The sequence below is a fragment of the Poecilia reticulata genome, chromosome 21 (assembly GCF_904066995.2).
Source record: "Poecilia reticulata chromosome 21, P_reticulata-male-v2, whole genome shotgun sequence".
NCBI lineage: Eukaryota > Metazoa > Chordata > Actinopteri > Cyprinodontiformes > Poeciliidae > Poecilia > Poecilia reticulata.
In genome coordinates this window covers 20564599-20685258 of record NC_088850.1, presented here as the reverse complement: position 1 = coordinate 20685258, position 120660 = coordinate 20564599, and the positions used below count along the sequence as shown (strand labels likewise).

Sequence of the window (120660 nt, the reverse complement as noted above, 5' to 3'; positions counted from 1 at the left end):
ATGTAATTTTCATTCTTCTATACTTGTAATTTCAAAACTCAGTCCTCCCTTTTAATCCAGCTAACATATTTAGTATTACACAACACCTATGTTTGAACAGTACTTAATATGATTTCAATTACTTTATTTTAGAGAATAAGTTGGTCGATGGAGACCAAAATTACCTCTGCAAGGGTTGGTTGAACAGAATCCGCATGCATCCACGTCACCAGCCTGACACAGTTCATCTTTGGAAATCTGAAATGTAAAAACACTCACTAATGTGAGTTTGTTCCCAATGTAGAAAACAGTCCTCCCTATTCCTGCACCTTACATTTTGAGTATTACACAGGACCTGTGTGTATGTGTGCTCCTCAATGTAACTTTCATTCTTTGTACTTGTAATTTCAAAACGTAGTCCTCCTTATTCCGGCACCTTACATTTTGAGTATTACACAGGACCTGTGTGTATGTGTGCTTCTAAATGTAATTTTCATTCTTCTATACTTGTAATTTCAAAACTGAGTCCTCCCTTTTAATCCAGCTAACATATTTAGTATTACACAACACCTATGTGTGTGAACAGTACTTAATATGATTTCAATTACTTTATTTAGAGAATAAGTGGTCGATGGAGACCAAATTACCTCTGCAAGGTTGGTTAACAGAATCCGCATGCATCCACGTCACCAGCCTGACACAGTTCATCTTTAGAAATCTGAAATGTAAAGAACACTCACTATATGTGAGTTTGTTCCCAATGTAGAAGAAAATCCTCCCTATTCCTGCACCTTACATTTTGAGTATTACACAGGACCTGTGTGTATGTGTGCTCCTCAATGTAACTTTCATTCTTCTATACTTGTAATTTCAAAACTCAGTCCTCCCTATTCCTGCACCTTACATTTTGAGTAATTACACAGGACCTGTGTGTATGTGCGCTTCTAAATGTAATTTTCATTCTTCTATACTTGTCATTCCAAAACTCAGTCCTCCTTTTTATGCAGCTAACATATCTAGTATTACACAAACACATGTGTGTTTTGAACAAATATTTAATATCATTTCAATTACTTTATTTTAGAGAATACGTTGGTTGTTGGAGACCAAAATTACCTCTGGAGGGTTGGTTGAACAGGATCCGCATGTCCACATCACCAGCCTGACGGTTCAACTTTGGAAATCTGAAATGAAGGGATGTACACTGAATTATTCCATAAATAAAGTCCACCAACTGTATAAGCAAAGCACCTTTAGCTGAACACACCTCCACCTGTAGGTACACATAATAAGTAGGATAAACTTTAAACAATGCAGATATATCAAATAGTAGCAAATGAAATTAACATTTTTCAAAATCAGTCAATTGATCTAATTGTATGTCTTTCTGTGGTTACTTAAACATTTTTTGTCAACTGAATGCAACTAATTATTTTGTACTTGTAATTTCAAAACTCAGTCCTCAGACTGTTTTCATATATATATATATATATATATATATATATATATATATATATATATATATAATCTTTTGTATTTTGAGCAGTTGCTTGTCTCCTTTGGAAAAAGAAAGGTATTCTGATTATAATGATCATCGAACATGATCTATGCTAATAATGTGTAGTATAAAATAGTTTAAAAGTGAAAAAGCAAAACAAAGGAAAAAACAATCCTTTAATAAACACTGGAATCCTAGAATCCTATGCATAATAAAGTCACAACTCACCTTTAAATGAATTGGGGTATTTTACATCAAATCCTTCTTTATCTTCACCTAAGGAGCAATAACAATTGGAATCATGTTTGCTCTCTGAGACCTCTTTGCTGACATCTTCTGCAAAGATCAGAGAATGTGTTGCTTAGTAACAACATGATACTGTACACCAGGGGTGTCAAACTCCAGGCCTCCTGGGCCAGTGTACTGCAACTTTTACATGTCTGTCTGGTCTAAAACACCTTAAGTATATTACTGAAATAGCTTCTCAGTGCAGTCAAGTTGATGACCATCCCATCTGATCCAGCCATGTGACATCAGAAACACATCTAAATGTTGCTGGACACCAGCCCTCAAGACCTTGAGTTTGACACCCCTGCTGTACATAATATGATTTGGTGTTATTTTATGCGAAAATGATGTACTGAAGTACACAGTTCTACATAATTGACTTTCTATTGACAGGTTCTCAAAATCTTTAAAAAATTAAAACATCATCTTAATACTAATGATTACTATCTAGGATAATTTGTGCCTGTGAAACAATATCACTCACTGATGTACAGAAAATGACCAAATACAGTTTTATCTAATTCTGGAGTGAGCCACCTTCCCTTTAAACTCTGGTACACTGGCTAACATGGTTGGTAATTACTAGCTAAACTGCTGCAAATCAGATGCTTTGGTGTATCCAAGCATCAAGTAACCTACAACATTCTGCAAAATTACTAAACTATATGTACTTAAATGTCTTAAGAGATTCTGTATGAGTCTTACCTCTTTCTCCACGCAAAACAAATGAAACAAGTTAAATGAATACTAATGGCTTGCACCTGGACTTGTCGGATTGTACCAAGTTGATAGAGGAGGAGGGATACAACAAAAGGAGAATTCCATTTTGTTTCTGAAGCACACAAGGTCTGATTTTTTTCCAGGAACAAGAAAAAACTATTTGAGTAATATTTTGTAACTTTCATTCAATATTTCAAAGTTAAATAGTTTATCCTACATTTTTCTTTATTTAAGAGGCAACAGTTAGATGGTATCTCCCACCAGCAATGTTGTCACTTCTTTTAATCATTTCTGTTCAATCAATTAATCATGTTTATTTGTATAGCACATTTCAGCAGCAGGGCAGTTCCAAACACTATCATAAAAACAAACTGTTTTTAAAGATCCAACATAAACTGTTGTCTAATGGCAGACACAACACCTGCAGAAAAAGGTTGGCTGATGTACCTGCCAATAGACAATTTAGACTACCTATACAATCTACATGTATGCAGAGTAGCGACATTGAGATTACGACAAAATATACATTTTAAAAGTTTTGTGCTAACAGTAACATAAGTAATCATGATATTTTTGGCACTTTAAATATTTTTTAAATAAATGCTTTTTATTTTTATATTTGTAATTCTGTATTACTCCATGACTGGTTATCCCTTCTTTCAAATTCAAAAATACTTTATTGATCCTAAAAGGAAAATTAAATTTAAAAAAAAGCTTGGGTCCTCTACCACAAGCCTTGGAGCGTGAGTGGTCTTCACAGTATATTAGCAGTTCCCAAAGGTGTCCTTCTCTGTATCAAGAGGTCTGATGTATCTCCAGGTATTTGTTTGAGTCACTCTTCCAGTTTAGGGGTCATTACCCTGAGGGTTTCAGTGACCACAGGCACTACTGTTGACTTCAACTTCCACATTCTTTGTAACCACCTAAGACCCAAACTCTTGCATGGCATGCATTATTAATTCGTCTTATATTTGGGTTGATTGGGACCTAATGATTGCAAAAACAAAGAATTATCTTTTTACATGATATCTGGACATCATTTTTCTCAGAAAAATACTTATTCATTTTAAATCACCATGTTTAGCACCATGGTAAAGCTATACAGTTGCTAACTTTTGTAAACTTACACAACAAAAGAAACACTGAACATCTTGAGTCTAACCTGTAATGTGTTATAATCTTCCACCACCACTAAGTCATAAAATAATGGCCTAACATGTGGACACCAGACCCCATCTAGAGCAAAATTTAGTATTGTGGACTAGACAGTCCAAAATAAGTCATCCACTTATGTGGACAAATTTTTTCTTAGGTTCTAGGAGGATGATGGTTCTTTTTAGTCTTTGGTATTTCTCTAGTTTTTTTCTGTACCTTCTTTTCATTCAGGATAGCTACATCATAACAACTGCTTTGCTCTGCTGCTCAATGATCACCATGTTCAGTTGGTTTGCTTTTCCTGTTTTGTCTTCCTGTATATGGATGGCCCACAGAATCTTAGCTTGTTCGTTTTCTACCACCTTGTGTGGCATTTCCCATTTTAAAGAGGTGTGTTCAAGGTTATATTCCCTTCAGATGTTTCTTCACACTATTCTGGGTACTTGGTTGTGGCGTTCCATGTATTCTTATCATGCTACCATCTTGCATCCTGGTGTTAGCTACTAGATTGTCTCAGGGGATTCATTGCATAGCATTCACTGAATATCTTGCTTGGTATTACAAATCTGGGTCGTTATTGCTCTGGTTCTAGGGACCTGCTTATGTGCCATCATGAATACTGCCTCTGTGCTGTGGTTCAGTCTAAGACTTTGTCAAATGGAGCTGTCAGTGCATACCTGTTGATTGTCTGGACCTTGTTTCTGTCATTGGACTTGCCTTACTATTTGTAAGTACAGTGGCTTGCAAAAGTATCCATAGCCCTTGAACTTTTCCATATTTTGTCACAACTGCAAATATATTTTCACAGAATTTTATGGAAAATAAAAGCTAAAAGTCCAGTATTCAGCCCCCATCCCCTGAATGCAACCAATTGTCTTCAGAAGTTGACTGCTAATGGTAAAAAATTCAACTCCTCTATGACTGCCACAAAAGTTGGCTAAGAGAATATTGGGGAACAAACAGCATGAAGTCCAAGGAACACACCAGACAGGACAGGGATAAAGTTGTGGAGAAGCTTAAAGCAGGCTTAGGCCATCTCACAGACTACTGTTCCATTAATCATCTGGAAATGGAAAGAGCAAATCACACAGCTGTGAACCTACCAAGAAAAGGTCATCCACCTAAACTTACAGGCTGAGCAAGAAGAGCACTGATCAGAGATACAGCCAAGAGGCTCATGGTGGATCTGGATGAAATGCAGAGATATCCACACCTCAGGTGGGGGAATCTGTCCACAGTATAACTATTAGTCATGCACTGCAAAAATGTGGTTTTATGGAAGAGTGGCAATAGAAAAGCCATGATATAAAGAAAACTATAAGAAGTCCCTATAACTATGAGAAGTTGCAGTTTGCCAAAAGCCATATTGGGATACAGCAAAAATGATAAGACAAGACCAAAATGAACTTTTTGGCAAAAATGCAAAGCACTATTTGTGGTGGAGAACAAACACTGCAGATCAATCTGAACACACCTTCCCCACTGACAAACATGGTGGTGGCAGCATCTTGCTCTGAGGGTGCTTCTTTTCTTCAGGGACAGGGAAAATTGTTAGAGTTGATTGTAAGATGGACTAAGCCAAATACAGGGTAATCTTGGAAGAAAACCTGAACACACCTGAACCTGGAGTCTGCAAAAGACTTGAGGCTGGGGCAGAGGTTCACCTTCCAGAAGGACAACTACCCTAAACATAAAGCCAGATCTACAATGGAATGGTTTAAATAAAAACATATTTATGTGTTAGAATGGCAAAGTCAAAGTCTAGACATAAACTCAGCAGAGATTCTTTGGCAAGATCTGAAAACTGCTGACAAGTCAATTTTATTTGTATAGCATATTTCAGCCACAAGGCCAAAGTGCTTTACATCAAAGAACTAAAAAGTCATAAAATAACATACATTTACCATAAAAAGAAAAACAAAGAAATTAAATTCAAAGTAAAATCAAAATTAAAATCATATACATAAAATATATTGATACATCTACCAATGATTAAGATTCAGAAACAACTGTAAATTGGTGTGGTTTTAGCCTTGATTTAAAGGAATTCAACTGTGTTGCAGTTTTCTGGAAGTTTATTCAAGATTTGTGGTACATTGAAGCTAAATTCTGCTTCAAAATGCTTGGTTCTGGGGATGCAGAGCAGACCAGAATCAACAAACTGTTAGCAGTGGAATAGTTTGGTGAAAAAATTGCTTTATTATGGTTTATATTTATTGTAATCCATGCACTTATTCCACACATTTATTATTCATAATATTTTAATTAAACAAAATTTGATCAAAATATATATTAATTTCTGTATATTTTTAGGTGCCACATACATTCCAAGGTTGGGTTTAGGCATCCAACTAACCTTTAAAAAATATTCAGTCTTATAGCTCAGAGTAATCATATTGCCATCTCATCCCCAGTGTAAGAGTTGGCAATTTACACACAATTCATGTGTGTAAACAGCGACACGTGAATTAGAAAGACACTGTAGTAATTAGCAGGACCTTCCGGCAGACAACCAATCAGAATGAGAGGTTGTGTGAATATTCATGAGGTCCTGCTATTACACAAACCTGCCATAGGGGGCGCTGTGGTGATACACAGATTATACACAAAATCAGGTTTATGTGTATTAACCGGACATCTCGTTTTTTTTGCATTTTTGGGGTTATTAGACCAATAGAAACCTTTCTACACTTTTAGATTTTTGTCAAAATTAGCAGGACACCACTCCTGTCCCGTTAATTCAAAATGTCCTGCTAGTGTTGTGTGTATTCTGACGAAATGTCCTGCTAAACCACATGTACCAACGCACACACACACACACACACACACACACACACACACACACACACACACACACACACACACACACACGTGCGCACACAGAGAGAGAGGGAAAGGCAGTAGCTCCAAAAGAAATCTAGAACGGTGTTTGAGATAAAAGGAGACAGATGATGCATGGATTCTATTTTTATCGTGGGGAAAGCCTAAAATTTCAGCTGGGAAAATTATACCAGTCACAAAAAACCAACCAAAAAAACAACTGACTAATTTACCACCCAGCGGATGTAATTCCTATTAGCTCACTGGGTTTGCTAAAAGAAAACTCCTTTTTTTTCCCAATGTGTATAAAAAACACAAACAAGAAAGATGATTTTCTATAACGACACACATTTTCCATTGTGTGTCTGGCAGCATAATGAGAGGTGGATTCATGTTGCAGCCTTAGCTCCCTCATTCACTTCAAACAGATGGAACGACAAATGTTGCCCAGGTAACGTTTGTCACTTCTCGTGTGAGGAATTTCAGGATCAGTAATGACCTGCCTGGTAGGCTTTGGAGCTCGTTATGAACAGGGTTGTCTTAAGCTTTAAAAACCCCAATGTTTTCTTCAGCACTGCAACAAGGAAAGCGTAAATAATCAGCTGTTGTATTCATTAGCAGAAAATGAGAAATGGTCAAAATAGCGGAAAAAGATGCGGCGCTTTCAGACCTCAAGTAATGCAAAGAAAACAAGTTCATGTTCATTTAGAAACAACAATACTAATGTTTGAACTCAGGAAGAGTTCAGAAATCAATATCTGGTGGAACAACCAGGAGGTTTTCAATGGGGTTCAGTTGTTATAAAAATGTTGTATATAATTAATATGACTTCAAAGAAATTTGAGTTTGTAATTTAACTACAGATAAACTGCTGAACTTTACTAATTAGTTTCAATAAACCCACAATAATGGATCTTTCTCGCAACGTTTTCTTGCTATTTCTTGCGTGTGCAAACTTAGTGAATATAAGACAAATTAATATATTAATTTTTTTTGACTACTTGATTTGGCTTTGTTTTAACCTTTGAGATGATGGTCTAAAAACCCCCAGCTTTTTGCATAGATTAATGTTTTTTTTCAGGCTGCAGCAGTTGTTGTTCGAACAATCTATTTATGAATTTCCCTGACACGGAGCTCAAATAAGTTCCTCGGCAACAAACTGGAAACAATGTCCCACTAACGTTGCATATGTATATGTCAATGGCTCATTATTCTGTCATTCTGAAATGTGGCTGTTATGTAATAACGCATATGTGCCCTCCCCTCCCCCAGCGTGCTTCAAGTGAACTGTTACTAAAACCAGAGCATTACCGGCTCACGTAATCAATAAGGACAGATGAAATACCAGGAAGAGGGGAATGTTTTCCAATTAAAGGGGGAAAAAATTAAACCTGAACTTTTGATTACAGATAGGAAATGATCTATTTTGAAGGTATAAAAGAGAAAGGGGATAATAATGATAAACCAACCAACCAGCCCGTGCTGACATGTTCAACACTGGAAAAGTCTTTGTAAATAATTTCTCCCAGAATTGACCGACGATGCCTGATTAAGAGGCAGATGGAATGCGCAGCGGCAGAATTGAATTATTTTTGGAGAGCCGTCCCCCTTTTTCCTCGTTTCATTCTGATTTGTGTCTCCGCCGTCTGCCAGCTGAGGCACCCATCCTGCAGAAACAAAATGCCACCCCAAGCTCCATTTGCTGACAGGAAAGCCTGACTGTTTCCATTTAAAGCCATAATTAGGACCTGGAAGTTTGGCATGTGGGTGGAGAGCGATTCTCCAACATCCCGCTGCTCAAAATGGCTCCAAAAACAAACAAACAAAAAAAAAAACAACGCACTCAACAACATGTACCGTTTCAACCTGCCTTTGTTTTATTCTTTTTCAATAAATTTCTGAATTCATTATTAAATAAGATTTTTTTTTCTAGCAAACTAGTTGGAGATGATCAACCAGTACAATTCTGGCAACTCATGAAGTATCTTGCAAAAGTATTGAAGCCCTTTGATTTTTTATCAATCAATCAATCAAATTTTATTTGTATAGCACATTTCAGCAGCAAGGCATTTCAAAGTGCTTTACATGATTAAAATAAAAACAGAAATAATCAGTGAGAAAGAGAGATTAAAAAAAATAAAAAAACAAAATAAAAATAAAAACAAAAAACATTACATCATTAAAACGTCGAAAAGAAAGAAGAAGAAATTAAAAACATTAAAGACATAAAAAGATGGAAGACATCAAAACCCGCACTCTAACCCTAATTTAGCCATAAGCAACTCTAAACAGGTGAGTTTTAAGTTGAGATTTAAAGGCACTCAGTGTTTCAGCTGTTTTACAGTTTTCTGGAAGTTTGTTCCAAATCTGTGGTGCATAGAAACTGAATGCTGCTTCTCCTCATCTGGTTCTGGTTCTGGGGATGCAGAGCAGAACCAGAACCAGAAGATCTGAGGGGTCTAGACGGTTGGTACAGTAATAACAGATCTTTAAGGTATTGTGGTGCCAAACCGTTCAGTGATTTATAAACTAACATCAGTATTTTAAAGTCTATTCTCTGAGCTACAGGGAGCCAGTGTAGGGACTTTAAAACTGGTGTTATGTGCTCTATCTTCCTGGTTTTAGTGAGAACCCGAGCAGCAGCAGCATTCTGGATCAGCTGCAGCTGTTTGATTGATTTGTTAGTCAGACCTGTGAAGACGCTGTTGCAGTAATCAATGCGGCTAAAGATAAACGCATGGATGAGTTTCTCTAGATCGTGCTGAGACATCAGTCCTCTAATCCTGGTAACTATGTATCACGGCATACACACTTTGTCACACGGGAGCCGCAAACGTTGATGTTATATTTAGATTTAGAAAGAAAAGTAGGTTACCATTTTGAAGGGGTAGGAAAATAATACAAGATGTTTAACCAATGACAATATAAAAAAAGAATGATTTTTGGGGGCAAATTAAGTGAATATTAAAATCTAATTCCACCATTTTACATGGCTTAAAGACCACAGAGGAACCCTGGAGATCTTCTCAACTAGCTTATTCACACACTATACTCTTTCTCAGGGATGAAAGTAGTTTTAAATTCTTGGGGGTACTATGACAAAAACAAACAAACAAAAAACTATATATATATATATATAAAGCTGGGTAGCTTGCAACATTGCAGCCCACTGGCTGCAATGTTGACACCTTGAGATGCCATGAGACCTAAATCCTGAACATCATGGCATGGAGTGCATCCCAGTTTTCCATGTCTGGCAAATAACCATTCATTTTAGCTTTTAAACTGGTTCTATTGATCCTGTGTCCAGACAGAGGGATAATCAGTAGCCCAGCATCATGACCTGTTTGTTCTGAAGATCCTGCAGCTTCCACTTCTCTTCCTAACATGATGCCTCCTCACCCTGAATCTCATACTGACAGGAGGAACCACAGAGCTCTGTTAGGTTATTTTTCCTCCAACAGGATCCAGAGGAATCACCTCAAACCAGATGTTGGACTGGATTTTATTTCAATGTCATTTGTGAATGTTAGAGCCTCATTTTCAAAAATGGAGCTATAAAGGTTGAAAAAGGTTATTATTTTGGAGAAAATCTCATTAACATCAATATTTCCACTAAATAAGAGGCAAAAAACAAAATTGTTTGATAAAGAAAAAGTCTCTCAGACTCTGATCCCGACAGCACCAAACTATTTTTTATATTAGACAATTAATTTAATTTCACATAATTATCGCGGTAGAAGCCATTTGTTTAATACTTAATTAAACGTATTTACCGTGTTTGATGTTTGTTGTAAATGACGTATAGTCACAAAGAACGACGTAATTAGTCCAAGTTTGTCGTTTATTGAAAGTTCAGAAACTACAGCGGCTGTGATGAGCCACATCAAAGGTAAACAACCTGAACAGGTGATCAACTCTAAACCACTCGCACATTTTTACTCTCTGTCTCTCTGACATTTAAGCAGACCCGTTGCCATGGCAACGTCCTGCGCTCCACAAGCCGACCAGAGATTACGTTAAAAACATAACATTCAGTCCGTAACGATATCAGGTTTGCAGGCTTGATATTTATTTTGCGATCATTAATAGCCTCCCTGAACACAGCGGTGGTTCATTAGTTCATTTTAAACTCCTGCTCTGCTAGTTATTTTGATAATGGAACCGAAACGCACAGAATTGCGCAATCACTGAGATTATTATTGTTGGATTATTAATTTGAACATGTTTTGTTGATTTTTTTGTTGTTCTTTAATAAAGTTACGAACGTTTAAGGGAGCCAGAGGAGGACGTGCTGCTCTCAGCCTCCTGGCGGCGTTCAGTTTGTCACCTAATGCTGAGATCGACTCAAAACCTTCCGCGATCGTCGTGTTGCACCGCTGCTCTAGCAAAGCACGAACAGTTCAGAAAAAATATGAAATGGGAAAAAAGTTATTTATTAACTGATTAAGTCGTGTTTTAGATTGTTCTTGACAAACTAATCAGTCACGGCTAATTAGTAGGCGCATTCGCGGCTGCACAGTGAACCCATTTACAGCAGACAGCCGCTCCCCTCTCTTGCAGGTACTGAGTACCCCCGCTAAATCTTTTAGGGGTACGCAGTACTCTGAAGTACCCCCTTACTTTCACCCCTGCTCTTTCTACAGACAAACACAAGAAAGAATTTGATTAAGGTTTGTGTTATGTTAGACACATCGAAGCTCATTTAATGGTAAAAATAACAGAACACACAAAGAACATCATCACTCTAATGAAAACTGTCTGAATACACCCACACATCACAGGAACAATATGGACCTACAGCAAATATGCCTACTGTTATGAAAACTGTCTTAATACAATAAAATATGTTAAAAATACAATGTAAACATTACAACAGGGGGATTTAAATAGTTAAATATTACATATAAATAAATAAATAAATAAGTAGATTTTACTTCAAGTAGCACCAAGCTGCTGCTGTTTTACTCAGCTGGTAACACACGCCCAACCACCACAGCTGCTAAATGTGACAAACGCCACATTGTGACAGAAGGAAACCAGAACCAACAGCAGAACCGTGTTAAATAACCAGAGACAACAACATCACACTTCTTGAACGTCGAAACCAAAACAGAACCCTGACAACATCATTTGGTCAAACAACACCCTCCGAGTTGCCGTATTTATTTGTATGGATGTGCGTGGTGGAGCTGTTTGGTCTTGGCTCGTTTTGAAAGTCCAACCCTTATTGGCCGCGTGCACGTCCTCAAAGGCTCCAGCCTCCTGGGTAGGTCTGGTGGTCCTGCACACAGAGGGAGTGCTGGGGTTGAACTCTGTGTACAAAGTGTTCCTGCTGCTTTTAAAGGTGTTTTCACAACTATTATGGAAGGCATTGTTCAATAGGGGATCAAAATTGCAACATTTGTTTCAGTTTCTGCTGGTACAGTTTGCTTTCACGCTGCACTGCGTCAAACAAACCAAACTCTTTGAAAATCTGTTCCCCTCCTCGCCTGTGGTGGCGCTGCACCAAGAACTACTGAAGGAAACGACATGAAAACCTCAGAAGACACTGAGTGCAACGTTTTTCTTCATGAAATGTAAACAAAAATAGAGTGGCGTCAGATTTTAGCGGTTGTAGGATTACACTTTTGTGTTTGGTGAAAGACCACGAGCCATTTCTCACAGTAGCGCCAGACTCCCATGGTTGTTTTGGTTGGATTTACCCAGAATGCCCTGCCTTGTTGTCTGCTTCCTTCCTTCACATACGCATTAAAACCGCATCACAATTGACTTCAACTGAACTGACCTAAGCTTTTAGGCGCACCAGTTATGGTGCGTTCACACCAAAAGCGTTATGTGTTTCAAAAACGCGTCCGATGCTTTGAGTTCGATGCGTGTGAACTTTTTGAATGCAGACGCTTGAGATTTTGCTCTACACCTGGCATTTCCCGCGTCTAGTTTATGTTCAAAGTCTATGTGGAGGCGCGTGGAGGGCGTGTCAGACGCATCAGCTCTAGCCGTTGTTTTCCGTTGGACGCTCTTGACGCTTCAAACTCCTCCACATAGACTTTTAATGCAAACCAGATACGCCTGACGCTGTTGGTGTAGGCAAACGGACTGGAGTTGGATTAAAGCGGAATAAAAAGGGTTGCTGTGAATCCACCTAAAGAGCGTGTGTTTGTTGGAACATTTTCTTACACAGTGTAAAATCTGCATTCGATTTGAAAAGATTTTCAAACTTCACTTCGAAGATTTTAAATATTTAAAGGCAGCTTTACTTTGAGCAGATGCCATCACACTGGTAATGAAGAAAATAATTTGTTTCTACTGCTGTTAAAGGGGATTTTCATGTATAAAACCTTAATCTGTTGTTTCAACAGTGTTTGATATAGCTCATTTGCACCAGGCTATTTGTAATGAAGATGTGATATTTTTCTGCACCTGCCAATTTCATTTTGACAACTTTTCTCTCGGATGTGAAAATCTCTCACACCTCCTGTGATAAGCCATCCTGTATTTGGCAAATATATAAATGGCATGAGTCACAGCTTAAAAATGAAACTCACCGTGGCTCAGCTGCTCCAAGTCAGGCAGACGCATAAAGGATGGAGACCAAACTTTAACTTTCTGCTCCACCTCTTGGGACTCTGAAAACAACATGATCACAAGTCAGGACTGGTCAAAGCTTACATTCTGACAATTTTTTTTTTTTTATTTCAAAACTTTTCAGAACTTTACAGAGTTTTCAGTGATTCTGAGCCTTTTAGAAGAGTAAAAGGCTTCTATGAAACAATGATGGATATTTCTACAGCTGTCAGGGTCTACAAATAGAATTGTTAAAATCAGGTGATGGATGGATGGATTACAAGCAGTATCTGCAGGGGAAATTTTCAGTTTTTATAAATTTTGTATAAATGAGTCAGAAAACTCACGTGTACATGTTTAGATCTAACCTTTGCTCTTCTCTGTGGTGTCCATCAATGGTTCCTGCTCCAGGTTTCTGTTGAGAGGTACTTCCTGTTCGCCATCACTCCTGATAACCGGACAGGAGACAGCTGGATCAAGTCCACACATCACCAGGCCGTGGTCTTCAACAGCTTTATCTAAAAATGGACACAAGACAACTGACCTCTCTGGAGTCCAATAAATAATCACTGTGTGGCTGAATCTAAATGTTATTCTATGGCTCAGATGGTTTACATATTTATCCTTTCTACACGAATCCTGAACCTTTGCACTCTCCTTCCTCGCCTGTTTCTGGTATATGATATATTACACACACCAGTCTCTGGTTTGTTTTACCACTGAGATCAAGAACGGCAGATATTATCGTTTCTCTTTATACCTTTAGAGTTTGAATATTACCACATTATATTTGATGGGGGAATAGCTATAGATGCATGAGTGTTCTTCATATTGATATTAAAATATCATCTAACCTGGTGAAAGTATTCACATCACATTGAACCTAATCACATTAAGCCATGTCATAACGACAAACTTTAAATGTTTTATTGGGATTTTATGAGACCAACGTGGTGAGTAAATGTGAAGTGCAAAGAAAACAAACAAGAATCCAACAAGTGTGTGTTTGTGTTCAACCCTATGAGTCAATGCTTTATAGAAACGCCATCTGGAGCTCAGTGTTTTGGAGCAAATCTCTACCAGCTTTGAATACCTGAAGACTGAGGGTGTTTTCATACCTGACACTTTGCTGTTCGCTCTCACTGCTCTGAGTCAAACGGACCAAACACTTTGAAAAACCTGTCACCTCCCTCACCTATGGTGGCGCTGCACCAAGAACCACCGAAGGAAACTACACAAAAACTTCAGAAGAGACACTGAGGGCAACTTTCTTTTTCATTAAGTGTAAATAAACAGAGTGCTGTCAGATTTTAGCAGTCAGTACGTTTTTGCTTTTATCTTTGGTAAAAATACCATGTGCCATTTATCCCGCTAGCACTAGACTAGGTTTTTAGGCAGACCAGAGTTCGCTTTTTTGGTTTGCATTAAAGTTCAACTGAGCGTTCACACCTCCCCAAATGAACTGGACTTTTTTGGTAGCTAGAGTTTGATTAAAGTTGCGAAACAGGGCCAGTGTGAGTACACCCTAAAACTTTGCTCCTTTTTCTTTGCAAAATACCTCAAACTCATTCAGACTGGATGGAGAGAGTCCGTGAACATCCAATTTAAAGTCTCGCCACAGATTCCAGTCCACTCTACATGATGTGATCTATGAAACATTGAAATGTGGCTGTTCTGTTGGAAGAGCAACTTCTGCTCCAGGCTTACGACTTTTGCAACCTGAAACAGGCTTTGGCTTTTATGCAACTTTGCATTTAAAGCGTCATTATTTAGTCATAATCATTCGTGTTCATAACAGGTGTAATTTCATGTTTAGATACATGTCATAAACATGCATATGTCAACCTTATGCATATGTCAGTTTCATGCACACCCCTTCAAATAAAGTGTTACCCAGGCTTTATTCCAGGATTGTCCAAGATTTAGCTCTACCCAACTTCCCAAAATCTATGACCAGCTTCCCTGTTGCCTGTGCTGGCCTACTGCAGGGGTCCCCAAACTGTTTCCTGTGAGGGCCACATAACTTTTCCCTTCTCTGGTGGGGGCCGGAGTCAGTTTGTAACAGAAAAGGTGTGACGATTGCATGAGTGCCTAAATGTAAAAAATTATTGTTTTCCAGAAAGCACAATCAAATAACCCTCTGTGGGTTCTTCACAGAATAAATCCAGGAAATAACACTATTTATGAAGTAAACACCATATTTTCAGGACTATAAGCCGCACCAGGCTATAAGCCGCAGATATCTCTGCCGCTCCAGGTTTTCCACAACACAGCAGCAGCAGCAGAGGGGGGCGGACACCCAAATTTTGAGTCATAACAGGTCAATTGAATATCACATTTATTTCGGTTGAAAAAGAAAAAGTTGCCAAGTTTAGATTTAACCGAACTGATTACGGTAGTTTCTGAACGGTAACTGTAACAGTAAAAGTGCTGATCCTTTGTGTCTGCTACTAGCATGTGCTAAATGAAAATGGGCGTCGTCTTCTTCTTTAGATTTCAATGGCAGCTTGCATCCATTATTGTTGCACTACTGCCATCTATTGGATCCTAATATCTATACCTCAAATTCTCATAATGATCCCAGTAATATTTAAGAAAACAAAAAAATCTTCTTTTTTCCCTCATTGCTATTTAACTGATCAACAACATTCTCAAATTTCAATTCCCTATTAAAACATAATTCCGCTTTAATGGGCGCTTTCTTCTTTGATTTCCAATTTTGACTTCCAATGATACACTTCCTGCTAAAGAGCCCCCTGATGGTTGAAAGAAAATCCACATATAAGCCGCACCGGGCTATAAGCCGCAAGGTTCAAAGCTTAGGAAAAAAGTAGAGGCTTATAGTCCGGAAAATACGGTATATGAAAAAAAATGTAAATGCTCTCTGGTATTGTTCAGGGGGTCGAACCAAATGTGACGGCGGGCCGGATCCGGCCCGCGGGCCGTAGTTTGGGGACCACTGGCCTACTGTCTAAAATCCCAGTAAAATATCTTGAAAAGATCTAAGGAAATGCAAGGAATGGTACAATGTACAAACATATTCAATAAAATAGTAACAAGAAAACCACAAAAACACTGATCTTTCAACAGTTACCTGTTGACGTGTGAGCGTAGCATTCCAGTCCAGGGCTACTCAGCACTTTGGTAGAGTGGCCCACCGAGGGCTCGGGTAAATCAGGCGAGGGTGGCTTTGTGAATTCGTTTCTACTGATATCAAAGAACAAGTTGAGCTCCTGTAAGATCCTTCCAAACTGTTCCTTCATTTCAAAGTCAAAGTTGGTGCTTAGATCACAAGAGGGCCCATCAGAGTCAGTAGGAAGAGCAGAAGACGCTGACTGTGGGTTCAACTCATCATGTGAGCAATGGGGGGAATCATCGGTTGAACGGCTGTTCGGCTCTTTCTCCAGGAATGGGGTGAAGTTTGGGACTTCATTAGAACTGGAATCACTGGAGACAAATCCGTTCTCTGTGTTCTCCTTATCTTCAAGAGTCTTCTCATTGATTTCGCTCTCTGCCACTTCCACGTGGTGTTCTTGTTCTTCCTGGTGTGTGTTCAGGAGCTCTGTGGCACCATCATCGTCATCTGGAAAGAGTTTGATCTTTTCAAACGTGTCAAACCTGCCGAGCGCATCCTTGCCGGGAGTGAAGGCCGATGGGAAATATCTGACGCCATGAATAGCATTTTGAGATGGGCACGGAACCACTGCGTCAGTCATAGGAGGAATGCTGTGGAACGTGGACACATCAGGCATGTGTTGATCGTGAGTGAAGTTACCTAGACTTTGTTCTGGATCTTCTCCGTTATAAAAACTCAACCTGTTCTCTGCCCATTCACTAACATCTTGAATGGGAGACTCTTCCCTAATGTCATCTTCGAACTCACTCTGCTTCTGCATGCTCTCCCCAGTTTCCTGCTCGTCTATGTTTATTTCTCCGCCAACTTTTACCTTCTGGTTTTGTTCCTTGCCTTTAGTCGTCACATAGGTTACGCAAATATTGGCCCCAAAAGCTTCATCGAGCTCATTTTCTTGTTTGTTGTCAATACTTTTGAGATTGCTGCCATGTTTTTGTGTTTCTCCTTCTTTCTGGTAACTGTTGCAGTCTCCTTGTTTATTTTGCCACTCCGATTCTAAATTCCTCAATTTGTAGGTTTCTGTTTCTTTTGGAGAATGACTTTGTATGAACCCAGCAACCTCTTCCACTTCGTCAGTTTTGCCGTGCAAGTATTCAAGCTCAGGCATCTCCATGTGGTCAGGGCTGACAGCAACTTTCAGCTGACTTCTCGCCGTATCGCAGATCTCTCCAGTTAAATCATCTTCAGCAAATGCAGGACTGGATTTGCCCTCATTGTCGGTCTGGTCTTGCATCAAGTTGCTTGTTGTGCCAATCTTATTTCCATCTCTCTGAACCTGCTCCATCTGGTCTGGAATTGAATCTAGTGACGTTCTGGCTTCAGAACAAAGTGGAGAAGTTGCTTCAATGTTGCAGACCTCAACTAACGGAGATAATTCTCCACCTGCAGCGCCGTCTGAGTTACAGATCAGTCGTTCAACCTCCTCGTCAATTTCACTCCAGATTACAGGGTCAATTACACAGAATGCGTCTGCCTCATTATCTCCTTTGGCAGCCTCTTGACTGATTATAACAGCTGCTGGAATCTCTGCCTCTACCACATAGTTGTGCTCCTGAAAACTCACATTTTCAGCTGATGTGGTTGTGCCTAACACAAACTCACAGCAAGGAATCAATCCCTCAGAAGAATTGACAAAGGTTTTGCTCCCTTGACCTTTTGTTTCTACGTCGGAGATATTTTCAGGAATCCGATGGTCAGATTTCTGAGAATGATCCGCTTCAACGTTGGAGCAGAGCGGGAGAACACCTTGGGAAGAGGATGTGGGACTCCTCAGAGGGGCCTCCTCTGTCTTCAGATCACCCTCTACAGCATCCGCCAATTGGCTGAAAGAATGACAGAAATCTGTGTCAGCCGCCTGATGTGAACAGAAGGTAACTGCCTGGATGAGACTGGGTTGAGTTTGAGTCCAAGTCCCAAGATTCCCATCATTCCCATCATTCTGAAGACAGACGGCAGGATTTTCACCCTCGAGTGACTTCTCCAGCTGTTTACAGTCAGAAAGACTGGGTGTGCTGTTGCTGGCGGGACTTAGCTCGTCTGTTTCGGTAACAAAAGACTTCCCCTCTCTCTCGACACTCGCACACACATCATTTGACTCGGAAGTCACATGAGTAGCAGGAGTAAGATCTGATGGAAGGCCTGTGGGGTTTTCATCATGATACTGCCCACTCTCTGCTGTTATCAGGCCGTTGGTCTCCTGGAGGTTATTCGTCGATAGGCTGCTAATCGCATCCTGAGACGTCTGAAGCTGTGAAGAGTTGAACCCGCTGTTCCAGTGGAGGTTTTCTGTCGCAGCGCAGTCTGTCCTCGCTCGTTTTGGGGAGGGCGGGGAAGTTGGCTCTGTTTGAGGACTGATTTCCTCAATGGGGATTGTTTCCATTTTCTTCCTGTAAGAATACCTAAAAAAAACAAACAAACAGAAAAGCAGCATTAACACTACCTTTGAGAGCAGCAATGCATGATTATTTTCTGTTAATGAAAGTACAGGAAAACATTCTTTTTTTAGGAAGAGCTTAAGCTTAAATTTATTAAAGATTCTTCTTTTACTTTGAACTTGTATATCTAGCACATTTGTTAACTTATCAGATGCCAAAGTTATTCTAAGAATCTCCTTGTGTTATTGTGTGCATTTTATCAGTTAACCATCAGTAAGCACACCACTTGACAGCCTTGCCTGAACCAGGGACAGGATAATATTACAAGTTAGTCTATAACCAGCAGTAAAATAACTGATGGCCATCATTTAAAGACATAAATGATATAACCTTCCATCTCCTTTTTTCTCCCTCCCATTTTTGGGTAGTTTTCCTCCTACAGAAGCCTTACAGTTACACAAATCAGTCATATTAATACTTTTAAAAAAATTCAATGCTATGTTTAATTATCTGAATAAATTGAAAATACCTATATCAAATGAAATCAATATTTTTAAATACACGATAAAACTCTCAATATATTGCATTATAAATTAATGCAATATATATTGGGGAATCCAATTAAAATTTTAATTGGGCATACAAAATATTCTAAGTAATTTTCAATTATTTATAATAATAAAAATGTATTTTTCTGTCATTTTTAACTTTTCCTTACACAAGTCAAAAAAGAAAAAAACATGATACTGAAAAAAATACTTTTTGCTTCCTATGAAATGTATATAATTTCCTATCTATATAGGAAATGTATACATATCATTTCGGTCTGAAATGATAAAATCCTGTTAAAAAACTGAGGTGAACTGACGAGATCTCAGTCCCTGTTTACTCCAACCTTAATGTTATATGATAAATGTATTGACCAAAGGTGGTTGTAGAAAGTGTTGATAGCAACAATTGCACCACCTGTGATTTTGAATAGAATTACGGTAACTTGACTTCAGACATCTGCTTTCAATGGTTATTTCTCATTTTTAAATAATTTCACTTATCTTTGATCACATAGTATACAGAGTCATGGTAAAAAATAAAAATAAAAAAAGACAACATTCTGTTAAGATTTTTGGGTTTGACATGTTTCATATGTATCGGGAAGTTTCGGGCTGAACTTTATTGTTATACAGTTTTTATTTAGACATTTTTTTATATAGACACATTAATATACCTTTGTTAAAATCCTGGAATAGACAGAATAATGTTTTTCGCACTATGATAGGTATATTTTTCTACACTTTTTTGTTTTGTTTGATTTATTTTCCCCTTGGGATCAATAAAGTATATAGAAAAGCGCTGCATAAATCTAATCCATTCATGATTTTTAAGAGCAAAAGAGAACATTTTTAAAATTAGCTATCAATTTTAGCTAACTTTATAAGGAAACTCTGACTTCATGCTAACCTAAATTATTTTTTAAATAAATGGCTGTGATATTAGTTTACATTTAAAGTAGTAATGATTCTATGCCCTTTATTCGGAAGTTAGACAGCTCAAATGACTCACCTACTAAATGAGCAGTTTAATCTTGTCGCTAACCCCCTGTTAGCTTCCTGGCTAACGCTCCTTCTGTGCTTTGCTGTCAGTGGCGGGAAACTGTTGCGGCTGCTAAAGAAACAACTACTGAATAATAAGCGGTCTAATTAGGCGCTGCTCGTCCGCCATTACTTTGACCCCGTTTCTAATACAAGCAGCGCGTGACGGTTAAGAAAATATGCTTATTGGAGTAGAGAAAGAGCGAGTTTATTGCTAGTTCCAGTGTGTTGACAGCCTGTTTCCCCGCTGTGTGCGGAGCCTATCAGGCTGATAACACACACGCATACACACACGCACCCACACACACACACACACACACACACACACACACACACACACACACACACACACACACACACGCTGATCGTCTGTCTCCTCCTCTCTGTGCATCAGCAGCACTTCGTGTTCAGCAGCATCTTTCTGCGGATCTGCACCCCGTACTTTCTGACTCTCCTCCTCCAAACGGTGGAACAAATAGCAAAATTGGAAAAAAGAAGCAGACATTAAAGCCGTGAGCTTCTTGTTTCGCGGTAGGAGCATTTCATACGACTGAGGTGCTTGTTTTGTTTCTTTCCCCCCACCCCCTCGTCCTCGGAGGGTTTTTGAGACCACTCCAAACACCAGACCGCAGGACTTCTCTCGTTGACTTCACACTCTCACAAGGTAAGAAAATGAGCGCTTTGCGTTTCTGCATTTTTCTCCTCAGATTATTCTCTTGAGTGCTTGATGTATGCTGACATGATGCAACGCGGTGCGTCATCCTTTCTAATTTCCTGAGTGATTCATTGATTTTTTGAGCACATAATTGTAAATAAGAACGCATCCACGTTTTATCAATAAAACCGCCATATTATACCTGCGGGATTAAATCTGGACGATATTTTTCGTGCAGACATCAAATAAGCATGACACGTCTTGTTTGCTTTACTCTTGCAGCCCACACACGCGCGCACACACAAGCACGCACGCACGCGCACACACATACACACACACTCACATGCGCACTGGAGTATTTTTGAATCAGCATCCAAAGTGAAGAGGTAATAAGCATAGAGGTGCTTAAAGATGTGTGGATTCTATCGGTTTATAATTGGTACTTGCGTGGGGTGGCTTGGCGTGACATGACACTGGATGGGGTGTGATGTGTGCTTGTGGAGCTGGTTTGTCACTGATGTTGCAATAGTGTGTGTGTGTGAAAGAGCGAGACAGAGAGATAGAGAGGCATGGGAGTGGAGGGTAGGGGGTGTCTCCTTAACCCACCCTCAGTAGGAAGCTACATTTCCAGACAAAAAGGCCTTCAGGATATTATAGCCTATCAAATTTGCTTGGAGTAAAACCTCAGACTGGTTCGTTGACATCTGATGTTGGATCACTCTCTCTCTCTCTCTCTCTCTCTCTGTTTCTCACTCTCTATACCAGCACTCTGCCCTCCTCTCAAGGTCAGCTCCTGTTGGAAAATTATGGGAAATGGGGTGGTGTTATGTAATGGCCCACTGCCCCAGCTCAGGGGCCGCTCTGCTGGCTGTAAAGCCTCCCCTCTTTTACGCTGCAGATATGTCATCGTCAGGCTTGCACCTGTCGCCTTATTCTTCCCATCTGCTTTCCCTCCAAAAAGGGTTCAAAAGGACCTGAACCCTCCAGTGACTCAGGTTTAGAGTCAGTGCGGAATGTGATCGACAACTGCAAAGTGCTGCAAAGTGATCCAGTGTGCCTCGTCACCACAGCCCCCCCGCCGCCATCCCCACCCCTCCGGGCCCGGCCCCATACTCAAGTCTCATCCTGAAGCGGGTGCACTGGCATTTGCTGATGATGCACCAGCTGGTTCTGCGTTTGTTTCCTTCGTCTCTTTCCTGTGGCAATTGTAAGTGGCGCAGAACATCACAAACGCATAGATGGAGATAACAGACGCCCAGGCCGGGGTGTGTTCTCTGTTATTCAACAGGAGCGTCATGCCTCTGCATTTCTCTCGGATCACACCCATCCCCACCTTCACTGCCTCTCTCCCCCCCACCTCCCGATCACTTTTGCATCACTCTTTATTCCACTGCGTGTACCGAGTAGTGAGAATGCATCAGAAAACGCTCGGTGGAATGTGAAGAGTGAGTTTAGTCATCGTCGCATTTGCATGCAGAGCGTAGGGAGTTCAGTCATATAACATTTACAGGCTGTTTTCATCCTAGTGCTGGTTGATTGCATCACAAGGGTGGCGGTGGACGGTAACAAGCCAGATGGGCGACTGACAGGGGTCGTAGGAAACTTGGAAGAATAGCAATCAGCCGAGGTGCCAAATGGGAATGATAAGCAGCCCTATATGGAAGATGAACGTCATCTGTTTGATGGATGTGGACAAAGATGATGTTTTAAAGTTGCCCTAATTGCCCTGAATAAAATGTTTCACAGTGTTCCCGAAAAATTATAAAAATTCCTTGAACCTATTTTCACATTTTGTCATATTACAGCCACTAACCTCAATGAAGACAAAGTAACACATTATTATCACCACTGGTTCTTAATTGGATTTAGATCTGGACTTAGACTGGGCCATTCTGACACATGAATATACTTTAATCTAAATCATTGCATTCTTGCTCTTGCTCTATGTCTTTCTTTAGGTCATTTTCCTTGCATGTTTTTTACTGCCTCTAACAGGCCTTCTTCCAGGATTGCTCTAAATTTAGCTCCATTCAGCTTCCCTTTAACTCTGCGTGTTTCGTTGTAACCTGAAAAAAAGGTGAAAAACTCGGTGTGAATGCCCTTGCACAGAACTGAAAAAATACATACGTAAGACTAATTCAAATCAAACTTCCCGAGACAAATCCCCATCTAAACAGTGAAAAATAAGTACCTCAGCAGCATGTAAAATGTGATGCTGGGTCCATCGGCTGCACACTGATGCAGCACAGATGCGAAACCGTCTCTGCCGCTTGTTTGTTGAGCGAGTGACAAGAGACGGCGTGTTGAGTATCGCTCATATTACGATGCAGCGTGAGCGATTTGTGAGGACATTGTGAACGTGATGCCACATGGCACCACATCAAGACATCACAAGTCTGAATCTTCGACTAAAAATGCAACAGTTCTGCAAGAGGTTCACCTTATTTCATGGCCGTTCTTGTTAGCCCTTAAAAGAAGATGTAAATCTTCCTACTGACAGGTGTTTCGGGGAAGAGCCTCCATGTATGAATACAAAGAAAGACAGGCACAGTGTCATGATGGCAATGTACTACGTCATTTGTTCACATCTCTCTTAGGACGTGTGCACACGTCCCGCTGCTGTTGCTTTCTTCATCATGGACCTATTTTGAAACAAAGTGGTGTCTTGCACCTTCCTGTCAGAGGACATTGCATTTGCACATTCCCTGATGGTCTTACATTTGTTTATGAGATCATAGACCGACAAAACAAAGGCAAAGGGTAGAGTTCAACCCACACTCATATTTGTGCAGTTCCAATGGTCTGGAGATACGGATGTAGACAAATCTATTGTCACCAAACCTAAATTTGAGTTAATCCAAAGTATTCTGATTATCCATGGTTAGGTCCAGGAGGAAAACCCACATTTCCCTCCGTCTAGTGACATCCACCAGCTCATTCTAGGAAATCCCAAAGTGTTCCCAAACCAGATGGGGATACATCTGGGTTTTCATCAGTGTCTCTTCCTAGCGGGACATATCCTTAATCTCCAAAGGTAGATTCCCAGAATCTTGTTGAATGCCTGAACTACCTTAACTGATTTCTTTCAATAGCCATCATCATTTTTGATGTGTTGCATTAGAAAAGGTTGATGGAAATGACAAAATTCAACATAACTTCCTCAGTGTTGCAAAAAGGTTTTTTTTTACTTGTTTGAGGTGGTTTTCGGCTTTTCTTAATGTGCTAGAGGGACATGGAATCACATTTGCCAAATAAGTTCCATTGTGGTGAGCATTTAAGTCACATGACTCATCAGCTGTTTCCATTGTTGGTGTGGATTAGATTTGAATTTCTTTCCGTACATCTTCTACAGCATGTAACATCGCCAGTACTGGTTGGCATGACAGAACAATTACAATTTAAATTACAACAGATTCTTGAAAACCTCTCTCTATTTTTCTCAGTCGTGAGGTCCATCGTAGGTTACAACCTCTATTTCCTGTTTATTACAGCCATGTGTAACTTCAACAGCTAATGAAAGTATGCTGTGCGTAGCCTGGTTGATTCGCTTCAAACCAGTAAATGGAAACATGGCTAATTTGCCTTTTCTTGCAACATTTTAAAAGTTCAATCAAAATATCCATGGCAATTGGACGGTAACAACTAATATAGAGACTCCACCCTATCGCTAAGGTGGAGTAAGGCCAACTTATTCAGAAGCTCATTTTTGACTGGTTGTACCCAGGATCTCATTCTTTCTGCCATTATCCGTATCTCAAAACCACAGATGAGGGTCAGAAAGTAGACAGACCAGTAGATTCCAAGCTAACAAACAAAATACTTTGTGCAACCCCCTTTTGCTAACAGCGTAGCATCCTCTAGCCAGAATCTCTCTAGCTTAGTGGTTACCAATGTTGTGGTTGGATTCGCACTGGGGTAGTATTGATGTCTTAAGACCCTGTTTGCTATTTAAAGAATCATGTTGTGCCATGTATTCTTCACAAGAACCTTCAGAAGAGAAACAGGGACACGTCATGACAGGTCCTCCACCCTATTTAACCTTTGTGTTTACAAATGGGGTCCAACCGACCCCACACCCGTATCACTTGTATCATTTGCCTCAGTCCTCGCACGCACAAAGGTTAACAATAGGCATGAATAACTTTTCCACATATTCTACATGTATTTCACGTTAAACCTACCAGGAGGGTTGTTGCGGAATAAAACACTTACTAGTGTCATCTGATACATGGTTCCGATTAAAAACCAAATAGAGTTTGAGAAATGTTTACATTTGTGAATGTACAGATAGAGGTTATTGGTATCATGGAGACTTGGCCATGCTCTTTTCCTCCTTCAATAGAGGCAAGTTGCAAAAGGAAATGGGTTGCTGTGGGTCGGAGGTAAAACACTATGGATTTCTAGCTGAATATTCCAAGACATGGGGCAGTGTGTGGAGTAGAGGTTATTGCTCTCTTTGGTATGATTCCAGACCCTAGGACAATTTCTTCACGCAGTTCCTTTGTAAAAAAAAAAAAAAGAGAACCAGCAGCAGTTCCATTAAAAACAAGTATTACAAGTATTTCCTCATCCCATTAGGGTTTCATACCTTTTTGTTTTCACCTGGTAAACCTCGGTAGAATGGTGTGCCTTTTATGCCATCATGCAGACGTTTAAGATACTATTAAAAATTGGTAAAAGTGGTCACTGAAAGAATGAGTTTGCCGCTTAAACAATCCCCAAGCTCCAATTTAGGGGTTTTTCACAGAGAAACCGCAGCTAATGGATTACAGGGTCAGTTATGAATGAGAAAATTGTACAACTTCCTCTGCTTTTTTATTAGCAACTGAATGCACTTAGGATGCTCAGGGGGGTTGCATTAACACAAAGCTTCTTTGGCACCACTAAAAAGCTTCCTTTTTAGAGGTGCAGTTTTTTTCTGTCTTTGAATCCGGGCACTTTTGTGTGTTTTTCTTGCGTAATCTGTGCTTTAACTGCCAGACGGAGTCTTGCATTCTCACGTAAAGGTCTTCTTCAAAAGGGTCATGTCTTGCCGAAGGACATAGCAGCATGCAGAGGGGGCTCAGATACCTCCATGCGGACCAAATGATCCAAAGTTGAAAAAATGGTTCAACCGAGCCAGTTTGGTATTCCAAAGAAATCACATTAGTGAAGCTTGTTTCACAGTATACAATCAAAAATATAAAAAATATATTTACCCCTAATTAATTAACTGAAAAATTGCTAGGAGAGACAGTTTTTAGAAAACATCCAGTCACCAAACTCTCGTTTCAGACATATTCACCTTTTTCTTTTTTGTTGCTTTTTTTTAGAAATAGAAAAGGCCTTTGTTGTCCCAGAGTGGGGAAATTCTGGTGCAACAGCGGCAAAGTTAGAGGCAATTGAAAGAGTGGTGATTCACTCAAAGATAAAAATATAAAATTATAATCCATTTGTGAACTTGGATCACTTTTAGCTTCACTGACTTGATTTGGTCCAATAGCAGGAGGTGGACTACAGTGCAGAGCATTCTGGGTAAATACAACCAAAAACAGACGTGAGAGTCTAGCGCTAGCAGGAGAAATGGCTCGTGGATTTTATCTAAGACAAATAAGAAAATTAAAAGAGTTTGGTTCGTCTGACAATGCAGTGTGAAAGAGAACCGCACCAGCTGAAAATGGGAAAAATGTCGCAACTTTGGTCCCCAGTTGAACTGAGTGTACCAGACTATCAGATGTGAAAAAATCTAGCTTCTCTCCTTAACTCAACATTGATAATGGTGACCTTTAATACATTAAAAATATATTCTGACTTCATTAGCATACAGTTTCCCCAACTGTATTATAACATATACTAGGCCTATGTATTTTTATCGATTCTGCGATATTTATTGATATTTTTTCCTCGTAAAGTATTGATTTTTCATCTGTGAGTATCGATACCTTAAATCTTACTCAAATCCCTCATGTTTCAACTTGCATATGTACATTAAAAATGACATATAAATGAATCAACCAGTTACAATTAAAGAAATGAAATAGATAAATTCTGTTATCTAATATAAGTGAAAAAGACAAAAGAGGTTCCTTTTCTACATAATCACATGCACAAAGCCACACAATTAATATTTAAACAAAGCAAATGTATAACAAAAACAACATTTATTACACCAGTATTATACCATCAGGTCAATTAATTTAATCCAAGTTTATGGAACAGTCACAAAGTGTCACCAAAATCACTCTGTCCCTCTAAAATCTTTCAAAAAATTGAATCTTACAGTTTGCTGAGTATCATGATATATACCGTATTGTGAGCAGAATATCGGGTATTGTGAGATTAGTGTATTGCTACAGCACTAATATATGTATAATTTTCAACTCTAAACACAGTACCCAACTGGTACTCTTGTCTATAATACGAGTGGATTGTTCTCCCTTAAAGCCCCAGATTTATTTGAATTTTATGGCCGTACAAAACACAAACCTGTAAAGGCTCTTGAGATAACTTGTCACCGAAAAGCTACTGACTTTATTTCTCCAGCGGAGTTAAATTTCACGCCTCTATTTGCTGTGCTTGTGAACAGGGGGACTGTTTGGAATGGTGCCTGGACGTTGTCATCCAGGCACCATGAGAAACTGACAGGCAGGATGTAAAAGTCAGCCGAACAGCATTTCCAAAGCGATGTCGTAGGAGAAGCGGAGTCAACGCTTGATCAATAAAGGATCCCGGACACCTTGAAAGCGCCTGAGCGAAATGATTAATATCTCACAGTAACAGGTCTGCTGTTTGGCAGCCAACTTCTGAGTGGGCTGTTGTAGCATCTCTGTAAGGTAGAGTCTTATTTAGGAAAAAAAACCGCAAAGTCCACAATGTATGAAACGATTTGTTATTCAATGTACAGTACAATATAATGCCGCTATTGATTTAACCATTGTTTTACTCGGATGTGAAGGTGGTTCGCAACGATAAGTGTTAAGTTGAGCTTGCTAATTCAGTTTCCTTCTTTTGATTAACATTTTTTGAAGGGCAGTTTTGTTTACAGACATTTCATATGTGGCTCATTTATGGTTTTGGTCATTTCCAATTTACGTATTGTTTTTCTGGTTATTTAAAATATCTTCCACTTCCAGTGTGAAGTATTCTTCTCAAAGTTTAAGTGTATTGATTTTTGAGAAAGCAAACGTGCATTATTACGCCATTATCGGTGTACTCCTAGAAAATGGTCTCAAAATAACAATATTATTATTAATCGCAATTTTTTATGGGACAATTTATCGTCCAACAAAATGTATTATCATGGCAGGCTGATCCTTGCGGTTCATTGCTGCGGCACGTCTTTTTCACCATGCAGACAGATAACACACCATCCATTAAGTGTTGGTCTTATCACCCAGAAGGAGGTCTGAAGGAGCGTCTCAGCAGAGACGGAGAGGAGCGGGGATGTTCCAAAACTCTAACCGTATTTTGCAAATTTATGATAATTAGGGGTTGGGTAATGAACTAATGAAGGCCATAAAGTGGCAGCATGAGCACCAGGCAGATTGGAGCTGAGGCAGCTGCATGCAGCCGGCAGCAGGAGGAATTAAGGAAGATAAACTGAAACATACTAGAGTTTTTCTGCAACTTCACAGTGGGCACGCGCTACTTCAAAAGGTTGCTATTAAATCCGTTTGAATGGGTTCCATGCACGGAGGGAGATATGTTTGACAAATAATTAGCTTTAAACAAAACTGGGAAACGAGAACGTGTCGTATTCTAAAAGTATTCACACCCCTGAAGTTTTGTTTTTGTCACTTTGCGACCATAAAGTATTAATTGTGAAGTTGAAGGAAAATGCTTTTGGACCGTTTTTTATACATACAGAAACCAGAAACATTTGGAGCTAAAGGTTGAAGGATGGAGCCAAATACAAGGAGTCAATGGCAGAGCTAGTATGAAATATGGCTGCAGCTCAGCGATTATTTTTGTCAGATAAAACAAATTTGGCACGTTCGATGGACTTTTCAGTTAATCGCATAAGCTTATTTTATGCAATATGCCACTATCATTATATTACTAGAAAATAGTCTCAAAACAGCAAAATTATTGTTTGTTGCAATAATTACTGGGACAATTTATCGTCCAGTAAAACTTGTTAAAGTTACAGACTTCCATATGGCAAGACTTGAAAGGAGACTTTTTGTGCAGTCTGAACATCAAATGCAAATCATATTTTAAGTTGTACTGCATTGTGTTGCTCTAGCATATATATAATCTCTAAACAAAAGGATTTGATAAAATGTGCTCAGGTGGTGTGAATACTTTGGCAAAGTACTGTGAACATAACCCAGAAACTCTGCTTCAAACCAGTTCAAAAAAAGTACAAAAACAAACAAATGAGGACCAGCAGCTACCCAAAGGCAGAAGCAGAAACTGAACGATGTGATGCAATAATGCCTAATTTACACCGCGTGACATTCAGCCATTCTGCCTCGTAACGCACTTCATTTGTTTAAAGCGTATTTTTAGCGCTCTCGAGAAATCTCTGCTTGCAGCTTTGATAAATCGCTCTCCCAAAGTAGCGCAGACTGTTAGCTCTTGGTCTTGCACAACATTTGAATAATGCCTAACCTCAACTCTCTCTGTGTGTGTGTGTCTCTGTGTGTTTTTCCTGGGGCCTTCCCTTCTTCTGTTTTTTTTTGCTTTCCAGGGAAAAAAAATGGGGAAACAGAACAGCAAGCTGACCCCTGAAGTGATGGAGGACCTGGTGAAGAACACTGAGTTCAACGAGCACGAGCTGAAGCAGTGGTACAAGGGATTCCTGAAGGACTGCCCCACCGGCCGGCTAAACCTGGACGAGTTCCAGCAGCTATACGTCAAGGTGCGGCTCCGATCGATCCATCACGTCTCGCTTTGCCTGCGTTTGTTATGCGCTCGCCGCAGAAGTGCCAAATTTGTGTTGCGTTTTAAACCCAGAGGCAGGAAAGCAAAAACGATTTATTGAAGAGATTTGACAGGAATCTTGGTCTAGACAAGCAGCTCTTCAAGGAATCTCAAACTGGTTTAAGTGTCAGAGATGAGAGAGTTGTGGCGAGGATAAGAAGCAGTAGATGAATTGCGTGTTGAATCGAAAGGCTTGTAGTTGCAGGATGGCGTTTATAGCATAGAAGACAGCCAGCAGCTGAAGTGGGACGGCTGAGATGGTTTGTATGAAGATGAGGAGCGAAAAGGGCGAAAGAGACTGAGTGGTGGAGCTGGAAACTCTGACCACAACTTGTCTAAACTCGCTGTGTTTATAGATGTGAGCAAAACTTTGTCAATATTCTGCTAATATTATAAAAACATAATTTTGAAGTCATGGTATTTCCACTAAGTAAGAAACGGAATTAAAATCACACATGAATAAGTTTGTTCACGCTGTCAGTCATTGAAAAACATGCTGTGCCATCATCCTCCTACCACTTCCAAGCGTCTTCTTCGTCTTTTCTGCCAGTAGTAACCTCCAGCTGTTGATCACGACTCGTGCGATACGAAGAAGGTGTTGCTGTTGCAATTTTTGTGAAAACTACAAACTTCGATATGGTTGAAAAACCATCTCGTCCAAGCGCGAAACTTTTTTATTGAAAAACCTTTTTTTATTGCTGTGTTTCGAATTCTGAAATTGTGCAATTTTGTGGTTGATAGAAACGCAGCCACTGACACCCGTGTAATTGTGCAAATTTGAATTACAAAAATAATTTTGCTTAATGGAAACATGCTAGTTTCGAAAAAACTAATTTTTTGAGTAAAGGTTTTTGAGCTAGGATGACGTGGTTTTTCAGTCATGTCAATTTTACTGTATTTTGCAAAATATATGCTAGAACAGAAATGTTTTTTTCCCATCTTACGAGTCATGTGATCAACAATCAGGTGATGCTGCTGGTCGAAATGATGAAGAAGACGATGACAGGAAGTAGTTGTAGGGTGATGGCGCGGCATGTTTTTGACATATCGTGTGAACAAACTTATTCATGTGTGATTTTAATTGTGTTTCATATTTAATGGAAACAGCGATTGCGAAGTCGGGTTTGTTCGACATTAGCTGAAAATTGACAACGGAATATGTAACGGAAACACAGCCTGTGTCGAAGAATGGCTTTGATATATTAAATGTAAACATTGGTTTGCAAATATGGCGAATATTATTGTTTGTTGCAATAATTACTGGGACAATTTATAAGAATTGGTATCGTGACAGGCCTTGTGACCAGCAGGAAGACTGCAATCGGTGCTCCTCTCCTTGTACGGAATAAATTATAAAATGGCCGCTGACTGTATACTGTGATTTAGATGGCTACTGAAGTAAAAAATTTTAACAGATTACTAGAAGTTGCAGGAGTTATTTTCTAGAACTACTTGCTCTCACATTAAAGCTTTAAACACTTTCATAATGTGTTTTTGCACAGCTGGTTTTTGGAAGTGTTAGTTAGGGTCACATGAATCACCACAGCAACCAGTGTTATCACTCTTCATGCATGCATGCTTTTAACCTGCAAAACCCCCCCCTCCCCCCCCTCTCTCTCTCTCTCTCCCTTTCCATGCATGCTTCCACTCGCCCCCTCCTGTATCTGGGCAGAAATCCAACAGAGTCTGAAATCAGAGGCACTTGAACGATTATGCTCCCATGCTAATATGCATCCCACCGTATCTTATTACCTCTGTTGAAGTGGTGGGAAATTATTCTGTGGTTTATTCATTTACATACACAGAAGGAGGAGAATCCTGTTCACTAAGATGACATAGGAATTAGACTAATATTAGGATAAGCAGCCATGTGTGCAGCTATAGATTTATGCTGTAGGTGTTTACACATCTGGGACTAAGGCTGCTGCCAAATATAAATAATGTGGTCATTATTCTTTCCTCCTGGCTAAAAGGATTATCACACCTGGGATCTTGTGTACCTGAATTTACTCTTTCACAGTCTAAAAGTACATTTGCATGCCAGGCATGTCTTTGAAAACCTGTATGCTATTGAAGGTAGCCTAGAGTTGACTTTGATCCACCCTTTGATTCTAAAAAAAAACACTTAGAAAAGTGTAATAGGTTGGACAAAAAAGATCGATATTCTTATTTTTGTGATACAAGAATCAATACTCCTGCACTAGAAATTGATTTGATTGATAATATGAGGCTCTTAGATTTCCCGGTCCTGGCTTTGGAACCTCGTGGCTTCCTAAAGGGTTGCTAAACCCATCAATGAGAAGGCATCTTAAATGTGTAGTCTGAAAAGAACTCTAAAACTGCAACTTTTATAAAAAGTATGTTTTTTACATATTTTTCTAAAACTGTCACCATGTTGTGACAGAATGTTGAGACAGATGATCTTTGAAAAGATTGAGCTCCTCCACCTCCTCATTGAGCTACTATTGCCATCTGAAGAAATTGCTCCTGACCAAAAACAACCAATCAAAAGCAGGAGGAGGGTCTTAGCGCTGTCAATAATGCTTGTGTACTCACTGATGGCGGAGAAGCAACTCAGGAAAACCGTTCAAGGACAATTTTGTTTACAATGACTTCAAAATTCATTTTATTTGTTGTTGGGGTTTTTTTTAACACATCTTCCAGTTCCAGTGTTAAATGTTTGAGTACGTGTTCTTGCTTTATTATGCCAATATCATGATATTACTTCGAAATGGTAACAAAACCACAATATTATCATTTATAGCAATAACTTCTGGGACAATTTATTGTCCGGAAAAAATTTGTTATTGTGGCAGCCCTAGATATTATGTATATCAGTAAATATTTGTGCCCTGTAAGTCCAGTAAGGAAACCTTCCAGAATCAGCCGTTATTTAACAAAATATTTTTTATTTTTAGCATCTTGTGCTTTATGTTTGAACTTCCTGAGAGTCCTCAAGGAAGAAAGCACTCACAGTAGTGTAAGAATGAGCATTAATCTTTTATCAGTGGGGCTGGGAAATGCATCTTTGCCGGAGGGGGGGGGGTCTACCATTGCATAACAAACACTTATGCATCCAGGTCACTTCTGCTAAATGGCAACTTTTTTAACCCTAACCCTAACTTTCTACATCATCTCACTACAAGTCATGAAGAAAACTGTCAATAAGTCAAAGTCATTATTAGAAGATGTATCAGTCAACCAGCAGCAGAAAGTTTCAATCTGAGCCACTATTTACTTTATAAGCATGATGAATAGCACTTTTAGCAAACTGCAAATCCTTTTAAATTCTATACAAATAGGAAAAGTGGAATTAAAATCACAAAAGAAGCAACACAGTTCAAATTTGGAGGGCTGGGGGTACCACCTATTTTTTGATTGCTGCTCATTTTGATGTTTCTAGGCAACAATATATCAGTGATGGGGCTTTTTAAAATCTAAATAGCCAATAAATGGAAGAAGAAGAAAAAAAAAAGTTTGCCTGCGACCTCACATCAGTGAGACAGATTGTTCCTGTGAAGAGTGACTATGTGTGTGTGGAGTTGGCAATGGGAGGGGTGGGAGTGGGGGGTCATATGTTTAGTGGGAGGGTGATGGAGGCGGAATCGCATTGGCAGAAAGTGAGAAGCAGAAAAAAGGGCAGAGGTGAGAAAAACTAAGCAAGTGAAGGAAAGTGTGGTTAAATTATTTATTAGTCATTAGAGCCACTGGAGTCAGAGAGCAGAGTGATGGCAAATGTAGAAATGAGTGCAAAGACACTTCCTGGATGAATATTTACAGACCATCCACCGGTGACCAGAAGCTTACCACACCGTGTTAGGTTGTAGATAGAAAAATAAAATAAAGGAGCCCATTTCTGCCAAAAGAATTCAGACATTTTGTGATTAAATTTTTGACTTTTGGGGATTTTCTGAGTTTGAAAAGATGATAAATGTCCATGTTTTTTCTGGAAAACATCTGAGATAAATCTTAAATTTTTTTGATTTTTTTTTCTTGCACACTTTTTACTTTTAAATCTCGAAATTTCCAAGTTTTTTTCTGGAAAACTTCTGAGATTAATCTTAATTTTTTTTATTTTCAGATTTGTTTCTCCTTTTTTTTTTTTTTCAACTTTTCAAACTCAATTTCTGGGATCTCTGTCAACATTTCAGATAGTTTTCTAGCAAATTTTCTACTTCTCAAACTCAGAAATTTCCCATTTGTCTTTAAAATTCTTCTGAGATTAATCTCAAAATTTCTGTTTTTTTCATGCAGATTTTCAACTTCTCAAAGTCTAAAATTTCCCAGCTCTTTCTAGACCATTTGTGGGATTCATATAAAAATTTCAGATTTTCTTTTCTAGCTAATTTTTGACTTTTCAAATTAAGAAATTTCCCAATGTTTTTCCAGAAAATTTTGGAGTTTTTTTTTTCTAACAAATTTTCACATTTTCAATCTCAGAAATGTCCAATGTTTTCCCCAGGCAGGGTGATAAACACAGTGCTCCCTAAAGCCGACGGCCTACCTTCAGTAAATGTAACTTTTCTGGGGATAAAAATAAAGCGGTAAAAGCAGGTGCAGCATGTCAGCTGGAAGTAATGGCCCTCTGTCTGAAGGCTTCCTTTGATGCGGTGCAACAAAACGTCATGTTTAGGCTTCAGTAGCTCCATGTGTTCCATCGTATTCAGCACTTTAAAACAGAAATCCCATTTATTTTATGTATGCTGAGAATCTGTACCGATAATGTTCACAAATTACAGAAAGAACTCAAGCAGAGGACCAAAACAAAAAGAAAAACATGAGCACTTCAGAAAACCAGCAGTTAAAACACCCATTAGTTTGGTCAATTAAATGGAAATAGCACATTTAAATGCAAATTTCGTGGTTCAGAAGTCAGTACTCAGCTTTAATTTTCCACATAGAACATTTCAATATTTCAGTATGCCCGGCATAATCACCTAAAAGGTTGGCCATTAAAAAAATGATAGGAGAAGTGCATTCCTGGTGGAAACTAGAATGGAGGCAGAGGTGATGGATGAAGGGAAGCTTTAGCTCTAAACCGCCATTCATCAAAGCGTCTTGGATCAATGGCCTGTGGAGGGCAAGCCTGCTATGAAGGAGTTTGTCCTCGTTAGGCTTTATGGGATTTTTATTATTCTGTTTTACCACACTCCCAAAATGTGACATGAGTTTTCCATACTTTTCCTTGAAGAATTTCAAAATATCCTCCTGTTTTAGTTCATCTTAACTTAGAAGTATTGTGCAGTGGTGGGACTCAATGAAAAATTTTCATGGAGTTAATTTCTGAGTCTGTAACTGATGAATTGAAGTTAGTCGCATTTTAGCCAAAAACTGTGTGTCAAGAAAACAAACATTTTCAATTCCAAAACCCTTTTTGCTGCTATGTTACTGAATGTGATAGCACACATTGCTGCTGACATAAACACAAACAGTTGACCAATATCAGGGATCAGAAATATTCAGAAATATTCATGAAAACAAATGCATACCTAGTCACAGTGCTATTTGACAAGCTAATGGCTGGCTTTTCCAAAGCATCCAAAGCAGGAGCACTATTTATTTTCCTTTGCACTGATTGGTTGTACCTCCCAAGAGTAGAAATAAGGAAGACTGTAAACATTAGCTTGTATTGTTAGTGGTAAGACAGGTTCGGGTGTGCGTATTGATGCATACTAGGGTATATTTTCTGTATGAACTATTATAAAAGGCAATTCTGAGAATTTTTGGAATGGGTCTCAAAAGTTACGCAACACAGTTGTTTGTGAATAGCTAAAAAAAACTCTGGGGTCATGCTAAACTCCAATACCAATCAATTAAACAAACTTAATATGGGTCCTAGTCAAAGCAGCAAACCTAACTCTAACAGAAATTGGATGATAATAATAGTGACTCTGGCCAACAGAAAGATGTTTTTCATGTTGTTACCTCAGCAGTCAGTTTTGGGGCTGTTCGACACTCATAGTTTAGCACTGGTTAGAAAAATGTCTAAGTTGTTTTTACTTCTGGTAGAGAATCCAGTTGCCAGTTTCACTGACATTATTAGCTGAAGCTAACCTCCAAAATCTAAAGGTTAAAGTTTGCTCAAAACGTTAGGTACGACGATGGTTGTTGGTAGTTTTTCTAAGAGCGAGTTCTCTGCTCACAATTCCTGACCACACAGTCTCCAAATCGTTAAAATGACCTGTTGCTCTTTCTGTTTCTCCTGTGGATTCCCACATTTAGCGGTGTGGCTGAGCTCAGACGGTGGCACAAAAATGGAAGTGAACCTTCCGAGTTAATTCACACACAACGTGTGAAACTTCACCCTGAAACACAAGTCTCCCTTTGAGCATTGACGCCTGAGAAGCTGTAGGTGATTGGATTGAGGTATATCTTTAGTAGAAATGTTATACACCTTGTGATTTTTGGGTTTTAAGGGTTTTACTAGAGAACGGAATGACTTTTGTTTCTCTGCACTGCTAAAAAGGCGATAGCTGTAGCCCTAAGTCCAAAGTAAATACATGCGCTGGCCTGAATAAAGATGTATGGATGGATTCCGCTCCGATGCAAATCTAGCCGTGCCTACAGGCTTTTCGTTGTTTACGGGTGCAGTGTGATCACCCATCTCTCTGCACGCCTGCCTCCCGAGTGTGAGACTCCCCGCGGCCCACAGACAGACTGACAGACAGATCACAGGAAGGTAAATGGAGCGACAGAGGGACACTGACATCATCTGGCCAACAGCCACGTTTCTGCGAGGAAACATATGGGGCCTAATCACAGGAGACAAAGGGACAGACAGAAAAGACAGAGATGCTCCGTCACACTGACATGGAACATTAATTATGAAAGAGAACTCGTTTGGAAACTCTTTGTGCATCATTAGGACAGATGTGGCAGAAGGTGTTAGGGCCCCTGGGGGATCCGTTCAGTTTTACAGGAAATAGAACTTTCTAAGCATCCTCTTATTTGCTAACTGTGTCGCTAGACTCACAGATTAGAGCTAAATAACATCCATGCTGCAGGATTGATGTGAATATTGAAAGGCACTGATGCACTGGGTGTCACTAATGGAATATGCAATGAAAAGAGACGAGGCTTGCATTGTGGGAAATTGGATTTGTCAGCTCAGACGGCATCAGGTGATCCAGAGTTTGTATCATTTTTAAGGTATTTTTCTCAAACTTCAGACTTGGTTAATTAAAGCAGACATACACAAAGGGTTGATGAGTTCAACTGAAACAATACTTGGAAATTACTTAGGTTATTGCTATTTATTTTCGAAGATTGCAGTTAGCACACAAAACACAAATCTATAGATTCCTTAATATTGTGGTGTTTTTTGTCTTTAATTTTTTTTTTTATTATAACTGTTTATTACACCATTACCATTATCATATTACCATTACAAAGCTACAAGAAAAAGTCCAAGAGAAGGTAGTTTTTCTCAGTTTTCTTAATCTAATTTCTTCCTTTTTTGACTTTGAGCTAATCAAGAAAGAGTTAATTTAAAAAAAAAAAAGCAGGAGGAAACCTGTAATGTCTAGATAGCTAGTTCACAAGATAGACAGACGGATAGATACTGTAGCTAGTGCTACCTGGCGAGATTGGTAGACAGCTAACGACATAGTCACTAGCTTAGGTAGTTAAGCTAGTGACATTGCTAGCTAGCTAGCAAGATAGATAGATATATAGTTATCTAGCTATCTATCAGGATAGGTAGATAGATAGAAAGATTGAGCTTGTTAGATGTGAGCCAAATAATATTTTCACTGGATTTTATTTTGGAATATCAGAGTAAAGTAATATCAGAGCTTTAGGGGTTTGTGCATACCTGAGATTTTAGATTTTATTTACAAAATTTAAAAACCATGTATATTTACTTCTAAGCCATTTGTGTTGGCCTATGGGATACAATTCCATTAAAATACTGCAGTTTGTAGTTGTGGGGTGGTAAAGTGTGAAAAGGTTGAATGGATATTGTAAGTCTAGAAAAGATGTTGAGCTATTATAAATGCAACAACGTTTAAAAAGGAGCCTCTGAAAGCCTCGATTATAAACATTCATCCTCTGATTTACCCCTCTGACTATTATCAGCCTCTCGGTGTCACTTCCTTACATTTCCCATCTTTCATTTCCACACTCTGCCTCGTCTCCTTTTCCTCTTCTGCCCAAGTAAGCTCATGGCTGGCATGCTCTAAAAATAGCTTTTGTCATCTCTGAAGCTGATGCCATTCTCCATCGTTGTCACAACTCAGGCACCAACACACACACAAATACACACGCACGCAAACACAGCGCTGAAGAATTGCTCCTGAAAGGCAAGAAACTGAATATTTTCTATTGACTTTAGAGGAAAGAAAATATTTGTGAGGTGCACAAGCAGACTAATATAGCATCAAGCCTGGCTCTGTTGCTGTTTGAACACGTAGAAAACTACGTGTTCAAACCATGATGGAGGAGACAAATTTAATAAATTCTGGGTTTAATAGGAATTTGCAATGTTTACAGAGTACACAGGGAGGAGAATATGACTCTGAATCAGTAGTCTGTCATTTTCCCATCATGAATATTCTCTGGTCTCTCAGACTGGATAATGGGTGTTAATTACTGAGCACCGCTGAGTTAGAGGTTGTAGATGAGATGGCCTCAAAATGAGCTGTAACAGTGAACAGGGACACTCAACTCAAATGCAATCAGAGACAGACAGAAAGAGAGAGTTACAACAAGAAGAAAGGATTGAAACTTTGAGACAAAGAAGAAGCCAAAAGGCCAGATACTTGGATTTATCAAAATGAATAGCTTTGAACGCTGTCTTTCGCACTTTCCAGAGGCGGCACTCTGCAGCCTCTGGAAAGTGCCTCCCTGTGGGCTGCAACGGCGTGATTCAATTATTCAGCAAGTTTCAGGGAGGCTCACGTCTGTTGTGTTCAGATGGACAAACTTTTCTAGGTTTTGCTCTCAGGGGAAATAGCACTGTTAGCACATTTGATTGTCCATCATGACTAAGCAGAGAGTAGAGCTATCAGTTGCGCAAATCGGGCTTGGGATCTCGCTGGTGGTGGCAAGAATAATTTTCAAGTGGTTAGCATACATTCTGTTCAGCCGTCCTCCACCCCATGAGAGCGGGACCTCTCAGCTTGTGTTAATGGAGACAGTAAGAATAAATCTTGTTATAATCTCTGACCATTTAGAAATTAATCAAAATATGCCACGTTGTGCTGAAAAAGTATTTCCTGTTGCTACAGATTTTTGCTCTTTTGTCACAAAATGTCTCAGATGTTCTTAACACTTTTAGCTTCTCCCACCAGGTGTACACATAAACAAGGCTTTTAAACTTTGAAGTTAACATTCTACTTCTCCGCTTGAGTTCAACACCTCATAATCCTGCGCTGCATCACAATCTAATGCTTTCGTCTTCATCTTTAATCATTTGTTTCTCAGCTCAGTTTAAAGCCGAGCTTTCCATGGGCTGCTCCGTTGGAATGATCCATGATAATTGCATGTAATACCTCCCACATTTTGCTAAGCCTTAAGCACCATTTAAGTTTGACGGTGTGGGTGAATAATCTGTTCAGATCTCACTTTTTCCTCCGCCTCCATTGCAGTCCTTTTGTCCGTTCGCGTCACAACAGAGTGAGCTGCGACCGATTCCCTTTCTCTAATGGGGGATTTCCGGCAGGTCGACATCCTTATGCATGCTTTCCAAATGCAATTCCCTGCTTTAATTTAAAGAAATGTTGTTGTGTACTGTTCTTAGCATGCTATTATCTGTATCAGCTTCCGCTGATCAACATACTGATTGATTTTGCAGATTAGACGAACGCTGTAGGATTACACGATGTCTCCGTTATATGGCCTCCCACAGACTGGACATCTGCTGCCACTGACTTTGCTATGAATGAACCAACAATCTCTTTTTGCGTTTTACAGCTGAGGTAGATCAGGGGCAAAAGTTTCAGTTTCCGATTCTGTTGAGCGACATTTCACACAATCACGATGCGTAATGTAACAATTACAGAGCGAAAAGGATGAGAGCATTGCTATAGTAGCTCCTAATAGCATATAGTGATACAAAATCCACAATAACCCCAGAAAGTTAACGAAAATGTTGTTTTTTTGAGACTTTTTAAGTAATGAAATGATAGTGGCATAATAATGCACATACACACTCTAAAAGATCAATAAAATTACATTTCTAACAAACATTTAACACTGGAACTTGAAGACCTTTTAAATATCCAAAATAAATAAACAAAACAACCAAATCCAACAAATAAAATGGATACTAAAGTGTCTGTAAGCAAAACTGTCATTCAAAAAATGGGGCTAGTTGAGACCAATGAACCAGACTGAAGACTTTTGTCATCCAGTCATTGGTAGAAAGAGAAATCAAAATTATTTCAAGCAATGACTGCTTTTCAAACTTCATGTATTACCTAGCTGTGCTGCTGACCTAGTGGAAGTTTGAACACTACAGCTAGCATAATTTTTGCTAGCATCATCGCTTATAGAAAAAAACACATTTTTAGCTGCTTCTTTAGATTTTTAAATACAAGTTTCTGTTTTGTGAAGTTGATGTTTCCATCTAGCTCCACAAGGTACTTTACAATACAAGTGGAGTCTAGATGTAGTGAAACCCTCTATCTACATTTTTCATCCCAATATACACAGACTAAATAAACGTGCATCGTTCACAACAAATATTTGGCATGAATTCCTTCCCATACATTAATTGCTTTATTTCTTGACATTTGTGGAAAGAAAGGAAACAATTCCCCTTGCTCTGTGTTTGACCCTCATGGGTGCGAATAAATGTTTTTGTTAGGTTATTTTAGAATGGCTTTTAAATATAAAGGATAGTAGCCTGGCCATTGCTTTCCTACACAGTTCTGCTCAATTCTCATCTCCTTTCACTTCTTTTCTACCATTGAAGTCGATTTTTTTGTTAGAATCTCTACCAGGCCTGTCGGTGTAAAGAAGGGGGAGTTGTGAAGGATGACAACAATTTTCTGTGGTGTTTCAGAATCGTAGTCCACCTGTGGCTTCACCTGTACCAGCAGAGGAAGTGAACAAAGTCGTTCTGACTGCATTGGCTAAGCTTCTGAAAATCAAATTAGCATTAAAAGCAGTCTGGTTGAGCTCAGCACGTCTATCTTCGCAGTGGAGGATGGCTTTTGACAGACAACCATCCTCTGTCAACAACTATCCTTGTCAATAAACTTATAAAGTTTACCGGCAATTTCCAGTAAACTTCATAACGTCCAACTGGCGCATTGTGTACGTCACAGCCAAACATTATCGATTGGGTAAAATTTAAAACTTCAACAGCATCCAAGTCTCCAGCAAGCAATCATTTCTCAGTACCCTGAAGTCCAGATCCTCTGGACGAAGCAAAGCGTAACAGGGGCTGGTTTTTACTAGGCTAGAGGGACAGGATATGAGACATCTTGATATCTTGATGGCGTGTGCTCCTAGTAAGACGTAATAAAGTGACATGGGAACACGCAAACATTTGCATGCAGTCTTATAGATGAAACCTCTTCGATGCATGCAGAGATGCAGAAAGGATTGAGCAGTCATGATTAATAAATACATGCCAAAGAGATCCGATGAGTCATGTGAAATGAAGGTACAACATGAGTAACGAACCATCGTGTGGACACCCCAAGAAAGGGAGGCTGCGTGTTGTGTTTTGTCTTGTGGTATTTCCTCACCGTCTCCCTTCCTCACACTCTTACATCTCGCTCTCACCTCCCTACCCTCACCTCTTTCTTTCCTTCCTTCTCTCTTTATTTCTTTGATTCTTCCTGTCTTCCGCCTCTCTTTTGGCCCAGGCTATGCCGGAGGGGCTCACAGGCCTGATATCAGCTTTTTAAATAGGCCATTTCAAACCGTGCGAGCTGCTGCCGTCTTTATCTGCCAAGCGCTCAAGAGACGAGCCGTTCCGGACACACCGCTGGTGAGGGGAGATAAGCAAGCTGCTCATCCTCTGTTGTTCTGCCTTGCTTTGATTTGCGTCACTAAGACAGAGGAGTAGTCCTCAGGTCTACCTGCCAAACCCAACAGTCCAGCCGTGATTCATTTTCTGCTTGCTGTCATCTTTGGCATCTTTTTTTTTTTACTAATTTAGATCTCATTCTGAAGCGAGAACTAGAAATAAGATCTGATGGAGAGTTGATTATTTTACATCAGCTTTTAGCACTAAATACAAAATTCTGTATCAGAATAAACAGTTCTCCACATTGCCCCATGTACAAATTAGTTGTATTTATTTCTCCGTTGCTTATTCTCTCCCGCATGCCTGCAACTACTCTCTTCCCCATCCCCACACATGAAGGAAGATTTCATACTCAACGCTGCCATCTGCTGGTGATTTGACATTTACACTTTTCACACATGGTTATTTCCAGCAGATGGGCGTTTTGTAACCACAGATAACCGGGGTCAAAGAGGGGGCCAGGCCAAATTCCTCTTAAATCTCAAGCTGAGTGACCAGCAGCTTTTCAGGAATCAGTGGTTCAGGCTCAATCCCATGTTCCGCAGTACAACACTGATGTCCAGGCGCATATCTCCAGGGACTGAAAGCATATAATCAGTTATTATTTTGGGGGGGGCTCCTTATGCAGAATGTCGTGTCAGAAGTGGGGCTTTATGTTTGCTATGTTTGACATATGGAATAAATGTAGAAATTATTATTATCAAATAATATCTAAGAGGAAGTACTCTCTAAATCCAACCATCCCCTCATCTCAGATTACAGTGTCTTAGAAAAGGGAGGGATGAGCCTGGTTGCTTATGAAATTTTAATCTGCAGAGCTACATAAGAGTATTAGGTACAGTTTGAGTCTGAGTCAGCGTGAAAGGCAGTGTACGTACTTTACATTTTAATTTGCACTTCAACATTTTGCACATGTTCACACTAATATAGGAGAACAACAAAATGCAGAGACACAATACAGCTGCCACTGCCAAGGCTTGATGCAGCAGGTCACCTCTCTGACCAGAAACAAACCCCACAATGTTTAGTGATTTATAGTAAACTAATGCTTAAAGGCGCTTTTCCACCAAGCCTGTTCTTTGTGCTTCAAACCTCTGGCCTGAAAAAAGAAGCGCTACTCCAGCACCAGTTTCCTGTTGGACCTTTTTTTCAGCTGCTAGGTGCAGGCTACTCAAACTGTGAAGTTTTGTTTCTTTCAAGAGAAACAAAAATGAAAATGGTAATAATTAATTTACCAGATTTACTGGTGGTACCGGAAACGCACGAATACAAAGGTTCCGCCAGGAAACTTTCCTTTGTATCTTAAAAAAAAAAAAGAGAGAGAGAAGAAATGAATGCATCAAAAAAATTAACACATTGAAATCTATGTAACAAAGTGGGTTTCTCAAGTGGGTTTGTCTGAAACCTTCTTCTGTTTGGATATATCCAAAACATCGGTGTTGTCTCAAGTGTATCTTGTTGAAATTAGCAAAAACAGTTATACGAGCTCCTTCCTCCAGGGTGTAGCAAGAATGTGTGGATAAGTTGCCTTCCTCACTCAATCCTACGTGTGTAGTGTTACTGTTTTCAAGTGTTCAAGAATTATTCCCTGCTGTAAACATAATGGATTGAGTAGTAAAGGGCAAAGACCTGAATGGTACAATTATCTCATCTCAGAACTGTGTGTCGTTTCTCTTGTTTCATTTCCTTTATGTGATCTGAATGATGTGCGCCGGACTTTTATCTTATTGTGCATGTTTACTGTACACTGTTTAAAAAGAATACAACATTTCTATCAATGAGAAATTTCCTCACGGACAAAGAGCGGCTAAGTTGTGCTGCTTTGGTGATAATCACATCATGACAGACACCCAGGCGAAAGTAACAAGAGGATGATTAAAAACGTATTTTCCAGGGCAAAAGGGGATTTGCGAGTGTGTGTGTCTCTGTGTGTGTGTACCAGTGCAGACCCTACAGGCTTGGAAGCAGCCGCGGCTACAGATTTGCGCTGGCTCAGTTTCTGACGCTTTTTGGCTCGTCATTGCGGGTTTATGTAAGAGCTGACGCAGACAGACACTGTAAATGTGTCCCTGCCATGGATTATACGCATTTTCCCTCTTTCCCTCTCCCTCTCTCCCTCCCCCCATGTCCCTGCATTCTGCTCAATAAAGCAGCATCTACGGAGTGCTCTTGACGAAGCAGTGTAAACACCCATATGCACAGACAGCTCGCCCTGTCAGGAACAGCGGTGTATTTCTGCTAACAGGGTGCATTTCATCTGACAATATTGGAAAAAGGGTGCATGAAACATAAGGCGTTATTTACACCGCTCTCCGCTCCTTCACGGTGGGAATACGTCAGTTCAACCTGCGGATGTTTGCTGTGAGGAAAAATGGTGCTGCTGCTTTGTATTGTAGGAGTTAAATATTAAACTTTGCCTCGATGTATTTTATTTGGATTTTATGTGAGAGGCAAACATAAAGTGGTACATTTTTGTGAAATGGAAAGAAACACTTTTTTGCCAATACAACTCTAAAAAAAAGTGCCTTCTATTCCATCAATTTGTCTTCCCCTTTTATTCTAAAATTTCTGAATAAAGCCCAGGTAAAAACAATTACCATATTTTCTGGATCATAAGTCATGTTGGAGTATAAAATGTCTAAAGCTGGCATGCTCTAAGATCCCAGCTTTCAGTTCAGATTGTTGAACATCAATCTGAAATTGGAAAAATATGACTCAACAAACCTACCAAGACACGGCCATACACCTCAACTGCAAATGGAGCACTGAGCAGAAAACCCCTTTTATCATAAATTAGTGCAAATTGGATTTACAAAAATAAATTTGTTTAATGGAAACAAGGTGATTTTGAAAAAAACATGTTATTTGTTCAAATGTTTTCACGTTAGGATGGGGTGGTTTTTCAGCCGTATCAAAATTGGTCTATGGCAAAACTGCAATGAAAACACATTTCACATCATGTCGGTTTATGTACAGCAATAGCAACAATGCTTGTGTCACTCCAATGCCTCAATAAGACGTCAAAGTCTCCTCTGAAAGCTAATGGTATCGCTAGGTATCCCATCATCATCATGATTTTGAATGACTCATTATGTAAACAAACTTATTCACCTGTGATTTTAATTTAATTTCGTATTTAAAGGAAACACCACAGTTGTGGAATTGTATTTTTCGACATTAGCAGAATATCAAAAAAGTTTTGCGCACATTAGTAATGGACACTCTGCAAGAGAGGCAGCCAAACTCTGGCTTTTCCCCAAAAATCTGTCTTTAACTGAAAAGCGGCAAGTAGATAGCTTGCCACTGTGATTTGGAATCACATTCAATCTGAATGACCTTGATATATTCTACAAAGAATGTGTAGAAACTTGTGTCTTTAGATGAGCAAAGCCTTTAAAAACATAGGCTCATAAGACTGGGAACGGTACCTTCAGAGGAAGATGATTCTACAAAGTATTCACTCAGTTGGGTGCCTACAAACGCATGCAAGAGTTTTTAGTTGCAAAAGAAGAAAATTGGAAGAGTTTCATTTTCACTACCTCAAGCAATCCCAGTAAAACACAATGATGTCTGTGGTTGCACTGTGACAAAAAATGTTATGAATATACCTATTTAGTAATAGCATATTGCTTTTCTATTGTGCAACATTTATGTTTTTGTGGCCAGTAAACAGTTAATAGCAGACAGCCCGTTTCCTATTTGGCACCACTCCTGCAACCATTTATCCGCTGGCCGAATGATATTGAACCATCCATTTAGTTTGGAAAGATAGCGGAGAGAGGCCATGCAATGTGTGGTGCTTGTCTGACCGTGTGTCTGCACACACTCGTGGTTTCTGCACGCACATGGAGGCAGCAGGTGGAACGACAAGGACAGGGACAGAATAGGGGCTCAATCTGTGAGCCTAAATCAGGAGCGTGGAATTGACATGGCGGCAGTCCAGAAAAGACATTATAGGTCACTGACTGCATGGGTGATCATGTATAAGGTCGCCCTGTTTGGCTGTCTGGCAGCTTGTTGAGCTTCTGGCCTGGTGACTTTGTCATGTAAAGCAACAAAAGCATTTAGTTTTATGTATTAATACTTTGCTTTTTTTATGTATTTCCCTGTCTTTACATGTTAAGATTACATTTATATTGTTATCAGATCATCTTTTCATAAGAATGGTTAAAATCATTTGTATTTTTTTAGAAAAGTAATTTAATGTAAGACTTTCACATGCTTTTGGTTAAAAGTACAATAAATGCTGTAGCTAATTACATGATCAAGACATCTTTTGTCTTAAAGTTTTTAACATTATATTGGAATTGTGGTGCTAATAGTGGCAGCATCCTGGAGTAGCTAGGCTACATTAGCTCTGATTTGATCTTTCATGTTTTGTAGTTAACTCGTTGCATGTTTGGATAATTGTTCCCTCTGGTTTGGAATCCTGATCAGCTGAAAGTTTTTTTTTCTTCTCTTACTTTTTTCGTTTCTGACAGTTGTTATAATTCATAACCATGGCAACAAAGTAATCTTTTAGTCTAGATAGATCAAGAGAGGGGAAAAAGCTGATGAGCAAGAGACGCCCCAAGTTGGCCAGTTGAACATCGACGACCGCTGTTGTCAAAATTCTGACTCGGAAAGTTGGAGGCTTGTCCTCAGCTCTGATCTGAAAATCAAATATGGCTGCCACTGTAATTAAAGTAAGTGTAGCAAAAAACCATTTCCTTCTGATGGTTTAAATCTCATTGGATCAGGTACAGAGTGCTGTGGAGCTCATGTCAGAACATTTGCCAAGGTGATTGAACGTTCTAGATGTGGAGAAACTCTTTCGGTTTCTTTGGCTGACTACAGTCAATTAGCAAATCATAGCTGTTCTGCGAATTAAAACTGGAACACAGTTAAACTTTGAGATTCAACTTTTAAGATAAATGGAACACCCCATTTCTCAAAACAAGACATCAAGACATTTGAATTCCTCAAAATTCAAATGTCTTAATGTTGGAGATACTTCTAAAGACGTCAGTGCATTTAGACCTAAAAAGCTGGTACTTCAGTGAATGCCGGCATTATACCAGGTCTTCACGTACCTATAGAAGTGTAGAAGTGTTACAGTTGCACTATTTAATGTTGAAGTACCTGCAACAAGTAAGGATTTTACTTGCTGCCCCAAAAAAGTGGGGGCACAAGAGTGGTGGCTGTGTCCCAGAAGTCTTTTCCCAGGGGGATGTTCCCAAATCAGCTCAGTGACTCTCAGCTCTTTTTTTACCTCAACGTACCAGTTCAAGGAACATTGATCCCATTCCACCTTAGTTGGTATTTCAACTAGTTACCAAGAGACCTAAAACCTCTGATGAAGGGCAAAGACTGAACCCCAACCTGAGTTTTGTTCAGGTTGAGAATCTTTGGCTCATCTTTCACCCTTTGTAAACCAGCTGTTCTGAGACACCATCAAGAGGAATACATCGTCCTGAGAAAGTGCAGGAAATGCTAAGTGTACCATTACATAACCGATTGATCTGATACTCAACATAATACAATCAGAAAAGTGCCTCATATTTGTCAGTGGGTGGGATGTTGACTATAAATAAGCATAAATGAGAGAGTGAGAACCAAAGAGAGTCATAACAAGGACTTGAAATAACTCATCGCTTTCAGAGTCACAAATAACTCTTTTGGTTCTTAGATAACAGTAATCCATTTAAACACAGTTCCCAAACTGAAACAGCATATCTTGAGTGGGAAATATGCCCTCCTCACTTAGATCACAACCCACACACTCATCTCTTGAAGCCTTTAAGCCGTCACTAAGTCAGCTCAAGTGTTTAGCTCGACTTTCAAATGCAGATTTGGGAGTGTAGACTATGGAGATGAGCGTGAAAGAATTGGCTTTTAGTCAGATACGTTTTAATCAACCCCCGAGTTATTTGTCGCCATGATGGAGTTGAGGGTTTAGGCTGTAACAATAATCCAATCTATGGGAAAACTTGTGTCCTCTGTCTGTACCCTCCTTCCTGCACCCACGATGGCTTTTGAATCAGTGCCGACTTGCATGCTGACTATAAAGGCTTTAATGTTCCAGTTAACTGCTGTTTGTTTTGGGGTGTGTGTATGAGAGTGTGAGGAGATTGGATGTTAAAGCAAATATTAGTATGACAGAATATGTTTTGCCTGCCCTCTCAATGACACACACAAACATGCTAAATGACATTAGCCAGTGCTACACCCCGCCCTCTTGCATCTGGCGGTCTTGTTCCCTCCTAGAGTGGACAGAAGCGGTCTGGCATTTAGCCTGTCCTTTGATGGCCCGATCCAAACCACCACATTAAACAGCCATGAAAGCAAACAGGGGCCAGATGAGCAGAGGACAGAGATTTTCTGGAAGCATTAACAACCCAATATCCCTGGCTGTTCATTTAGACGGTAAAGGGAAGTTGCGTGCCATGTAGTGTTTTTGTCTTTTTACTGTCCCCTTCCGATCCTTTCTGCTTCTTTCCGTAATTGTCCATCCATTTGCTCCTCCTTGGCGGGCTAATGAACCAATGTGGGGTCCATACCGAAGATTGCGCCTGTAGGAAGGAAGCCACATTGCATTTCTTCAGAGTGTCTCTTGTATTCTGGTGGCTTCCTGCTCAGTCCCAAAGGGGTTTTCTTGCTAAGATTAGTTTGGTCTTATTAGAGTGAACTTGGATCAGCGAGCCGCGAAGCTTCTTCTAATACTTGCTCCGTCACACTCACTTTAGTTGGCTCCTCCATCATTTCTTCAGTGCTCTCGCTCCTCTTGTCTCTCCTCATCACTTTGCTATCCAGCACTGCCTCCCCCACATTTTCCCTCCCCTACTGATGGTTTGGTTTGCTGCAGTAGCAGCAAGTTGCATGGATAATTCGCTCATCTGCAACGGGCGGTGTCTCATTGAAGATGAGCGGTTTTGCATCTGTTTGAAACTGCCTAAGCCCCTTCAGCCTTGTCTTCCTCCTTCTCTGGGATTCTTTTCAGTTATCTCCAGCCCTCCATACTTCTCTGCTGGGGTGCCATTTCTGCCTTCACTTCTCAACCCGCCTGTTGTGACACCACACAATCTGTCAATGCTGTCGTTGTTACTTTGGGGAGAAGAGATGGAAGTGTCGTCTTTGCCTTTTTTCTCTGTGATTGGACTACTACAAACATAGGGAAGGACATAGTGTGGCATAGTGATTTGGAACCTATTGTTGGGTTTTTTCCAACGATAAAGGCAGAAAAGGCTGGTAAATCTATTTTGCCAGTCATTGGCACACAAGAAACCTATTATTGAACCCAATATTTACTATTCTTGGTGAGAAAACATTTGTACAATAGTTTTACAACAACTCACCTACTAAGTAGCTAGTGTGTTTAGTCACATATTACCAAGATCATTTTGAAAAGTAATTCAAAATTAGGCCTGTCACAATAACAAATTTTCTTGAGCGATAAATAATCCTAGAAGTTATTGCGATAAACGATAATATTGTTGTTTTGATACCATTTTCAAGTAATATAATGGGAATGACATAATAATTCAAAAACACATTCTGAAAGATCAATAAACTTTAAATTCTAATGAACATTTAACACTGGAGCTGGAAGACATTTTAAATATGCAAAATAAATAAACAACAACAACAAAAAACAAAACAGAAACAACAAATAAAGTTAATTACAAAGTCTCTGTAAACAAAATTGTCCTTCAAAAAAATTGGCTAGTTGAGACCAAAGCATCAGACTGAAGACTTTTGTCATCCAGTTTTTGGTAGAAATAGACAAAAGAGAAAAGGAGAAAAATAATAAATAATGCAAATGAGAATTAGCAATCAGGAAGTAGCAGCACAACATAAAAAAAAAAAAAATTCGCCTCTTGAAGCATATCTCTCTTCATATTTTCTGTCTTCTCCTGATGAAGGCCGAAGTAGCCGACCCTGATTTGTTTGCGTGAGACCTGTGAGAGCAGCCTCAGTCAGCTCAGATTGCCCATTGACTTTTTTTACTGGAGCGGTCAAGTGTTAGGTTATATCTAATGAATCGCTCAGTTTCACAGCGTTTATAGTTAACAGCAGCTGAACAGGGGCTCAGGGCTCTTTCACAGAGTCACTATATTAACCTCTGACCCCATGTTCACAGTGCCGACATGCACTGATTGCATGGATAGCAGCACAAAGAGGAAGTCTATTTTTTTTTACCAGCACTGAAACATGACGAGCAGATCTACATTAAATATCTTTAAAAATTCTACATGACTTTACACTTATCGCAACAAACAACCTGGAAGTCGTTAGAAACCTTTTAAAGAGACACCAGTGTGGTAGTGGTGCTACCCGACACACGACTACAAAGATTTCTGCAGAATATGTGCTCAGTAATATATATAGAAATCCAGAACTGTTTGAAAAAATATAAGATGCTTGTACCAAATATGTGGAAAAATGTATATATTTTTCTGTTTCGTTACCAGTTCTTCCCTTACGGCGACGCGTCCAAGTTCGCCCAGCACGCTTTCAGGACCTTCGACAAGAATGGCGACGGCACCATCGACTTCAGAGAGTTCATCTGCGCGCTGTCCATCACATCGCGAGGCAGCTTCGAGCAGAAACTCAACTGGGCCTTCAACATGTACGACCTGGACGGAGACGGCAAAATCACACGGGTGGAGATGCTGGAGATCATCGAGGTATCCCTGCACAAAAGAACCCAAAAACTGTCGCATCTTAAACTGAGTTCACGCACCGCCTGTTCTGAACAGGATATTGGTGTGCTACAGGATCTGGGGATGTTTTACTTGCACAGATAAACTAACTTACTGGTTCTGCTAAAAAAGTGGAACCATAAATGGTTGAATCTGAAAGAAAAGAAAGTGACAAATTATAACTACAAATCCAATCAACACGAAACAAGTCAATCTGGAAAACATGGTAATGTTTTCAGGCATTACCATGCCTGAAAACAGATATTAGATATTAGGATTGGAATTAGGGTTGAAACGATAATTTGGATTAATTGTGATGAATTGTTTATTGAATTAATTGGATGTTGATTAATTGTTAACTATTTGCTGCAAGAACAAGACAATTAGAGCAGTAATTAAGCCAAAACTGTGAAATAAATAAACATATTTTCTTTATTTTTCTGCTTTTGAAATATGTCTTTAATAGTTACAACGGGCTAGTAGGGTCATGGTAGATCGAAAAAAAAGAGGAGTAGATTTCCTCCAAGAAATTTTTAGATTAATTTTAGAAATTATTGAGAATAAACAAGAAAATTTCTGAGCTCCAAGGATCAAAAATTAGTTCTAAAAAACCCTCTGAAATTGTGAGACAAATCTAAGAAATTTTCTGTAAACAATTTTAAAATTTCTCAGTTTCAACAGTTGAAAGTTTTTCTATAACGTTTCTGAGATTAGTCTTAGAGTTTCTGAGGTTTTGGGTGGAAATTTACTCCTCTTTTGTTTTCTACCTACAGTGGCCCTAATAGGCTGTCATACATTAACGATTGAGTGAATTTAATTTAAAAAAATGATAGGAATTCAAATCTGCCAGATGTGTAAAATAATTTTGAACTTTCCTGTTTCTAGGGGGGACTTGTTTGTTTTATTCACCAACCCTCTTTCTTTTTGCTCTTTTGCCTTTTCTTTTCCTCTCCTCCCGGCAGGCGATCTACAAGATGGTCGGCACGGTGATCATGATGAAAATGAACGAAGACGGCCTGACGCCCGAGCAGAGGGTGGACAAGATCTTCTCCAAGATGGATAAGAACAACGACGACCAGATCACGCTGGAGGAGTTTAAAGAGGCGGCCAAGAGCGACCCGTCCATCGTACTACTGCTGCAGTGCGACCTCCAGAAATAGGCCGGGACGCGGCGGAGAGAGCGCCCCCACCAGCCACCACGGACTGCACAGAAAGAATTTCATGTTCCATTCAGTTTGCAGCTATTTCCACTGAAAAAAAAAAGAGAAAAAATTATATGCTTGGACTACCTTTCAATGGATCTGCTTCTTGTGTTTGAAACACTCGTGTGCATGAGAATGTTATTTGCTATGAAACAAAAACATCGACACACAGCATACAGCGGTGTGCGGGTGCACACCAACGCCACAAAACCAACACCTGCAAACACACACTCTCCCACACACATCTCTACATATAAACAACTTGCACAAATAATAACTATATATATATATATGAAGAAATATAAATATGAATATATATTAAAATTATTTATAGATCAAATGCCAAAATGTGAAGTGTGCAAAAGTATTTTCCATTCAGTTTCATTCTTCCAGAGCTTGCGCATCATGTGATGTGCTGACGTTGAATTTGCCGTTACTCTATTTATTGTTCCGAGTTTACCAATGCTAGCTGTGCGTGTTTCACCAAACCTGTCGACCGAACCGAACTCCTACAACAGCGTACCTTCTTCCAGTACCCCCCATCCGTCTTTTCAAATGTTAGCTCTAGACGAGGCGGATTAGCCCGAGTTTTCCCACCGAAACGAGCCTGTACCGTCCACCAATACAGTCAATGTTGTTCATTTGCATGCCTTTAGGTTCTGCCTTAAAAGTCGAATTTCCACCCGGCGATTGAAGACAGAAAGCCTTATCAACGCGACGCAGTGACTCTTGAGGGGAGACAGTTTTTTTTTTGTTGTTGTTGTTTTCGTTTTTTCTTTTTCAAAATAAATCAGCCTGCGCTAAGTCCTCCTACGAGTATCCTTGTACGGGTTGTAAGCTCTGTGATCCGTTGAGACCTTTTCTTTGGATTGCTTTTAACTGTGGGAGCATGTTTCCTTGTAGATTAGCTGTGCTACATGTTGCTGAGACCTAAATATCCCGTGCCCGATGTGCATTTGAGCACATTAATCTCGTTACAAGTTGGCCGACGCTGAGCGATGAGGACTGTGTCGTTTTGGACGAGAGCTAAACTAGCAGAACTCCGAGGTAAACCCAATGAAGGCGACTGATTTAGGATTGAACAGGCTGGAGTTACATTAGGAAAATTACTCTGATTCAACTCTCTTTACTTATTTGTCACATTTAGTTCATTTTGGCTCAGAGGTTGCATATCGTTACAAGGAATTAAGAGTGTTTGAGTATTAAAGTAGCCCAGAGGCGAGGTGTTTGTGGTGTTCCCAGAGGACCGCTCTTAAGGTCAAGATTTTCTGTTCAGTAGGTTTTTACAACTTGCCCTCTTCGGCCCCTCAAAGTATTTCTCTTTTACCAATCAGTCCGATTTTTGTATGTTTTTTACTCCCTTTGTTTCATACGTTCTACACATCGAAGTCCAGTGAAGTAGTACCTCTCAACGGTGACATGACTAACTTTGCTTGCCCCAGTATATTCCAGACTTTATGTATTTGTTTAGTGGGATAACAGAAGAAAGAAGCAGATTTGGCAATAAAGATTTATCATGTTAGTCTATCTTTGTCCGTTCAGCAGTGTGGATTGTAACCCTGGTAAAGTGTCTAATCTGAGGCCTGATGATGTTTCTAACTATGACTCTGTTACTGCTGAGAGGATACCAAGTCAAAGGAATGGCAACAGTGTAAAAAAAAAAAAAAACAAAAAAAAAACTATTCTTTTGTAGCATGTATTGTGTCCCTGACGACATGGCTGCACTACTCCCTGTGTTGTGATTTAATCTAATAAAATAAACTCTATGGGCAGTTGTCTGGTCTGATAACTCAACCAACCATCTTTTCAACCAACATCCACGGCTGAAATATTTGGAATTTCCGGGAATTTTCCAGTGTTTCCATTTCTTGCATGAGAAAAGCCTAGTAATGCTTAATAAATTCAACAGTTTCCACTTTGATTTATTGATTTTGTATGTATTTTCTTTGATGTTAACATCTTATCGATAAGTATTTAATTTTTGATTACATAATCCTCAAGAACAGAGAATTGTGTTCTTGTCACCGCGCATAAATACATTTTTTCCGTTCTTAAGTATGTATTGACCTTTATTGAATGAACACTTATTCAGAAATTTTAAAAAAAGTTCATTTTACAACTTAGTTTGTCTGTAGACAGCCTTAAATTTTGATTGAACTGCAACCGTTTCTTAAACTGGATCTAAAACGCCAAACTAGCAATAAAGCTGCTATTTTTTTTAAGTCCAAACGTCTCTAGAATTTGAACAGAAATGATTTATATACTACAAAAATATGTTTTTTGTGGTTGGTGGACCTGTTGCTAATAAAATGTAACTATTCAAGAAGTACAGCAATATTTTACAGTCAAATTGCCAGAAATTAACAAATGCTAAATAAATTCCGAGCGAGCATTAGCTCAACGCTTCTGTAAGCTAACTCTGAACGTGAATGTTAATTTACGTATTTCAGCTTTTATTGTTACCCGTCCCTAATTCTTCCAGGAGGCAGTTTTTACTTCTATTTCACTTTTTAGACCTTTTTTTTAAATTGAAATTCTTAAATCTGTAAATGTATTTGGTAATTTAGACTTTTGGATTTCAGCTCTAATTTTGTTATAGATATTACTAAAAAGTGACACCTCCTGAGAAAACTACTTTTTTCAAAAGGACATATAAACATTTATGGATTCCCGTGTAAAGTTTAAATTGAACTTATTTATGGGTGAAAATTTTAAAAATCCTTCCCAAAATATATTCTCATGTTGAGGATTTACATTTAGACGTGTCAAACACATAAGCAGAGTCCTTTTAGTGGCATAAAGCTCCCATTGAAGTGTATTGATCTCACAGGCTTACTGGGAGGGCAACACTTTTACATAATTATATGAAGAATGTGAGGAAAAGAAGGGAAACAGGCTTTTAGAAAAAGAAGCATTTATTTTACAGAAAGGTTTTAACTCTACATGAGCGGTTCATGTTGACTCCAGCTTACTGTTCAGAGAGATGACTAAAAAGATCAGAACCATTTCTGCTGAACTGGATGGATCAAAATAAAACAGTGAAATAGAAACTATCTGGCTTCGATTTAAAGCAAGAGAAATAAAAGAAAAAGTGTAAAACGGTATTATCCACAATTGTAATCACAAGCATAAACCAATCAAGAGGGGAAATAATTGTTTTTTTGTTTTTACAAAGAATGAAAACTGAAAGATGGGAGGGCCTTGGAGACGCTACTTCGGAGGGTCTGTGTTGATGCCATATTTCTCTTTTAAGAGCTTCAGTTGTTCCTCTTTCTTCTTCGTGTCCATTTTCTGGAACGCCTGCAAAAACAATAACATGGAAATCCAAATTTAACTGGAAGCAATGCGACGGATTAACCCTTTCCCGCACAAAGTGAACATTATTTGGCGTTGCTTGGGGACCAGACTGGAAGCTTGTGCCGTCGAGACGTACTCTGTTTGCATTGTAGTAGAGAACCACGAGGTAACGGTTGCAGACGTTGAAGCCCGACAGGTGGTCGCAGGCATTCTTGGCATCGAAGATGTCTTCGTACACGACATAAGCTGTTCCTCTGGTTTCAGGTGTGTTCCCTCTGAGAGGAGAAACAAACACAGTGAGCACCAGACCAACCTGTGCAGTTTAATTATATAAAGCAAGACGTAACATATGCCGAGGACGTCCTGGATTAAATAAATGATGTTCTTTGTATAACAATAAAACAGCAAAAGCAAAAGTCTCGCAAGTAAAGCACGTGGGTGATTTTTACCGTCAACGTAGGAAAACATTCCATCTCTAGAAAAAACATTAACAAAGTTCAACATATTCCCCAAAAAAGTGTCTGAAACTGAGCTCACGTTCGGATTTGTCGTATTGGTCCGTATTTCCCAAAGATATCATACATCTCCTCAGCTGTAATCTTGTAAGGAAGATTCCTGACATACAGGATTCTGTTCACCTCAGGAGGTAATCGGATCTGCAATGAGAAAAAAAAAATCACCAATCACAGAGAAAGAAACAACGTTTAGACATCTCAGAGATTGTTTACAGCTTCTCAGGCCTGTACAAAGTAAACACAAATGCATCCCAAACAATTTATTTGTACACTTTAAAATACTAGCAAAGAAACCAGTTTAAGTAAAATTGTAGCTCAAAAAGATTATTATAAGATTTTTTACTTGTAGCTACCTGATTATTTCGTATTTTTCAGGAACATTTAACGTTTTAAGGACTTGGTACCAACTTTGAGCAGCTCTGTTTCAAACTCTTAACATATTTAAAATTGATAGACTTTTGCCAAAATATTTCAAGCTTCTGAAATGTTTATTAGTAAAAACACACAATATTAAACATCTTTATACGTAAACACCCATATGCTAATAATTAGCATCCATGTCCGACAGCATTTTTCGCCTCATATACAATTAGGAAAATACCTCATTGTAGTGTGTAGGTCTCACACACTAATAAAGTATTACAGAATTCAACGTCAGTGCAACAAATATAGAAATCAACACTGTAATAGCTTTAAATACAATAACAGAAGCTCTTCTCCGGTGCTCTGGTTAGCGTGCTAACGGCTAACCGTGTGCTAACAACGAACCGGATATTAACTATGCAAGTACTCAGCTAATATTTACATCAGTCGATTGGTTTTAACTTACGTTAGCGCGTTTCGCTGCTTGCATAGCCATGGTGGCAGGTTAATTTGAACAAAATACGTAGATAAATAACAAGCACGCAGTGTTCTGTGTGCTTCCTGTCGTAGTTAAAATGGCAACAGTCGCTGGTTTGTGACAAACTTCCGGATACAAACTTAGAGGCAAACAACGTAGTGCTGCCCCCTGTGGAGCTGAAATGAATATACAGAATTCATAACACAAAGACTGTTGCTCGAGACCACCTTTTAGGACATGCTATGTTGTCGAAACAGTTAAGTTTACACTCATTCTGACTGTGTATCGTAAAATATATGCAGATATGTAAGTTAGTGACCATTATAGTATATTATTGTCCTAATGTAGTAATCCTAAATATGTTTTTCTCATCTTACTCTGTCCCTATAGATGGGAGAGTCGAGAGATGTTAAATTCCTAAAAAAACAACAATAAAAACGAGCCACTGATTGAAACAAGTCATTAAATAAATCGTTAAACATGACGTTTATTTATTTGTTTTGTTGTGTAAATAATACATTGCTTAAATATTTCAATATTTATGTAAAAGTATATTTATATTTTATTTATTTACTTGCAGGTGTATATAATGAATTTATGTATATGTTAATTAAGATACGACACATAAAATACTTACTTCCCTACTTGTTACTTTTAGCCTTCAACATACACAATTCTAAATATAAAAATGACATATTTGTATCCAATTTTAAATTCTATAATAATAATAATAATAATAATAATAATAATAATAATAATAATAATAATAATAATAATAATAATAATAATAATAATAACAACATGTCCTGGTCATTTTCTACTTTTGCATTACCGTATCTTTTGCAGTTTCGGGCTTTTCGAACAACCAAACAAAAAGAAAACAACGCAGCAGTATAGCTGTGTTATGTCCAAAAATGTCCACTAGGTGTCTCTATATGTCATCAGCTTCACAAGCCATTACCTGGCCTTGAAAGGCTGCTTAGTACTCTGACCTCTGAATTAAAGTAATAAAACTGACACAAATGGCGAAGTAGCCGAGGAATAAATAATCATAATTTTGTTTGTATTAATAACAGAGAAGGAGCACGATAAAATAGGGCACAAAATGCAGAAGTAGTACTTGATATGATATTTGTTTCCAACACTTTGACAAATATTAGCTTATAGAAATTATCGAAGCACTCTATAGACTATAATAGACAGTGACAGCTAACCTAGCTAAAGATAAGCTATGACAAAAAAATGAATAAAACTCCTAATATTACTGTTAGAAAACTAACAGGAATACTTATAAAAATACTGTATGATTGTGATAAGATGTGGAAATATCAAAGACCTTTGCATAATAGGTGTAGAAAAACAAAACGAAACGTCAGTCAATGGAATAGTACATGCACATAATACTTTAACCCAATATAAAAGGGCACAATCAATAGTAAGGAAAACAATAAGAAATCAAAGATGCAAATTTTGGAGGTAGTACTGCAATAGAAGGAATTATGCATTGCCAGTGTTAAATATTGGTGACAGTAACCATTCACGAAGAAGCTAAACTTTTGGTTTTAGCATTTAATAAAATACACAGCTGATGAGGGAATATATTATAGAAACACAATACTGTCACTGCATCTCAGTATTTGAAAAAAACAAAACAAAACAGGAGATCCTTTAGCTCTGCCTCTAAACACATTTAAAGTGAAAAGAAATATTAATAATGCTTGTCAGACGGCACCTGGGAAAGATGATTTAGGCTATAAAATGTCACCAGATATGCTAGATAAAACAAATCATATTAAAATGGTGTAGCATGATTTGGGGAAAAGGGTAAACTTCCATCAGTATGAAAACAAGCTATAATTGTTCCAACCAGTGAAAGACAGCATTTTGTTACCTTAAGGAAGGAAAACAAGATGAAATAGAAAAGAAGAAAATGTAATCACTCGACTCCAAATAGGAGATTTAGGTGTCACCGACACTACTACAACAGCCAAGCATCCAACAGGATACACACATTGTAACCAGACTTCCACAAAGATCCTTTTTCAGTCGCTATGAAAGAAAAAACAAAACTTGCGGGTTCTTGGAGGTTCAGTCAGTTAACATGTACAATAAGGTTATTTCCTTTCCAAAGACAATTAAATTGTTTTGATTAATCTAGTTTGTTGTTTTTTTTACCCCTGGCCTATATTCCAGAACCACACTCCAGTCTAGTTGGCTGCAAGACACTTAAATTAATTTTCCAGCCACCAATAAAATCAAAAGACGAAGACCTCTGAATTAATTCATGATGAAAACGGTAGAGATTCATATTTGTTCTCATATCTATCAGAAACAGAATTTTTTTTAAATGAGCGTTTGACATCTAAACATAAACTAATAAATGAAGGTAGATAAAGCTTAACAGGTTATATTTTTATTTAGTCAGTTTGTATAAAATTATTAATACTCACATTTGAACATTTGAGTATTAATGGTTTTTAAACTCACCGTTTATATATTTATTTTTTATTATTTTTGCCTAAAAATTAGACAACGTATTGTTTTATATTTTTGAACGCTATTTTATTGAACTTAATGGTATTTCCGGGTCACGCGAGGAGGAAAAAAAAAAAAAAAAAGAAAAAAAAAGAGAAACGTTAGGCACGCGCTTGTGCGGGGTTTTAGGCTAGCGACCGTTAGCTAACGGCTGTGTGCAGTAAGGTTTGCTCATTAAACTAAATTCCTCTGGGAACAGCTAAACTTCTCACGGAGAACACAAAACATAGCAAGAGAAAAGCATCGTGATTGGACCGACTTTTAAAGCAGTAGAAAGTCCGGAAAGTTTCGACGCTGTTAACGTCTGCGCGGCTGCTCGTGGATCTGCTGGGCGGAGGTGAAAACGCTTAGGCGGCTTGTTGGTGAGCTACCGTCACTTCAGGTGTTAAGAGGATTGGACAGGTTCGCCAAAAATAAAATAAAAAAACGGTGAGAGTTTACATATTGGAGCAGATAATTTTCGATTAATTATGGCTAAGGCTTTGTGTGACAACTGGAAGACCGTTAATAATTAAGCGAACAACATGACCTGTTATGTTAACGGCCGTTTTATTTAGTAACTTAGCCAAGTTGCTACTGAAAGTAAAATTAGCTAACTGCATCGCATATGGCGTTTTTCTGGCAAAAGGATAACGTATTTGGTTGATCTCGCATTGATTGTTAGGAAAAACACAACGTTTTTATTTTTATTTTTTCACAGTTATCTGTTCGAAGCTCCAATCATATATTTGCATGGTAAACTAATCTTGCTGTGGTCGGTAGTAATGAACATGTGTCGGTGTTCTGTTGGTTTGGTATATCCTGTCAGAATAGCATACCGGAAGTCCTCAATGCTACGCTCAAAGTAGCGTAACAGGGGTTATTAAGTTTTGATAGGTATTACACTGAGTTATCTTATTCCTTCAAATACAATTATTTCAGTGTATCTCACTGAAACAAAAATAATGATGAACAACAAATAAATGTTAGTGTTTATAATTTGAGTTATGAATCGTGTTTTATTTTTTGTGCTGCGCATGCTCATTAAAAGAGTGTCATATTTCTTGAGTATAGTGAATCGTCGTAACACTGATCCAGTGAACGAAGGGAAACGAAGGTCGACCAAGATGGCGATGAAACCAGACATATTAACATGAGAGCCATAACTGTCTGAACAGCTAATTCAAGAAATGATCATTATCAACAACTATCACAAAATATTACACTCATTTGCATTCTATTGGGAGGAGACTTAAATGACAATTAGAACTTGAAAAAAACTTGCCCAAAAGAAAAAAATGATGGAGAGAATCCCAAATGACACCTTAAATGAAATTATGAGATTATTGATGAAAACCGTTGTATCTGAAGAAATCTCAAAGGAGCTTTCAACACCACAACTAATTTTATGAGCATTATGAGGACAAAGCTTGGGGAGCATTTGTGAGGTGCTCCAAATACTTCTTTAAATTGGAGAAGAGAAATTTTGTGCAATCATTTATTGGTTATCTTAAGATTAACAATGTGATTTTTGAATATCTGTATATCATTTCGAAGTATATCTCAAATTTTTATGAAACTTAATATTTGGCAGATTTAGAAAATGAAGACGGAACGTACATACACATTTCTACGATGACACAAACAAAACTGATCTTGACTTCAAGAGAACTTATGATTGATAAATTAATTTAAAAGAAGTTTAACATTCTATTTGCTCTTTTAAGGATAATAAATTCTCTATTAACGATGGCGTGAATTGTGAATTCTATTTTTTTAAATGGTAAAGAACTGACCCCATGTTTAAATAGCATGTTAAAAGAGTAGATACTGAGAGGTGAATTACTCCCAATGATTGATTAAATTGATCCCAAAACCTCTCTAACATTGAGTATTGAAAATGTGTAGAAAAAATGTTCTAAACCCTCACACTAAAATATTTGCAAATATCTTTCTAAACAACTAAAATTAGAATTAAAGGATATTGGTGAAGAGCAATTATGATTTTTGCCTGGAAGAAGCATAAGCAACCATAGTTGACTAATTTTGATTGATAACAGTTTGTACTTGATGGCTGCTACATTTTGTTTACTGATTTCAATAAAGCGTTTGATTCATAAGTCTCAAATTTATGTTAAGGAATATTATGTCTTTTGGATTTGGAGATTATTTCTTATAGACTTCTAATACCTTTATCAGAGCTGCAATAACTCAGTCAATTATCACACATGACAACTAAACTATTTAGTCAGGAAATTAGATAAGGTTGTCCTTGTAATATTTCTTCAGGTCACACAAGTTATTCTTGTACTTACTTAAAAAAGGGTTGGAAATACTATAATGTACGGTGAAGTAGATGTCACTAAAAAGATATGTTACAATATATTTAAGAGAACTTATCTACAAAAGATTACCTTTATTTATATAATGTTTCTGGTCTTCTATTTTTGGAGAAGTTAGCTAAGGGCAGATTTGCTTAAATGGAAGAAAAAAGTTAGAGGTTACCTATCAAATTGTGTATAATATATACTCCACAAAAAATGCCACTGGAAAAATGTAGACTTTATCGACTATTATACATTCTGTGAACTAGACATGGAAAGAGTTTCTCATTATATTGTCAATGTAAATATACAATTACATTTTGAAGAGATGTACAAATTATAAGACAGAAAACTACAGAGAGAAAGATGTTATACTATGCTTTGATAAGGGCATGGATAAAGACTTCATCTTCACCCAACTTCTTCTATGTGTGGTAACATTTCACATTTAGAAGAAGAAATGGTCAACCACCTGCAAGAACTCAACATATAAATCTCCACAGCCAAGGTACTTGACTACAAAAGGCAATGGAAAGCATTTGTTCTCGCCAAGATTAATGGGAATTTAATGTTTAATTTCTGTATTGATCCGATTTTGTTTTTCTCAGAATTCTTTTTTTATTCTTGAACAACGTTCCCTTTGTACTCATTGTACCCCCTGGCATTCAAATGTTGTAGATTTTTTTTAATGAAAACAAATTATTTAAAAAGGGTGGGGGAGAAGTGAACAAGGGTTAGTTCTCTCTGCTGTGGTCTTTCAGATAAAATTAAACTTTAAAAGTTGAGTTTGAAATTGAATTGACCAGATGGCTGGTCAGCAGTTGTCAGCGCCTCTCCCCACACAAGAATGGCAGTATCTAAAAATGGACAGTGAACTTGTCTAATCAGAGAAGCACCAATCAGGCATTTAAAGGAGGACAATGACTGCTCTATTGGTAGTAATTTTGGATAGTAATTAATTTTCTTCTCATGAATAAAAAATATATAAAATGGAATTAAATGTTAAAAGTTAGATATTACCCTTTTAGATTGATCTAAACTATTTCTAATTCTCATATAAGTGAATTGTTTTTGACAGGAAAATCTCCAATTCTTTTATGAGAAGGAGCAGGACTTTTAATGTTAAGCCAGATACTTGTGAGTAAATCATCTTTGAGGTTAACATTCCCTTATCAAATCTAATCTGTTTTTGGCAGTCATGAGATATGGTAGATGGTAGATATAAATTCCAGATTAGCCCTTGACCCATATGTAAAGATCCTGATTCAGTCTTGGTTTTGTCACCATGTGTTATTTTTTTGTTTTTTTTCCACAGGTAATATTCAGTACCTGCACACCAGCACTGAGAAGGTGGCAAGTCATGAGCAGCTGCTGTCCAGGAAACTGCAACAATGTCTGCAATCCCTGGACTTCCTGCAAGAGGATCAGATGTAACAGTACTTGTAACCAGAGTTCACTTGCATCCCTTATGTGAGCTGGTGGCGTTCTGGGGAAAGTTTAGTCAGCAGAGATCAACAGATTATGAGATTCTGGCTGATGAAATTCAGTCTCATGGAACCCTATTTAAAGACCTGGAGGGAAATCCTGGTGACCAGTGCTTAGTTCACATTGATACTACTTGGTACCGAGCACGCATTGTGTCCAGAAATGGCACCAAATATAGTGTCTTCCTCATTGACAGAGGAATGACATACACTGGCACCACAAGCAAGCTAGCATGGGGTAAAAAAGAACATTTTCTTTTGCCCCCTGAAGTGGAGTTATGTGTACTAGCAAATGTGTTACCACTTTCATCTGAGAATAGATGGTCTCCAGTGGCTCTTGAGTTTCTAAAATCTTTCACTGGAAAGTTAGTGGACGCACATGTGCAAGATGTGCTGGTGCCAGACAGAATGATTCTCCTGAACATCCCTTGCATATCCAAGCAAATGTATGAGATGGGATTTGCAAAAAAGTTGTCTCCAGCAACCTTCCAGGACTTTCTCCACATGTCACTGAAATCGATCAGTGGAGCTGAAGCATTGACAGAGGTGCAGCAGCTCTATTTGGGATCGGGTGAGCGACTCCAGAAACAGGAACTATTCATGTACCCAGAGTTGCCAGGAGGAACTGTGGAGACTGTCATTGTAACAGAAGTGACAAATCCTCAACAGATTTTTTGTCAGTTGAAAGTTTTCTCTCACGAATTAAAGAAACTAACTGAGAAGGTTACGCAGAGCTGCGAGGGCAAAGTGTCCAGTTGCATGATATGTCCAGACATGATTGGGTATCCATGTGCAGCAAGAGGAAGGGACGGTAGGTGGTACCGCTCTGTCATACAACAGGTGTTCCCAACAAATAAAGTGGTGGAGGTGTTAAATGTAGATTATGGAACAAAACAGTTTGTCCAGGTGGAAAATGTGAAACGACTTGCTGCAGAGTTTACCAGGATGCCAGTTGTCACTTACGTTTGCTCCCTCCATGGTATCCTTGACAAAAAGGTAGGATGGACAACAAGTGAAATTGACTTCCTCAAGTCACTCCTGCTTCACAAGACTGTGATAGCCAAGGTTGAATACCGAAGCATCTCCGACCAAGTTTACTATGTTACACTCTATGGTGATGACAACATTAACATGAACAGCTTGTTTGTTTCCAAAGAAAACTGTTTCCCGAAGTATGAGAAAACACTTGGAGATTATGCCCTGCCAAGTGGAGTTTATACACAGCAGCATCCGGCCCAACCAGAAAGAAAGATCCTACCTTCCCAACAGAGTGTGGAAGAGATTCCTGCTGAAGACCTCGTCATAAACTCCTCACATTTGGCAGTTGTTCATCACGTATCTTCCCCATCAGAGTTTTGGATCCAAACCGAAAATTACAGAAAAGACCTGGAGGAAATGTTGGACGCAATGTACCATCTGTACCAAGATTCAGCGAATACGCACATGCTTATAAATCCATCTGTTGGGCTCTACTGTGCTGCACAGGCGCAAGATGGTGAATTCTACAGAGCAACTGTGACAGAAGTTGGTGAGACGCAAATCAAGGTGTTCTTTGTTGATTATGGCAACACTGAAGTGATTGATAGGAGTAAGATCAGGACCCTCCCTGCTGAGTTCAGAAAGATGCCTCAGCTGGGTCTGAAATGTTCCCTGGCTGGTGTGAGACCAAAAGATGGGAGATGGAGTCAAAATGCTTTGGAATATTTCATCAAGACAGTCACAGATAAAGAACTTGATGTGCATGTCAAAGGAAGATATAGTGACAGCTATGTTGTCCAACTGATGAATCCGGAAGCACAGACAGAACAAGATGTTAATACACAAATGTGCACAAATGGCTTCGCTGAAAGAACCGAAATTCCAAGAGAACCCACAGTTAAAGGTGCAATGAAGCCTTCCGTTGTATCTTCAGCACCATTTATTGATGGAGCACTGCCACAGGTCTGTAAAGACATTGGAATCTCTTTCAGACCTACATTTGGTCTTCTAAGCAATGAGAGAAAAATCAGTACCTTTAAGGAACAAATGTTTCCCATTGGAAGTGTCCTTGATGTCAATGTCTCTTGCATTGAAAGCCCAAATGACTTCTGGTGTCAACTGGTTCAGAATGCCGGATCTTTGAGATTGCTTATGCATGACATCCAGGCCTATTATGCAAACAGTGAGTTTGAGCCTAATATAGATGCTGCGTGTGTAGCTTGTCATCCTGAGAATGGAATGTGGTACAGAGCTCTAGTCATTCGCAAACATGAAACCCCTCAAGTTGATGTGTTGTTTGTGGACTATGGACAGACTAAGACTGTCTCCCTCTTTGACTTGAGAAAGATAAGTCCAGAATTTCTAGCTCTCCATGGTCAAGCGTTTCGATGTAGCCTGTTGAACCTCATCAGTTCTACATCGGCCATTAACGAATGGAACTACAAAGCAAAAGAAAGGTTCCAAAACTTTGTTGAAAACGCTGCTTCCAACTTTATCATTTTGAAGTGCACCATTTATGCTGTCATGCACTCCGAACAGATGGTTCTTCACAACATTGTGGATCTAGAGACTCCGTTCGAGAGCATCTGCAACACTTTGGCCAGTCTCATCACAAACATTCCTCCCAAGAAAACCTCTGGGCAGTCTTTTCGTCTGGACACATACTACTACTCAACGCACAATATCAAAACTGGCACAGAGGAGCAAGTCACTGTGGCATTCGTGAACAGTGTCAGCGATTTCTACTGCCATCTTGACAAGAATGCTGACGTGATGAAAGATCTTACAATGAGGGTGAACACTCTCTGCCAGCAGCTTGAGAGGGTAAAAGTTCCAGCAGTCTTTGGAACCTTGTGCTTTGCAAGATATACTGATGGGCAGTGGTACAGGGCTCAAATAAAAGCTACAAGACCAAAACTACTGGTTCACTTTGTGGATTATGGCGAGACTCTTCAGGTGGACAAGTCTGACCTGCTCCCTGTCCCCAAAGAGGCAAATGACATCATGTCTGTGCCTGTGCAAGCAGTTGTGTGTGCTCTCTCTGATGTTCCTACTGATGTTCCTAGTGAGGTAAACGAATGGTTTGAGAAAACGGCAACAGAATGCCAATTCCGTGCATTGATAGTGGCTAGGGAAGCTGATGGCAAATTACTGGTAGAGCTGTACCATGGGAATACCCAGATTAATGCAAAAATAAAGAAAACATTTCAGATTGAGAAGCAAGAAGAGCAAGTTGTCTGCCAGAGTTGGAAACCACATCAGGTTCCAGCAACTCATGCACCAAAGACGGAAAGGACTTTTTCAAACCGAGCCATGGACGGTAAAGATAACGAGCAAGCCTCTAAAAAGAGCAATTTCTCTACCCCAAAAGCTCCATGTCAAGCAAAGCTCGATGGTAAATCCATGGATGAGAATCTGAGGTCTGCAGTGAAATCCACAACTCAGAAGCACAGACCAGCCCCTCGAGAGCTATACAAACCTCCGTCTCAAAGGCAGCCAAACAGAACATTGACTAATGATGGTTCTGAGGAAGCTAGTGGTCAGTTAAGACCCAGAAAAGTGAGTCCCCCCCCTAAAACTGAAAGGTTCATTTCAGAATCATCTGGCACAGAATCCCAGGAGGAAACCCCATCTGAAAAACTCCCAAAACTCATAGACCTCCCATCGAAATGTATCATACCTGGCACAGCAGTGGATGTTTATGTCTCACATTGTGACAGCCCGTTAAGCCTCTTTGTGCAACATGTCAGTGAAGAGGATGACCTATTCTCTCTGGTGGAGATGTTGAATAATCCAGATTCAACATCAAAAGCAAGCCCCATCAAAGATGTGCACCCAGGTGACCTCGTCAAAGCAGAGTTTACAGATGATTCATCCTGGTACAGAGCGGTTGTGAAAGAAACTCTTGAAAACGCAAGGGCTCTTGTTGAGTTTATAGACTTTGGAAACACAGCAGTGATGCCAATTACTAAAATGGAACAACTCCCCAAATCTCTTTTGCTGTTTCCAGTTTACAGTACACACTGCATGCTAAATGATGCTGTTGTTCTTGGAGAAGAGAAAGTGTTTGAACCTCATGTGGTGTCTGCCTTTAAAGAGGACATTGGCAGATGTGGAGACAAGGTGCTCAAGTGTCAGTTCATCAAGCAGGTGGGATCTGTGTGGGAGGTTTCTCTGAAAGATGGCGGCCTGGATATTTTGTGCAAAGTGTCTACAGAGGGGAGTGATTTTAACCCAGAAAAACTAGTGAATGAGCAGCAGGTGCAGCATTTTGATGAAAGAAAAGTGGAAGAAGTCTCTGAGAAACCACTGCCGCCCTGCAGTCTTGGCTATCCTCACCAAAAAGAGATTCAAGAGGGGCAGCAGCTAGAAGTCTACGTCGCAACCATCAATGAAGATCAGACGTTTTGGTGTCAGTCTGCCGATTCACAGGAGCTCTGTATGATAACATCAGCTGTTTCAGAAGTTGAGCATGCAGCAGATCAAAACATTAATCCAGATGCCCTTTACCTCGGAATGCCATGTGTTGCACTGTTTGCTGACGATCAACTTTGGTATCGCGCGGAAGTTGTTGATAAAAATGGCAGTGAGCTTTCTGTCCTTTTTGTGGACTATGGAAACAATTCACAGGTAAACATCACCGATATCAGAGTGGTACCACCTGCCTTACTGGAAGTTCCACCCCAAGCATTTCTGTGTGAGCTTGAAGGCTTCAACGCTTCCCACGGATCTTGGAGAGACGGAGCAGCAGATGAGTTGTCCTCACTTACAGCAGACAAGTTGTTACAGCTCACCGTCACCAGAGTAACGAGGACAGAAGGAAAACTGAAGTACGTGGTAGAGTTGGAGTGTGAAGGCCAGGTGATAAACGAAGCAATGAATACCTCCTGGAGCTACTTCGAAACAGAAGACATGCCTGATTCGGATGGATCAGCTACTCCACACCAGCTTGACTCAATCAACACTCTGCAGGATCTTCTTCATGATGTTGCTAGTTATTCCACTTGTACAGTGTCTCAGGAAGAGGAACATATTGCAGAGGAGCTCAACTTCCTTCCAATTGAAAACAGGGTCTTAAAGTTGGCCAGTAGTCCAAAGCAGAGTGATTGTGCCGAAGACTCCAATAATGAGACGGTTGTTAAGTTTGGACAGGATGAGCAGGAGTCCAGTGAAGGGATAATCATGGTCCCTGCTGCCATGACACCTCCTGAAGATATTTTCCCCTCTGATAGTGTTGTAAAGGAACCCTTGCAACTTTCAGCAGACCTTTTAGATGAAAAGGACATTTCATGCTTGAGCGAAAACATGATTGTGGTCACTGGCCAAGATCCAGAGGAGGAAAATACTTCAGTGCTTCATGCTGGAGAGCCAAATGATGATGGTTCTTCTCCAAGGGACAGTGCTTCAGGGACCACAGATGAGCTGGAGATTGGAACTGGTGACAAGGAGACGCTTGGTACTTACGAGATGGACACTGTAAATGGTAAGCTACAACTCGGCTTTTTTCTGCCATGTAATTGCCACACCTCTATCTCCTGAACATTAAAAAGTTACAAATCCAATTTAGTCATTTTGCTAACCAAAAAACACATTTTTTTATTATTTTGGTTTTTAAAGGGAAAATTTCTTGCATTTCTTCTTTTCCCTATTTTATCTCTTCCTCTTAAAGCTCCAGCTACGGTAGCAGAAGAAAGAAATGTTGCTGACTTAATGACCTTTACATCAGAAGAAACAATGGTAAATGTAGATTATATTGCGGTCACAGTGAATGAACCTGATGAAAGTTATCATTGTGTGATGGGAGAAATTTAAGATGAAATCTAACTATTTTTCTGTAAAGGATCTGCAAGATGATGTTTTGAAAGAGACGACGGATACAGAATTGGATTCCTCAAAACAGGTATGTCAGATGGATGTAGAAGTCCGCTGTGATTTGGAGTGACCTCAGGTTCCCCCACTGTCAGTTTTCATTTATTTTTCTGCCTTATTAGACTGAACCAGCGCTTTCCTCAACTACAATTCAAGAGCAGTTGTGTGGTGAGTAACTGTTTTAAGTTTATCATGCAATACAGAGGTGCTAGCTTCTTTGAAAATTGCTTTTTCTACAGGGTACCTGTGAATCCCATAAAATGTCCTAAGATTTAGATTAAGCCCTTAATATAAAATGAAAGTCTTAAAATGTTTTTAATAAAAAAAAAAAACACAAAAAAGTTGATCTTAAATACATTAAAGACGGGTCTTAAATTTGGTTGTGAGAGGACTCTTTAATCTTGTATATTCTATGTAGTTATTTTTTGTCATGGGGCATTTCTCTCTGTCAAATCATAATGAAGATGAAGACGTGTTTCTGAGTCATCTAAAGGAATGTGTGATTGTCACAGAGCAGGAAACCAAGACTGGAGAAGGCACCCTACACGAGGAGGAGACATGCGTTTCTACAAATGTGCAGGTACGTTACAGAAGTGAGGAAGATGATCTGTTTGACTATTAATGAATTATAGTTCTAGTCAGACATCAGTAGATAGGATTTGGATAATGGAAGTCGTAATAATTTGGGCTTCTTTTATAAGTGCTTTGGTGCTTAGATCTTTATGTTTTGCTGCTTTTTTTAATTGTGTGTGTGTGTGTGTGTGTGTATGTACAGAGTCCGTGTTAAACATACAGGCTCAAACCCACCACCATTTTATTAAATGTCAATGACATCTTAAAAGTTTATGGCTGAATATTTTTATTTATCCTTAACAGAGCTGGTTCATTTGAGCCATTTTTCTGACAAGCCAACTTTTAACTATAGTCTGAACAAGCTTGAAATTGAACCAAGAAGCTTAATGAAATCTACCATCAAGCTTCACTTGTTTTGGACTGTTTTCCTGTTAAATCATCCAGCCATGTTTCAATTTCAACCATCGAGCTGCTGCATTACACCAATGCCTAGCCCACAGAATGATTCTGCCACCACCATGCTTGATAGTTGACACAAACATCTGGAGTTAAAAAGCCTCCATCTTGATTCCTCCAACTATACCTCTTGTCATTGTGACCAAACGGTTCAATCCAGAAGGCATTTCGTTTATCCGTAGATCAACTGTGTTTAATTGAGCTCGAATGTGTTTTAATAGCAGGGGACATTTAACTGGATGTTCCTGGGAGTGTATGTATATAGTTGACCTTAGAAGTATAGTTTTAAATATTGTGTAGAAGAAAGGTGCACCTAATTCTTGATATTTAATAACATTGACTTTATTTTGACTATAGTTACACCCTGGAAACGTTGCAGTTTGTCTAAATTATTTGGAAAATCAAGATATTTCTGCTAAGCGTTTCTGAACCTCTTACAGTAACTGTAAATTACATTGTAACAAACCTACAAGGCCGCAATCTGAGTCAAATCTTCATCTCAGCCTCTGAAAATGTTTCAGAATGACTCCGCGAGCAAGGAGGCTGCTTCCACCGAGCATGTGGACGCACAGCCAGGTTTGCTAACGCCACATCAGACCATCTGTGAAGCTATTTGAGTCAGGAGTTACACACTGGTGACTGACGCAGCCACATGTCTATATATCATTCTGTCTCGGCAGCCCTGCTGCAGCAATGTACCACAACCACAAGCAAAGAACAGAGCTACACGTTCCCCCCCACAGACACGGTAAACGCAGACGTCTTTCTTCACTCGCTTGGCATGTTTGTCATTTTCAGGTTGGGTCACACGCCTTAATGCAATCAGGAAGATGTGGAGGACATTTCATCACCTGCAGTTCAGTTTGAATCGACTCTAAAGATGTTGAGAGTATTTTCTAATCTTAATCTTGGCACAAAAATAAGAAAAAGTATTTTTGTACACATGGAAGAATCTCTGTATCATGTTTGAGTCCTATTATATTTTGTCCTATTCTGAATTATAAAAAGTATTTCATTTAATTCTAATTAGCAGAGCAAATTTGCTCTCTGTGTCACTGATCCTTGGCAACGTCAACAACAACATCCAAACTAAACCTGGGAGAAGAGTGTGAATATTGTTTAAGAAAACTCAAGGTTTTCACCCAGAGCTGTACATTTCCATTCAGAGTTTTAGAAATACCTCAGACTAAAAACATCCTCCAGATGTTAACATGTTATAAATGTTTGAACGTCTCTAAATCCCTGAAAGTTGAATATTGTTGCTGTTTCAGGGTGAGGATCCTCATAACTTTGCCTGCTCTTTGGAAGAAACTCATTCAGCAGGTAGAACTCTTCATCAGTTGGAAAAGGAAAGAAAAAAAAACATGTTTCCTACAGCATCTGTTATGCTGCTTGCATTATAATTTTGCTAGAAGTTTTTCTTTGGTTTGCAGATTCAGAGCAAAGTTCTGATGAAAAGATAAGTGCAACAGATTGCCAGAGCCATGCGATAGAGGAAATGACACTTTCCATCTCTGTGAGTGTCAACATCATGTGTGCAAAGAGAATTTTAACTTCAGTTCAGTGCTGACTAATCAGTGTTAAGTGGTGTAATTAACTTGTTTTGGGTTTTTTGCAGGTTTCTGAAGGAGATGTAGATCATGTTTGTGACAGAACTGAGCCAGATCAAGAGTCAGATGAGGTGAAACATTCTGCTGTTGCGCAAAATGAACAATTTACAGAGGGAGCCTTTCAAAAACATTCTAGTTTTGCTGCATTTCAGCTGCAAACGTCAATGTTTATCAGAGGAGTTTAGTGTGTGGAATGTAGCAGAAAAAGTAAAAAATGTTTCTGGGTTTTTTTTGTTGTTTTTTTTTTGTTGTTTTTGATAGATAAAAATTTGCTTCATCTGACGGCCTCATTCTTCCTATTTCGCAATAACACACTTTCCATTAGTCTGTTACCTAGAATCTATTGATAACTTTAATGTGGCAAAATGTGGAAATATTCAACAAAAATGAACATTTTTGAAGGCACCATATTTGATTGTTCATATTTAAGATATTAAATGATTTTTGTTTGATTTTCTTTCTTTTTTTTTTTGTTTTTTTTTGTTCTTGTTTTGAAACAATAGGTCCACGAAGACTCAGCGGGTGAGTAATATTTCAGGTCACCTAAGCAACATCAGATTAATCAACATTTCTTAAAAAAAGCAGCTATATTAGCGAGTTAACATTTTTGTTGACATTTTCTTTATGCACTGAAATTCATTAATGGAAGAAAATATGTGCTGCAGACATACAAATACATTCTAATTTCTATTGGAAACATTTGATTATTTCTCTCAAATATAAATCAACGTTTGCCACATTGCAACCCCATTGAATACAAAGTTTCAAATCTCTGCCTGGATATTTTTGCTTATTTTAATTGCACATTTAATTTTTCTTTAAATGTCCTGTGAGTAAATATATATTTGCCCATTTATCCATAACAGAAACTTTCAATATCTAGCTGGTTACTTTCGTAATTTTCCGTAATTTCACTCCCTGCTGCGGGGGTGAAATTACCGTAATAACCCCATATTGGCTGGAACGCGCAACATCTCCCCTTTCAGAAACCGTTGGAGTTTTTCAGATGGTGCAAAGTGTTGCGGAATTACGGTACTGCAAATTTGGCTGTCGTCGCCGCCGACACGTTCGTTAATGACCAGTTTTGCTAAGCAGCCTGGAAATGGAAGCAATTTGTTTTGAGGATAAGTTTGGAAAACGATTTGCTTCCCTCCATTCCTTCTTTCTGAACAGAAAGTGTGTCAGGCATCATTGCGGCAGTAGCAGATGTTCTCCAGCACGTTGAGGTACCGTGCACTCCCAGCCCAGACAAGGTATCGGATAGATTTCCAGTCCATTGCTTCATCTGAGTTGTGATCCCATGAGCGGCTCACATGACCCTGTCTTTCAGGACAACTCTCCACCGGAAGATGAGACCGTTCCTGTTAACGGTAATGAACTTCCTGCTTTTCTTCTTTACGTCTTAAACGTGAACGTTGAGCACATTTTTGACACCTTTCCTCATCCATTTCTCCACTTTTTCGCTGTTCTGTTTTGCCAGCTGATGGGGAGTTACAAACCTACACAGATGTGGTAATGTATATCAGGGTTTTTTTCCCTCTTAATTATGCTACGTCTTCTTTCATCTGAGTAAATCCCGTTCGTGACACCATTTCAGAGGAACGTGGACGAAGAGTTGACGTGTTCGGTCAGCGAGAGCTGTTTGGCAGACGTCTCGCAAGGTATCGGACACCTCGATCAAACTTTAACAAACGTTTGAAGCTCACACTTTATAGAGTATTTCTTCAGTTTAATAAATAAACAATGCTGACATGTGTTTTCCCCGTCAGACTCGGAGCAAGATCCTGAAACGGACTGCAAGTCTGAGGAAACGGCTCCACCGCTGAGCGAGGTAAACGGAGAAAAGATGACAGAAACGCTCAAATCTCTGTTTTACTGACGGTGTCTTTAAGTTTAATAGATCTGTTAAGGAGTTTGCTTTTTACAGAATTCCTGCTGTATCAGCCAGCTGAAGACTAGTGTAGCTAAATGTAATAGAAATATATGTCGGTGACTCTACCGGAACAGATTCAGCTAAAAATTACAGTTAGTTGAGATAATCATGTTCAAACATTTGGCTGGTTCTACAAATTAACAAGAGTTGTCTGTTGGTGTTTTTATTCACAACTGGACTTATTTTTTCTTGTTGTTCTAGGAGTTTGATGACAGTGAACTCACAGAGGAATCTCTGTCTGCTGAGGACAGTTTCGGTAAGCAGAGTTCCCTGACAGCTATTCATGTCTGTGGAAAGGAAAATTCACCAGATTTTTGTTTTTCACAAGGAAAAATAGTAACAAAGCAGAGTTACTTGACTAATGCATGATGGCGTATGAGGGCTTTTGTAGATTAAAAAAAGAAGAAGTCAAATATCCACTGAAAAATGTAAAACTTAATCTCAGAAATTTTCTAGAAAGAAAGTGGAAATTTCTGGGATTCAAAAGTTGAAAATATTTGAGTTTTTCTTTAGCAGATTTTCTACTTTTCAAACTGAAATCTTTTTATTTTAGATTTTTTTTTTTTTATAGATTTTTTGGCAGAAATTTACTCATTTGTTTTTCTCTGTAATGGCCCTGTCATGTCCTGCATACGTCACTTCACTAGAACGGTTTACCCAATACTTTACTCTTCAGTAATTTCTTAGATGGCTGCTTCTTACTTTTTCTTGTTTAAAAATATGTTGAAGTAGTAATAATGTTTCTCTACCCACCACTGGCAACAACAGTATTTAATTATTTAAAAAAGCTTCATGGAATTAAAAACTACTTCATAAGTGGAAAATACACGAATTTGTACTAATAACCATAGTTTGTTATATTTGTGTTCAGAATAGTGGTCTAATGTCAAACTACATCATTCACTGTTTTAAATGGATCATATTTCTACATGGCAAACCATTTACCAGTAGTAGAGGAATATAAATCTAACATTTTTAATTCATACAATTAATGAGTAGTTGGCAAATCTGTCCTTATGATTTGAAAAGAATGCACAATAATAAAAGCTGTTGTACAGTTTAAACTTTACTCGGCACAACTGCACGTCCTTAAAGTCCTAAATGTTCCTGCGATTTCATTTCATTTTGTTGGGAGAATCTCCTCAATCAGTTCACAATCACCATGTTTTGCTTTCTTCTAGAGGCCCAGCTGTCAAAGATAACTCACCTCTGTCTGATCGTGAAGGACGGAGCTGCTGATTATTTTCCCGAGCAGCAACCGGAGGAATAACGGCCTTCCCTTTTTTGGTTTACTTTGTGGTCTCAGATTTGAAGTTAATCAGCTACTTACGTTCTGCTCTGAATCAAATGGGTACAGATCAGTTAGCTTGTCTTGATTTCTTTTTTTATATATATATACATATTTGACTCAGCAGGATCTCCTGTTTTTCATTGTTCTGAGGGGAAAAAAAGTTTATCTGTAGGAATTTGTTCGTGTTTTTTGTGATTCTAATCGGAGCACTGTTGTTGCAGGTGAATTATTTGTAAAACTTTGAGTATTTTTTCTTGATTCTAATTATTTTGTTACACTTCTAAACTACTTAAGTAGCTGTTGGTTTGTGGAACGGAAAGGAAACAATTTCTTTATTTGTTGTGAACACATGCATGCTTTGAAACCCTTTTTATTTTTGTTTGTTGACCCAATAAATATTCCAGGTCAGTATTAATGAGTGATTTTCCATCCTTACTTCCCTGAAACCAAAGAAAAAAACACTACACTGATTATTTGATACAAGTTTATTTAAAACACGTAGATTATAGACATGCGATTAAAAATTGTGCGTGCTATTCACCCATGAGGAATCATTCTGAGCTGCAGCACATAGGAACTTACTGTAGGCGTTAGTGTTAAAAAAAATTAGGCGTTTTTATTTGGCTGAACTACTAATTAAAACCAGTGTGCATCAGATTATTATAGCTTAGGACAAAAATCTAAGTCGAGATCCAAACAAATTGCTGAAAATACTTGGTTTTTACTGAACAAATATGAACCTGGAAGCTAAAAAAAGATTTCACCAACAGTAAAAGGAAGTCCTTTGTACATCAAGGCCTCTTGATACAATCAGCGGTACACTTGGTGATTTGTCCTGCCTGCTTCTGAGGTAGACTGGCTTTTCTCTCCGACGCATTCTCCTCATTCAGAGGAACCGGCTTTAGCTGGGAGAGATTCTGGAGCACGAGACGCCCATCAGGGTGTTCACATAGACGACTGGAGCAGAATTACGTTGGTTCCTGGGATGAGGTTTTCATCATGTCCGTCAATCAAAGGGTCCCACTGATTGAAATCTTTCTCCAGATCTACAAAATATGAAAAACATCCAGATGAGTCTAAAGTTAAGTCGGCCTCATGAATGTCTCAAATTCATGAAAATAAACTATTATGCTTCCTTAAACAGGTTTTGCCCCAAATCATTCTTAGATGATGAGATTTCAGTCTGATCAGTTCAGCTTAGAGTGATCAAGGTGTTTTAGGGGTTCTTGTTGCATCCAAATAATTTGCTGCTGGCCACAACCCTGACTCAACGTTTACACTTCCAAGTGAAAATGGCTTCTTAACAGATGCACAACTTGACATTCAAAATGTCTTTATGACAACTTGACATTAACCAATAAATCATTACCGTTTAAACTTATCTAATTTTTAAAGTGCAATCAGTAATACTTTTATAACAAATTTATAACAGTAATGATTTATTGGTTAATGTCAAGTTGTCATAACATTTTGAATAATGCCAACTTTGTATTAAAAGTCATAATTTACAGAATGACGCTTTATGACAACAGTCATAAATATTCATGAAGGCTTATTTATGTTCATGACAGATGTTATGTCATGTTTATGACAGGTGTTATGTCAGTCTTATTCACCCCCCTTCAAATAAAATGTTACCCAAAGTAAAAAAAAAAAAAGCTTTTGCTAGCTAGCTAGCTCGTCATGGATAAGTCTAAATTTGCCAGTTGGCTCGTCTCTGTTGCCAACCCATACGAGGAAAGGTGACAAAGAAGAAATTGACTACAGGTTTAAGACTAAAGACCCATATCGTCACCTTCCTGAACTACCGTAATGGCATAAGTTTTTGTTTTTTCTTTTGGCCTATGTCATTTGGCACAAAATGACTTGGGGCCATTATTTTAGGAAGGTGACAAAATGCAGTACAAGAAGCATAAAGCTGGTATCAAGAGCCACAATCGGATCCCATAAATTTGAGTTACTGCTGCACAATTCCCCACCACCTCCTATATCTATAGTTTTTTCTGTCTTAAATTTCATTGAAGGTGGAATTAAAAATTCTGAGGCTTTGAGGTGGACCAGGTGGGGGTTTTCTTACGAAGATGGCGTTGCAGAAAGGCCAGAGTTGCTTTGTTGGAGAGGTCTATGGCTAGCTCCGGGTCGATCTCCCCTTTCAGCTTCATCAGCTTCCCGATCCAGTTCCCGGTCAGGAAGGTGAAGTCTGGAAAGCTCTGGTGAACCGTGCCTCTGTCGGAATATGAGAGCATTAACGACCGGTTTATTATATCACTATGACTACTGTGGGTCCTCCCTGTACCTGATGGTGATCATTTTCCTGTCTATGACAGTACAGTCCAACTTCTTCATGCGGCTGATGTTTCCCGCCCACTGGAACTTCTCAGAGTTGATGAAGAAAATGGGCTGCTTGACCCGAGGAAAGATCTCGTCATCTAAAGGGACCATCCAGGCGTCCAGAGCTACGCCGCACCTGATTGGAGGGCAGAGTTTTGAAGCTTGCGGCGATGTTTTAACCACAAACTTGAGTGTTTTTATTGGACTTTCTGATGAACCAACACAGCAGAAGCACACAAGACGAAAAGTGTATGCAGTTTTCAACATATTTCAAATGCAAATCAGGAAAATTTGCTGTGCATTTGCAAAATTGTCAACAAGAGTTTTTCAAATTTTACCACATATTCCCAACTGGATTTAGGTTCGAACTTTAACTAGACCAATAACACGTGAACATGCTTCAATCTAACATTATGCTCTGCATGTTTAGGATCGTCGTCATGCTGCAAAGTGAACCATCACCCCAGTCTCCAACCTTTTGCAGCCTCTAGCAGCTTCAATGAACCTGCTTCAGAAGGTATGCCCACAGTATGATGCTGTCACCACCATCATGTTTTACTTTGGGAACATGCAGATGACTTCTGCACTGGATTTTTTTTTTTTTTTTGCTTGCTTGCTTGCTTGCTTGTTTTTAGCGGCATTAGTGAGGGGGTCTGAATACAAATTCCAAAACGTGTCATTCTACTTGAGCTTCATTTTGGTCATTGTTACATAAGATGAATAAATGAAGAGACGCTGCTGCTTCTAAAGAGTACGGTACTGTAAAATATTGTGCGACTTTCTGGAATGGGTGTGTCGTAAAGAGAGAACATACTTGAATTTAACTTCCTTGCACAGGGATTCAATAACAGTTGCGCCTCCAAAGGAATGTCCCATCACTGCTGTCCTGCACAGGTCCATGGAGTTCTGGTGCCACAGAGACGAGAGGAAGTCATTTAAAATGAATTTTTTTTCCATTACATATGAATTAATGTAAGTAGTGATGTTATAGCTGCTGCCTTTATTGTAGATCTGACACCAGAAGGAGGCTTATTTTGGAAGATAACCCACAAAATGACCAACTTTGCTAACTTTCTAAGTTAACGCTATTATCAGAGCAGCAGCTAGCTGGGACGCCCCTTTAAATGAAGTTGCTTTACCATGCAGGTACACTGCAAAAGATACAGCAAGATCCAATATTTCATCTGCCAGAATATATAGCTACATTAGCATTACCTCCAGCGTTGTGTAGTCGAACGGCGTCTGCAGGACGTTCTGCACCGCTACTCCAGAGTTCATCTGGGTGAGTTTATCCAGAGCCAGGATGCATTCGTCGGCTCGTTGCTTCACCTGGAAACGGGAACAAAATGGGATCGGGTCAAATTAAATAAGTATCATAGAGCTTCACGCTCCTACTTTGTTGCATTATGACCACACACCTCTCTGTGTGTTTCCCATCTTAAATAGTGTTAAAGTGTGAAGCGAGAGCAAAATGTTACATGGTTTTCAGAACTCTCAGGCAATAAAAATCCTTAAAGTGTTCATTTGTATTTAAACGCGCCGATTCTAGTTGGTAGAATCACTATTTCTGCCAAATTTGTTTTTCTCCCAGAGACTCACGTTTTTACCCTTTTTTTCTTTCACAGGATATCTGACCGTCCTTAAAATGTCTTAATTTTCTTCTCTTTTTTTAAAAAAAGTATGTCATCCTTTAAGATGTTAATCACAGGCAGCGGTGGGCATTTATTGTATCGTTTATTATTTATCGCGATAAATGTCTTAAGAATTCTGGTTTCTTATTGTTTATTTATTCCAATTAATGCTTAAAACCGATCAAACACGCCCTTATGGTCACGATTGACTGTTCTATTTCCTCCACTGTTTGTCCAATGAATTTGAAAATACAGTTGCCGTGTTCAGCTTAGTGGCACAAATCACACTTCTTCATGTGACTGGTGTCCTAAAGAGGCACACGACAAACGGGAATGTTTTTCAAGAGCAATATTTGTTTTTGTTGGGCTATAATTTCCGTGACACACAGTCAGTCATACAGACTATTACATCAAGTCAAAGACATAACAAATAGTTCTTAGTCATTTTATCGTTATTACAATATTACCGCAAAAATATTGTGATAAAACTTGAAGACCATATCACCAGGATTATATAATTTATTTCCTTTTATGTAATTTCCTGTATTTATTTATTTTTTCTCATGCAACGTTTCCATCAGGCCAAGATTTGAGTCACACTCATACATCTTGATTCTTTGACTTGATGCGGTCAAGGCTACTGCTAACTAACTGCTAACATGCTTCCACTAGCTAACCAGCTTTATTTATTCATTTTTTTGCGTCTATGGTGGATAAATTATGGAAATTTGTCACTAGTTGGTTGGATGACTTTCATACGTTTCTGTGGACAAATGGATCTTAAATTCAAATGCTATTATTGTTGATGATGGTCTTAAAAAGTCTTAAATTTGAGTTTGTGAAACCTGTAGAAACCTTAATTTAAACAGAGCTAAAATTCAAAGGAAATGAATACTTCTGGAAATGCACATTTATGTTGAGTGGGCCGGTTACCTAGAAAGAAAAAAAGAGAGATGGAGCAAGGATGTGGTTATTTCACTGTAAAGCCTGCTTTGTGTGTCGAAAATTGAGAAGTGATGAAATCCATGAGCGGCCGGCCCTCTCTGCATGACGCGGCAGATCTCAACTGACCTGCCTGTTCCTCAGGGGGAACTCGCTCTCGCCGTGCTTCAGAGCTCTGTAGTACATCCACTCCCTCAGCAGGCCGTCTCGGTCCGAGGCCGACGGCGACATGGGCCGGCTCTCCTGCGTCGGCCCGGGTTCCGTCTTCTCGTTGAAGTAAAAGGTAGCCGAGGCCGACTCGTCTCTGCCGGGAGGGGAAAACGCAAAATGGACGTTGAAGGGGGAGAAAAAAAATAAATAAAATGAAACTGTTGAGGGTGTTTCTGAAAAAACGGACCTCGCTGTACATGTTTGGCTTAAATGCGGACATCCTAGTGTTGATGATGTATCTAAACCAATCAGATGGAGATAAAGATCTAAAGATGACGTCACTGTTAACTTTAGCATCCCCGGCCGTCACAGGACCGTCAATTTGATACACAGAAACACAAAGCTCAATTCAGCCAAAGCTGCTAAAAACCTTTGTGGTAACTTTGTTTCCCGGCCATGTAGGCATCTGTTTCCTGCCATCATCTGATCAGAACCAGTTCTGGGGATTACTGTAGAACCTGTGGACACGACGCTCCAAACAAGGATTCTTCATAACATTACACACAACTCTGAGCATCCTCTTCAACAGACTGTTAAACAGCAACAGTCAGAGGTTTCAATGTGAACTGCTGTAACGCAGACTGCTACAGGAGACGCTTCCTCCTAACAGCCATCAGCAGCTACAACAACTATTTGAAAAAAACACTTGGATGATATGAATTGCATTTAATTTCCCTCTGGGATTAATGAGATGTTTGGTTTTATTGTTTGTGTTAAATTTCTTAGTACGACAAACTGTAACTATATTTAATTCTAACAAGTCTGAGAAAAGAGGGTTTTATGAGATGGTGACAATCAGCACAATCCTATAATTGTGCTGAATAAGCAGAAGTTTATCTGCTTCTTAAGCAGATATATAAACTTCCTTTATGGGACTAGAAAAAAAGTCTTGGTGTCAGGTCCGTCAACTGAAACATCCTGTTTTGAGGTGAATTAAAGAGCAAATCTATCTTGAGATCTTCACATATCTGCGCGAGGCTTGGCTCTCGTGTTCAGGCTCGTTCGTGAGCGTCTTTCTTTCCTCCGTCTCGAGGTTTTCTGTCGCAATCTGAGGCGGAGCGAGGCGGCTGCTGGCTGAAACACCCGAGTCACGCCGCAGACTTGTGACAAAGCGAGTCCGCTGACCACAGGCCCACGTGTTAGCTCCGCGGCTTCTGCCTTCAACCTGGCCGCGGCCGGCCCGGCTCCCTCACAGAGCAGCCGAGGCCATTATGCTCTCCTCCATACGGTCCCCTTGTCTCTATACTGAAAAGAAAATGTGATGAGCTGGTCCGTACCATTGTCTGCGCACCCTTTCCACTCCGACTCCACGGACAAACAGCAGAGGAGGGCCGGCCCTCTCTGCTGCGTTTGGCTGATGGTCAGACACAATTTCTTCAAAATGACAGAATCTAGGTTTGTATTTCTGGGCTCTGTGCCGTCAGGCACTCGTGAAGGGTGATGGGATTTGGTTTTACAGGGCAAAAAATGTCAATTAAAAATGGAAAAACGTGTGCTGTGACAAATGAATTATTTCCTTTTAAAAGTTTGAGATCAAACCAGTTAAGTATAGCAAGAAAACTCAGTGAGTACAAAAAGCATGGTTGTGTTTGAGTCTTTATCAGTGAAGGATTTTTGCCATAGTTGCCTTTGCAGGATTATTTTTAATTTAGCCACATTTATGGGTTTTTGAACACGGAGATGCCTTTTTTTTCCCCCTTCAGCCAATCAGAGGTGGAATTGCTTCTGATCAGTGTCTTATAGCAACGCTTCGATTGTAGTTTTCTGGCCGGTCACCCATCTTAAAAAAGTCTGACCTTCCAATTCCCATTTAATTATTTATTTCCCCCCCAAAAAAGTCACTGATATAGTAACAAAGTCGCTACGTTAGCAACAATGGGGTGACTATTTCATGTTTTTTATTTATAGATATTTTGTAAATGTATTAATTGGGTTTTACATTTATGTCTTGATTGATCAACATTCATCAAGACAAGGCTTTGGCTCCCTTAGGAGGAGCCACTGCTAAAATAATATATTAATTACCGTATTACAATGCCAATGTTATCTATAGAATTTCTTACTTTAATTTATAAAAAGTTAGGCAAAAACAAAGAAGTACTAAATTTAGTAATCGTTTTTCATGTTGATACATGTTGATTAGTTGAAGTAACTTTAGTTTTGTATGTGTGTGTGCGTGTGTGTGTATGTAAAGTTGTTTGTCCTGTGTCTGGGTGTTGGCCTGTGATAGTCCAAGTTGGACCCTGACTTTCACCTAACGACCGCCGGAGGTGGGCGCCATACGCAGGTTTTCTGTAGATGCTAATAGAATTAGCACGCGTGTCAACAAGACTTCCTGCTTGTTTGGCAGCTGTAGTTTTCACACGTGGATGGCGTTTGTCTGGAAGTTTTCACAAATGGAAATATTTCTAAACAGTCTAATTAGCTTTTTTCTTAAGAAAGCAAAAAGTGTAGCAGCCAGCTTGACTGGCAGTGCACAGCGACGTCAACTCGTCTCTCGTATCGATCTAACATCTTCCCCAGCATCTGAGTGAAACCGAGGCTTCTTCAAACCTTGGTTTAACTGACCCATATCAGCAGTCAGGTCAGTTCAGGTAGAGTTCACTTTGACTAAATTCATTAGCCAACTTGATGCTCGGCATGGTGAGTTACCTGTGTTCCACTGACGCCACGATGAAGCCCTGAGAGGCCAGCTCTACACATATAGCTGAATACAAAGTCCTGGAACAAAACAGACAGATGTTCAGTTAACAGCAACTCCAGCCGTAAAGGGAAAAAAACCTGCACACGGTGTGTACCTGAAGGCACCGAGGCCGTGGGAGAAGATAACCACAGGACACTTCTCACTGGATTTAAACGGAGCGTCCATGTAGGCGGGGATCTTATAGGAGCCTGGAATATTAAAACCAGACGACAGCGTGGAATTAAGAATCAGAATAGGAACAAACCCTCCTGTTTCTCTGTTAACGTCCCAATAATTCTGCTTGGTAACACATCTGAAATTAGAGATCAAAGTAGAAGAAAGTTTGAAGCTGAGCTAATCCCAACTGAAATGAAGCTGAAGTGGCAAGTGTGAATTTTAACTCACTTCTGCTTTCAGATTCTCCTGAAGCTTCCAGCTGGTTTCGATCAGCTGCTCCTCACCACAAACTATCAACCGTTAAGCTAGGCCTGTCTGAAACCCTGATGCTTCAGATTTCATTAGAAATTTGCTCCCATATTTCTAATGAAACCTGAAAAACTGATGTGAGACCCGAACGTTGGTTTGTGAAATTGTAAGAGATGTCGTTACTAAGAGTTACACTGTAACTTAAAAAGGGAGGTAATTACTTCTCCACATGGGAGCCAAGCTAGTTGTATTGTTTTTTTTTTTTTTACTTGTAATAAGCAAAATTAAATTAAAATTTGGGTTTAATCTGGGCATTTTTGATAGTAAAATTAAGTGTGACGATTAAAAAAAATGTAAAATAAGAGTAAGAAAAGGAAGCATGATGCACATCTGGAGGATGTGTGTGTCTGCAGACATTCACCAAAGAGGTATTCGAAAATCTTTTCGCTCCAAGTTCGGTTGATTTTCATGAAGTCGGCCAAGCCGTAAAAATACTCCATGTTCGGGACCCAGTCAGGCTTCTCGGCTTTCTCTGTCTCCTGGCAGGGATAGTACAGCCGGAAGAAGCTGCCCTGTTAACACACACACACACACACACACACACACACGCACGACTCATTTTATATCAGCAGGACAACAAAAACATTTCAACTGGATCTGGAACTATTTAAAATATTTCCTCCTCAGAACCAAGTAGTTGTGTGTTTGCAGAAGTACGTGAGGGCAGGGCCAGTCTGGTGACGTTTGGGGCCCTGGGTGGAAATCCACCGGGGCCCTTCCAGCGGACATCATTCAGTACAACTCCGGTAATATTCCTTTTTATTTCATCCGTCTTCAAAAATGCTCACTTTATACATCTGAGTTATCCATTATCACAGTTATTTTCAATAAATTAAGCTGATTTGTCAGATTAAGAGTTCCTTTTTAAAAACGGACAACTTTTAAGCAGGTATTAAACATTTTACTAAAGGGTACATTTCTGTATTACAAATGTTTTCTTTTTTCCATTAGTCTGATGTAATAGTCAAACTTTAAATGTCATGTTTTCATTGGCTAAGCGGAAAATTATTATAATTAACAGAAATAAAGGCTTCCAAACATCCATCTGTGTAATTAATCTAAATAATGTTTCACTTTGTAATAAAGTCCCTGAAATAAATGATATTCTAATTTATTAAATGGATTTGTACTAATTTATGCTTATTTTTGTCCTTTTGAGAGGACTGGATCATCCAGAAAAGTGAAAAATAAATACCAGAGAACCGTTTTTGCCTATTTAAATCCAATGCCCACTCAAACGCACAGACACACAGCTGGCCCTGTGTGTGCGGACATGGCGTGGGTTTTGTTGCCGCTTGTCACCTGTGCAGTGTGGTCCATCATGAAGTCGGTGCAGCCCACGTGGTTGGGGCCCTTCGGAGGAGGGATCCCCAGATGATTACTGCAGGAGCTCCCCATGGCAAAGAAGCCTAGCTTGTACCTCCACTGTTCTGATAAAAGACCACGATACAGATGTGGTTAGACGACACGCAAGACGAGACAAAAATCAAACCATCAATAAACTCTTTAACTTCACCTCAAGTCAACAGCTTGGTGGTTAAAATTGGAGAAAAATATTGAAAATGGTTTTTAATCCGGATAAAATTCAGGGCTTCCCCCCAGTGTATTATAAGCCTGGCAGGCTACCAGGCTTTAATTGGTCCCTGCCAGGCTAAGCATTGTTTATTTATTTTAGTGTTTTTTTTCCCCCTTATTTAACCCTTTCATGCATAGTGGTCACTACAGTTGACAGCTATCTAAAAGCCATTTTCTTGTGCTTCTTGTGGATTTTTATGTTATAAATGCACACAGACCACTGAAGTGGACGCTAATGCATCATAAAATACACTATCAACTACTGACCATCAGCCGCAAATGCAAGAAATAATTTTTGTTAAATCCAATATCGCCAAGAGACCCTGTCCCTCCTTCTACTGTAAACAACTTGCAGGTTTTCTGGGGGAAACCCTGAACAATTAGTAGAGGTGTATGTACATATTTGATCCTTTGTGGGTCAGAGAAAATCCAAAATGAATTCAGAATTATTCAATTCAATTCAGAAACACACAATATCCATCCCAAAGTAAAGTTAAATGTTGTCGTGACTCGCGTTCAGGTATCTTTAAGGAGTTGCTGCGGAGTAACAGTTGAGTTTTTTGGGAACAACACGGCCAGTGAATGTATTGTATATACACGCATCAATTCATACCCGCTGATATACAATTGATGTACTTAAATTTACCATTCAACCATTCATTTGCATTAGTCAAATCATTGTTCTGTCTTTATAGGGCACCAAATCAGGCTCTAGCCCAGGGCTCACATCCATGTAAATCTGGCCCTGGTTACCACAGGACTGTTAGGCTAACGGCTCTATTTCAAGGCAGCAGAGCTGGTATTCCAATGTAAAATACTATTCATTATTTTTATCCACCTCTTTTGCTTTTCGCCAATACTCTTTAAATCAACATCTCGTTAAAAAGCTATGAGAGACGTTGAAGTCGGGAATATAATTTATTGATACACCATCATTTTTAAATCATTTAAAATGCTTGTTCTGTCATTCCACATCAGAAAAATGAAGTGTTAAAGTGATTTTTCTTTTTTAAAGTTCCGAATTAAATGACGGCCATCTCCGCCTGCGCTGTGAACATAGTGACACTGCGACTTGGCAGTTTAAGTAAAGACTGACTGGTTCTGAAAACGAGGATTTTAAACAGCACTTGCAGACTTTAACCTTTGGTCTCAATGTTCCTGTATTGGTCCCTTGACTCTGTTAGTAACATAGTAGTAACTTCGCTGTCAGAAGCTGTAAACTATTTCGCAAAACCTTATGTCACAACATCAACGAAGTTGTTCAGTCGTGACATAAAGCTCGCGCTGTAGTATTAAAGTAGTGCTTACCTGTCCTTGCCCAGTCGTAAATTCTCTTCACCGCTATCTGCACAAATCCTCCATTAAAAGACATCGACCTTTGTCGTTTTAAAAAATTTAGTTAACCCGCGCGCTTAAGCGGCTGACACCAAAATCATGGATAGAACGCAACAAAACAACAAGGCCTGAGGCAGCTCCGGAAATCTGGTTGTCCCCGGCTGTTGCCACATCAGCTGTGCTTCATTATTGTGCGGTCACAAGCATTTGTTAGCAACAGCGCACCTGTATGAGTCACTCGGCGGCAGCTAAACCTGTTCCGAGTTTGACAGCAGCGAGCAAAAACTGGGAGCAACATGGGGGTGGGAGGGTAGAGGTTTTACACTGGCTCCGCATCATTTACAAGCCAGCGAGACTAGCGGGGTGGGACCATGTTTCTGCTGACCATTTATCTGTGCCTTTCAGGGTGGTTAGTGGACGCTGACTTTAACCATGTATATCATATTTACATAAAACTAATAGGACTGTGTCACCCGGAAAACGCATAGCCTTCCGTTTAGGAGAGAAAACTGTCTTGCGCCGCTCACGAGTAGTTCCAGCCAGGTTACGCACCGGCTGATTGCTACGGATTCGACATCAGTTCCCAAATAATAAAAAAAGTCAGGGAAGTTGTGTTATAAAACGGCATAGACCTTCATCTCGCTGTTACTGTGATAACACTTTTATGAATATCGTTTTCAGTTCTTAGTAAAAACGATGGGAGAGAGGGCATGTAGCCATGTGACATTGTTTAGATAAATATTGAATTGAATTTAATTTATCTTTAATTTGATTCGGTTATCCACCGTGCTTACTCTGGCAGGAAAACCAATAATATTCTGTTAAAGAGCTGGCTCGTCTGGTGGAATTATACTCCGTTCCTGTAGGGGGTGGGAGAGAGCATAGATCACGAGCGGATTCTCAACAATGTAACACAAAATATTAGCAGTTTAGCTACGAGGGCTAAAATATAGCATTTTCCAGTCCTAACTTCTCTTAAAATGAAGCTGGTGAGTAAATAACACAAATATTAAAAATAAAACACAATGCCATCGCAGCTTGAGAAGAGGTCCTGAGAGCCTTAGAAAGTAGCATTAGGAGCTAATCCATTCACTGGTTAGCCAAGCAGCTAACAACAAGGCTAAGGACTGTACTTGCATTGATCCTCCCATGCTGTTTGATATAGTGAAAACTGGAAGTAGTTCGTTTGATAATAGTCTTATAATTTGTATTTCATATCCTTGCAACGACAAAGAAAGCTGGTTTCTGCTCAAAACACTTTAAAAGCAACAATTTGTTGCATTTTTTCTGGGGTTGTGTTGACATTACCCGGTTATGTTTTACATGAAAGCCTCCTGGTCCCCTTTTTCTTTTTGCAGTACTGTTTGTCCGGTCACCCAACGCTGCCTTGCAATGTTCTCAAATTCAAATCCACCACCGTAATGCTGGACTGTGGACTGGACACCACGTCTGTCCTCAACTTTCTGCCTCTTCCTCTGGTGCACAGGTAAAAAAAAAAGAAGAAGTGATTTAACTGTTTATGACGGATGTATTGATAATTTTTTTTTTTTTTTACATTTTATTTTATTTTGTGTGTAATCAGTCCGAGACTCTCCAAGCTGCCTGGCTGGGTCTCAAAGGATGGGAGCTTAAACCTGGAAAAGGTAAGAGGAGTTACAGGATTGAGGGATTGAATTAGTGTGGCGTACAGTGAAAGGTTGTAAATACAGCTGAAAAACAGTTTTACATGAATAGTTTCTAAGGTACAGATTAAATAAAAGTCCTCTTCATCCTCCCAGGAGCTGAAGGAATGCGCCGGCAGAGTGTTTGTGGACTCCCAGCCCGAGTTCTGTCTCCCTGAGGTAAATAATCCAACTGAGATGATTGTTATTAGAAGAAAACTTGGGTATGGTTTAACCTAGGCAATATGTACTGTTCACTGCTGCATCATCTATTCTATACATCACTGTAAACAACCAAAAAGCAAACTCCGCTCTTCATCTTGGTCTAATTCTTTTTGATTTCTCTCCCACAGAGAGAACTGCTGGATCTCTCCACCATCGACGTCATCCTCATCTCCAACTACCACTGTATGATGGCCTTGCCCTACATCACCGAACACACCGGATTCACAGGGACGGTGTACGCCACAGAGCCCACCCTGCAGATAGGAAGGCGAGTACGGAGGGCGCTAAAATGGATGTTTTTTACTTCATTTGTTAAAAAATGAAGTTTTTCACAAAAGAGAACAATTCAAGAAATAAAGAGAATAATTTTGGGGGGTTTTTTGTAGCTTGTTGCTTTTGATTTTAGTTAAAAATCTCACTTGCTCCTTCGTCTTACATGTAAAATAATTTTAATGTACCAATGAAGTTATTAACGAGTAAGAACCCTCGTTCCCCTCCAGGTTGCTGATGGAGGAACTGGTGAACTTCATGGAGAGGGTTCCCAAAGCTCAGTCTGCCACCTGCTGGAAGAACAAGGAAATTCAGAGGTCGGGAAATTAAACGCAAAAAATGTGGAAAAAGTTTAAAGGGAACTAGTTTTGTAGAATTTATTTATTTTTTTATGCTTCTCGAGGCTTTTCCCAATTTTCTGTGGCCTGTTTTTGTTGAGCAGAAGTAATCTCCCAGCGACTCGAATAATAAACACACACAAAGACGTAAAAAAAAAAATAAAAATAAAAAACATATTCAATTTCTTGTAGCCTCTTCTGTGCTCTGTAATCTTTGGTTCGTTAGATTCCATCACTAACTTGGAGTTTTACTTTATTTCTTTGAAACCAGTTCAGTTTCCTTGGTTATTTATTTGCTAATTTTGAAAAATAATTTTAAAAAATATATATTGGTACAGTTTTTCTTTCGTCCTTCCCTCAGTTATATGAAGTCTGCTGAAACATATGTTGAAAAAATATCATGGTGCTCCCAACTCCAAAGTTCATTGTTTTTATTTATTTATTTTTTTACCACGCTCTGTTAGCATTTTAATTTGAAATGAGCTTCAGCATGATTTTTCTTCAGCAGTGGAGTCTTGTGGAGAGCGTTCTGCTTGAAAATGACTTTCTAGCTCCAGGTCTTCCTTTCTTATTTTTTGTTTTTCAACTAAAAATAAAATCCACTTCAGGGTTGTGAAACCTTTTTATTAGACCATCAGTTGATGTAAATAAATGACGCTCTTCCGCATCAGGATGCTTCCTGGGCCGCTGAAGGACGCGGTGGACGTGTGGACGTGGAAACGGTGCTACAGCATGCAGGAGGTCAACTCGGCGCTCAGCAAAGTGCAGCTCGTCGGCTATTCCCAGAAAGTGGTACGAACAACTATTCTCCTAATTGCACTGACTGAACAGATTAAAGTTGTTTTTACATTGTTGACCAAGCTTGTGAATATTTTAGTGTATTTAAGTGTCCTGTACTGGTGCAGACCTGTCAAATAAATTTGTAATTCTGTGCATTTACGTCTGTTTAAAAAAAATACAAAAAAGTTTTAAGCACAGCTCTTCTGTATCAGATCAGCCGATACTAAACCTCATATATTGGTATCGGTATCGGAAGTGAAAAATGTGAATGGGTGCATCCCTAATTCAGATATTTTGTAACATATTTCGGAAATACTGACAAAATATAAAGCAATGCGGCTAAACTTTAGACAACACTGATAATTAGACTGACTGATACCACAGTTTGCATAAAATTTAAATACTAAACACAGTTATTTTCTCTCTATTCTAAAACACCACAATAGATAAATCTAAAAATTTCAGTCAATTTGAATCTTGTTTCTGTTGTAAGATGTATTTCCAGGCCACACTTGTTGTTTTTCTCGTGTTTGTTTGCTTTCCTGACCCTGACTCCGTTGTTCAGGAGTTGTTTGGAGCCGTGCAGGTCTCCCCCTTGAGCTCCGGCTACTCGCTGGGCAGCTCCAACTGGATCATCCAGTCGCATCACGAGAAGGTGTCCTACGTGTCGGGTTCTTCCCTCCTCACCACACATCCGCAGGTAAAATCCTCCTCCTTCTGATGTCAACCCATACGATGCTAGCTGCATTCTGTGCAAACAGAGCCATAGACGGTGTCTTACTCTTTTAGCAGCTTTGTGTTTCTTACTCTATAAGAAACACAAAGCTGCAGCCAAGAGCCACAAACAGAGCCAGGAAATTTCAATTTATGTTAAGCCTGATTGTAATGCAGTAGAATCTCCCAACCATTCCCTGTATTTATAGTTTTTTTTGGTCTTAAATTTCATTCAATGTGGCATTAACAAAAAGGTTTTAAGAAGCCTTACATTTTTCTTGCCAAAACCTGCAGATACCCTGAAACAAAACCAGAGTGTAAAAAGTAAACTCTGTTTAATGTGTTGTTGAATTTAAACCAAAACTGAAGGGTGTTTAGTGTAGTTTAAAGCGAGGGAAGAGGCAAACGCCACCGATCTTGTGCTCCCACGAAGACTAAACCACACTGTCACAGAGTGCTCTGGTAAAGTCTGCTTCCTGTTTCTCCTCCCAGCCGATGGACCAGAGCTCCCTGAAGAACAGCGACGTTCTGATTCTGACGGGCCTCACGCAGATGCCCACCGCCAACCCAGACGGCATGCTGGGAGAATTCTGCAGCAACCTGGGTAGCTTAAAAATGTCCAGAAGAAACAATTCGCCTAATGTTTTTTTTTATTTATTTTTTGATCTAAGTCACTGACTGAAGCTTGTTGTTGGGTTTGGCCCCGCAGCCATGACGATCCGGGCAGGAGGCAATGTGCTGGTCCCCTGCTACTCCTCTGGAGTGATTTACGACCTGCTGGAGTGTCTATACCAATTCATCGAGAGCGCCAACCTGGGGACCACGCCCTTCTACTTCATCTCACCCGTAGCCAACAGCTCCCTGGAGTTCTCACAGATCTTCGCTGAGTGGTGAGCAGCTCTTCCTTAAGACCTCTTCATGTTTTCTTCATTACTTCTTGGTCATTCTTATTCCACTTCTAATTTCTGTCTTTTCTGTTCGCATTCAGGCTTTGTCATAATAAGCAAACTAAGGTGTATCTTCCTGAGCCTCCTTTCCCACACGCAGAGGTAATTTCCACCTGCTGCACCAACAATGATGCTGCAGTTTCTGACAAAAGGATTCTGTCAGTATGACCTCACATGCTGGAATATTACAGCTGGAAAACAACTTTCTAGATCCAAACTTTTAAACTGAGGTGACACTTCTAAGATCCAGGAATGTGGTCTTGAGTTTCCACCAGTGCAGAGCTTGAGCAACAATCACATCAGGCGACTGTATCCATTAGGCTTCTGCATATTCTTAAAAAGTCTTCAGATTTCTTTGTATGTATCTAAAATTAAGGCCTTAAAATGTTTTAGATTCATCTTAAAAAGTAATTTGGCCTTTTAATATTGTTACCTTCTTAAAATAATGGCATAATAATTTTTTTTTATGTTTTAAGTGAAAAAAAAAAGACTTTGGACAAAAATTGATTAAGGTGATTATTTTAGGAGACGGGATGGTATATTAATCACGGGTCTTAAATTTTGTCATGGAATGATTAGCTGCTAATAAACTCCTTGTAAGGTTTAGTTGCTGCTAACTAACTGCTATCTAGCTAGTTAGCTAACTAGTTACCTAAGGCATTTATATTACATTTGGTCGTGGAAAGACTATTTAATGTCATATATTCTATTTTTCATTTTATTTATTTTTATTTTTTTCATGCGATTTATTTGGTCAGGCTAAAGTTTGACTCCCACTCAGACATCTTCATTGCATTTTGTGTCTCAAGATAGTTTAAGCTACTGCTAACTAGCTGCTAATGAACTAGCAAGCTTACTAGCTTTTTTGGCGTCTTTCCTGAGTAAGTGGAAATTTATCGTCGGTTGCCTGGGCCACGTTGATACGCGTCTGTGGTGGTACAGGTCTTAAATTCTATTCATACTAAGTCTTAAAAAGTCTGAAATTTGAGTTGGCGAGCCTGCAGGACCCCTGGATTTATCACCTGGAATGTAAAATTCAGTCAAACGTAACAACTAAATAGAAACAACATTTAAATAATGTTTAATATGGGCAACATTTTGATCTTGAAAGACTTTTTCTACCACACCAGCAGCTTCATAAAGAGGAAGCTGTTGGAATGGATGTGGTGACTTTGGTTTCTGTGTTCCAGCTGATCCAGACCAACAAGCTGAAGCACTATCCCAGCATCCACGGCGACTTCAGCAGCGAGTTCCGCCAGCCCTGCGTGGTTTTCACCGGTCATCCCTCACTGCGCTTCGGCGATGTGGTTCATTTCATGGAGCTGTGGGGCAAATCCAGCCTCAACACCGTCATCTTTACAGGTAACTACCACACAGACGCTGAGGAAACGGGGGGGGAAAAAAAACTATTTCTCCACCATGCAGAAAAAGTGCGGCTGGACGCCCTCAGGCAGTTCTCATTCTCTGCAGAGTTTATTAACCAATCCAACTTGATCTTGAAGCTGATTTTATTTGATTTGATTTTCCTTTCAGAGCCAGATTTCTCCTACCTGGATGCCTTGGCTCCATACCAGCCTTTAGCCATGAAATGTGTTTACTGTCCCATTGACACCAGGCTCAACTTCCATCAGGTTTCAAAGCTCTTGAAGGAAGTGCAGGTATTCAGCTCACATCATCACATCACTCATAAAATGTATGTGCTTTCTAGAATATTAAAATGTGGGATACTGTAGCAGAAACCTTAACTTTTGATTACCAGACCAGTAATAAGTAAGCAGTAGCAGCAGGTCACAGGATTTTGTGATATATATATTTTTTTCTTTTTTCACAGTTCTTAAAAATGATGTTGGACCACAAATAGATATATATTTTCCTTCCATTTCACAATTAATCGCTCCTTTGTGTTGATCTGTTACATGAAATCTCATTTAAATACGTTGACGTTTGTGTTTGCAACAAGACAAAATGTGGTAAAGTGAGCTGTCCGAACGCGTGTCTGTCCTGCAGCCCCTCCATGTGGTGTGTCCGGAGCAGTACACCCAGCCTCCTCTAACGCAGTCCCACCGTTCGGACCTGATGCTGGAGCTGCAGCCCCCTCCCATGCCTTACAGGCGCTGCTCCGTGCTCAACCTGCCCTTCAGGCGGCGCTACGAGCGAGTCTACATCCTGCCTGAGGTAACACTGACGTCAGTCAGAGGAAACTGACATTTTCTGCATCATGGGAGTATTTAGAGTCCCTCTGTAGCAGGTTTTAATTCCCGGAATCCTGATTCTTCCTCTTCTAGCTCGCCAACTCACTGGTACCCTCTGAGGTTAAACCCGGCGTCTCCGTGGCAACCGTGTCGGCAGTGCTGCAGTCCAAGGACAACAAGCACACGCTGCAGGTGAGGACCGCAGGATGTGCTGAAGTGTTTGTTGTCCCTGGAGTTGGCTGACATTTTTCTCCCAACCCCTAACCTTAAACCTGCCAAGTCGGTGCCCAAAGCGCCTCCTGTGGCCCCCAGCAAAAAGAGGAAGCGGGTGATGGAGGAGCCCCCCATGACGATGGCACCCAAACCCCTGCTGAGCGGAGCTGTGCCCCTGGAGGCTTTCCTGGCCACCCTGCAAAAGGTCAGAGTGAATGTTCTCTTAAAGGGGCAGTATCATGTAGAATTTACTTTTTATCATGTTATAATGCCATTCCCTCACAAAAACAAACCTGAAGTGTTGCTTTGATTCATGTTTGTTGAGAAATCCTTTAATCTCCCAATGCAACCATTTAGCTGAGCAAAACACAAGAGTGGACTTAGCACCGCCTCAGAGGGCAAAGCTCCTCCTACAGTTTACAAGCTGAGCATTCGACTCACAGAGCAGCCCTCCTCCAGGACTCCCTCACTCAGCTCCTTCAGACTAGTCAGCAGCAATTAGCAAACATCTGGTTGAACTGTATATCTGCTGAGCTACTTCTCAGAGAAATGCTGGTAAAAACATTGTTAAAGGTTTAATAGAGGAGACATTTTGTGATGACTTCCTGAAGGTGGAGTTTCAAAAAGAGCAGAAGTTTCTTAAAGAGACAGAGACCCAATTTCAAGGCGTTAAATAATGAGGGCTAATTTATTTTAAGTTATATTTGATATAAATGGCATTTTTTATAAGATAGCTACTTGATTGTGCTATAAACTGGCCAAAGTGCCTGGAAAACACAGAACACTCCTTTAAAACTGGGCTCAGTTTTCATTCCTGTGCGTTTGGTTCTTTTGGGCGAGCAGCACGGGATCACAGAGGTCAAAGTGGAGGAGACTGCAGACGGACACATCCTTCACCTGCAGGCCGAGGACACCCTGATTCAGCTGGAGGAGGACGGGACGCACATCGTCTGCGACAACAACGAGCCGCTGCGGGCCACGCTCAGAGACCTGGTGCTGCGCTTCCTGCAGAAACTCTGAGCATCTGGTCTGGTCTCCCTCTGCTGCAGCACAAACACCACAGGACTGGGGAGGAGAGATGTTGTATTTAAGTGTAGCTTTAATTTTTTGTTTTTTTTTATGAAATGTGTCCAGACTCATTATTTTGTATTAAATAATTTCCCAAACATCTTGTGTGGTGTGTCTTGAATCACTACAGTGTTTTGGGGGCGCCAACATTTTCACATTTTGTTTTTACAATTTTTTCTGACATCAATCAATTGGAACCAAAAAATTCTATTTCATTCATTGATAATTCACATTTATATAAAGAGTAAGAATTTAATTTGTTGAGCTTAGGGGTGCAGCTAACAATTAGCACTGGAAGTAAATTGGCACATTTTCCACTTAAACCTGTTTTTTTTTAGGTTTTGTTGGCTCTAGTGACCTTTATTTGAAGGTAGTTTGACAGGAAAGAGGTTATGAGAGAGGGGGGAGACATGCAGCAAATGTCACCAGGCTGGGAATTGAGCCTGCGACCACCAGCATGAGGACTAAGGTCTCAATACATGGGTTGTGCTTTGCCCCGGTGCCACCAGAGCACCCCAAAAAACAGTTTTATACAATATTAGAAATGCATTAACCCTCCCATGGCCTAAAGAGATGGGATCCATTAGACCCCACAAACTTTTTACTTTGCATGGTTAGGCAGCATCGTACTGATCCACATCAATAGTAGGAATTGAGGGACTGAAAACCAAATTTCACTTAGTATGAACTACTTTATGCGTCACGTTAAATCTTGTTAAAGTCTTAGAAAAATGTGGAAAAGTTCAAGGGTACGAATACTTTTACCAGGCATTATGTATTTTTTTATTCCTCAACTCTGAAGTGATTTCTCTGCAGTCTCTAAATTTGGTGACTTTCTTGTGACTTCTGGATCTAAAAAGGAACAATCTGGAAGAGACGCCCTCCTTCAGTTTCTAGTGTTTCGGTTTTGTTATTCTACACTGAAGGCTGACGGTTCAGGTCAGATGAGCAAGCAAAAACGGCACATTTTCCTGTCATAATAGGTGAAATAACACAGAACAAGAATGTTTAGCACTTTTATCTGAAGAAAAAAAATAGCTGTGAACGCCATCTGTTCCAGACAAGCTGGAGCGAACTAGCACAGCCGTTTTGATTCCTTAACGTCTACAGCAGGCTTCACAATCCCAGGCTTATTACAGTAAAATAATGTCACACTGAACATACAAAAAAAAAATCAAACCTTTAACTGGAGTGAATTCATTCATGAAGCAATAAGAAAAAAAAAATCCCACATTAAGACATAATTGTTTTAAATATTACAACTAAGGATGCAAAGTGTGCAACGCCCGAACAATTCCTAGAAAAAAAGCAGAAGTGAAGCATTTTTAATTATCTACACGACTTCCTGTTTCTCACCGTCTCCATTCTTTTTCAACTACTCAAGATGGGAAAGTCAAGAGATCCTGCCACTGGAGTGAGAGACGTTTGTTAATTCTCTAAAGATACATCTAAAATAGCTACTTGTGTTAACCTGCCCTCAAAAAAGAATATATATATATATATATATATATATATATATATATATATATAGTGCTAAAAAAAAGGGAACACTTAAGTATTCACTTAAGTGTTTAAGTGTTCCCTTTTTTTTGAGCAGTATATATATCTACAGAGTAACCTGTACAATCAACAAAGTAAAAAATCTATACAGTAAAAAAATTACCAATAACACTGCTACTCTTCAAAACAGGAAAAACATGAGAACATACTATTGCAATAAGGCAACTGTTGATTTTCACACACCAGGAAAAATGTGACATTAAAGTAAAAAAACAAAAAAACAATTACATTTGGTAATTATTTTATTAAAAATAATGTATTTTTAATTTGATAAAAGTTAAAAGTAATTAAATTATTTTGGGATAAAATTGCAGAAATGTAATTAATCTCAAATTAATTACATTTAATGTGGTAGAAATGGGATTAAATTGCAGAAATACAAAAATGACAAATAATTGAATTATTTTGGGGAATAAATTTGAGAAAAATATTGGAGGTGGGGTTAAAAAAGGACATCAACTAGAAACAAAACGATATTAAGTAAAAAAGAAACGAACAATAAACGGTTTGATTCACAGCAGTTCTCTGGAGCCCCAAAGTCCTAGATCTGGGGTGTCCAAAGTGTGGCCCGGGGGCCGTTTGGGGCCCTTAGAATGAATCTGGGCAGATTTATCTCACTGGACTATTGATGGCAATACTCTTAATTTCAAGATTTAGCTCAGTAATACTCTTGAGATCTGAGATAATCCCAGTTTATTCATAAATTAATAAGACGGGATAGTTAGTAGACTAGTTTGGATAATTTACTCACGCATAAATCAATAATAATGTAAAAACAGCCTTTTCAACTTATCTTTGTCTAACATTAAAAGTGACAGTCAGATACAAAGAGCCGACTCGTCATCTGCGTCTGAAAATATTTAATTGTTGCAGGGTTCACATGTTCCTAAAATACATTTAACAATAGGCTTTAAATGTACAATATCTTACAGTGTACTACACGTTCATTTCGTAATACAACTGCTGGAGGATGCTCCAAAACAAAATATAAACACACTCTCCCTTCGGCGACAAAAAGAGGAAAAAAAAAAAAAAAGACGGATGTAACAAATTCAAACTGCCACAGTTTGTCCAGCAGGGCAGGAAATAAGTCAGAGAAGAAGAAGAAGAAAAAGAGGCAAAGTGTGTTTGGTGCGTCTCAGCGGGTTTCAGCAGAAAAACACAGTTGGTAGACTTTGTATGTAAATCACAGCAAAAAGAGCAAACAGGTTGGATTCTTTTTTTATCATTATAATGCATATTATTTCCTGTTCCCTCTTTACGTAGTGGAGCTACAGGCAGTGCATCTGGAAGGTTTCAAGTGTGTCGACATCGTTTTGAACTGAAATCAGTTTGAATTTAGGGAGAACCAAATGTGGAGAAGAGGTAGTCCAGATTTCTGAAGGTAGCATGGAAAGAAACCGTGGCGAAGTTGATACAGAGCTCTGTTCCTTTAAACGTTACCCAAAGGAGTTAACCATTTTGATTTGGCAAAATTAGGTTAAAAAAAAAAACAACAACAAACAAATAGGAACTTTGAAGCCGATATGATCTGTATCAGACATTATTTTTGGATTGGTGCAAAAGGCTCTGATTGTAACGCATAAAAGAGAAAAAAACAACTTTAAAGCGTTTGTTTACGATGCCGTATTAAGGACATAATAGATATAAAAAAAGGAGTACATTTTGAGATTAATCTCAGAAATTTTTTAGAATTTTTTTTTTGTTGGAAATTTCTGATATTTGAAATTCAGAAATTTGATGGTTTTTTTTAAGACAACTTGAGAGACTAATCTCAGAATTTCTGAGGTTTTTCAGAAAATCAGAGGTTAATCTAGAAAAGCTGCAATTTTCTGAGTTTTTTTCCTAGAAAATGTCAGAGATCAGTCTCAGAATTAGCTTTTTTTCTCAGACATTTCCTACTTCTTGCTTTCATCTACAATCGCCCAAACACGGCGTCGTTTTTATTAGCGGTAAACAGGTTGCATAATGTATTCAATCTGCCTCGATCGCCGATTCATCTCCAATCATTGGAAACATTGGAAGTGTAGCCGGAGATCGGGGGGGGGGAAATGTGGACCTGATGAATGTGTTTTCCGTCTTCTCATTCCTTTGATGTTTGTTACGCTCTCTCTCTCCTTTTTTTCTTTTCCTTTCCTACTTGGATTCCTTCTCGGCGTCCAGCAGAGCCGAGCGGATGCCCAGCTTCTTCAGCTCGTCCACCAGGTCGCCGTTCTGGTGCATCTGGAGCAGGATGTCGCAGCCTCCCACGAACTCGCCGTTGAAGTAGACCTGAGGGACGGTGGGCCAGTTGGAGAACACTTTGACTCCTGTTGTTACGGATCAAAGTCCAGGCAGAAACAAGGAGATCAGTCACCAAGGGAACAATGGAGGGAGGAGGTGAGACGCTTCTGAGTCACGACGGAGAGCTTTGGTTAGCATCAAGTTTAAGAATGAAATCTATTACTTTTTTTTTTTTTTTTTGTTATACCAGAACCAATTTTAAATGGGTTCTTTTCTAAAAAAAAAATAAAATACAGATCTTCAAAAAGTGACTTTTATTTCAATCATCCCTTCTGTGAGTTGTACAACAGAGTATCAGGGCTAGGCTACAATTTTAACCAGAAAATTGTCTCAAAATTATGATAAAAAACAGTTTTAATGAGGGAAAAAAAAGCTTCTAGAGTTATCGATACGATCAGTTGGTGTGATTCTTTGTCCAAACTCGAGACATTTGTACAATTGTTTCAGTGCCCTCCTACCGAGAGGAATTTGTTCATTCCTGTCAGTTCATTTGTTAATTTGTTAAAAGATAAAGTATTTCCTCATTTGTAAACTAGATGCCGAAGTACAACTTCACAAGATGCTCCACGTTCCTCATCTTAATTTTTTTTTTCGCGCTGCAGTTCTCATAAAGTTCATTCTCATTCTCCTAATAATACAACTTTATTGTGGTAATATCAAAACTTTATTTTTCTGTTATTTGGACTTTGTCGTACAACTGTATCCTTGTAATATTATGAATTTATTCAATCAATTCTTTAAAAAAAAGAAGGGTGTGATGACATCACTGATTTATGGAGGGGGGGAAATAATCCAGATTTTCCAACAACAGGACTACCCACTAAGTGGACATTTTGCTCTCCGGTCATATTTTTATTCACTATCCACAGTCTTATAATGACATTAGTTGAAATGCCGCTCTGAGAGGAAGAAGCAAGATAAAAATAAAATAAAATAAATATAAATAAATAAAACTATTGGACACCTGAGAACACAAACCCAACTGTGAAGTACACAATCTTGGATCGATGCCTCTCTTCTCAACCCTGGTAATTAGATTTTAAAAGCAGTAAAGTCTCAGATCTCATCTTTGGCGGATGGTTTCCTTGGAGCCACACCCTTCGGTGCTGCTGCAGGACGCTGATAAAAAAAACCCCAAACGTTTGGAAATACAAAGAGCTGAGAGGCAGAGCTGATCTCAGGGAGATGACAGTCTGGTTAAAATGGACGCAAACGTAACAGAGAGACATTTACAGACTGGCTGAATGATTAAGAAGCTGTGTCTTTAGCTAAACCCCTATTAAAGATGCCAACTTGTTGCTCGGACTCAACTTGTCCCAGTTTACTGACCTTCTCTGAGCTCCTGGTCTTCCAGAACGTTGTAGGAAACGTATTGGTCCACCCCATGCATCCGGAGGATCTGGACGACGGCGTTGCTGAAGCCACACATGGGCTGCGCCGGTGTCCCCTTCATAAACACCACCACCTTGTCCTTCTTCACCATCTCACCAAGGTCCTTCTGGAGGTCCGCCGCCGCGCACAAGAACCGGGCCGAGGCCGCTCGCACAAGTCCGTCAGCTGGCCTGAGTAAGCACACGGCCGCGCCGGACCGCATACACCTAGCTGTGGATCTAATTAAACTGTTCATAGTGTTTTTTTGCGATGTTCTATCGGTATTGATAGACAAACAGGTCGCACACGCAGAAGTTCGGTCCTGTATGAGTGAAACTCACAGGACAACATAGACGTCAAGCTTGATGGGCGGGACCTGGATGCGGATTGGACGGCTTGTAGGCCGCTAAAGTTTTAATCTGAGTTGCTATTGGCCAAAGCGAACGCCAGTCAGAGCGTAAAAACGTCAACAACGTGTTTTGCGTAAGAAATAATTTAAAATTAACTTTCAAAAAATAAAGTCAACCAACAGCCACATTTGCATTCGTGTGCTTTATAATGTATTGGCTAAAAAAAAGAGAAGAAATTAAACATTTTTTAAAAGTCATTCATGGAGCTTTTAAGAGCTTCCGGGGTGAACAGGGCAGAACGGAAGAACTCAATAGCAACTAAAGATGGCGGCGCAGACGCATAAAAATAACAAACCGGGGAAATCTGGGGGGAAAGAAGCTCAGCCGCTGATACTCCCCAAGACCCCGGCAGAGGAACAACGTCTGAAGCTGGAGCGGCTCATGCGGAACCCCGACAAAGTCGCTCCTATCCCGGAGCGGCCGAAGGAGTGGGCCCCGCGAGCGCCGCCGGAGTTCGTCCGGGACGTGATGGGCTCCAGCGCGGGCGCAGGCAGCGGGGAGTTTCACGTCTACCGCCACCTGCGCCGGAGAGAATACCAGCGGCAGGACTTTCTGGACAAAATGGCAGAGAAGCAGGGCAAAGACGTCGACTACCTCGAGAAACTGGAGCAGAACCAACTGGAGGCCGAGGAGCGAACGGCAAAGCGAAGGAAGAAGCGAGAAAAGATGAAGATGAAGAAGCTGTTGGCAAAGAAGGCCAAGACGGAGGGGAAGGAGAAAAAAGATGGAGACAATGACTCTGACAGTAGTGGAGAGGAAGAACGGAAGGAGGAGAGTGGGAAAGAAGAGGAAAAAGAGGACGACGCTGAGACCCCGAGCTTCATCATGGGCAGGAAATGAACAACCATATGAAAGTACAATGGCAGAGGTTAGCCTGGTCTCTATGCCCGAAGAGCAACTTAACTCTTAACCATAAATGGTTGATTGAATCAGTAGATGGAGAAACGTATTGACTGGATCCGTTTTACTGTTAAATTCAGAACTTCCTGAGTGGAGTTTAGCCAATCACTTGATTCGGTTTGGACACGTGATCACACTCACAAAAATGTTAAGCTGTTGGGTTTTGACTAAATTGTGTCCTCATGTTTTGTTTTAATAAAAAAAAAAACTTTAATTCTATGTTTCCATTCTATATTGCACTCAAGAAGTGGATGGGGGATTATTATGTGTGCTGCACACTCTTCTTCATTCGAAATGAGCTTTTCCTTAAGGTTGTTCATGTCTGCGTGTCTTTGCCGCCTTGTCGATCGGCCCCTGGTGACCTCCATCACCCGTGGGAACAGCAAGGCTGCAGAAAGCATCTCAGGATGAAAAGGCGTGGCTTCCGCAGGCTTGGGAGTCCCACGTGCGATGTTCCTTGGACAGACTTCCTGCTTCCCACGGAGGAGGCGGTCCGGCTCAGTGGCCGCCACCTTTCTTGAGGCAGGTAGAGTAAAAACCAGGCAGCCAGATATTGTTTGGGCCAGGGGAAGCTTTTCCTGCCAAACACTGTCCGCTGTCACAGTAATAGTTTAATACCCCATCATTACTCAGACTTTAATTCATACACAGCATTTTTTTTTTTAAAGGTGTATTTGCTTCAGCGTAGAAATGGAAGCTGCTCCACAGTTTAAACAAAGTAAGAGGTTTGTGTCGGCATCGTTTTGTGGTGAAACTTCCTTTAACTGTGTCCTGCATTGAGGTTTGTTTTGGTCCCAAGGGATAAGATTTGAGAGAGTATTTAGAAGATTTCTTGATATACTTGTGATGTGCAGTCATATTCAATAAATCAGAATATAATTACTGATGAGGGTTGTCAGTTTAATCATACTATATGAATATAACAATCTTTAAGCAAGTATTAATAATTGTCTTTACTAAGCCTGGATTTCTGGATTAAATAAATGCTATAAAAATGTTTTTGTCAGCTGTAAAATTAAGAGAAATAAAAGCTAAAAAAAATCAGTTTGTGTGTGTTTCACCTATATAATGTGATTCATTTAGTGAATTGAATTACTGAAATTAATGAACTTTTCAATAGTATTCAAAGTTATTGAATATAATTGAGATTACAAATTTCTGATTTTACAATGTCAGTTTTAAAATCATAGTTATGTATTTTAAAGATGAAAATTTCACCTTTTCCCCCAAAGTTATGAGTTTTTCAACCTAAGATAATGTCCAAATTAAGTTAGAAATTAGAGTTTTATTGGTGGAAATGTTCTCCATAACCACATTATTTTTTCTTTGATGTATAATTATCCAAAGGCTTTGTCGTAAATATGACTGCATATACATTGGAACTTTAGATTTTGCCACATTCTCATAAAACACAACAAATGTTTGGTTTGATGTGTTTTAAAACAGTTTAAAAAATAAATAAAAAGCCCTTTTTCTCTCCTAACAATAAATAAAATTGATTGCGACCTGTTGCACATGCACTTAATTATACCATAAATCCAATTATTCTGTTTGGACCACAGATGTTTGTTTGTTAAAGGACTTTAGGGAGCAAACAGAATTAGTTTGAGCCTGAGTCAAACACCAAACATGGGTTTCTATTGTGACTTATGTGTTTTCCTCATGCCAACTGGGAAGATAAGGTAGATGTACACACAGCTAATAGAAACTGGGCATCAATCACGAAAAAAATGTGAATAATTCTCCATAATTATATTTAACTGAGACTGGTGAACCATTCAGACCCATCTTTGCTCCACATTATTAACACATCTCCTAAATGACTTGTTCCCAGAACTCTTGGGCTTCTGACTTTCAAAACGACCACATCTCGGACAAAACCTCAAGTTGTTAAATACTGCAAACATTTCAATCCAGCGCGGACAAAATGAAAACATAACCAGCCTTGTACTATTATTCTAATGATGATGTGAACATTTCAAGTTGAAATAAATTTCTATGCGTTAGTTGAGACATCAGGGTGTCAGCCTCCACATAGCTGACTCGTCTCCTCTGTTAGTTAGTGGCACCACTGAGACGTTGTGATTTAGACGTGGTTGAATGAAGGAACTTTTCAGTCGCTTCTTTACATAAAACATTAAAAGAGCCAAAAGCACAGCCTTGGGGTATCCCTTTGTTAAGTAACCAATTTTAGGAGCCACTCTTATAAATCACACCTAAACTGAGATGTCTTGGTAAAAATAATTTTGTCATGAACAAGTTTTGATATAGCTCAGACAGCAATAGCAGCTATTTTTTACTGAGATCCTTCATAAAATAACCTCTAAGTGAATCTTTGATTTGTGAAGATCACATTAGGATGGTGGTTTCACGACCTGAGATTTAAATGATTGTGTAGTGAATTATTCGATTATTATTATTATTACTATACAGTTTCCTACTAAAATCCCCCAGTAGATAAATAGGTATAGACATCTTCCAGAACTGTTGCTATTAGCAACATGCATCGATTTTTCTTCGCATAATTAAATACCCAAGAAATTCTGTTCGCTGGCGAATGCACCTTGTTTTTAAGGCGCTTAAAAAATGTCCACGCCTGCTAATTCTCCAGATTGTTATGAACATGCTCAAACAGAATCCGGTAACTAAAAGGTAATAAATCAGAGATCAAATTCTTGTGTAAGTCCTAATTCCTGGTATGTGATGAAGCACAGTGAAACCAGCTGATTGTAGTTTTTGTCCCACGCAAAGACCCAGTGAAATCTGGCAAGTGCCGCTACAAATACGACTCTGTGGACCGCTGCCGGCCAATAGCAGGGAGTCTGCTCGGTGGGAGGTTTGGGCGTGCTGGAGCAAGCTATGCTGCCTCACTTTGCCTCACTTCAGTCCTTCTTTATATGAGGAAGTCTCAGAGAAGACTGCGGATATGTTCGGCTGTAGGCACCTCTTTTATCTCCACAATGGATCTTGAGCAAAAAGAGTGACTGAGAATGCAGGACTTACTGGATCCACAGAGCAAAGCAGCAACGGCGATCAATGATCACAATGGGCAGCCTCAAGGTATGATGTGTTTTAGTGATCCTTAAGGTTAGCTAAATATCCTTTAATCAAAAAGGTTACTTGTTGCTATTTTTCAGTAGATTTCATCCATGTTACAGGCTTTGTACCACCTGGTTGCTCAATCACCTGCCATGTTTTCATTGGTTAGAGGTGTCGTCTTCTCAAAGTTGTTTTTTGGAAACGTTTTATTACCATGGTTGCACTGTGTCCCGCTTTTCCTCTCCCAGACAGGACGAAAGCTACGCAGAAGAGAACTTTTACCAGATGGATGAATGTGTTCTTGCAAAAAGTAAGGCAGGAACCACAAGACTTTCACTCCAAAGCACTTTTTTTTTTACAATAAAAATGATTATCCACAAAAGCTTTTGTTTCTCTTTATTTCCAGCGAAATCCTCCCCTTGCAGTCTCCGATCTGTTCACAGACATTCAGGATGGCAGAATGCTCATGGCGCTCCTGGAGGAGCTGTCTGGCTGCAAACTAGTAAGAACTCCCTCACTTTTTTAATCTCGAAACCATAAAAAAAACACACACACAAAAAAAAAACAGTTGTTGGAATAGAGCGTCACAAATTAGGGGTGTATAAAGTTCAATATTTTTGCTTCACTCAGACTGAGTTCACATCTTGCCACTTTCCACTTTAGCTCCAGTTGTATGTTTTAAATGAATTCAATCTTTTCTTTTGGTGTCAAGTCTGTCACAAGATGTGTCTCCCTTACAAATGTGCACAAAACTTTGTCGATATTCCACTAGTGTTGAAAAAACACAATTGCTTTGTTTCCATTAAATAAGAAACACAATTAAAGTTACACAGGAATACATTTACTCATGCAATAAGTCATTAAAAAACATGCTGCGCCATTGTCTTCCCACCCCTTCCTGTTGTCTTCTTTATCTCTTCCACCAGTAGTAACATCTGGTTGCCCTGTGACAAACTGGCGACCTGTCCAGGGTGACCCCGCCTCTCGCCCGGAACGTTAGCTGGAGATAGGCACCAGCAACCCTCCTGACCTCACAAGGGGACATGGGCAGGGGTGAAAGTAGTTTTAAATTCTTGGGGGTACTATGACAAAAGTAAAACTGCTCCTTTGGGTGCTTTGGAATTTCTGTGCTGATTAATTTTTTTGTAAAGAAATAAAGAATGGGTAGCTCTTGCATTGTTACAGAATGGAGTTGTATTTCCCTTAGCCCCACTGGCTGCAATGTTGACACTTTGAGATGCCATGAGACCTAAATTCTGAACATCATGGCATGGAGTGCATCCCAGTTTTCCATGTCTGGCATATAACCATTCATTTTAGCTTTTAAACTGGTTCTATTGATCCTGTGTCCAGAGAGAGGAATAATCAGTAGACCAGCATCATGACCTGTTTGTTCTGAAGATCCTGCAGCTTCCACTTCTCTTCCTAACATGATGCCTCCTCACCCTGAATCTCATACTGATAGGAGGAACCACAGAGCTCTGTTAGGTTAAAGCTCATCTTGTGAAGTTGGGATATTTTTCCTCCAAAAGGACAAGGGTGTAAGAAGATGGATGGATGGATGGATGGATGGATGGATGGATGGATGGATGTTCCAGAGGAATCACCTCAAACCAGATTTAATTTCACTGTCATTTGTGAATGTTAGCTTCTCATTTTCAACAGTGGAGCTATAAAGGTTGAAAAAGGTTATCATTAAGTCTAATCAACATCAATATTTCCACTAAATAAGAAGGAAAAAAAAAAAATTGATAGAGGAAAAAGCCTCTTAGAGTCTGAGCTCAAAGCAAGATCCCAGACAGCAATAAAACTATTATTTTTGAATTAGACAATTTAATTTCACATAATTATCGTGGTAGAAGCTATTTGTTTGTTTAATACTTAATGAAACATATTTACCGTGTTTGATGTTTGTTGTGAATGACGTAACAAACGAACAAGATAATTAGTTCAAGTTTGTCGTATGTAGGACGTTCAGAAACTACAGCGGCTGTAATGAGCCACAGCAAAGGTAAAACAACCCGAACAGGTGATCAACTCTAAACCACTCGCACCTTTTTACTCTCTCTCTCTCTCTCTCTCTCTCTCTCTCTCTCTCTCTCTCTCTCTCTCTCTCTCTCTCTCTCTCTCTCTCTCTCTTTGTCGTTTAAGTGTACCTGTTGCCGTGGCAACCGCTCGCTCCTCAAGCCGACCAGAGATTACGTTAAAAACATTTAGTCCGTTACAAGATCGGGTTTTCAGGCTTGATATTTATTTTGCGATCATTAATATGCGCTTCCCCGAATACAGCGAAGCTTGTCAAAGAGAAAATGAAATGTTTCTCACATCGATTCCGAACACATGGGCATTTTAAAACCAAAATTTCTCATCCTCACTAGGATGAGAAATTAGTTCATTTTAAACTCCTGCTCTGCTAGTTATTTTGATAATGGAACCGAAACGCACAGAATTGCGCAACACCTTGTTGAAACAATAATCACTGAGATTATTATTTTTGTTGGGTCTTTAATTTGAAAACGTTTTGTTGACTTTTTGTTGTTGTTGTTCTTTAATAAAATTATGAAAGTTTTGATGAGGAGTCAGAGGAGGACGTGCTGCTCTCAGCGTCCTGGCGGCGTTCAGTTTGTCACCTGCCGAGATCGACTCAAAACCCTCCGCGATCGACGTGTGGCACCGCTGCTCTAACAAAGAACAGCTCAGAAACTATAAGAAATTTTGGGGGGAAGCTATTTATTACCTGAATAAGTCGTGTTTTGGATTGTTCTTGAAAAACTAATCAGTCACGGCTGATTAGTGGTCGCACTCAACGGCTGCACAGTGAACCCACTGATTTTTAGCAGACAGCCTCTCCTCTCTCTTACCAGGTACTGCGTACCCCCGCTAAATCTTTACTTTCCCCTTTACTTTCACCACCCCTGTAAAGGTTCATATGATTCCTTTTTACAGTCCTAAAGTTAGTAAATGTATCCTGTCTGCGTCGGCTTTAAGAACGCGTGTTGTCATGGTGATTCTTCACAAGGAGTGCTCTACCGCCACCTGGTAACGAAATGGAGACAAGTCACTTAAAAATGCTCAAAACCAGAATGTTGATGACAATATTCCCTAATATTGTCATCAATATTAAGGAATTATTTACTTAAAATAAGCTCATATTTCTTGCAAAAATTTATTTTTAAGTTATTTTAGTCTTTTTAAGCGTACTAAGATAATACGAGGTAATATTTTGTGTTTTTGCAGAAATATTACCTGCAAAACAAGTAATATTTTGTATTACCTCGTACAAAATGTATGAGGTAATATTTTGTGTTTTTGCAGTCTAAGATTTGTTTTATAGGATTTCTCCAACCAGAATGGGATTTCAAATTAACTTCAACCAAAAACATGAAGGTTTTGCTATCAAGTTTTGTGACAATTTGCAGATCCGGTTTGAATTTAAGTTTGTCAATTGTTCTAGGAGCCTTTTGAAAACCTGCATGAATAATACATCAGATAAACCTGTCTGACATTCCTAAACCCGTTTCCAACGGTCGTATTCATCATAAGGGATCTTTGGGCTGCACTTGGTCTGGTTCCTCACCTGGGACCGTCTGCATTGGGAGGCATGAAGCCCCAACAGTACAACTCCTAGGATCACTGGGACACTCAAACCCCACCACCACGATAAGGTGGCAGCACATGGAGGGGATGTGTGTGTGTGCGCGCGTGTGTGTGCGTGTGTATGTGTGTATTTAGTAACCTATTAATTATGTAAGAAAGAGAAAATGAGAGGGAGGAGAATAAAGTTGTCTGCAGCCGACTCAAGCTCAACAACACAAAAGCTTTATATTTATTACAAACTATTCATCTAAGAATCAATTTCTTCCTGAAATAGAAATGATTTCTGATTAAATACATCTGTTTTCATACTTTGATGGATTGTTCTTCTTTTTTCCCTTTCCTACAGTTTTTCATGTTAAATTGCACTTTTTTGTTAAGTTTGTTGTACTATCTTGAATCCGTTATTCTAAATAAAGACTAACAGAAAGATCACACAGTAACTTTTATCTTTGACAAAACCTGTTTGCTTCTTATAACAAACAAACCAGATGTAACAAGTTTGGGCTTCTTCAGGGTCCAGACTGAAAAGGTCCAAACGTGTTAAATCAGCTTTATGTTTTGTATAAAAACAGGATTTATCAAAGAAAAAATGTAAATGGACTGAAGTGCCTTGCTAGTCACGTTGACCACTCAAAGCGTTTCACACTACAGTCGCATTTACACACTGACATGAAGGGGCAGCGTGCTACTAAGTGCCTCGCCCCGGGGCAACTCAGCATGTGGCTGAGGAAGCTGGAATCAAACTTACAACCTTCTGGTCACAAGACGACCACTCTACCACAGAGCCACAGCCGCCCTGAAAAAGCCACCGCATGATCCTTTTGCTAGTCTGTTTTGGAATACGGATTTAAACTGTATAACGAGCAGCAATTCAGTGCAATTCAATACAAAAAGTGAGTAGAAAAGGCAAAACTAAAGGACAAACCATAAAAGCACAAGTACAGTGAAAAGAAACAGAAAACATTATAATTAAAAGAAGATTTTAAATTCTTAAATCTTATGATGGACACAAACTTTGGACTTGGTTTTCCCTCGCCCGGACGTGGGTCACCGGGGCCCCACTCTGGAGCCAGGCCTGGAGGTGGGGCACGATGGCGAGCGCCTGGCGGCTGGGCTTTTACCCACGGAGCCTGGCCGGGCTCAGCCCGAAGAGGAGACGTGGGTCCCCCTTCTGATGGGCTCACCACCTGTCGGAGGGGCCAAGGGGTCGGGTGCATTGTGCTATGGGCGGCAGCCGAGGGAGAGGACCCTGGCGGTCTCATCCTCGGCTGCAGAAGCTGGCTCTTGGGACGTGGAACATCACCTCTCTGGTGGGGAAGGAACCGGAGCTAGTGTGCGAGGCTGAGAGATTCCGGCTAGAAATAGTCAGCCTCACCTCGACACATGGCTCTGGTTCTGGAACCAGTCTCCTTGAGAAGGGCTGAACGTACTTCCACTCTGGAGTTGCCCACGGTGAGAGGCGCCAGGCTGGAGTGGGCATACTTGTTGCCCCCCATCTGGGCGCCTGTACGTTGGGGTTCACCCCGGTGAATGAGAGGGTAGCCTCCCTCCGCCTACGGGTGGGGGGACGGGTTCTGACTGTTGTTTGTGCTTACGGGCCAAACAGCAGTTCAGATTACCCACCCTTCTTGGAGTCCTTAGAGGGGGTGCTGGAGAGTGCCCCTCCTGGGGACTCCCTTGTTCTACTGGGGGACTTCAACGCTCACGTGGGCAATGACAGTGAGACCTGGAGAGACGTGGTTGGGAGGAACGGCCCCCCCAATCTGAACTCGAGTGGTGTTCTGTTGTTGGACTTCTGTGCTCATCACAGATTGTCCATCACGAACACCATGTTCAGGCATAAGGGCGTCCATATGTGCACTTGGCACCAGGACGCCCTAGGCCCCAGTTCGATGATTGACTTTGTCATCGTCTCATCGGATTTGCAGCCGTATGTCTTGGACACTCGGGTGAAGAGAGGTGCGGAGCTGTCCACTGACCACTACCTGGTGGTGAGTTGGCTCCGGTGGTGGGGGAGGAAGCCGGTCAGACCTGGCAGGTCCAAACGTGTAGTGAGGGTCTGCTGGGAACGTCTGGCGGAGTCCCCTGTGAGACGGAGTTTCAACTCTCATCTCCGGCAGAACTTCGAACACGTTCTGGGGAAGGTGGGGGACATTGAGTCTGAGGGGACCATGTTCCGCACCTCCATTGCCGAGGCGGCCTATCGGAGCTGCGGCCGCAAGCTTGTTGGTGCCTGTCGTGGCGGCAACCCTCGAACCTGTTGGTGGACACCTTCGGTGAGGGATGCTGTCAAGCTGAAGAAGGAGTCCTATCGGGCCTTTTTGGCCTGTGGGACTCCAGAAGCAGCTGATGGGTACCGGTGGACGAAACGGCATGCGGCTTGGGTTGTTGCTGAGGCAAAAACTCGGGCATGGGAGGAGTTTGGAGAGGCCATGGAGACAGACTTCTGTACGGCTTCGAGGCGATTCTGGTCCACCATCCGGCGTCTCAGGAGGTGGAAGCAGTGCAGCACCAACATTGTTTATAGTGGGGATGGTGTGCTGCTGACCTCAACTTGGGACGTTGTGGGCCGGTGGGCGGAATACTTCGAAGACCTCCTCAATCCCACCAACATGCCTTCTGTTGAGGAAGCTGAGCCTGGGGACTCTGGGTTGGGCTCTCCAATCTCTGGGGACGAGGTCGCCGAGGTGGTCAAAAAGCTCCTCGGTGGCAGGGCCCTGGGGGTGGATGAGATCCGCCCGGAGTTCCTTAAGGATGTTGCAGGGTTGTGTTGGCTCATGCGACTCTGCAATATCGCATGGACATCGGGGGCAGTTCCCCTGGATTGGCAGACTGGGCTGGTGGTCCCCCTGTTTAAAAAGGGGGACCGGAGGGTGTGCTCTAATTACAGGGGGGTCACACTCTTAAGCCTCCCTGGTAAGGTCTATTACTCCTGGAGAGGAGGGTCAGTCGGATAGTTGAACCTCGGATTCAGGAAGAGCAGTGTGGTTTTTGTCCTGGTCGTGGAACACTGAACCAGCTCTACACCCTCAGCAGGGTCCTGGAGGGTGCATGGGAGTTCGCCCAACCAGTCTACATGTATTTTGTGGACTTGGAGAAGGCGTTCGACCGTGTCCCTCGGGAGGCCCTGTGGGGGGTACTCCGGGAGTATGGGGTACCGGGCCCTTTGATACGGGCTGTCAGGTCCCTGTATGACCGGTGTAAGGTCCGCATTGCCGGCAGTAAGTCGGGCTCGTTTCCGGTGAGAGTTGGACTCCGCCAAGGCTGCCCTTTGCCACCGATTCTGTTAATTACTTTTATGGACAGAATTTCTAGGTGCAGCCGAGGTGTATAGGGGATCCGTTTTGGTGGCCTTAGGATGGCTTCTCTGCTTTTTGTGGATGATGTGGTCCTGTTGGCTTGATCGGAACGTGATCTGCAGCTCTCACTGGGGCGGTTCGCAGCCGAGTGTGAAGCGGCCGGGATGAGGCTCAGTGCATCCAAATCCGAGGTCTTGAGCCAGAAAAGGGTAGAGTGCCTTCTCCGGGTCAGGGGGGTCGTCCTGCCTCAAGTAAAGGAGTTTAAGTATCTGGGGATCTTGTTCATGAATGAGGGAAGAAGGGAGTGGGAGATCGACAGGCAGATTGGGGCAGCGTCTGCCGTGAAGCAGGCGTTGTACCGGTCTGTCGTGGTGTAGAGAGAGCTGAGCCAAAAAGTGAAGCTCTCGATTTACCGGTCGATCTACGTTCCCACCCTCATCTATGGTCATGAGCTTTGGGTCATGACCGAAAGAACGAGATCATGGATACAAGCGGCCGAAATGGCTTTCCTCCGAAGGGTGGCTGGGCTCTCCCTTAGAGATAGGGTGAGAAGATCAGTCATCCGGGAGGGACTCAAAGTAGAGCCGCTGCTCCTCCATGTCGAGAGGAACCAGTTGAGGTGGCTCGGGCATCTGGTAAGGATGCCTCCTGGACGCCTCCCTGGTGAGGTGTTCCGGGCACGTTCCACCGGGAGGAGGCCTAGGGGAAGACCCAGGACACGCTGGAGGGACTATGTCTCTCGGCTGGCCTGGGAACGCCTTGGGATTCCCCCGGAGGAGCTGGAAGTAGTGGCTGGGGAGAGGGAAGTCTGGGCCTCCCTTCTGAAGCTGCTGCCCCCGCGACCCAACCCCGGATAAGCGGCAGAAAATGGATGGATGGATGAAATCAATACGTTGGCATAAACATTGAGCCGTGTGTCGTAGGGGCATCGAGCCGTCTGCCGCTAGAACAGCGAAGGGAATAGGGCGAAATGGTTCATTCAATCTGGAGTTTCTGAAACTGTTTTGGGGACAATTTACAGTGACCAACTGACCTGAGCGACATGTTTTGGGTGATGTGGGGAGAATCCGGAGTACCCGGAGAAAACCCACGCAAACACGGGGAGAACAATCAAAATCCGTTTCTTCTGCAGATTCCAGATCTGAGGAACAACCTGGAAAGGTTTCTGCTGAGAATTCTTCCTCTGAAGAAACCTCTTGGCTTAGAGCTCTGAACAGGCTGAAATGGATCTCGAAGTTTTCCTCCTCCTCTTGGAAATCTTCTTTTTTGGCTCTCAGAGTTTCAGGCATCAGGTCTTCTTTTGCTCTTTCCATCTCTTCCACACAAATGATCTCATGCTGGTATTTGTCAGCCTGTTTCACAGCAGTGACTTCAGATTCATACCGGCACGTTAGGTCCTGGTACAAAGCTTTGAACATCTCCAACTCAGCCTGAGTCTCTCTTTCCTTCTCTTGCAGGAATTGAATCTCTTTTGCTGTGTTGTCAAGGAGGACGGCATTCGTTGTTCTCAGGCTGTCGATCAGTGCCACGTCCTCCTCCGACTTCTGAAGATAAGCTTTTCTCTGCTCAATGACCTGGAGCTCAAGGTTTTCTACTTGCTGGTGCAGCATAGTAGAAAACCTGCGGTGTAACTCATGAACAAGCTTCTGTTTCATTTCTTTGTTTGTAAGAGCCGTTTCCTGCTTCTTCATCTTCTGCAACGATGTTTTAAGCTGCTGCTGTAATCCCAGGATGTCTGTGTTATACTTACTTTGTAGCTCATCGTATAAAACGTGAAGCTGATCAAGGTCACTTAGCAGCAGCTTCTCCATCTTTTGCATAACCGCAAGCTCTCTCGACAGTTTTTGGGAGAGCTCCTCCTTCTCAGCTCTTAGTTTTTTAATAAGCTGAAGGTTGTCATTCGTTGTTTTTAGGTTGGTGTCTTTCTCATCGTTCACCTTCTGCCGATATGTTTCTATGTCTCTTTCCACTCCTGAAACCTGGCTCTCATACTTGCAAATGAGATCAATGTACGAAAGTTTGCTCTGCTTCAGTTCTTCTTCCAAAAGTTTCTCACGGTCTTGTAGGATAGCGATCTTTTCGGACATTTTTTGAATCATGTGATCCTTTTCAGCTGTCATATTCTCCAGGAGCCGTTGTTGCTCACTGAGCTTCTCTTCACAAATCTTTTGTGTATCGGCCTCCTGCCTCAAAAGAGAAACATCAGCTTCATACCTGGAGTGCAGCTCCTTGTAGGAAGTCTTTACTTCGTCCAGTTCTTCTTGGAGGCTCTTACTTTTCTTCCTCTCAGCCAGTATTTCCGCTCCAAATGATTCCTGGCTGAGGAGGTGGGCCACCGTTAGCTCCACAAAGTCTTGTTTCAAGGACTTCTTCTTCTTGCACCTCACATCGTTGTTAACCTTTGAAGCAATGGCCGCAGCGTTAAGGACTGCTGGGTCGCTGAACTTCTCTACTCTCTCTAGATCCCTCTTTGCCTCTTTGTTTTTGTTGATGAAAGTTTCCTTGAGAGCTTTCTGCCTTTTCAACAGGAGTTTTGGCTCTTCCAGTTCTGCCTCCTGGTGGGCCAGTTTCTGGTGGTCTTCGTATCTTCCGGCTCTCTCCATCTCCAGAAGGGAGCGCAGTCGTTGGATTGTCCCGTGAAAGGCGTTCGGGTCCGCAGGAGGGAACCGGCCTTCGGGGTTTTGCTGGGCTCCCCTTCTCGTGGAGTGATGGGACCCCATCACTCCACTCTGGTATCTCGGTGTACGATGTGACATGTTCTCCGAAATACGATCAATAAAATTGTTGCTTCGTAAACTACCTGAACGGTCACTTGGAAAGAGATTTGCGAATGTCTGAACGGGTCAGTGATATTGCAAGCAATGAAAAATATGCAAATTTGTGTTACATACAATTCTGCAGTTGATGACATCACAGACCTCATCGCCAGTGACATCACGGACCTCATTGCCAGTGACTTCACAGAGTCTTCCTTTGCTGTGATGTCATTCCACCACCAAATATCTCACTCTTTAGTATTGTTTACATTCAAAATAGTTCATGTTTCACTTGTTTTTATCCCATATTTCAGGGGCATCAAACTCATTTCCATTTAGGGCCAGATCAGAAATCTAAAGTTCTTAGAAATTTTCAATTTCAGCAAATAAATCAAAGTAAAACTAAGCTGTTTTGTATAACTTTAAACCACAGAGTCTGTCCATTTTCACACATCAATAAGACAAAGCTTAACTTAAAGCGATTTCAGAAAAACTTTAAAATGCCTTTAGAAAGTTTGCATTACCTATCAATATCTCTTTTAAACCCATCAAAACTTGACTGTTTAGAGTCCAAATGTGAAAAAAAACGTAATTTAAGATTTTTGCACGTTGTTTAAAATGTTTTTAAATGTACATTTTATCACTCTAATATGGTCATGTAGCTTTCAGACATACATTACCAACTACACAAACAGATAAAAGATATATTATCATACAACATATGAACACTATTTTTTTTCCATATTAATTATGCAAAACAAAAAAATACATATTAGTTCATTTTAAACTCCTGCTCTGCTAGTTATTTTGGAAATGGAACCGAAATGCACATAATTGCGCAACACCTTGTTGAAACAATAATCACTGAGATTATTTTTTTTGATGGGTCAATAATTTGAAAACGTTTTGTTGTTGTTGTTCTTTAATAAAATTATGAAAGTTTTGATAAGGAGTCAGAGGAGGATGTGCTGCTCTCAGCGTACTGGCGGCGTTCAATTTGTCACCTGCCGAGATCGACTCAAAACCCTCCGCGATCGACGTATGGCACCGCTGCTCTAGGAAAGCACAAACAGTTCAGAAACTATAAGAAATTTGGGTGGGGGAGGCTATTTATTACCTGATTAAGTCGTGTTTTGGATTGTTCTTGAAAAACTAAGTCACGGCTGATTAGTGGGCGCACTCAACGGCTGCACAGTGAACCCACTGATTTTTAGCAGACAGCCGCTCCCCTCTCTTGCAGGTACTGTGTACCCCCGCTAAATCTTTTAGGGGTACGCAGTACCCTGCCGTACCCCCTTACTTTCACTCCTGGACAAGGGTGTAAAGAAAATGGATGGATGGATGGATGGATGGATGGATGGATGGATGGATGGATGGATGGATGGATGGATGGCTGGCTGGCTGGCAGGCAGGCAGGCAGGCAGGCAGGCAGGCAGGCAGGCAGGCAGGCAGGCAGGCAGGCAGGCAGGCAACATCCGGTTGTTGATCATGTGACTCGAGTGATGGAAAAAAAGTGCTTCCATTGCAGTTTTGAGAAATACACAAATTGTGATACAACCGAAAAATGCGAGTTTGTTCAAATTTGTTGAAATTTTAAACGATTGGATTTGTTTTTCAACAATCACGAACGTTTGACCACATGTACTGTGTGAACTCAACCGTGAAGGAAACTACACTGTGAAATTGACAAAAGTGAACGGCATCTTTGCCAGCAATAAAATGTCCTAAACATTTCTCTTGCTCCAACTTACATTTGTCAGTAGTAGGGCAAACCCAGACTGAACATCTCTGTTCACTTCCTCTGCTGTCATTGCCAAACTACAACCACAGGCAGAATACAATTCTAAAACAGCACAGGAAATCAAAGTCATCGTTTATAACTTCTGTTTGTTGATTGGTCCACTTGATATTCTACATTTAAATCGAGTTCAATGGGAGAAATCTCAGACGGAGCATTGAAGGGAAACGAGAATCAAGTTAAAAGACAATGGCCAGGCTACCAGAAACAGCTTTCTTCTTGTCTCTCTTCCATAAGTTGTCTTATTTACAGTATATGGACTGATCAGACCACTGGTGAGATGTTCTAAGCTTGGGATGTTGTATTGTAACATAAAACAAAACATAAAACAATATCCCATCTTCTGTGGTCTTCATGATGCTGTTTGCTCTCTAATAAACCTCTGAGCCCTTCACAGAGGAGCTGCAGACTATTTCCTAAATGATTGCACAGGATTTCTTTCAGGGATATCAAAGTAAGGGGGGCCAGGTTTGTAAAATCTTAATAAAATACAATGAAGTTTACAGCTCTAATGAGATATATTGTGTAAGAATTCAGGAGGTTTGGTTACTTTTATATTTTCCTCTTCACACTGTCACTTCCATGTTAGCTTTACAGGTACAGGTCTTCATCTCATCGCATTTTCAGACTGAACAACATCTCCAAGGCCCTAGCTTTCTTGGACGACAGACATGTGAGGATTCGCTCATCAGTTCAGTACAACCAGGTTCATTGTAATCCACTCACTGACAGCAGTGTTGTCCCCCAGGTGAAGCTTCTTGGCATCGACGCCTCCGGCATCGCTGATGGACTGCCTTCTGTTGTCCTCAACCTCGTCTGGAACATTATCCTCCACTTCCAGGTGAGCAACTGGGTACCTTCATTATCCGCCTGATATTTTCATGTACACTATAGTTTGTCTCTTGGCCTTTTATGGGAAACCAAACAGGTGAAGGAGGCAACAGGAGGCCTGCAGAGACATTTATCCTCCAGCCTGTCCTCCTTATCGCTGAGCGCCTACCCTGCCAGTGACCTCTCATCTCAAACCAGTGACAATGACAGCTACTCCTGCAACACTCTGCCTAGGAAAGGGAAAAAGGCTGAAAGGGAGCCAAAGTACCACAGCAAAGCCATCAAGACTCTCCTGCACTGGGTCCAAAGATGCACTTCAAAGTAAGCCTGCGTCCAAGCTCGATGAGTGGGAAAAAAAATAAAATTGTCCACAAATGTTTGAAGATATACAGGAATTTGCAGGTACGGCGTGGATGTGGATGACTTCGGGGCCAGCTGGAGGAGTGGAATGGCTTTCCTGGCTTTGATTAAGTCCATAAACCCGGACCTGGTCAACCTGAGGGCGAGCTTGTCCAAGGAACCAAAGGAAAATCTCCACCAGGCCTTCATGCTGGCTCATCAGTGTTTGGATGTACCCCCTCTGCTGGAGCCTGAGGGTAAAAACCAGAATGAAGACATCATAAGAAGTCTCAATGGTTACCACAGTAACATGAAGAATAGATTATTTTCTTCCTTACAGACGTGGCGTGCGCCTCGCCGGACGAGCAGTCCATCATAACATACCTGTCGATGTTCCTGGGGGATCATTCGGTCACAGATGAGGTCGGCACAGTTTGACACTTAGAGAAATACACTTGACTTGAACATCTATCTTTTTTTTTTAGAAAAGCTGATTCTCCACACACATACATTACATAGGGAACAGCCTAATATAACACCATAAGACGACCACCTATCACCTTTATCCAAATTTGTAGTAAAAGAAAGGACAAGGTAATTTTTGGATCTGGTATGTTCTAAGAAAAATCGTTTTTAGTCATTATACAACATTATTCATTTCTAGTGAACTGTACAATATTCTTAAAAACCATCAACATTTTTTTTTTTTTTTTGAGGAACTAGGCCTGGAATCTCCCAAAAAAGTTTCCAACCTATTCTCTGTTCCTTGAGGAGTTGAATTCATTGTGAAATTCTGTATTCAGTCATCTTATCCAAGCCACAGAACAATAATAAAAATAAAAATCCATCATTGCCACCATCACATGACTCAAAATGTGCTTTTACATCACAGAATCATAAGCATTTCCAAACACGCAAAAATGTGACTTTGCTTCATCTTACAGGATCACATGGCACATTTTGAGTTTCACGAGATTCCCAGCTTTGCGTCTCTGGAACCAGTCGGCCTTGGACAAATGCTGGCTGACGACCCAGAAGCCCGAGCTCTGCTCAGAACCTTTGAGAAAAGTGATGCGCAACGACTGTGGAGACAATGGTCCAGGAAATCTTCAGAGACTTCCAGAGCCCAGAACTCCAACATGAGTGGAAGCCCTGAAACTTCCTTTCCGTTTACTCAAAGAACGTTAGAGCCACCAAGTCCACTGGAAGCAAGCATAGCCAACCAGGATATCCGATCGTGGATGGATAAGAGTTTGGATCGAGGCTATGGTAAGAGAAGCCTCGTTTCCCAGAGCTCCGAAGAAGGAATCTACAGCTTGTCGGCATTGGATTCAGACGAAGAGGACGCCTACAGCTACATCCTGGATCTGAATAAAGATGTTTTCCGACCAAGTAATCCATCGAAAAGACAAGTGCCAAAAGTAGAAGAGGAAACAGCCGAGGAGATGGAGGAAGAGTCGAAACATCTGGAAATGCTAGGGATGTTTAACGGAGGCAGACATAAACAAGAAGGAGATCTCAGGGCAAACAGAAAGTTGGATTTGGACAAGATCAAAAGTATCCTTAGAGAGACGACAAACAACAGGGCTGTGTTTGACTTGGAGCCAGAGGCCCAGAGAGGAACAAACAGAGACACTTACACTGAGAAAGAAAGCAACAAAAGGATGGAGAGTGATAGTAAAGAGAAAGATGAGTTTGACAAAGTTCAAGATGGTGGAGTAAAAGCAAGTATTTTTGAAGTTGCAAGTTGGAAATATGCTGAGGACGGACGAGCAGAGCTCTCTGGAAATTTGGGACTTGCAAGAGAGAGAACAGTGGGGGAAGATTTGGGAAGATTAAAGGAAGGGCAGGATCTAAAGGAACGAAATGAGATGGAGGAAGCTTGTGTCGAGAAGAAAGACACAGGAAGTCGGAAACATGAGAAATTACAAAGTTTCAATGATAAAACAGCAGAAAAAATATCCTCAGAAGATGCTGGTTTTAACATCCTGAATACAAATGGGGCCACAATTAGCAACACGGGCTGTGGAGCTGAAGTGAAAATGAAGGAAGCTGGTCATCTAATGAAATCATCTGATTACGGGTTCTTTCAAACAGAAGACTGGAGGAAACAGGAACCTATGATCAGCAGGCTCAAGGATCTGAAAGCAGATCAGAGAACTACCACCAAAAGCCTTCCTGATGACGTCCATGAGGGCGACAACAGTCGGACTGTGGCCTGCAGGGCGTCTTCTCAGTCATTATGGTACTGATTCATCATTGCACACACACTTAACCTCTTGATAAGTCCTAATCTCCCTTGTGCCTGATCAAAAGTCTGAATTCCCACCCTCTGCAGGGGTAAATCTTTGTGATTACGTGAGAAATTATTGTAGTATGAATATAAAACACCTCCAAGCGACATGGTAACTGGCGTTAAATTTCACAGAGCTCTTAAGCAAAGAGGACAGAGACACCAAAATATGCTCAGGAGAAAGTTTGAGTCATGGTGTTTCCAAAGGATTGTGTCTGCAGACGGTATAACAGCAGTATAGACCAGATCACAGAAAACGCCAAGGAATCTGCCCCAAGAACAGCAATGTAACAGTGACAGCTTTGACAAGAATGATTTAGAAATAATTTGGAATTCTCATAACAACGTACAGCAAGTTGCTTAAAAATGCTTAATGTTCAATCAGGCGCTTGTCCCTTATCCCACTTGTATCATTTTATCTTTGCTTGCTTTGTTTTTATCTGGTACAACAAGTTGTCCGCCGTAGAATGTTGCATCAATTGCTATCTGCCAGGAAGACGTTTTGCAGTCAAACAATGGTAACAGAAGAAATGAACGAAGCCATTCAGTACATGTTGGCCACACTTCCAAATATCGAGCAATTAAAGTCAGACCAAGAGGAATAACACCTTGTTGCCTTAGCCCTACTTACTCCCCACACGGTTGGTTACAGGAACAAGCAATTTCTGGTAAGTTTCTCATCCAGCTGGCACATTGGGTAAAATCCGACCCAGCCATTTGAAACTTCAGCACAGTCCACACCTCCAGCAAGCAATCGTTTCTCAATAGCCAAGAGTTTAGACTCCCTGTATGAAGCAAAGCATAGAAGAAGGAGCTAGGCTAGGGTGGAATAAGAAGTCTTTTTTTTATATATAAAATTAATTTTTGAATAGCACTAACGGCTTTTTCCATTTTTCTCACAGTATGTAGACAGGAAGGAGGCATAGAGAAGTGGGGAAGACATGCGGCAAAGGTACATAGGTTGGGAATTGAACCCAGGGCAACCTTGGGAATGACTATGGCCTCCGCATACCCCGCTCTACCCACTATGCCACGCAATGACCCTGAAAAAAAGCTTTAAGAGAAGAATATAGCACAAAATTAAATCATAGATGTGATTACAGGATTTCCTTTTGACCATTTAGCTCCATAAATCAAAAAAAGAGAAATACAGTGATACACAGTGCCTCAGGCACATTGTAATGGAATCGTTGGTTGAACGGAAATGGAAGTAGAAAGGGATGCACTGGGTCAAAATGTGGGGATGAGACAGCAAAGGGGAAAATTGTCCTGTCAACTCAACTGCTTCACTCATCCAAACCAGACATTCGGTCCTGTTTTGTGTTCTTTCTCTGAATGCAATACATGAAATGAAACATACAAAGCCCTAATGGAGCTCTCCTGTGTTTATCTGCATTCCAGGAACAATGGAGGATTCAGTCTTCAGTCTATAGCAGCCTGCTGTAACTCAACCCCATTAGAGCTGGAGGTCCTGCTGCTCCTGTGGATCTTGCTCTACTGCTACCTCATCCTGCCTCAGACGTACCTCTGAGTGAACTTGGCTGTACATCCTCGCATCAAAAACATGATTAATTAGGCCAGTTTCCTCTAATGGGGTCAAACAGAAACTCTATGGCTGGCCTGGCTTTTCTTCCGGTTCATTAAATTTCCTTCAAGGTCACATTGGAGGATTAGATTATGTTTAACACTGTCTTAGTTGTGGTAATCATTTCTAATAATCTGCTTAATTATATTGATTTCTAGTGTTCTCAAAGCAATTGCTGCTGCTTAAATGACCAGAACATCTTTTATGTTAGGGGCGGAGGGGGACATTTCCTGGAAAAAATGAAATCTTTCAGATGTAGTTGACATAAATGGTAAATGGACTGAACTTATATAGCGCTTTATCCAATCATGTTTGACCACTCAAAGCGCTTTACACTAGAGTCACATTCACCCTCACACATTTATACACTGATATGCAGCTTGGTAGGCAATTTGGGGTTAAGTGCCTTGCCCAGGGGCACATCAACATGTGGCAGGAGAAAGCTGGAATCGAACCTACAACCTTCCGATCGCAAGATGAGTACTCTACCCACACAGCCACAGTCGCCATAACCCACCACGTGGTGGCATTGCAGCATTACAGGAGCTGCACATCAACGCCAGAGCTTTTGGTTGTCTGCTGAGAATCCAACATGACCTGCTGTTTAGTTCCAATCCTGAGATTATATTGATAATATTTAACGAGGCAATTAGTAAAAGAAACTTTGTTTTTTCTGCATAACTTAATAGTCATTTAAACCTATAATCAACCACATTATCTTCCTATAGAGATCCAAATTTATAACATGGGGCGTGGAGGCGGAAATG

General features: G+C 40.1%; 9 protein-coding genes, 1 long non-coding RNA gene and 1 other non-coding gene across 14 annotated transcripts; 6 read left to right on the top strand and 5 right to left on the bottom strand.

Annotated features, from left to right (window-relative positions):
• Positions 1-643: 643 nt before the first annotated feature.
• Positions 644-6971, bottom strand: LOC145549710 (uncharacterized). The gene is made up of 3 exons (XR_014085554.1): positions 1706-6971; positions 1096-1163; positions 644-697 (listed from the first exon to the last, which is right to left on the bottom strand). It is a non-coding gene; the product is annotated as an uncharacterized LOC145549710 (long non-coding RNA).
• A 4152-nt stretch (positions 6972-11123) lies between these two features.
• Positions 11124-20417, bottom strand: LOC103457787 (uncharacterized). Its single transcript, XM_008398194.3, has 5 exons — positions 20096-20417; positions 16122-18559; positions 13396-13545; positions 13009-13089; positions 11124-11744 (listed from the first exon to the last, which is right to left on the bottom strand). The coding sequence occupies exons 2-5, from the start codon at positions 18538-18540 to the stop codon at positions 11626-11628; spliced, it is 2769 nt and encodes a 922-aa protein (XP_008396416.2). The 5' UTR covers positions 18541-18559; positions 20096-20417; the 3' UTR covers positions 11124-11625.
• Positions 20418-20485: 68 nt separating this feature from the next.
• On the top strand, positions 20486-53318 carry vsnl1a (visinin-like 1a). Its single transcript, XM_008398197.3, has 4 exons — positions 20486-20788; positions 29451-29621; positions 50114-50329; positions 51307-53318. The coding sequence occupies exons 2-4, from the start codon at positions 29460-29462 to the stop codon at positions 51502-51504; spliced, it is 576 nt and encodes a 191-aa protein (XP_008396419.1). The 5' UTR covers positions 20486-20788; positions 29451-29459; the 3' UTR covers positions 51505-53318.
• Positions 53319-54443: 1125 nt separating this feature from the next.
• Positions 54444-56346, bottom strand: sf3b6 (splicing factor 3b, subunit 6). Its single transcript, XM_008398198.3, has 4 exons — positions 56188-56346; positions 55381-55499; positions 54980-55118; positions 54444-54846 (listed from the first exon to the last, which is right to left on the bottom strand). The coding sequence occupies exons 1-4, from the start codon at positions 56215-56217 to the stop codon at positions 54757-54759; spliced, it is 378 nt and encodes a 125-aa protein (XP_008396420.1). The 5' UTR covers positions 56218-56346; the 3' UTR covers positions 54444-54756.
• A 2465-nt stretch (positions 56347-58811) lies between these two features.
• On the top strand, positions 58812-74642 carry tdrd6a (tudor domain containing 6a). Of its 3 annotated transcripts, none has more exons than XM_008398200.2 (19): positions 58812-59096; positions 62353-67982; positions 68169-68236; positions 68340-68399; positions 68491-68536; positions 68881-68948; positions 69901-69973; positions 70078-70145; positions 70669-70720; positions 70831-70913; positions 71016-71078; positions 71511-71529; positions 72181-72260; positions 72338-72377; positions 72488-72519; positions 72605-72668; positions 72777-72838; positions 73142-73196; positions 74122-74642. In XM_008398200.2, the coding sequence occupies exons 2-19, from the start codon at positions 62429-62431 to the stop codon at positions 74208-74210; spliced, it is 6576 nt and encodes a 2191-aa protein (XP_008396422.1). In that variant the 5' UTR covers positions 58812-59096; positions 62353-62428; the 3' UTR covers positions 74211-74642. The 3 variants fall into 3 exon arrangements, with proteins under 3 accessions (XP_008396422.1, XP_008396421.1, XP_008396423.1); XM_008398199.2 differs by having other exon boundaries at positions 58812-59163; XM_008398201.2 differs by lacking the exon at positions 58812-59096 and having other exon boundaries at positions 69919-69973.
• Positions 74643-74701: 59 nt separating this feature from the next.
• On the bottom strand, positions 74702-85754 carry pla2g7 (phospholipase A2, group VII (platelet-activating factor acetylhydrolase, plasma)). 2 transcript variants are annotated; one of them, XM_008398202.3, is made up of 11 exons: positions 85398-85754; positions 83817-83944; positions 82876-83026; positions 82144-82237; positions 81998-82066; positions 79265-79439; positions 77778-77891; positions 77377-77468; positions 76528-76698; positions 76309-76457; positions 74702-75277 (listed from the first exon to the last, which is right to left on the bottom strand). In XM_008398202.3, exons 1-11 carry the CDS (start codon positions 85459-85461, stop codon positions 75177-75179), a joined length of 1308 nt encoding a protein of 435 aa, XP_008396424.1. In that variant the 5' UTR covers positions 85462-85754; the 3' UTR covers positions 74702-75176. The 2 variants fall into 2 exon arrangements, with proteins under 2 accessions (XP_008396424.1, XP_081458495.1); XM_081602369.1 differs by having other exon boundaries at positions 83817-83939.
• Positions 85755-85984: 230 nt separating this feature from the next.
• Positions 85985-93932, top strand: ints9 (integrator complex subunit 9). Its single transcript, XM_008398206.3, has 17 exons — positions 85985-86413; positions 86783-86910; positions 87007-87067; positions 87203-87265; positions 87439-87578; positions 87811-87897; positions 88590-88710; positions 89264-89398; positions 89905-90016; positions 90122-90302; positions 90401-90461; positions 91550-91721; positions 91893-92017; positions 92367-92534; positions 92645-92743; positions 92832-92969; positions 93608-93932. Exons 1-17 carry the CDS (start codon positions 86405-86407, stop codon positions 93782-93784), a joined length of 1977 nt encoding a protein of 658 aa, XP_008396428.1. The 5' UTR covers positions 85985-86404; the 3' UTR covers positions 93785-93932.
• Positions 93933-96237: 2305 nt separating this feature from the next.
• glrx5 (glutaredoxin 5 homolog (S. cerevisiae)) lies at positions 96238-99430 on the bottom strand. The gene is made up of 2 exons (XM_008398204.2): positions 99005-99430; positions 96238-97701 (listed from the first exon to the last, which is right to left on the bottom strand). The coding sequence occupies exons 1-2, from the start codon at positions 99300-99302 to the stop codon at positions 97529-97531; spliced, it is 471 nt and encodes a 156-aa protein (XP_008396426.1). The 5' UTR covers positions 99303-99430; the 3' UTR covers positions 96238-97528.
• Positions 99431-99641: 211 nt separating this feature from the next.
• prkrip1 (PRKR interacting protein 1) lies at positions 99642-101242 on the top strand. The gene has a single exon (XM_008398207.2). It carries the CDS (start codon positions 99721-99723, stop codon positions 100294-100296), a length of 576 nt encoding a protein of 191 aa, XP_008396429.1. The 5' UTR covers positions 99642-99720; the 3' UTR covers positions 100297-101242.
• LOC145549860 (small Cajal body-specific RNA 13) lies at positions 100686-100962 on the top strand. Its single transcript, XR_014085712.1, has one exon.
• Positions 101243-101496: 254 nt separating the features above from the next.
• clmnb (calmin b) lies at positions 101497-119993 on the top strand. The gene is made up of 11 exons (XM_081602368.1): positions 101497-101614; positions 102043-103416; positions 103644-103705; positions 103802-103897; positions 115435-115518; positions 115594-115686; positions 115774-115997; positions 116079-116272; positions 116356-116438; positions 116960-118260; positions 119710-119993. The coding sequence occupies exons 2-11, from the start codon at positions 103347-103349 to the stop codon at positions 119837-119839; spliced, it is 2337 nt and encodes a 778-aa protein (XP_081458494.1). The 5' UTR covers positions 101497-101614; positions 102043-103346; the 3' UTR covers positions 119840-119993.
• Positions 119994-120660: the final 667 nt, after the last annotated feature.

Excerpts from the sequence above, each read along its gene's own strand:
- LOC103457787 (XM_008398194.3), bottom strand. The coding sequence starts at position 18,540 with ATGGAAACAATCCCCATTGAGGAAATCAGTCCTCAAACAGAGCCAACT. Across the intron at positions 13,546-16,121 it reads CTACGCTCACACGTCAACAG|ATAAAGCTGTTGAAGACCAC; the intron begins GTAACTGTTGAA and ends GTCCATTTTTAG. Across the intron at positions 13,090-13,395 it reads CACCACAGAGAAGAGCAAAG|AGTCCCAAGAGGTGGAGCAG; the intron begins GTTAGATCTAAA and ends TGTTGTTTTCAG.
- vsnl1a (XM_008398197.3), top strand. The coding sequence starts at position 29,460 with ATGGGGAAACAGAACAGCAAGCTGACCCCTGAAGTGATGGAGGACCTG. Across the intron at positions 29,622-50,113 it reads TCCAGCAGCTATACGTCAAG|TTCTTCCCTTACGGCGACGC; the intron begins GTGCGGCTCCGA and ends TTTCGTTACCAG. Across the intron at positions 50,330-51,306 it reads AGATGCTGGAGATCATCGAG|GCGATCTACAAGATGGTCGG; the intron begins GTATCCCTGCAC and ends TCCTCCCGGCAG.
- sf3b6 (XM_008398198.3), bottom strand. The coding sequence starts at position 56,217 with ATGGCTATGCAAGCAGCGAAACGCGCTAAC. Across the intron at positions 55,500-56,187 it reads AAGCAGCGAAACGCGCTAAC|ATCCGATTACCTCCTGAGGT; the intron begins GTAAGTTAAAAC and ends TTCTCATTGCAG. Across the intron at positions 54,847-54,979 it reads TCTACTACAATGCAAACAGA|GCGTTCCAGAAAATGGACAC; the intron begins GTACGTCTCGAC and ends TTGTTTTTGCAG.
- tdrd6a (XM_008398200.2), top strand. The coding sequence starts at position 62,429 with ATGTCTGCAATCCCTGGACTTCCTGCAAGAGGATCAGATGTAACAGTA. Across the intron at positions 70,721-70,830 it reads GGAAGAAACTCATTCAGCAG|ATTCAGAGCAAAGTTCTGAT; the intron begins GTAGAACTCTTC and ends TTTGGTTTGCAG. Across the intron at positions 72,669-72,776 it reads TTTGGCAGACGTCTCGCAAG|ACTCGGAGCAAGATCCTGAA; the intron begins GTATCGGACACC and ends TTTCCCCGTCAG.
- pla2g7 (XM_008398202.3), bottom strand. The coding sequence starts at position 85,461 with ATGTCTTTTAATGGAGGATTTGTGCAGATAGCGGTGAAGAGAATTTAC. Across the intron at positions 83,027-83,816 it reads TGATGGACCACACTGCACAG|GGCAGCTTCTTCCGGCTGTA; the intron begins GTGACAAGCGGC and ends GTGTGTTAACAG. Across the intron at positions 77,892-79,264 it reads TCCCCCTGAGGAACAGGCAG|GTGAAGCAACGAGCCGACGA; the intron begins GTCAGTTGAGAT and ends TCCCGTTTCCAG.
- ints9 (XM_008398206.3), top strand. Across the intron at positions 92,535-92,644 it reads GAGTCTACATCCTGCCTGAG|CTCGCCAACTCACTGGTACC; the intron begins GTAACACTGACG and ends TTCCTCTTCTAG. Across the intron at positions 92,970-93,607 it reads TCCTGGCCACCCTGCAAAAG|CACGGGATCACAGAGGTCAA; the intron begins GTCAGAGTGAAT and ends TTGGGCGAGCAG.
- glrx5 (XM_008398204.2), bottom strand. The coding sequence starts at position 99,302 with ATGAACAGTTTAATTAGATCCACAGCTAGGTGTATGCGGTCCGGCGCG. Across the intron at positions 97,702-99,004 it reads AGACCAGGAGCTCAGAGAAG|GAGTCAAAGTGTTCTCCAAC; the intron begins GTCAGTAAACTG and ends CCGTAACAACAG.
- prkrip1 (XM_008398207.2), top strand. The coding sequence starts at position 99,721 with ATGGCGGCGCAGACGCATAAAAATAACAAACCGGGGAAATCTGGGGGG.
- clmnb (XM_081602368.1), top strand. The coding sequence starts at position 103,347 with ATGCAGGACTTACTGGATCCACAGAGCAAAGCAGCAACGGCGATCAAT. Across the intron at positions 115,687-115,773 it reads ACATTATCCTCCACTTCCAG|GTGAAGGAGGCAACAGGAGG; the intron begins GTGAGCAACTGG and ends GAAACCAAACAG. Across the intron at positions 115,998-116,078 it reads GTCCAAAGATGCACTTCAAA|GTACGGCGTGGATGTGGATG; the intron begins GTAAGCCTGCGT and ends AGGAATTTGCAG.